This window comes from Lissotriton helveticus, chromosome 5_1 (assembly GCF_964261635.1).
Source record: "Lissotriton helveticus chromosome 5_1, aLisHel1.1, whole genome shotgun sequence".
NCBI lineage: Eukaryota > Metazoa > Chordata > Amphibia > Caudata > Salamandridae > Lissotriton > Lissotriton helveticus.
The window spans coordinates 52,143,225-52,287,403 of NC_136065.1; positions in this window are offsets into that span (position 1 = coordinate 52,143,225).

The window sequence follows — 144,179 nt, forward strand, 5'->3', positions numbered from 1 at the left end:
CGTGAACCCAGTGGCCACAACAAGTGGCCAGTGTTTCTTAATGATACCAGACAATTTATTACTACGTGTACCAAAAGTTGTCACACATGGGATACGAGTCATATGTTTTTTAATCTGAGGGGTTAAAAGAAAGTCACGATGGTTATACCATGCTCGTTTCTTAGAGCGTTTGACTAATTTTCGTGGATAACCACGTTGTTGTAGCTTCCTTGAAAGAATCTCTGCTTCACGAAAATAATCCTCTTTAAAATAACAATTTTGTCGAATCCTTAAAAATTGGCCGAAGGCGAGGCCATCCCTAAGTCCACGGGGATGATTACTTGAGTACTCCAAAAGAGTAGGCTTGGTGAACAGTTTCGTAGAAAGACGCCCTTCATGAGGGAAAATGGTATGGTCTGAAAAATCTACCATGCAGTTACTTGAGTGGGACGAGAATTTGAGGTCATTAGAGCACGAATTTAACCAAATCAAAAACATGTCCAACAAGTCCTTAGTCCCAGTCCGAATGAAAAAAACACCGTCAATATAACGTCGCAAATGGCGGACGTTGTAAAAAAAAAGGGCTATTAATGTTGTCAAAAATAAACCGTTTTTCAAAATCATCAACAAACAAAATAGCAAAATTGGGGGCATAAGAAGCCCCCATAGATGTACCCTTAACCTGCAAATAATATTGTCCGTCAAACTCAAAAGAATTCTTGGTCAAAGAAATAGTCAGAAGGTCAACAATAAAATCAGTGGGGACAGTCATTGGAGCAGCCTGTGTATCCAACACCTTGCGGATCACTTCAATGCCCTCACGTTGGGGAATATTTGTGTATAGGGACTCCATACAGGGCAAAATTGCATGGCTTCAACTTGAGAAATGATGTCGCCACTATCGCGCACATAACTGCGGGTGGCATACGCAAAATCCTTAATAAATACATCAATGTATTTGCATAGATGTTCCAGGACCGACCCACAGCCAGAGACAATGGGTCGGCCTCGAGGACAAAGAACACTCTTATGCACTTTCGGAAGTGTATATAACACCGTTGTGCTCGGCGATTTAGTATTCAGGAATGTAAATTCTTTCTGTGTTATAAAGCCTTCACGTTCGGCTTCTGTAGTCAGCGTAAGAATCATGCGCTGAATATCAGCCAGGGGACTAGTACTGAGGGGGAGATAGTGGTCACAGTTGGTAAATTTCAGTTTTATAATCAGTTTTAGACTGCACCACTATCCCCCCACCCTTGTCAGCCGGCTTGATTATGACCTCTTTATTGATGTTCAATTTGGTTAGTGCCTGTCGTTCTGACTAAGAAATATTGTATGGAATATATTCAAAATCTTTGTTCAGAGCAAGCATATCTTTTAAATCCATCGATTCAAAGGCCAATAATTCAGCAGGTACCTGGTTCATTGGTGGATTCAAAGTAGAGGGTGGTCTTAGTCCAGAGAAACTCTCTTTCATGTTGGTATCCTTCCCAAGGAAAAACGCCTTAATACGCAATTTACTAAAGAATTGCAGTAGTTCCAGTTGGGTGTTAAACAAACAAGATTTTTCTGTAGGCACAAAGCTTTCAGCCTTCTTGAGTGAAATCCCAAGGGACCTCCCCCACGTGGTCGCAGGGGATTTCAACTCACATTTTGAGCCACTGCCTGGCCTGCTCGATGGACCCTCTCAAGAGGAGGACTCAAGATGGCTGATACCAGCTACGGTGGCACCCCCACCAAGAGCCTGGACTCCCCTTGCTCTGCAGATAACTGCATTGACCCTCAACCACGGTATAAGAGCATGTAATGGGCACACAAATCAGATAACCCAAGTAACCACACTTTTAATAAACTAGGGAGCGAATCCAGACTTGATTATGTCCTAGTCCAATTGTCATATTGGTCACGTATTATTGACTTTAGGGTATTGGATAGAGAGGACAGTGACCATAATGCCCTCGAACTCGAATATGCCATGCCAGGCATCGAGGACACTGGACTGGACAAAGAGAATGTAACCACAGGATTACTCCTGGAGAATAACAGGAGGAGAGTGAGGTGGGCGAAATTGGCCTCAAGTGACGTTAAGCTTCCTAGGCTTTATGCTACAATCACCCCAGTGCTTGAAAAAGCATTTACTCATGCAAATGAATTAGATAAGGAGGAAAACAGAGAACAATTGTGGCAAATCCACGAAGAACTAATAAATACCCTGGAGTTAGACCTATTTCTTAAAGGAGCAGGCAAAACCAAGGAGACACACAAAAAGTCCTGGTATAATGCCACATGCCGGGATTCAAAGCGAGAGCTCCTACTCGCAATTAAAGCGCGGGGAAGTCGGGAGTTGATACAAGCCAAAAGACGGGCCCACAAGACACTGTTGGCAAACGCCAAGGCCGAATGGGATCACAAATATTGGGAGGACCTCTCTGGTGCACTAGCCGTTAAAGATTCTCGCAAATTTTGGCGGCTGGTTAATCATGGATCAGAAGATCTCCCCCCAGCAATTGAACCCAACATAGCCCCTGGCATATGGCAGGAGCATTATCAATCCCTGTATGCAATGGAGGATGCGTCCCATAGCACCCCCCATTTCACCATTTTGAGTGACCAGGAGGGCGAACCCTTCACAAAAAAAGAAGTCTGTGCTGCAATTGCGGGGTTGGCAGGAGGGAAAGCTCCAGGGCTGGACGGGGTCCCAGGAGATCTTTTTAAGCAGGAACCAGGGATATGGGCCCCGTACCTCCTGTCGATATTTAACGCGGTTCTCAAGGGCACGGAGGTCCCCGATACTTGGCTGGGCGCAGAGGTGGTCCCAATATTTAAAAAGGGATCCCCTCTGCTCCCAGCCAACTATCGTCCGATAAGCCTTATCGATGTTTCACAGAAACTTTTCGGTAAGCTAATATTGGATCGGCTGCAGAATTGGTTGGAGGAGACGGACACTCTTAGTCCTTACCAGGCAGGATTTAGGAGGGGGGGCTCCACAATCAACCAAGTCCTTGGACTGAACCTTATGTACTGGAGGACAGCACTTATCGAGGGCGGCACCTTATACACGGTCTTTGTGGATTTACGTGCCGCCTTCGATTTAGTGCCAAGATCAAAACTGTGGGAGGTAATGGCAGAGCTAGGCATCCCAAAAGACATCCTTGCAATTCTGATAAAATTACACCATAACAACTTTGCAAGGGTCAGGTGTGGGAGAAGTGGTAAACTAACCAAAAGATTCCCCGTTTGCAGAGGGGTGAGGCAAGGCTGTGTGCTCGCACCGACCCTGTTCTGCCTCTTTGTGAATGGTGTAATCGCACACCTGACCGGGATCGCCAATACCGATGCCCCTAAACTGACTGGCAGTAGGGTGCCCGCAATTATGTTTGCGGATGACACCCTGCTGCTGTCCAAAACCCCTATGGGCATACAGAGGGTGCTTGATGGCTTTCTAGAGTTCTGCACAGATAGGGGTCTTGAAATCAACCCACAAAAAACAAAATTCATGATCTTAAATCCCAAGTCCCCGAAACGCCCAAATCCTTTGCTTGGCACAGTACGACTGGAAAGGGTTCTTACAATAGAGTATTTGGGGATTACTCTAAACCAAAACCTCACGTGGGGGGCTCATCAGACCAAAGCGAATATGAAGCTGGCCCAGAAGGCGGGTGGCATTATGAGAATCGCGACTAAGTCAACCTATCGCCCCCTGATCCCTGCCATTCAAATATACAAAGCCCAGGCGCGGGCGGGAGTAACTTATGGGGGAGAGTTGTGGGGCTTCACCTCATCCTCGAAATTTGCAAACCACAGAAAACAAATTTCTAAGGCAGTTGACCGCCCTTCCGCCAAGCACCCCACTCCTGCCACTGAGATTGGACCTGGGTCTGAGGCCCATCACGGAGGAACTAGGGCTCAAACCCTTATTATTTTGGCGTCGCATTTGGAGTAGCCAAGACCTCACCTCCTATCGAGCTGAGCTTCAGGAATATTTATCTCTACCTAACGCAACTATGGTCCCTTGGTTAAAATATATCAAGAGAACATGCGAGACCATTGGAATACCAGAATTGTTGTCCGATCCAGAACGAACAAGTACCAGGATCCCAAGGAAAGTACTCTCTAGACTATATTGTGATAAAATGCTTTCCATAGTCCTGGACAGTGCACAAGAGGGTTCCCTGACACATCGTTTCATTACAATCAAAGATTTCTACGATTTTGAAAGTGTCCTGGACGGAATGTCTCCTGTTTTAACAAGAAAACTATTCCTGCAATGGAGGTATGGGACACTACCTCTAATGTCTTTTACCTCAGCATGGTCTGGCCGGCCCCCTAATGAGAAGTGCCCTGCTTGTGCTCACAACAAGGAGAACGAAGTACATGTTATCTTTTTCTGTCGAGCCTACCGAAAAAGCAGGCAACTCTGGCTCGTCCCCCTGCTTAGAAACTTGGGTTTCAGAACATTTCTCCCCGCATTTAGAATTCTAAAAACAGATTTATCCCCACCAATTGTGTTCGCCCTAGCCAAATATCTAACAGCAATGTGGCATGCTCGAGTTCGCTACTTAAAGATGGCAGGAGACTCTTGAAAATTCTTTATCCTTGATATATTGTTATTCACGTTTTAATATCTTTTAAATTTATGTATTCAACACAAATGAATATTGATGCTTTGAAATTTTTTTAAATGATGTGCTATTGTATATCTTTTATGATCTTTTCGATCGAAATAAAGATTTGAAATTTGAATTTGATAGTAATGAGACCTCGGCGGAGGACAATAGATGTTCGGAAAGATTAAAAATAGGTATAGTATTCACAACAGAGACATCCTGTTCGATCATTGGGGTGGACCCCACTGGTAAAATTTCCTGCGGGTCTGCCTCTCTCCTGACTGGAAATTCCAAGATTGTACTTGTGGGTTGGGTATTGGTGTTGGTGTTTTGGCTCTGCCCCTCCCCCTCCCGCGTGATTCTAAAAAAGGAGGTGGTGGGGGATAGTTAATATTGGAGGGGCCAGGGCGGGGACCAGCGCTTAAATCGCTGTCATCACCCGAACTAGCTGATGAATCAGAGAATGTTACCCCTATGCTTCTCTTAAATCGTCCCCAAGTGGGATAATTATCTGAGTACTGTTGTCTTGGTTGGGAAAAGAACTCATCTAATACATCGGAATGGAAACGGGTTTGATTAAAGTTGGCAATATCTTTCTCAATTTTATTTGTTTTCTTTGTCCTCTCAATATACTCAAATTCCGCTATGGTTTTGTTAACTTTATCCAATGCTGCCTTTGTATCTGTAACTAAATTGCATTACATTACATCCGCTAACAAGATGTCATATGAAGAAGTCAGATTCTCCCCAAAAATCTTGATTTACACGTGATATACACGTTCTATATCACCTTCAATTAAATATCCTATGTCATATAGTCTGTCAGGGGGAGCCACTTGAGTGTCAGCAGTTTCAACTGAGATGAAAGTGTCAGTTGCTGTCGCCTTCAGAAATGGACGCAGTGATTGCCGCACTATTGTAACCATCGCTGCACGGTCTAGCAGCGTTACTGCCCATGTTAGGTTCCGAAGTTGAGTTCTCACCGTCTGTGGCATATCTTGCTGTTAAGCTGCAACTTTCTTTTTGTGAAACAAAGGGGGTTGACGAGGAAAATCGTCCTGCTTGCCTTTACCGTCAGTCTGACGAGGTTGCTTGCATCCTTGCGGGGCACCCTGACCTCTGCCATGATCCTGCCGATCTCCTCCCCCGGCTTGTGAGCCTGATGTTTTCTGTGAAGAACGAGGAGAAAGCTGATCAGGGACCTGAAATCTATCAGGAGACCTCATTCTCGCGCAGTCGCGCAAATCATGTGCGCTCAGTACTTTCAGGTATTGGTGTTGCACCACGCGACCCTAGTTTCTGTTGTTCCTTCCCCTGCTTTTTATTTTTCCACTTCTTTTTCGGAAAAACTGGATGGTCGTCTTTATTAGACTGTGCCGTCTGAGTTTGTGGTTGCATTGCTGCTTTCGCAAAAAGCCTAAAACCCAAACGATTGTGGCTCATGGTTTTAAATGCCTCTACAATAATGTTCCGTAACTCCCGGGGTTTTGCGGCATCCGGGACAAGGCGCAAAGCATTAGACACCTGAAAGTTAACCGCATCTCCCTTTACATGAGCAAGGTTGAGATCAGCAACTACGTCAAACACTCCGACTAGCCTCATTACCAACTCAACTGCCGCCTCTGGACGTGATCATCCTGAACACGCTTGATCACAGAGAGCAGGACAGTCATATAAGGTGTGCCGAAGCACTTCGCATACACTGCTGCGAATACTTTACCCCATTTTCACAATCAGTTACTTCTGGTCTTAAGTCTTTCTGCAAACCAATAGTGAGTATCCTGTGTTTTTCCACAGGTGTAGTATTAGGAAATACTGCTTCTAGCTGGACAAACTTCTCAGCAAGCCAATAAGGTAAATCATCCTTATTCGTGGGACGCTTGCCCATAACCGAATTAACCATGACAGGACTAATCGACATCCCGACCGGTCCAGCGGGTTGTGCTGAAACCCCAGGTACCCTTACCTGGAGATTGCGGGAAACATATTGGACTAAAGCCCGATGCACCCCTAATAAAGAGGTGTGCAAAACACGTAATTCAACCACCGGAACTTGTAGAGAACGTGGATGGGTAAACATCCTTTACAACGCAACTTTTACCACGCAGTGCCTTTACGACACAACTATTACAACGCATGTCATTACAACGCATAGCGCTGGGGGGCACTCTAGGATAGGGAATAGATTTAATTTACTATCCAACACCTTCCCTATGCCGACAGAGATGTGGTGTTACACGAGGCGAGGGCCAAAGATCCGGTGATGTATAAAGGCGACAAGTTATCCTTTTTTCCTGACTACACGCCGGGGGTTCAAGCGGCTCAGAAGGAATTGGTGCCGGTAAAGAAACTGTTACGGGAGGCCTCTGTCCTATACGCCATGTTTTATCCGGCTAAACTGAAAATCACACACGAAGAGCAGGCACATTTCTTTACGGATGCAAAAATCAGCGTTGAAATTCACCAGGCATATCTGCAAGTGTAGACCAGCAAACCGTATGCAGGACCTGATATCCAGGGATTCTGGACTGAACGACACAGAATAGGCAGAAGCTACATCATCCACAAGTTTGATAAGTGCGACGGCAGCGGGACCCTATGTGGCCGTCCGGATGTCCTACATTCGCTGTCTATCTGGTTGAGATGATGGACGAGATAGATGGGGCCCAGTTGGCACCGAACACTGTCTGTTTGGCCTGTGGCACTAGTGACTATCTGATATGTCTTTTTGAAAACTGGCGGGTGGGCTGTTGCAGGCCGGCAGCCTCACTACGGTGCGGATACTCATGGCTGACCCGCTTCCCCTAGTGGGTGCTCCCCAACTGATGGGTCCGTATGGAGTCCAATACAAACCGATGGGAGGGTAGTGGGATCTTTTCTTGACCTGATTAGGAGGTTGGAGTGGGTGGCGGGGGGGAGGGGGAGGGGGGGAGATCTGCCATGGGGTTTGTTGTCTTTTATGCTTTATTTGTTTCACAACTTATTTTCTCACGTGAATGCAACGGCATGTACAGCGGGTGGATGGATGATAAGACGGCTGAACCGTCATGCGAGATGCTCCTTTGGGAATAGACGCTATAGGCTTGGTAATCAATGTTCAGAATATTATGGCTGATGCATGTAGAATGTTGACGTGGAATGTCAGGGGCCTGACCTCGCCTAAAAAAGTGAGACAGGTGATAGCGTATTTGGACCGTCATGCGATACATATAGCTCTGTTACAGGAGACACATTTAACTAAGTATACAGATGGACGGCTGGCCAGTAGATGGGCGGGTTATAGGATGACCGCGTCGTACTCTTCCTATGCCAGGGGGGTTATGATACTGATAAAGAGGGGAGTGGACTTTCAACCTTTGCACACATATAAGGACGATGAGGGCAGATGGGTTATGGTCTGTGGTAGATTGAATGGTCGACTGATTACCATGGGGAATATGTATGGTCCCATTGTGGATGATGTGACCTGTGTGAATCGCATATGTGGGGTGTTGCGTGAATGGCCGGAGACCCCTATATTTTTGAGAGGCGATCTGAATACGTATTTGGATGCAGATCTGGACAAATCTAACCTTTTATCCCACCGTACCCCTAATGTGGCCAAGGTGTTGATCTGTGCAATGGAAGAATTTTGTTTGAGAGATGTGTGGCATGTCCGCAATCAGCAGGTAACGGCAGGAACACATGCAACACCTGCACATGGCAGCTGGTCACGGCTGTATTGGTTAGTTGGAGCGGAGGTGATGGGCTGGGTGCGGGGGATTACGCCGCTAGCTCCTACACTGTCAGATCATGACCCAGTTAGGCTGGATGTGCTCCTCCCCTCAGCAAGATGCCCACCTTTCATGTGGCGCCTGAGATCTGAGGCCTTGCTGGATCCTGTATATGAAGCGACAGTCAGAGATGTCATTACACAATATTTTGAGCTGAACAAGGGCTCGGTTGCGGAGGCTTCTACACTGTGGGAGGCCTTTAATGTCACAATACGGGGTGTCTGCATTAGCACAGCGGCGGGTATACTAAAAGACATACGCACCCAGCTGAGGAACACTGAGGCTGCATTGCGAGAGGTGGAGCGCAAGTATGAGGCAGACCCTAGAGCGGACACGCTGGCGGATTTACAGAAGTTGCTTAAAGACTTTGAGGAACTGGCTGCTACAGAAGTAAAATACCTGTCGCGGAGACACACGGCTCGCCGTTATGGGGAGGGGGGACGGCCAGGAGCGATCTAGCGCTTCGGATCAAAACACGTATCGAACAACCGCGAGTAGATAGAATTGTGGATGAGCTGTGTATCTTGATCAAGGAGACATATTAGAACAATTCCGGAGATTTAATGCAGACCTGTATACGTCTCGTGGGCAAGAGTCGGAGACAGAATTTGATGACTACCTAGACGACATAGCGTGCGCATGGCTATCTGATGCTCACAGAGAATATTTGTGTCTGTCGGTAGATGAACAGGATGTGAAAACTGCGATTGCGGCACTGGCTATCAGTAAAGCTCCTGGTCCGGACGGACTGATGGTTGAATTTTATAAAAAATATGCAGATCTCCTGGCACCGCATCTCCATGAAATGTATGTAGAGGCCCACGAATCTGGAGAGCTACCCCCGTCCCTGAGAGAGGCGCTGATGATTACGTTGCTTAAAAAAGACAATCCGCCAGACAGGTGTGACTCGCATCGCCCGTTGTCTCTGCTTAATATAGACGCTAAGATTCTGGCCAAGATTCTGGCGACTAGGTTGCAACCACTGATGCAGAAATTGGTGCTGCCGGATCAGTCGGGTTTCATACCCGAACGATCCACATCTTATAATCTGCGCACGGTCTTTTCAATGTTCCATGTTTTGGAGTCAGGGCTGCGGGCGGCGGCAGTGTTCTTAGACGCAGCCAAGGCATTCGACTCGGTTGAATGGCACTATCTCAAGTATGTGTTGCGGCGTATGGGATTCCCGACATTGTTTTTGCAGTGGATAACAGTGCTATATTCCAAGCCGAGCACGTGAGTGCGCGTAGGAGGTCTCACATCAGACTCATTCCCAATAGGAAGAGGCACGCGTCAGGGGTGTCCCCTGTCGCCGCTAATATTCGCGTTGTTATTAGAACCACTGGCGTGTGTGATCAGGCAGCGACATAGGGAGGCAGCACTTAATTTCAACTTCCGGCGGGTGGCTATATCACTCTATGCAGATGACATGGTCCTCTTTGTTCGCGAACCATCTAAATATCTGGCACAACTGCTCAGAGAATATGTTCGCTTTGGTTACCTGTTGGGCTTGCTATAAATTGGGATAAGTCTTTTCTAATACCACTGACCACCTCGAGTGCATGTCTGGATTTGGACTTCCCACTGGTGTGGGCCACAGATCCGATTAAATACCTAGGAGTCTGGGTACACAGGGACCCGAAGGTAGTGGTCAGAGAGAAATATGGCAAAGCATACTTGGCGTTGGGAAGCCAGGTCGATGCTTGGATAGCGCTGTCGCTAGTGGACTGAATTGCCCTGATAAAGATGGTGGTGTTGCAGCGGTTTCTCTATTTATTTCTTAACATCCCCATAGTGCTCACACAGCAGTTTTTCAAGACTATAAGGAGTCAGTTGATCAGGCTAGCAAGGGGAGGAAGACATGCTCGCGTGCAGTGGACGACACTGGCTAAAGGGTACGAGAAAGGTGGGTTTGAGGCCCCTGATTTTTATGTTTACTATTTGAGTGTGCAAGCTCAATATCTATATTATTGGTATAGGCCAAATGCTTTTCCACCGCATGTCGTGGTAGAAGAGGGTGATGTAGCCCCGCTCCCGCTTCATAGTGTGATCACTCAGTGCAGGAGCGGTACTCCAAAGACGAAGATTAACGCGGTTGACGCTACTGTCGCTGCTTGGTGGAGCATTGGACAATTGGCTCGGAAACTACAGCTATATGCACCGGATTTATACCTGGAGCATCATGCTGCGCTGTCTGTGGCGCAGGAGACACCATCGCTCCGTCTATTGCATGAGGCAGGTCTCAGACATATGTCAGATGTTTATGTAAATGGCTCTGTTCTGGCGGAGGAGGATTTGGCTTATATCAACAATCAATCGTTGCTGTTTAGGTTTGCAATGCACTGCTTGAGATATGCACTTAAAGTACACTACACTACGTACCCACAGGAACCTCCCGTGTTGGCCTCTTTACAGTATGCGCTCACCACCTCCAGCAATAAAAGTTTAGTTTCGAAACTGTATAAAATGATAAATCTCGAAAGTGTGGAGGTCCGAGATTGTAGTTGGGAGCACCGGTCTGCTTGTTTGCCTGAACCCATTTCTGAGACAGACTGGAAATATATATGTGGCCTAACGGGACCGCTGAGTATGAATGGAAACCTGAGGATAATTCATTTTAAGTATATACACCAAGTGTATTATACCCCAATGTGGCTGCCTGGGTATGGATTGCGTGCATCTACAGAATGCAGATTTTATGCATCTGGCTTGGGACTGTCAGACAGTATGGGAATTCTGGGAAAAAGTGGTGAGCTGCTTGAAAGTAATGGTGAGTGTGGAGCTGCGATGTGATCCGCTTGCCTGTCTCTTATGCTGTGTACCGCACATTAGAGGAGTAACTGGCGAGTTTGTGCGTCTGGCCCTGTTAATGGCAGCTCGAAGAGTGGCGATTACATGGGGGGGCAGGTGCAGACCAAAGGTTGACTTATGGATCAAAGACCTGGTCTATTGCAGGGACAATTTGGTGACATATGCTGAAGAGTTGCCCGAGATTTCGAGGCCCAGGGACAGTGCAGGACAGAGCACATGGCGAGAATGTGGTAGCACATGGCATACAAAATGGCGGATAGACATACAAAATGGATTCCATAAAACGGGCAAGTTAGCTTCTAAATACAAGATGGCTTCTGCTAATGCTAACCCAATCGCTGCCGAATTACAACATCCTAATCTAACTAATTTTACCATCAAATGTGGAGCAGGACAGGGGGATTTGCACCCTCCACTATCTGGAGATGCCTGGCATGCACTTCAAAGGCAACACCGCCTTTCAAACTTCCCGCATTGGACTGTCTTTCATGGCTGAAAGAGGTGTGAAGCACCTCCGCCCAGTGCAAGCTGGCCTCTGAGAGCAGAGGCTCTTACTCCAAGTGGTCAGAAACATGTCTGGTGGTGGGAGGCTGCCTAAGACTTGTCAGAGACCAAAACATTGCTTTGTAGGTTTCAGTGGACTCTCTAAAGAGTTCTCTGTGTGTATTCATTAATAAAGCCAACAGTGAGGATTTATTAAGACAAGATGTTTGATACCAAATATCTTAGGGTACAGTGAAGCCATCATGGAGCTAAGAAACTCGTAATGACACGTATCCAGCCATTGCAATCTCTATGGCTTCCCTGGGCACTTATTACATCCAAAACTGGCCTTGGATATTATAGGGTCATATCTGCTCATGCAGATATGTCCACACATAGGGTACAGAGCACCCTGCCTTAGGGTAACTAAGCCTGCAGCACGGGTGATTTACTGTAGGCAGCTGGCATTTTATATACCCTACCAGAGTGAGGTATAGTGTGCACAGAGTCCAGTGGAACCCCTAAGGTAGGCAGAGGTAAAGTTAGATAGCACCTTACTCTCTATTGGTGGTAGTGTGGTCGAGCAGTAAGGCAGTATCAGGGCGGTGTTAAGTATTTCTTGTACACATTCAGTCACCAAATAAATTCACCCACTCAAAAGACTGAACTTCAGACCAATTGTTTTTGTATACAAAAATATGACTTTAGTTATTTTATTTTCTAGAACCAAGCTAGCCTGGCACCGGTAAGTAAGAAATACTTTACAGTATTAATGCAGTTTGTATACAGTTTGAATTGTAATTGTATATGCACTTTGTTTTGACTTACAGTATGGTTTTAGAGAAATGCAATACTTTGTAAATACAGTACATAGACTTGAATGGGCTTTTAGTAAATTACAGGTAAATTACTTTTGAGATTACATTCTTACTCAGAATAGTATATCTGGATACTACTCTGGGACATTTTTCTTGTAAACAGGTAAGTAAAATCGTTTTGGTTAGTTAGTGCAATTGAAAAAAAATGTCTTTAGGTTTTCAAATTCCACGCTTAGAAACTTTTACATCGTGCAGAGTGCCGACACCCAATGTTATCCTAAGGGGGACAGGGGGCCTCCGGTTGCTGGCTGCAAACGAGCAGGCCACTTGGTTGTAGGAACCAAGCTCCTGGACTTTACCTCAGGGCAAATGGAGAAGCAAAGTAGCACCAAAGGTGCACCCTCAGCGGCACTAGGGAGGCCAGGTGCAGGGTGCTGTTTCGACATTGGGCATCCTGTTGTTTGCAATGGGGATCCTCCGGTTTGCAAAGACACTGCAGGCTTGGGGACGAAGTCTTCAGGGTGCGACCACCACTTCAAGAGGTAAGTTGTGAAGTTAGGGGTTGGTTAGGCACCTTTGCTTTGGCCACCCAAGTCCATGGGTGTCGGGGTGCCTTTTGGGATCGGATCTTCTTACCAGTTCCTGATCACAGTTGGGAGGACCTTCTGGATTTAGGCTGCAGGCGTCGGCTAGAGGCTTGAGGCAGGTCAGGGGTTGCTGGATCTCGGGTCAGGATCGCCGGGGTGATCTCCTTGTGGTGTTTACCCACTCGAGTTCGGGCTGAGGACAGCGGGTGCAGAGTGGGGTGGATTTGCGGTGTCCGGCCAGAGCCAGAGGTTTCAGATGAACAAATCAGGTGTTCACGGGAGACAAAGTCTTTGTGGTTGAAGGCAGGCAGGTCCTCCGGGGTTTCCGAGGTTGCTGGCTGCGGGACACACAGGGATTTTGCAGGAGCAGGTTCGAGGTGGAGACAGGTCGGTAGGGCTGGGGCAAAGTCAGTGTGTGTCTTCGGCACAGCTGTTCAGTCCTTCTTTTCTTGCTGCAGGTTCTTGTCTGAGGTTCAGGGGTGCCCCTAAAGTGAGGGAGGTTACACGCAGGTAAAAGGCAGGGACCAATGGGTCCCTTCCCTGGGGTGGATACACCCCTATTATGCCACCCTCCAGTGGGAGGGGGGCATGAGCCTGTCCCTGGTTGGCTGAGTCCCCGCATCTGCAAGATGGCGGTAACTGAGTTGTGCTTCACCTCGCCTCCCCCACCCGAGGGGTGGAGTTGGCAGAGGAAAGCACTACTCTCTTTCTCACTTGTTTTTCCTGTCAGTTATCCCACCCAAAATGGGGGTCAGAACCAGCGGGGACCAGTTGTTGAAAGCAGCAAGTGGCCTGGGGAAGCTCACAAAGGAGGCAAGCCTTTGAAGCTTCCCCTTCGTGAACCATGCCCATCCTGGGGAGTACGCTTGGCACCTCGTCCCAGAATGTCCATTGTTTCAGGCCCCAGAGAGCAGCAGGCTCTCGGCCCAGGGGTACAGAAACATGTCTGGTGGTGGCAGTTGCTGAAAGCAGCCACTCAGTCTGGACACTAGTGGTAGATTCGTTTTCAGGGGGCATGTCTATCAATCAATCAATCAATCATAGCATTTATATAGCGCACTACTCACCCGGAGGGTCTCAAGGCGCTTTGGGAGGGGGGGTCAGCTACTGCTCGAACAGCCAGGTCTTGAGCTGCTTTCTGAAGGCGAGATGGTCTTGGGTCAGGCGGAGGTGGGCCGGGAGGGAGTTCCAGGTCTTGGTGGCCAGGTAGGAGAAGGACCTCCCTCCTGTGGTGGCTCTTCGGATGCGGGGGACGGTGGCGAGGGCGTGGCTGGTCAATCAGAGCTGGCGTTTGGGAGCGTAGAAGTTGAGGCGGCTGTTGAGGTAACTCGGGCCTTGGTTGTGCAGGGCCTTGTGTGCGTGGGTTGTTGACCGGGAGCCAGTGCAGGTCTCTCAGGTGTCCGGAGATGTAGCCGTGACGGGGGACGTCGAGGATGAGTCTCGCCGAGGCGTTCTGGATTCGCTGGAGTCTCTTCTGGAGCTTGGCGGTGGTTCCGGCGTAGAGGGCGTAGCCGTAGTCCAGTCGGCTGGTGACGAGGGCCTGGGTGACCGTCTTCCTGGTCTCGGTGGGGATCCACCGGAAGATCTTACGTAGCATGCGCAGGATGTTGAAGCAGGATGAGGAGACGGCGTTGACTTGTCTGGTCATGGAGAGGTCCAGGATGAAGCCCAGGTTGCGTGCGTGGTCTGTCGGTTTGGGTGCAGTGCCCAGGGCAGGGGGCCACCAGGAGTCGTCCCAGGCGGAGGACGAGGAGCCCAGGATGAGGACTTCCGTCTTGTCTGAGTTCAGTTTCAGGCGGCTGGTCATCATCCACTCGGCTACGTCTTTCATCCCTTCGTGTAGGTTGGCTCTGGCGGTGGCGGGGTCGTTGGTGAGGGAGAGGATCAGCTGGGTGTCGTCGGCGTAGGAGATGATGTTGAGGTTGTGTTGGCGAGCGATGGCCGCAAGGGGGCTCATGTAGACATTGAAGAGGGTGGGGCTGAGCGAGGAGCCCTGGGGAATGCCGCAGATGACTTTGGTGGCCTCTGATCTGAACGGGGGTAGGCGGACTCTCTGTGTCCTTCCAGCGAGGAAGGAGATGATCCACTCCAGAGCCTTCTCCTGGATTCCGGCGTTGCTGAGGCGCTGCACTAGGGTGCGGTGGCAGACAGTGTCGAATGCCGCGGAGAGGTCCAAGAGGATGAGGGCCGCTGTTTCTCCGTTGTCGAGCAGGGCTCGGATGTCATCGGTGGCTGCGATGAGGGCGGTCTCGGTGCTGTGGTTGGCCCAGAAGCCAGACTGTGAGAAGTCGAGGGATCCATTCGTCTCGAGGAAGGCAGCCAGTTGCTTGTTGACGGTCTTCTCGGTGACTTTGGCTGGAAACGGGAGGAGCGAGATGGGGCAGTAGTTTTTGAGTTCGGTGGGGTCCGCTGTTAGTTTCTTCAGTAGAGCGCTGAGTTCGGCGTGCTTCCAGCTCTCCGGGAAGGTGGCGGTGTCGAAGGAGGTGTTGATGATGTCCCGCAGGTGGGGTGCGATGACAGCGTCAGCCTTGTTGAAGACGTGGTGAGGGCAGGGGTCGGTAGGAGATCCGGCGTGGATGGAGTTCATCGTGCGGATGGTGTCTTCGGTGCTGATCGGGGTCCAGGCGCGGAGGGTGGTGGTGGGGGGCGTAGGTGCGGTCGTGGGGAGCGTTGGTTGCGTGCTGAAGCTGTTGTGAATGTCAGCGATCTTGTTGTGGAAGTAGGAGGCGAGGGAGTTGCAGAGATCTTGAGATGGGGTGATGTCGTTGTTTCCGGCGTTGGGGTTGGAGAGCTCTTTCACGATGTTGAAGAGTTCCTTGCTGTTGTGTGCGTTGTTGTCCAGTCGTTCCTTGAATGCTGTTTTCTTGGTGGTGTGGATCAGTTGGTGGTGTTTTCGGGTGGCGAGCTTGAGGGTGGTCATGTTGTCTGGTGTTGGGTTTCTGCGCCAGGCTTTCTCGAGGGCTCTGCAGTTCTTCTTGGAGGTCTTGAGTTCGTCGGTGAACCATGGGGCTTTCTTGCTGCCGGGTCTGCTAGGCAGGGTCCTCAGAGGGGCGAGGTTGTCTGCGCAGTTGCTGATCCACTTCGTGAGGTTGTTTGCGGCCTGGCTGGGGTTCGCTGAGCTGGCGGGGGGGGCCCAGGCTCAGGGATGAGGCGAGCTGGTCGGCTGTGATCTTGTTCCAGCTTTCTGCGTCCAACCTGTTGCTGGTAGTGGTGGGTTGTGTTCTTTCTGAAGCTGAAGTGGATGCAGCTGTGGTCCGTCCAATGGAGTCCCGTGGCGTGGCTAAAGGTGATGTCCTTGCTGGATGAGAAGACGGGGTCGAGCGTGTGTCCGGCGTAGTGGGTGGGGGTGGTCACCAGCTGCTTGAGACCGAGGTTGGCGAGGTTGTCCAGCAGGGTGGTGGTGGTGCGGTCGTTGTTGTTCTCCAGGTGGAAGTTGAAGTCCCCGAGGAGGATGTAGTCAGCGGAGGGGAGGGTGAGCGGGCTGATGAAGTCGGCGATGTCTTCGCTGAATTGTGTGCGTGGTCCTGGGGGTCTGTAGATGAGGGTGCCTCTGAGGGTGGTCTTGGGGTCGGTGTGGATCTGGAAGTGCAGGTGTTCGGCGGCTGTGAAGGTGCCGTCGGTGTTGGTCGTGATGCGGATGGTGTTCCTGTGGATGATGGCGATGCCTCCTCCCGTCTGGTTGGTGCGGTCCCTCCGGGTGATCTTGTAGCCCTCCGGGATGGCAATGGGGATGTCGGGCGCTGAAGAGGCGTTCATCCAGGTTTCCGTGAGGAAGGCAACGTCTGGAGCTGTGGTGTCGAGGAGGTTCCAGATTTCGACGGCGTGTCTGTCGATGGAGCGGGTGTTGAGTAGGATGCACTTGAGGTGATTGCTGCTGGTGTTTGGCTTGGCGGGTGCCTGTGTGGTGCAGGTCCGGTTGCAGGTGTACTTGCAGGAGTGGCAGCTAAAGGGTCCGTGGGTGCGTCTCGGGGTGGCTCGGTAGCATCTCGGGATTCTGCCGTTGTTGAGTGCGTGGAGTTCGGTGGAGTTGTAGGTTCGGCGGGTGGGCTGGTGTCTGCGGGGGGCCAGGGGTCCTGGCACTGGGCGAGGTCCAGGCGCGGACGGGCGCAGACGGGCTTACCTTTGGTGCACCTTCGGCGCTCAGTCGGTGCTGCCGCAGGAGGGGGCGGAGTCGTCGGAGGTCTGTGGGGGAAGGGGGACTGAGGGCGGCTCGGCGGCGGCTGGGTCGTCCGGCGGTAGAGAGCGGCACCCAAGGTAGGGGGAGGGCAGCAGAAGGGGGGAAAACAGGGGGCAGTCGAGGCAAGAGGCTAACACAAAAGGGGAAAGGCTAACACAGAAGGCAAGAGACTAATACAAAAGGCAAAAGGCTAACAGGGAAAAAACACAAAGGCGGCACTGGAGGCAACAACGAGGTAGCAGAGGGGGGAGGTTAACAGGAGGCAGCAGCGAGGCAGCAGAGAAGCTCAGCAGAGCAGCGGGCAGGAGCAGCGGAGTTGGGGCGACCTCGCCTGGACAGGCTCAGCGGTCACTAAGATGCACTGTGTGCATTTTCAATAAATCCCCCACGGGCATCAGTGTGAGTTTAATGTGCTAAGAAGCTTGAACCCTAACTTCTCAGTTTTCAGTGTAGCCATTATGGTGCTGTGGTGTTCATAATGACAAACTCCCAGCACCATATACTCTTAATGCAGGACTGTACTTACAATGTCTAAGAATGGCCTTAGACACTGTAGGGGTACAGGGCTCATGCACCTGTACCCTCACCACTGGTACAGTGCACCCAGCTGAAGAAGTGACTGATCTATGCCAGGGCAGTGGGTTGTAGGCATGGCACACAGGATGTGTGCCATGTCGACTCTTCACGTTGTTCTGCACCAAAACACGCAGCCTGCAAAGGCAGTGTGTGAGTGTTAGATTTGGGGGTCTCTGGTTGGCACAGGTATACACTTGTGACAAACAGGGACCCTCTCCTCTAGTCAGGGCAAGGGACTTACTCCTTAAGAATAACCCCTGCTCACCCTTTAGGTTGCGTGGCGCGAGCAGACAAGGCTAATCCTCAGGGCGTTAGTTTAATTAAGCATTTATGACCATATACAGTAATACAATGATCCACCACAAAAGGGACACCAGTCTAGGAGGTATGTAAAAATAAGTATTCTCTTTATATAGATCTCAAAAATGCAGGCTTAATACAAAACCATAAATAACGTTTTTAGATTATGCCACAATACTTTTGGTACAAGAAGAGTTCTTAAAAATGCTTGGTTTTAAAATAGTCAGTGCAAAGCGGGCCTCTTAGATTGACACTGCAGGGACGAAGTGCTGCCACAGTGTTTAAATACACGAAGCGGACACTCTGGTCTGAAGCGCTTCGTTTGCAAGGGGGGGGGGGGAGTTGCACACAGTACCTGGGGTTTGTCACGGACTCGGCGTTGAGCGAACTTCAAGCGTTACAGGTGGTGTTGTCTTCCTTCGTGTTGCGAGCTACGGCTCGTATGGGCCCAGAGTCGCGTTACTGGAGGAGACGGGGCTTTCTGTGGTGCAGGGGCTGCTCGATGCGGCATACACGCTGAACTTGGGGAGCGGATGCCGGGATTTGCTTCTCCGTGCAGGGCGATGCTGGCAGTATTGTGGTAAATAAATAAATAATACCCTATTTTTGAATGCATAAATGAATGACAGATAGCTCAATAAATAAGAGTCAAGATTCGAGGTAGTAGGAGTTTTGCAGGTTTAATACAGCATAAGGACAGGAACAGGACAACCTGCACAGGAATAGGATGGCAAGCCCTGGCAGCGCTGCCGGGGTCAGGATCGGGACAAGAAGGCTAACTTTTAATAACAGTGCACAAGTATATATACATTAGATCAATTACATAGCACTTAATTGCAACAGGCCTTAGCAGTGGGTGGAGCAATAGGTGTGACGCGTAGCAGTCGCGAAAGATAAGGGTGAAAAGAGGTGTAACAGGGCGTATACATAGACATGTGATGCAAACGTAACAGAATATGTCATGAATGGGGCGGAAACCATGGAGGGGGCTACCTAAGGAGCCGGGACCTCTAACCTGATAGGGCGCGCAAACTAGCAATGACGTGTTACTAGGAGAAGCTGGGGGCTATGAACTCTGTGCTAGGAGCAGAGACTGAAGTCTGGAGAGTCAGAGCGACATGTACCTAAGCAGTATCTAGTATCTGATGTTTAGAGAACATGTTGATATAAACTAGAAGTCAGGAGGGGAAAAGGTAACAGACACTAAGACTGGAGCATGCATTATTCTACATGTAGTGCGTGATGAGGAATATTAAATGACCATTAAATGCAGTATTTCCCTTACATGGAGCCGTAAGGGCTAGACAATGACGGAAACTATTGATGCAGTTCAGTAGCTTAGGAATGCAGAGAAGGAGGACTGAACTGATAACTGGAACCATAACATACTCTTGGCAGACTCAGAGGCAGAGCCAGGCTGAACCGGGCACTGCGAGGCAGGAAGTAAGTGAAGGGTCGAGGATACAGGTGGGGGCTGTATCGCTCCTCAGCAAGAGCTCAGGAGACAGGAGCTGAATCTGATGTCCGGGCCCTTTTGAGGCCTAGAAACGGGGACATTATAATGAAATAACGTACACACTGGGAAACGTGGCAACGTAGCTTTGCATAGGCCTGATATTCGTAGTATTCACGAGGACTGGAAACTGGCATACTAGAGGTGGACACAACTATAATTGCGTCTTTAATCGAACATGGGGAATACATATGCATATTAATCATGCACACATAACATATGATGGAGGACGCGTAGGGACACAGAACATGGCAGAATTTACTTTTCCACATTATTTTATTTTTATTTTATTTTTGGTTTTTGTATAGCGCGTAGTCACCCTTGAGTATCCCAGCGCTGAAACCTCGAACTCCTAACGGGGGGCACAGGAAAAGAAAAAAAAAAAAAAAAAAGAAAGAAAATTCGGAGAGAATCAGGGAAAAAGGAGGGTTTTGAGGGACTTTCTGAATCGAAGGAGGTTTGGCTCAGCTCTGAGGTTTGGGGGGAGAGCGTTCCATTTTCTGGCTGTGTTCACCGAAAATCTGCGGCCGCCTATGCGGGTTTTCTTCACCCTGGGGACGACAATAAGGTTTCCTTGTTCGGACCGAAGCGCTCTCGAGGGTCTGTATGGAGTGATCCAGGCGCTCAGAATGGGGGGACCTGTATTGTTCAGGACCTTGTGTGCCAGACAAAGGGCCTTGAAAGCGACTCTTTCCCTTACATTCCCTCCTTGTCACTACGTTTCCATCAGGAAACATCAATATTCATGATACCATCTATCATTTCATACAGTATCATTTGCTCGTCTCGGATTTTCTTGGAACGGGGTTTAGAACGGGGCTTGGGACTAGGAATACAAGAGGTAGCACAAATGCCGCAAATCGCAGGGCCACATTGTATACAGAGGCAGCAGCTGAATATGATCGCTACTGCAATACCTAGAAAGGACAATACTTTCCATCCCCAGGCGGAAATTATATTCCAGAACCAACCGGACCAGGTCCAGGTGCCTGGATCTTGGTGTAACAGATGGGCAATTTTATGAAGTCTGGTTATAGCTGAATAAACAGACGGCGCGTTATTTGGAATGAAAATGCAGCAACTAGATCCGATGACTCTACAGGCCCCGCCCCTATCGGCCAGTATGACGTCAAGGACGAGACGATTTTGCAAAACTACAAATCTCATAGCAGATTGCTCTTCGGTTAAGTTACCTAGAGCAGAGGCAGTCTCATTTACTACAGCTTCAAGGGTTCTTGTTAACCTACGGATCAGCTTACTATTCTGGATAGGTCCTATAAAGAAAAAGAAACCTCTATTGAAATCTGTATATTGTTCTAGAGCAGTTTCAGTATAATCGACAATTGGGGACTCGATCTCCCTTCTGTGTCTAATGTGTACTAGATGTGTGTTTCTGTGATAATCAGATGGGGCTAGGAAAACTGGTGGCAGTAGGAAGGCAATGTAACAGGTTCCCTCCCAATCGAGGGGCAGACGAACATATGCGGTTTGACCACAAATAAAATATGAATGACGTGAAGCTTTGAAAATAGATTTCCCACTGTCACTATAACTGACAATAGTAGTACAATCACTATGTCCTACATGTACGGAACCATTATTTCGGACACATAATTCACCTTTGACTGGTAGTACTGAAATAGCAGGTAAGTCTGGAGTAGTATCAGACTGAACATTCAGGACCATGAAATTCGAAGAATAATTACCTAAATTGTACACTTCATTTTCTAGATCTAACCCGGTTCTATGGGGAAGACCTTGCTTGTCTGGAAAACATGTACTGTTAAGAAAAGACATATCTGTTGAGGATGACGTTAACGTGGACCATGCTCCACACGAACCATTATGTGAAAACGGATAAGGAAAGAGTGGCAGAACTCCCTTCGGCGTCTGGAAAGGGGGGAGTCGACCACACACCCAACAATTTGTGGCATTGCTGGTCTGGTGTGAGTAATGCAACATGCGGATAAAAGAATTATTTCGCATAGCGAGGCGGTAAGAGAGTTCATGAGGAGGCAGATCACTAAACGTGTGCTCTACTGTAACATTAGAAGACGTATTTACATGCGAAACTGGAAGATACAGGTAAAATGCATAACTGGTGCAGGAAATCATAATGCTGAGAAATAAAACGAAACTTAGAAAAACGATACATCGGATTGAGTTTTGACTAACTCTCTCACTATGGGGGTCTATTTTATACATGTCAGAAACAGTCTAACCGTTTCACCTAGGGGAGGACTTAGACAATCAAACTGGCTGACTTATTTTACTAGACCGGAGTTTCAACTTATACTCCTGCTGCGGAGTTTTCTCTAACAGGGAGGGTGCAGTATCATTGTTCTTTGCGGGACAGTCCTTAAGAATAGTACTTTGGCAATCCTTCAAATCCTGGGAAATGTTCTTTGAGACGGGTTTCAGTCCATAAAATTTCTTTATGTGCGAAAGGTGCACCCAGCCTTTGCGACCTTCCAACTTCACGGCTGTACGGGTGGCGAGGAGGACCTGTCGGGGCTCCTTCCAGCGAGGCTCCAGCGGACTTGATCGGTCGAAATTACGCACTAAGACCATGGATCCAGGAACGATTTCATGCGGTGCCACCTCGGTATTGTCTGGAAATGCGGCGGCAACCTGTGAACGACAAGAGTTGAGGGCAGACATCAAGGAAGCTAGGTAATCTGTCAGCATATTACTTGAAACATCGGTAATACTTCGGGGTCTAGGAGTACCCCACATGTTAGGGGGGCGGCCGAAAACGACCTCGTACGGGGACAGACCTGATCTAGAATGTGCGACCATGCGCATATAGAACAAAGCGACTGGCAGATCTACTAGCCAGTCCACACCTTTCTCTTTACATACTTTGGCGATGCGAATTTTCAGGGTCTGATTATGTCTCTCTACGAGACCGGCTGCTTCAGGATGGCGTACACAATGGAACTTCCACTGGTATCCTAACAATAGGGAAACGTGTCTCATGAGTTCAGATGAGAATGGCTGGCCGTTGTCAGAATATACGACTCTAGGGAGTCCATAACGGGGGAAAAACTCACGAACCAACTGCTTGGCAGTGGTCGCGGCTGTGTAATCTGGAACTGGATATGCTTCTGTCCACCTGGACAAAGCGCATACAACTACAAGGACATACTTGAAACCTCGACATCGCTCCATCTGAATGTAATCCATCTGGAGGACTTCAAAAGGGTGGTCAGGGGGCTGGAATCCACCTTGTTCCACCGGGACACTTTTACCTGGATTAAACTGGCAACATATCATACAGGTACGGACTTTCTGCTTGGCTGCAGCTCGTAAATGCTTGTTGAACCAAATGTTCTGGATACTGTCTAACATAGCTTTTTCTCCTAAATGTGCTGGACTATGTGCGGTATTAATAATGACTTGAACCATAGAGTCGGGGAGAAACCATGTGGCTCTTCCTTTCGTTAACCATCCCTGATCTGTCTGGACCCCTCCTTGTTCGGACCATTTCTTTATTTCTTCAGAAGTAGCATGTAACTGTATGTCTATGACATCTTGAGTAGGGTCCTTAACTGTCATACATGTAGTCGGATCTGGAGTATGTGTCTGTGTCGGATTAACTGGAATGTCTGGAGTCTGTGCTGTAAGCTTGGCTGTGCGATCTGCTAGATCGTTACCTTGAGAAATAGTGTCAGTAACTTTCGTATGTGCTTTGCATTTCATGATAGCAATGGATGTCGGTAAGTGTATTGCATCTAACAGAGCTTGAATAAGGAGACCATGCTGAATCTTGGTTCCATGAGAAGTCATGAAACCTCTCTCCTGCCAGAGCACTCCGAAGTCGTGTACGACTCCAAATGCGTAGCGTGAATCTGTGTAAACATTAACCTTCAGGTTCTTGGCATGTATGCAGGCTTGAGTCAGAGCAACTAGCTCTGCCGCTTGAGCGGACAGAGTGTCAATGCGGTGTGTCTCTATAACTTCGGTGTCAGTAGTCACTGCATATGCGGCGACTAGTTCTCCTGTACTAGTTCTCATGCATGAACCATCCACATAAAGTGTCAGGTCAGGATCTGGTAGTGGAATATCTGTCAGATCATGTCTTGGCTTTGTCGTAATGTTGACTACTTCCACACAATCGTGTGCGGCAGAATTTGAATTAACTGATGGTAACAGTGTAGCAGGATTAAGGACGTTGCAGCGTCTGATTTCTATGTGTGGCTGGAATAGTGTCAATTCATAACCTGTTAAACGTGCAATTGTCAAGTGCTGAGTTTGTGTTCGATTCAAAAGAACTTCCACGGAGTGTGGAACTTGTACTGTCAAGGAATGTCCTAATACTATGGAATCACTTTGTCTGATAGCCAGTGCTGTGGCTGCAACTGACTTGAGGCACGCAGGCAGAGCCTGGGCTACAGGATCTAATGTGCTCGAAAAATAAGCACATGGCTTGTATTGTCCTGCTTGATCTTGTGTGAGAACAGATAATGCTGTACCTTCACGTTCAGTGACGAAAAGTGTAAAAGGCTTACTGTAGTTCGGTGTAGCTAGAACTGGAGCTTGGCATAGGGCTTTCTTTAACTCATTGAAACTAAGTGTATGTTCAGATGTCCAAGGGAGGACAGTCGATACGGCTGCCTCCTGTGTCGTTAACTGTATCAGTGGTTTAGCTAGAAATGCATACTGAGGAATCCATTGTCTGCAATAGGAAGTAAGGCCAATAAAAGCACGTACCTCCTTCTGGGTCTTTGGCTGAGGAAGACTCGCTATTAACTGGATACGGTCTGGTGTCAACTGCCTACCCCTCTTGGACAGTAAGTGTCCTAAGTAGACCACTTGCTGGACACAGAATTGAAGCTTAGAAGGGGACACCTTGTGCCCCATCTCGGCTAGGTAATACAAGACTGTAAGGGATGCTTGCTCGCAAGCACGTTCAGAACGGGCTGTGATCAGTAGATCATCGACATATTGGAGCAGGGCAGTGTCAATTGGCATGTGAATGTTGTCTAGTTGTCTCTTAAGTGCTTGACTATAAATACTAGGACTTTCTGTGAAACCTTGAGGAGCTCGTGTGAACATATAGCTCCTTCCATTTAGACAAAATCCGAAAAGAAACTGGCTGTCTGGATGAATGGGGACACTGAAAAATGCGTTCTTGAGGTCGATTACAGTAAAGAACGTGGCTTCGGAATCAATGGCTGTCAATAGGGAAGAGATGTCTGGGACAACTGGGTACTGGGGAATAATACATTTATTAAGTTCTCGTAGATCAATCACTAATCGATATACTGGGGGTGCATTTGGATCAGTACGTTTCATGACAGGAATGATCGGAGAATTGCATACATTGGAGTCAGTTTCTACAACTACTCCTTGAGCGATGAGGTCGTTAATAATTTTGGATAAGGCTGCTACAGCCTCAGGTGGCAATCTGTACTGTCTGATTCGTGGTAACACTACACCTGGCTTGATAGTCACACGATGGGGTGTGATTTGCATGTAACCTACATCAGTTGGACCTTGCGCCCATAAATGCTGTGGAACATTGGACAATCTCGGATCAAAATCTCGTAATACATAGTGACCCTTGAAGTCGCGTAGGAACAATCGTATTCCCTCTGGGGAACAGCATATAACTGCACCTAACTCTTTCAGTGTTTTAATGCCTAATAGATTTTCTGGACATGACTTAGTAAGTAACAGATCAGTAGTGCGGGACAATGGACCTACTTCTAGAGTAACTGGCTTTGAGATTTCATTTACGATAGGCTTTCCTGAAAATCCAAGGGAAACATTTCTTGAGCCTGAGAGCGGAGCCCCTGGAACTTCGGCGTGACTAATTGTGGTCCTACTTGCCCCTGTATCAATCAGAAACTTTCTGTCTTTCCCTAATACTTGACTGTGAACATAGGGACCTTCTTGATCTACAGGTATCTCGATGAGAGGCAAGCCTACCTCCCTCTCTAGGCTGTTTCATGAATACTGTTGGTACTCTGGATACTCGGACTGTGCATACTGGTATATCTGCTGTGTAACATGCTGTGTTGCAGCAATAGGCTGCGGTACTGTAACTGTCTGTGGTGCATTCTGTGGCTGGGGAGTCTGTGAAACTTGCTCTTGTCTAGGCGGACGTGGTCTTTCTTTAGTCTTACCGGTAGCTATGTTGTGTTTCAGAACTGCACACTCGTTTATAAAATGACCTGGCTGTTTACAATAATTGCAGTTCCCTTTAACGGGAGCTGCAGGATGACTGGCTTGATTCGGACCCCTCTTCTGGCTGTCTTGAGGAACAGATTGTGCAACTAGTACTTTCATTTTCGTGTCTTTCATACGTTTTCTCTCGTGATCTTGCTCTTCTCTGATTCTATTCTGGTGGTATTGGAGCATCTGTAACATCTGGGACGGGGTATTAGCTTGCCAGGTACTTTCGACTTTCAAAACTCGATTTTTAATTGGTGGACTTGAATTCTCGACTAATTTAGTAACAAAAAGGTGAGGGTATGACTCGCTACTTGTCTTGAGGCCACTGTTGATGCTAAAACATTTCTCAAATCTAGAATAAAAATCACTAATGTCTTCGTCTTGTTTCTGTTTACAGGCTGAGATTGCATCCCAGTCTTCCTTTTTAGTTGTCAGTAATCTGGGTAAAACTTGAATCAATAATTCAGGTAATTCTTTACATTTATCTCCAAGACCGGTACCTGGTACTCGTATCTTATCTTCAGCTTCTAGAACTGCCCAATCTATCTTTTTCTCTCCCACCTCCCAATCTTTTTCCTTGAGCTTTTCATACACCCCTGCGGGCAACAGAACCTTTAACATTTTAATTACATCTGGATACGTGTATTCTCCCATACGGAGCATGTCTTTTAATTCTCTATGGAACCCTGCTGGATCTTTATCATGGCAGGGAATTAATTTTTTCATCTCTAGGAGTTCCATCTTTGTGATCGGAGTGTAAACAAACACTCGTTGCATTTCGCCACCCGTTCCTCTAACTGGGTGGACTTCTCGTAACGGATTCTGTCTGTCTATGTAAAAGGGTTTACTTTCTGGGGGTGAGACATGAACAAAATGCGGGTTCAGAAACGTTCTATATTTGTGGCGCTGTTCTAGAATGACACTAATTAAATCGGTACCTAGACCTTTCCATCTATACTGGAGTAACTCGTTCAGGATATCATGTAACGGACCTGGATCAGAGTGCTGACCCTCATACAGAGTAATGAGGTGCTGGATCATATACATACCCACCAGTCGCTGCTCGGCTGGGGGCAATTTCAGAAACATTTGTGCCACTATTTCGTCTGGAAAAGTGGTAGAATCAGTAATCCATCGGACTGCTGATCGGACTAGTTCTTGTTCATGCATGGTACTTAACTCACTGTAACCGATTCGTGATTTCAGAATGTGATCGGTAGCTTGAAATACTTGTTCTAGAGAACCTTGTTCTGGTGCTGGATGATGGAAAGTAGATTTGTGTTCCAGACGTAAATGGCGATCTGGAAATCTAGATTTTCCTACATACGCTATTCTGGCGGAATTCTCGTCGTCTAACTCTTCAGGATCAGAGTTACTTTCTTTCTCGCTTACTTGTGCTGCTTTACGTTGTTCGTGTAACTTTATTATTTCTTTACGAATCTTCTTGTACATACTCTCCATAGCACCGATGGTCTTATGCTTACCCTCGGCTATACTATTACTCCACTTTGTCAGGGTTCTCATTTCGATCGGATCTTTGGACGGGTAATCTTGTTCCCTTATCAAACAATTGATCAGAAACTTTAATATCATGAGCTGGATCTCAGCTTTTCTTTGCGACATGACATCACTAATACTTTCTGGATCATCCCCTGTACGGATGAAACGGTATATTCTGTCTAGATCTTCCTTCATATCCGGTAGGGTGACGAGATACTCGGCCACCTTTCTTACGCGTAATGAATATAAAACCATATCATCCTCGCCTGGGACTGGATCATAGCCGCATTCGGCAAGGGATTTTCTTATTTCTGCAACAGACTGATGTCTGGGCGTACGCTGTGACGCTTGTGCATGTAATTCGGCTAACGCTAAACGCTTGTGTGGCGGTGGGGTTTGAGGAGGACCTCCTCCTGCGGCCCCTAGACTAGAATCGTCGACTGATACTCTTCGTACTAGTGTGGCGGGAAATTGAAATGCGGGCTGGACTTGTGTGGCGGGCTGGACCGGGGGGACCGTAGCAGGTACTGCAAAGGGTGCCCCGGTGTCTGGAGGAACGGGAAGTGCCTGATTTACAGGGACTGGTGGAGCGAGAACGGGATTTGCATATTCTGGGACTGTGTCGTCCAAATAGGACGAGATGAAAATATCAGCTGCGGTCGGTTTGTGACGTAGCTTGGTTGGAACTAGTGGTGGCGGAAAATTACTGGATGCCTCCGGGGTCGCTTTTGGCAAGCCCTCGGCAAGAAGAGGGTACATACCCTTAATGAGGGCATTCCTCTGTCTATCTGACTGTTCAGTTCTAACTCGTTCACCTATCTCGATTAATTCTTTTTCTTGTGCTCGTTCTGAGGATTCTCTACTTAATTCTGACTTTCTGATGTCTTTTTCGGTTCTTTTATGAGCTTCTTTGCGCCATAACTCGATGGCATCTTTCTGTGATTGTCTGGCTTTCTTTTTCCATAATGCCTCTTCTACTCTCATGATGCACTCGGCATCCCACGTACCTGATACGGGCCATCTATACTTTTCTTCTAACTCCTTGGTATACTCTACCCATAAATCTAGATATAATATGGCGCTTATGCCATGCTTCTGATACATAAAATGACCTGGACTGTCCCTAGGCGGGACAGGAACTGCTGCTTCCAGCAGACCTTTTCGGGTTTTTAACTGACGCAGTTTTGAAAAGAGTGGCATGACTGAACTATAATCTGGACACAATACAATACACAATAACCACGAAAATCACTTCGCACTCATACCACGACATTAAAATACATGAAGAACATTATGAATAACAGTTCGAACAGAATATTACCTGGAATACGGAAAACAGAATACATGAATTTTCTCGAGAACAGAACTGACTAGAACAGGAACTAGATGCACTGCTGAAACAGTACGAAACTTACCGGTCTCATTAAGAGACACGTCAGGACCCGCATCCACCGAAGTGGACACTTCGTTTGTGGGCCTGTGTACCACCAACCCACGGACCAGAGTCAATTTAGATTGACCCTGTCTAGATACTACCCCAGCGACGGTACTCACCGGGCAGCAAGAACGGAAGGCCTCGGACTGGACTGGACTGCTACGACGACGGACAACGAACTTCGGACTTCAGTTACGGGTGGACCTCCGGATACCTCGGACCTTGGACTCTCGGCTTGGGCTCTGGTCGGGACTCGCCGCGTTCCTCCACCGCCTCGTCTGGATGCTGGACCGCCTCCTCCGTCTCCTCCGTGGGCCTGAGGGATACTTGAAGCAGAAATATCTGCCGGTGCGCAGAAGAGTTCCGTCACGACTGCAGAGGGTCAGGGGGTCGGCGTGGCTTCACCGACGCGTGGGGAAAGGGCAAGTCCCTATTCGGGCGCCATTATGTGGTAAATAAATAAATAATACCCTATTTTTGAATGCATAAATGAATGACAGATAGCTCAATAAATAAGAGTCAAGATTCGAGGTAGTAGGAGTTTTGCAGGTTTAATACAGCATAAGGACAGGAACAGGACAACCTGCACAGGAATAGGATGGCAAGCCCTGGCAGCGCTGCCGGGGTCAGGATCGGGACAAGAAGGCTAACTTTTAATAACAGTGCACAAGTATATATACATTAGATCAATTACATAGCACTTCATTGCAACAGGCGTAGCAGTGGGTGGAGCAATAGGTGTGACGCGTAGCAGTCGCGAAAGATAAGGGTGAAAAGAGGTGTAACAGGGCGTATACATAGACATGTGATGCAAACGTAACAGAATATGTCATGAATGGGGCGGAAACCATGGAGGCGGCTACCTAAGGAGCCGGGACCTCTAACCTGATGGTGCGCGCAAACTAGCAATGACGTGTTACTAGGAGAAGCTGGGGGCTATGAACTCTGTGCTAGGAGCAGAGACTGAAGTCTGGAGAGTCAGAGCGACATGTACCTAAGCAGTATCTAGTATCTGATGTTTAGAGAACATGTTGATATAAACTAGAAGTCAGGAGGGGAAAAGCTAACAGACACTAAGACTGGAGCATGCATTATTCTACATGTAGTGCGTGATGAGGAATATTAAATGACCATTAAATGCAGTATTTCCCTTACATGGAGCCGTAAGGGCTAGACAATGACGGAAACTATTGATGCAGTTCAGTAGCTTAGGAATGCAGAGAAGGAGGACTGAACTGATAACTGGAACCATAACATACTCTTGGCAGACTCAGAGGCAGAGCCAGGCTGAACCGGGCACTGCGAGGCAGGAAGTAAGTGAAGGGTCGAGGATACAGGTGGGGGCTGTATCGCTCCTCAGCGAGAGCTCAGGAGACAGGAGCTGAATCTGATGTCCGGGCCCTTTTGAGGCCTAGAAACGGGGACATTATAATGAAATAACGTACACACTGGGAAACGTGGCAACGTAGCTTTGCATAGGCCTGATATTCGTAGTATTCACGAGGACTGGAAACTGGCATACTAGAGGTGGACACAACTATAATTGCGTCTTTAATCGAACATGGGGAATACATATGCATATTAATCATGCACACATAACATATGATGGAGGACGCGTAGGGACACAGAACATGGCAGAATTTACTTTTCCACAGTATGCTCCGAACTGCGAGACGTACCTGCTGGAGGTAATCCTGGGCGCGCAGGCTCATGCGGGTAGTATGCTCCGAACTGCGAGACGTACCTGCAGGGGATGATACTGGAAGCGCAGGCTGATGCGAGCAGTACGCTCCGAACTGCGAGACGTACCTGCCGGGGATGATCCTGGAAGCGCAGCCGCCAGACGATGTCAGAAGCAGGGTGAGGGGGGGAACAGGACGGTGCGATGGGCTGAAGCCAGTGGACACAGCAGATTCCAGCCTTCACGTTGCGAGCTACGGCTCGTAGGGCCAAGAAGTCGCGTTGCTCGGGCCGGGCGAGTCCTACCTTCACGTTGCGAGCTACGGGCTCGTAGGGCCAAGAAGTAGCGTTGCTCGGGCCGGGCGAGTCCTGCCTTCACGTTGCGAGCTATGGCTCGTACGGGGGCCAAGTAGTCACTTGGTAGGACGGACAGCTGGGCACAGGTCCTTAGGGTGCGCGGTGCTTCTCCACAAGGCGCACACGGCTCACTGCTTCAGGGCGGCGTGGAAGACGGCGATTTCAGCTCTGCTCCAGGTTGTTAGAACCCAATGGTCCTGGGGCTCTGTTCAGGGGGCAAGCTCAGACACAGGCACTTGGAGATCGTTTGTTTTAAAGATGCACAAGTTGAACATAAAAAGTCTTTCTCAGTCTTTGGGTTCTCTCCTTCTTGCAGCCAGGCACCCACCACAGGCCAGTCTCTCAGGCTAGAGACAGTAATCCTCCATGTAGCTTTCCCGGGTCCTCCTCTTCGGGCATAGTTTCTTCTTGGCGAAAACAGGATCTGATGTTCAGGTGAAGGGCTACTACTTGTATACACAGTTTCTTTTGTCTTTGAAGGCCAGGGGGCCTGAACCTGGTTCAACCCAGTTTTGGAGCACTTTGTTTTTGAGACTCTTGCTGTTTCTTTCAGGGTGCAGGGCAGGGACATCAGACGCTCCGCAGGAGGTGGAGCCAGCATTGTGGTGGCAGAGCATAGCCCTATTCAGAGTCAAGGGGCACTCCTCCCACCTATCCTAGGGGTAATCCCTCTATTCACCACCTGGCAGCCCAGACTGTCTCCTGGAATACCCCAGAACTGTCACTCACAGAAAGTAAACAGCAGATACACATCCTAGCAGAGGCAGGCTGAAATGGTCAAGCAAGCAAATGCTAACTTTCTAAAAGTAGCATTTGCAAACACAGGATATTAAAATAAACTTTACTAAAGGAAGTATTTAATTATTCTGAGTTCAGGCATACTAAACTTGACTTTCTACCATTTTCCCTGAGCCTGCTGGGATTATAGAGTGTAATAGTTCCAGCAGCCCATTATGGCCTATGAGAACAGGTAGCCTTAGAATAGTGAAAAACAAAAATGGCTGTAATTCACTATTAGGACATGCCACACACATCAGGGCTTCTCCTACCTTATACTTACAATGCACCCTGCCCTTGGGCCTACCATAGGGGTGACTAATATGAAGTAAGGGAAGGTCTAGGGGCTGGCAAGTGGGTGCACTTGCGCAGTTAGCATGACAGTACCAGACTACACGCAGGTTCTGCAATGGTAGACCTTAGACACATTTTTACCAGGCCGCTTCTGTGGGTGGCACAACCAGTGCTGCAGGCACACTAGCAGTATTTATATTTACAAGCCCTGGCACTCCTGGTGCACTTTACTGGTGCACTTTACTGGGGTCTGACAGTAAACTAAATAAGCCAATCATGGAAACCAATCAATGTATACACTTTTCATAGGGAGCACTTGCACTGTGGCACTGATTGGCAGTGACACAGTGCCCTGAGCAGCTAACACCAGCAAAACACATGAGGCACATCAGCAAAGAGTGGAAGGGAGACTCACGCCAAGGTGCCAGGTCTAACAGTGAGTATAAGGGTGCAGGACCTCTAAGGGTGGCACGATAAGTGCTGCAGCCCTTAGGGGCCTTCTCTGGTCACAGTGCCCTGGGTACCTGTGGTACCATTTACCAGGGGCTGACCTGTGGCCAGAGATGCCAATTGGGTTTGGGCTTTAATGCAGTTTAAGGGAAAGAACATAGGCTCTGTTTACCTGATTAGCAGGAGGCCATGGAACACCTAGTCAAAGTACATCAGCAATGCAGCAAAAAGTGGGGGCAACTATGCAGAAAGAGGGCACTTTCTCACACTTACCTATATCTCAAGCAGTGTGTGAGGGCACGGCACACAGGGCTGTATGTCATGTTGAGGTTTCTCCGCACCTAGACACAGAGCCTACAATGGAAGTGTGATTGGTCTTGTTGAGGGGTCTCTGGGGTGCTACAATTTGTGCTGCAGCCCCAGAGGACCCTCTTTAATACCAATGCCCTAGGTACCAGGGGTTCCATTTTCTAGAAACGTGCAGGGGTTGCTGAAGTTGTTATTCACAAATAGAGGAACAAAGGGCTTTTATACATGAGGTCCAGCACAGTTGTCCAAATGCAATATGAAAATTAAAGTTGTGCTGTTCCTGAATGATCTACAATTTAGCAATATACAAAGGACAGTAGGCTACAGAGTCAAAGAGATGGGAATCCATTTCTTTGGAATGTAATACCCTCACACACCCAGTTGGGTGTCATGCTTCATCATCGGGCTGCTCCTCGTCTGGCCAGCGCTGTAATGCCTGACGGGCTCCCGATAAGAGGCACTTTGGCGGAGGGAATATGCTACTTACCAGTATGCATCTGTTCTTGGCATGTAGGGCTGCTGACATTCATATCTGTGCATAGATCGCCGCCTAATGTTGGGTCCGGATGATTGCACCTTGTTGTCCTGGAAGAGTCTTTGAAGTATCACGAGATAGATGACTCCTCCCCTGGACTACAGTGCGCATGGGCATCTTCTCCATCCTCAGATTGTTTTTCGCCATTGTGGCAAAGATGGAGCATAGAAAAGTAAGAGATGACCATGTAAATGTATGTAGAAAAGTACTGCAGCTGTGACAGGCACCGGGGAAGAGGGTGGGTGATATGAATGTCAGCAGCCCTACATGCCAAGAACAGATGCATACTGGTAAGTAGCATTTTCCGTTCGAGGCATGTGGGCTGCTTAATTCATATCTGTGCATAGACTGTATAGCAGTATCTCCTCTAGTGGTGGTCACCTGTAACAGCTGCAGCAGTTTGAAAAAGAGTTTTCAGGACAGCCTGGCATACGGCAGCTTGCTGCTTTGCTTGCACATCTACACAGTAGTGTTTAGTGAAAGTGTGTACAGTAGACCATGTAGCTGCCTTACATATGTCCTCCAACGGGAATGTTTCCTAGGAATGCAATGGATGCCCCCATTTTACGCGTTGAGTGTGCTTTTGGGGGAACTGTTATGAGTGCGTTTAGCTTTTTGATAGCATATTTGAATGCATTTAACTATCTGGCTATTCCTGATTTTGAAATGGGATTTCCCTTATGTTGTGGAGCGAAAGCAACGAATAGTTGCTTTGTTTTCCCGAATGATTTAGTTCTGTCAACGTAATATAGTAGAGCCCTTTTTACATCTAGTGTGTGTAGGGCTCTCTCAGCCACTGACTGCAGGTTTTGGAAGAAAGCTGGCAATTCTATGGACTGATTGATATGGAAAGTGGACATAACTTTTGGCATAAACTTGGTGTTAGTACGAAGCACTACCTTATTGTTGTGTATTTGCATGAAAGGCTCTTGAATGGTTAATGCCTGTAGCTCACTCACTCTCCTGGGGGAGGTAATGGCAATCAAAAATGCCACCTTCCATGTTAGAAATTATAATTCACATGAATGTAGTGGTTAAAACGGAGGTCCCATAAGTCTGGTAAGTACAAGGACATGTGTTGTCTGTTTTGGAGATATGCTGCCATAGCAGCAAGATGTAGCCTTATGGAAGAGTATGCTAGATTGCATCTTTGAAGATGCAATAGGTAACAGATAATGTTTGGGATGGAAGCATCTAATGGATTGATTTGGTTATTTTTGCAATAAATTAAAAATCTTTTCCATTTAGCTGCATAGCATGCTCTAGTAGTTGGGCGCCTTGCCTCCTTGATAATGTTCATGCAATCAGGAGGCAAGTTAAGGTATTCGAACCCTAAGACATCAGGAGCCAGATCGCCAGGGTCATCTGATTGGGATCTGGGTGCCTGATTTCTCCGTGGTTCCGAGTTAAAAGATGTGGCGAGAGGCGCAGTCTTTGGTGGGGAACTACTAAAAGTTCTAGGAACATTGTGTACCATGGTTGTCTTGCCCATGTGGGAGCAACCAGGATCATTGTGAGTGACTGCTGGCGTAGTTTGCGTGCCACCAGCGGAATCAGTGGGGCTGGTGGAAAAGCGTACGCAAATCTGCCTGACCAGTTCATCCATATCGCATTACCCTGTGACAACGGATGTGGGAACCTGGCGGCAAAGTACTGCCATTTTGAGTTTTCTTTTGTGGCAAACAGGTCTGTCTCTGGATGCCCCAATTCTTGGAAGAATGGTTGGAGCACCTGAGGGTGAATCTCCCATTCGTGTAGCTTTTGGCTGTGCCTGCTTAACAGATCTGCTACTTGATTGTCTTTCCCTGGCAGGTGTTATGCTAGGAGAAAAATGTTTTTGGGAATTGCCCACTTCCATGTGCTCTGTGCTAGGTGAGACAGCTGTCGAGAGTGTGTCCCTCCTTGTTTCTGTATGTAATACATGGCTGTCATGTTGTCCGTCCAGATCAACAGAGCCATGTTGTACAAGTATTTCTGGAATGCTTTCAGTGCCAGAAATACTGCTAGCAACTCTAAGTGTTTGATGTGCAGTGTCTTTTGTTTGCTTGTCCAGAGCCCTTGGACTGTGTATTGAAGTAGGTGGGCTCTACAACCTGTCAGTGATGCGTCCGCTGTTAGCAATACTTGTGGAACCGGCTCTTGGAACAGTCGCCCCTTGGAAAGGTTTTGTGGGTTACCCCACTGCAGAGAGTTGTAAGCGCAACTGTCCACCAACACTAGGTCTTTTAGTTGTCATTGAGCTTGGTTCCACTGCCGTGCTAGGCTTTCTTGCAATGGATGCATTTGAAGTCGGGCATGAGGGACAATGAATATGCAGGAGGCCATCATGCCTATGAGCTGCATGAACACTCGAGCTGGGAAAGAGTGTTGTGCCTTAAATTTTGGAATGAGAGTCTGCATGTTGGCTATCCTGGCTGGATTTGGATATGCCTTTGCTACTGAGGTATCTATTGTAGCTCACAGATATTGCTGTATGTGGGAGGGCTGTAGATGTGATTTTGGGTAATTTATGGAAAAACCCAGACTGTGCAGCAGTTGGAGTGTCTGAAACGTATGGCTTGCACACTGCGCATACGAGTTGGCCTTATGAGCCAATCGTCGAGGTATGGAAACACGTGGATGTGTTGCCTTCTGAGGTGTGCTGCTACAACCGCTAGGCATTTTGTGAAAACTCTTGGGGCTGTAGTTACACCGAAGGGGAGAACTTTTAATTGATAATGTTGACCTTCTATTGTGAACCTGAGGTATTTTCTGTGAGCTGGATGTATAGGTATGTGAAAGTATGCATCTTTGAGGTCCAATGTAGCAAGGAAGTCACCTTGCTGCAGTAACGTGAGTACTTGCTGTAGAGTAATCATATGGAAATGCTCTGAGAGTATGTATAGATTTACCTGTCTGAGGTCTAGTATGGGTCTGAGGGATCCATCTTTCTTGGGAATTTTGAAGTATAGAGAGTATACTCCTGTTCCTTGGTGTTGAAAAGGGACTGGCTCTATGGCTCCCTTTTCTAGCATGGACGCGACCTCTTGTTGTAATAGTGTGATGTTTTCTTTGGACACAGGACAGTGTTTGGGTGGTATGTTGGGTGGAGTAGAAGTGAGTTCTAGGCAGTAACCATACTGGATAATTTGTCTCACCCGCCTGTCTGTGGTAATGGTGTTCCAGACTGGTAGGAATTGTTTTATTCTGCCTCCGACCGGTGTTGGGCGGTCTGGAGAGAGTGCGATGAAGTCACTGTTTGGTGGCAGTGGAGGATCTGGTATTATTGCCGCCACGTCCCCTGACTTTATTATTGTTTCCCCTATAACCCCCTCTGTTGGAGCCTTTATTAAAGGTACTCTGGGTGTTACTTTTGAATGTAGAGGAAGTCTGTGATGTGTTGCCTCTTGCGGAGCCTCTGTAGGAGGAGCGACGAAAGGAACCTCTATGTTGTTGAAAGTGAAGTGCGCCCATAGACTTAGCAGTTTCCGTATCTTTTTTAATTTTGTCTAAGATGGTATCTACTGCAGGACCAAACAGGAATTCTTGGTTAACTGGTTGGTTGAGGATTGTGGATTGCACCTCATTCTTAAAACCAGAGATGCGTAGCCACACATGCCTGCGTAGTAATACGCTACTATTAATGGATCTGGCTGATGTATCAGCTGCGTCAAGCGCACATTTAATGGAAGCATTAGTTATAAATTTGCCTTCCTGTATGAGGTCGTTAGCCTTAGCTTTAAAAGGTTCTGGCAGGTGTTGCAGTAAACCTTCAAGTTGATCGTAATGTGCTCTATCATAGCGTGCTAGTAGAGCTTGGGTGTTCGCAATCCTCCATGAATTAGCAGCCTGTGAGGCTACTCTTTTGCCTGAGTCTTCTAATATTTTAGACTCTTTGTCAGGAGGGGGAGCATCTCCTGATGTTTGTGAGTTATCTCTCTTTCGAGTGTTTGCTACTACTAGTGAGTCTAACGGCAACTGGGATTTAATATAAGTAGGGTCTGTAGGGGCCGCCTTATATTTGTTCTCAATCCTGGGATTGAGTACACGTGCTCTGGCTGGATCTTTGAATATGTCTGGCGCATGTTTTAGTACCCCTTTTAACATAGGAAGTGTCCTGACATTTTTCTCAGAAGTAGGAAAAGTGTCAAATAGAAAATCTTCTTCTATTGGGTCAGTGTGCATGTCGACATTGTGGTATTTTGCTGCCCTATCCAGCAGTTGGTTAAAAACAATGGTTTTGTCAGTAGGCGACGGCTCTGTAGGGTATGGGGAGGTGTCTGGGATGGGTTGTGGGTCATATGGATCATTCTGGTCATCCCATGTGTCATACTGTGCATCAGGATCCTCTGGTTCATTAAAATTATCCTGAGGATCTTCCCCCATGTTATCTCCATCATTATAATCTGAATGTGTAGGAAAGTAGGGCAAAAAAGGCATATTAGGAAAAAAAGGAGGAGGAGTAAAAGGCCTTGAGGGAGATGTCCCGAAGTCTTTTTTCTTTGGAGGAACAGGGGAAGGAGTGTCCGTGTCCAATGGTCTCTTTTTCCGGTGATGAAACTGTAACGTGTCCTGTTTCAGGGTCTATATACAGTTGAGGTTGTTCCTCAGTTACTGGATCAGGATGGAAGAGTTCTTCCTCAACTGTCCGTGGCTTCGGCGCCGATGTTTTTGGCTTAGTGACTTGTTTGTGACTTTTTGGCTTGAGGGCCTTTGGTTGTGGAGCTTTTTTCGGCTCGACTGTTGCTTTCGGGTTGGTAACCTTTTTCGGTTCTACGTCCTTTGTTGGTTTAACAGTCTTTTTTGGTTCTGCGACATTTTTTGGGTCGACGACCTATTTCGGATCGACCGGTTCGATATGTTTTTTATGCTCGACGGCCTTTTTCGGCTCAATGTTTTTGGTCGAGTCAATGGCTTTTTTCGGCTCGACAGGCTTTGTAGTGTGATCCTGTTTTTGTTGATCGACACTCATTTTAGGATCGACGGCCTTCTTTGGGTTGGGTGTTCTTTTTGGCTCGACGACCCGTTTTGGTTCGAGGCTCTTCTTTGGCTCAATAGCTTTCGGCTCGATAACCTTTTTGGGTTGAACGACCTTCTTTGGTTCGACCACCTTCTTCGGTTCGACCACCTTTGGTTCGACAACCTCTCGGGTCGACGACCTTTGGTTCGACGACCTTCTTCGGTTTGACGACCTTCGGTTCGACAACCCTCTTAGGGTCGACAACCTTCTTGGGGAGAGTGGTACTCGGTCCTGGGCTATCAGAAGGCCTGGTTTTGGGCTTCGGAGCCGAGCCGGAAGGCGGGGCTTCTGAAGGGGCTTGTCGATCTAGGCTAAGGCCTTTAGGCGATGCTTCGACCGGAGCCTTATCTTTTGGGATAAGCGGTGTTGGGGGCTGGGTACTCACTTTTTGGCCCGGCGTGATCTGGTCATCGGAGTCCGACTGGTCCTCAAAGGTGACGATTTCTAGATCCGAGCCCGGTGCTTCTGGGTAGTTGTGTTCATCATCGAAGATGTTCTCCGGTTCCGGTGCCGGCCGCTGCATCTCTTGCCTAGCAGCCTGTCGATTCCGGATGGTCTTCTTCGAACGGAATTGGGCACACGCTGGGCAATTTTCTTCGTTGTGCTCCGGTGATAAGCACTTGTTACATACTGTATGTTTGTCAGTATGCAGGAATTTGGAGTGGCATTGTGGGCACCATTTGAATGGGCTCCTTTCCATCGACAGCAGGCCCACGTGGCGTCGAAAGGCCCAACAGCCCGCGTCGACGACCGGATCGAAATGGAAAGTTTGGTTGAGTCAAAAAGTACCGAACGAGAACAATACCATCGAAGTAGAAGGCCTTTTGGCCTTAGAAAGTAGTTTAGTTTCGGTTCCGAAGTTGGAGTAGAGGAATAACATCCGAACCCAATGCCGGAAAAAAACAATCTAAGGATGGAGAAGATGCCCATGCGCATTGTAGTCCAGAGGAGGAGTCACCTATCTCGTGATAATTCGAAGACTCTTCCAGGACAACAAGGTGCAATCATCCGGAGCCAACACTAGGCGGCGATCTATGCTAAGATATGAATTCAGCAGCCTACATGCCTCAAACACTGAGTTTCCATCAGTTTTTGGCGATGATCTGGAAAAAATTACAGGATTCAAACATAAAATCATTGTCAGGGATGGTGATATCCCTGTTAAGCACAAACTCAGAGGTGTTGGTTTTAGCAACAGGGAAGACCTCAATAAGGAGCTTTTAACATTATGCGACTAAGGTATTATTGAACCTACCAAATCTTCCCTTTGGTTGTCGCCTCTTGTTGTCGCTCGAAAACGTGATGGGAAATTGTGTGTGTGTGTGGATCTCAGGTCCTTCTCTTTGTTGGGTTGATTCTCGTTCTTTGCCTAGAATCACTACCCCATTTACTAGTATAAAGGGTGCACGTGTATTTTCCAAGCTGGATTTGGCTAGCGCCTACCATCAGATAAAACTCCACCCTGATTCTCGCGCTCTAACAGCGTTCGTGTCCCCTCTTGGAATGTTTCGTTATCGGAGGATGCCTTTTGGGTTAGCCTCTGCTGCGTCAGTGTTCCAGAGGGTCATGCAGAACATGTTGAGAGATGTAGAAGGGGTTCTTGTTTTTCAGGACGATGTTCTTATTTATGCAAAAGACAATGACTCACATGATACTATTATCAGAAATGTTCTAGAGATTTTTAAGAAAAAGGGTGTTGTGCTCAAAACTGAGAAATGTAAGTTCTCTTGTAAAGAAATAGAATACCTTGGTCATCTTTTGTCTCATGAAGGAATCAGCCCAGAAACGGTCTTTTTGATGCCATTTTGAATACTTCCGTGCCCAAACACAAGACCGGTGTTAAATCCTTATTAGGCTTGTTGGAATATTACAATATATGTATTCCTAATTACGCATCGATGGTTAGACCCATTAGTAATCTTCTTAAGAGATAATCAAAATTTTTGTGGTGTTTAGAGTGTGATCGTGCTTTTAAAGAAGTTAAGAGTTCCTTAAAACAAAGTGATGCTTTACTCCTTTTGATCCTGACTTACCATGCGGCATAACTGTTGATGCTAGTCAGGTTGGTGGAGGGGCTATTCTTACACAGCAGTGTGGAAATCAAGAAAACACGGTTGCATTTGCTTCAAGAGTACTCAGGAGTGCTGAAGTTCAGTACTCTGAAAATTGAGAAAGAGTTACTTGCTTGTTTATGGGCTATTGATAAATATCGGCCCTATGTATGGGGAAGACGTTTTAATTTGATCACTGATCATAAGTCACTTGTTTCAATCTTGACTTCCGGTCCCAGCAAATGTTGTACACCAAGGATTCCCAGAATGGTCAGCAAGGTTCTTCAGTATCAATTCGAGGTAATACATATTGCTGGGGGGAAAGAACACAAAGGCTGATTTTATCTCATGGTTTCCTCAGAGTAGTGGGCTTAGTGAGGGGACCAGTTGTCAAGATTTAAATGAAGAAGATGTTGAAGATTGTTTTGTGGCCTCTCTAGATATTTCGGTTCTGGCAGTTGGCTCTGACGTAGATTGAAGGACAGCTCTTTAAGGGGATAGTCTTCTCCAACAAGTACGCATGTATGTCAAAAATGGTGGGCCAAAAGAAAAATCTTTGCCGAGCATACTTCAACCATATTGGAAAATTGAGTTGGAAATATCAGTAGAAGTTTGTTTACTCATGAGATGTGATAAGCTTATTCCACCTCATTCTCTTAGATCTACCATTATATGAAAAGCTCATGAGGGACATTTAATAGTAATAATAATAATAAAAACATGTATAAAGCGCCTAGTTACACTATAATCAGTGTGTCCCTGCGCTGTGAATGCAGTCCAAAAGGAGGCAGAAGCAAAGGCTATCAGCAGAAAGTAGAGGTCAAAAGACACAGATTCAAATCTTATTCTTCGGGAAAAGGTGAGTCTTGAGTTTCAGACGGAACCTTGATTCTGAAAGCTCCATCCAGAGTTCAATGGGTAGTTCATTCCACTGTTTGCAGGCTAAGTATCTAAAGGAGCGACCTCCCATCCGAGCTTTATGAATACGAGGGACATGAAATTGCATACTTCCATGAGATCTCAGGATTAGTTTAGGACGGTAAACGGTCAGCATATTTTGAAGATATGCAGGGCCCTTGCCCTGTGCAATCTGGTGAGCCATGCATAGTTTTAAACCAAATACGTTCCCGTATGGGAAGCCAGTGCAGGGTAGCTAAGGCTCGTTTCCCTGATGACTTCCTAGGCAGGTTGAGTGCAAGTCTTGCGGCAGCATTTTGGACACTTTGGAGTTGGTGCATCCCTTTCTTGTTAAGACCTATAAGCAAAGAGTTCCCATAGTCCAGGTGGGAGGTGACTAAGGCGTGTATCAACGTTGTCCTGTGTGTTGTTCGTCTGAGAAAACACTTAAGGTTGTCACCCCACCTTTATCTCCAATTGAATGTCCATCTGGTCCATGGGTCAAAGTAGGAATTGACATCATGGGACCATATGAGATTTTACCTTTGGGAATGAGATTCATTTTTGTTTCAATGGACTAAACTTTCAAATGGCCGGAAATTTAAGTTGTCAGAGAGGCCAGTTCTTCGAGTGTTGTCAAATTTCTCAAAGAGATATTTTTGAGGGAAGGGTTTCCTAAATTTTTGGTTTCTGACAATGGTACTCAATTATTGAGTGAAGAATTTCAGTCTTTTCTTAATTTGTGTGGTATTAAACATCTTAGAAGTTCCTTATATCAACCACAGACCAATGGTCTCGTGGAGAGAATGAATAGAGTTGTGGGTGAGTGTGTCAAGTGGGCTGTGAATGGTAGACATGATGTTTTTAGCTCACACGAAAGTATGTTGTGGTTCTAGAGAACCACGCCTCATTCATCCACTAAAACTTCTCCGTTAGAGGTGCTAAGGGGAAGGAAGGCTAATACCAGTTTTCGACCTGGATGGATAGGGAAATGGATAGATTATCTGACTAATGTTGAATACCTTATGGAAAAGGTTTAGACCAATTCTGATATTGTACAGGGAAAATAAAGAACATGGTTTGACAGAAAGAAAGGTTTGAAGATGGTTTCTGTTTGTGTTGGTGATTTTGTTCGTATCAAGAGTCCTGTGCACACCAAGAAAAGCTAATGTAAATTTGGTAAACCTGTCAAGGTTGTTAGAATTTGCAATAATGCTGTTCAGGTGGAGGGTGGTTGTTGGTGGAATTTATCCAAATTGGTCAAGACTAGATCTTGCCTAATTCCCAAAGCTCATAGTTCGAATGGACAGGAGAGTACTTTTACTCCTTCTTTTGGACAACGGAGGAAGTGCTCTGGAGTTTGTTACTCCTCGAACGTTTCATGATTAAGATTTTGTGTTGTATTTTCTTTAGCTTTTTTTATATTGTTGTTTTATGTTTTCTTTAGGTTGGAGAAAAGGAGGAATGTTATATTCTATGTTGAATGTTCTGTAGCATTCATTATTCAACTGCTTACAGATGTCATTGTGTCTATGATGTTACTGCAATTTGTCAAACTTAGAATGTTATGTTTCAACTCTGATGATCCAACTGACTTGGAAGATGGCTGTGCGTAGCACATGATCAGCTGTGTAGTTCTATCTACAAATAAACTACTCTTCAAATTGTATCCTGTTGAGTGAATTACTACAGTGTCCTCCTCTTCTTAGCTTCAGCACGCCTGTCCGGTCCTCCTTTTCTTTGTGGTCACTTCTCGTCTGAGGAGGCAATATTCAGGGGTGCCCCTAAATACTAGATTTAGGGGAGTTACAGGTAAGTAAAAGGTTGGGACCAATGGGCCCCTTCCTTGGGGTAGGTACACCCCTTATTATGCCACCCTCCAGTGGGAGGGGGGCCTATGCCTCACTCTGGTTGGCTGGGTACCCACATCTGCAAGATGGCGGGGACTGAGAGCTGCTGGGGGTCAGAACCGGTGGGGACCTGTTACTGGAAGCAGCAAAAGGCCTGGGGAACCTAACAAAGGCAACAAGCCTTTGAAACACCCCCTTTGTGGACCCTGCCCATCCTGGGGGATGAGGCTTGGCACCTAATCCCAGGCTGTGCGTTGTTTTAGACCCCGAGAGCAGCATGCTTTCGACCCATGGGTCCGGAAACATGTCTGGTGGTGGCAGCTGGTGAGCAGCCACTCAGCCTGGACACTAGTGTTAGGTCAGTGTGGGTTTAATGAGCTGAGAAGTTTGATACCAAACTTCCCAGTTTTCAGTAAAGCCATCATGGTACTGTGGCGTTCGTAATGACCAACTCCCAGCACCATATACTCTTAATGTTATTACTGCACTTGCAATGTCTAAGAATTGGCTTAGACACTGTAAGGGTACAGGGCTCATGCCCCTGTACCATCACCACTGGTATAGTGCACCCAGCTAGAGGGGTGGCTGATCTATGCCAGGGCAGTGGGTTGTAGGCATGGCACACAGGGATTTGTGCCATGTTGACTCTTCACTTTGTTCTGCACCAAAACACACAGCCTGCAAAGACTCAGAAGTATCACACCCTCCCCTTGAGGAGAAGCCAGAACAAATGGTGGAGGCCAATCCACCTCCGCCAACAAAATGTCATATGAGGATGTGAGATTTTCACAGAAAACAGCAGTAAGTGTACGCTGTATATTTTCTTCAATCTGGAGGACTATTTCATATAGTCTATCAGGTGGTGCAACTTGTGTAGGTGTTGTTTCCACTGTAATAAATGTATCAGTTGCTCTCACGGCCAGAAAGTGACGCAGTGCCTCCCGTACTATGGTAACCTCTGCCGCGCTGTCAAGGAGTGTCCCTGCCCATGTCTAATCTGGGAGTAGGGTTCTCACCGTTTGAGGCATACTTCGCTGTTAAAGCAGCAACTTTTTTCTTCTTATAAGGGGTCTAAAAAGAGGCAGTTCCTCTGGTTTGGCTTTCACGTCAAACTGGCAAGGCGGATCACTTCTCTGCTGAGCAGTCGCGCCTTTGCTGTGATCCTGGCACTCTCCACCACTGACTTGAGACTCTGATGGGTCCTGTAAAGAACGAGGAGAGCGCTGAACAGGGACTTGAAATCTCTCCAGAGACTTAATTTTAGCTTGGTCACGCAAATCATATTTACTCTCAGAAGCTTCAGGTGTCGGCGAACCAGCACACAAACCCTGCTTCCGTTGCTGCTGCCGCTGATTTATATTCAAGTTCTTTTTTAGGAAAGAACGGGTGCCCATCTTTCTCAGGTTGGGCTTTTGGTTGAGTTTGAGTAAAAGGCTTAATCCCCGGACTATTGCGCCCTAAGGTTTTACAAGCTTTAACAATAATCTTTGGCAATCCACTCTATTTGTCTACGTCAGCAACAGCCTCCAAGAGCTCAGCCACCTGCAATCTTACTGCTTCTACCTTTACATTAGCAAGGATCATATCGCAAACAATATCGAACACCCCTACCAGTCTCATTCCTAACTCCAGGGCCGCTTAGTCCTCATGCTCATCTTGAACACATTTAATCACTGAAAGGAGAACGGTCATGGAGGGAGTGCCAAAATACTGTGAATATAGAGCTGCAAACACTTTTCCCCAAGTGTTACAATCAGCTAACTCTAGAATAAGTCCTTGAGGTAAGCTCATGGTCAAAATCCTGCATTCATACAACAGGCGAGGTATTCGGAAAAATAGCTTAGAATTGTTCAAACCTTTTAGCTAGCCAATAAGGGAGTTTGTCCTTTTTATGAGAATGTTTGCCCATCAGAGTTAATCATGATGGATGAGACATATAACCAGACCACCGTGTCCAGGCGGTTGTGCAGCAACTCCAGGCTGTACCACCTGTATGTTGCACGACATGAACTGTATAACAGCTTTATGTACACGTATCAATGACATATGTAATGTGCGTAGCTCTGCAACAGTAACATTAAGGTAATTTGGATGTGGTGTATACCCAGCCAAAACGGGCCACATGGCCCAATCAATTGATAAGGGGCCTAAACGGACCACTGTTAAAGGGGTGAGAAGGCCACTATTAAACAATATGGTATACTGCCAAGCTGTCAAAGGTAATTCAAGAGATCTATAAGGTTGATAATCCTGCAGAACTGCAATGGCAGTATATTTGTGAAACAAATTATCGTTTCCATACACTGCAAAAAGGTGACCCAAGAATAGAAGACTTTGCCGCGGTGTGCCTCATCCGCTTCAACAACGAAAATAAGAGCAGTACCAGCATTAGGGACTCCATGTTGACTCAAATGAGCTGTGACTGGAGCGCGGTTTGGAGCCACTATGGCAACTGCCATAATGAAAAGAAGATTAAAACCAACCTATCAGTAGCGGCTCAACAACGGACAATATGGAAAGGAAAAACCTTCTAAAATTCAAGCTTAAAAACCCTATAATATCTCAAATATAGGAAGCTATCCCATCAAAACTGTCTCAGAAAACAGAAGTGAGGGGATTGTGGACAAGCACTATTCAGGAGTCTTGCAGATGAGTACCAGACCAAATGTTGGTGGTGCCATGAGGCAGGGATTCTGCACATACACGGAACTAGGGGCTAAGCCTTCCTACCACCTCAGTACCCACAATCCCAAGACCGACTAGATATAGTGTCTCACTCACTCTCCTAAACACTCACAAAGATGCAAATGATTAGACAGCCCAGACCACACAACACTCCCAACTCTCTCAGGAATCACGGTAACAAGACATACCCTTTCGCTCACTCACTCGTACTTGTCCACAATAAGAATTGGCTGACACACTAGTATAGTTTAAAATGTTTATTTTAACTATTGTGCTCTATAACGCAGTATATGAGCCACTACCAACAGCAAAATGCATACACTCAACACAGTTAGCATTGTAGCAAGTCCTTATATCATAAAGGGAGATGTCATCATATAAAGACAGTGAATAAAGGACCATAAGGCCTAACCACCCACTCCTTGGTAAGAAGTAGTATTATTATATAAGAGAAGATCTCTGGCCTTTGTCAGCAGATCCCATACCTTAGATCCTAGATGGTATATCTACATCATAGGAACAGCATGGCTCTTCTCCCTGGAAAGGTCACTCTCCAAGTGTGTGTTAACCAAACATGCATTCCCATAATATCAAAGCACTATTATTCAGCAGCCGCAGCTCTGTTAGCATTTTTGTGTAGGTGCTAGGGACTGACAAAAACAGAATAAGAAGGGGCCTTGTTTATCGACCTTGTTCACCGTGTTCAGACTAAACTCCAGAAACAGACAGAGAACGCGCAAAACAGACGGTTCTCATGTGAAAGGCATAAAAAGAGTCTTGCAATATAAAGTCATGTAGTAACTTGCGCAAAAGCGGCATTATGCCAGAAGAGCTCATGCTATCTTAGCGATATCGACAATGTCCCTATCGGCCATATGACAGCGGTAAGGAAGTGCCCCTGAGCATTACGCAATGGTCATTTTATTTTCCTGGCTCCCCAAGTGGATAACCAGACTGTGCACGTCCTTGCTTCAGATTATCATTTTTGTGTTGTGTTTGCATGGTTTCCTATAAGTGGGGGCTTCCTGCTGTAAAAACACAGTCTTCAAATTAGGTAGAACGGAAGTAACTAGGGAGGTAGTAATAGACACAACAGAAACACACCAGACCTCAATTAATGTGATTGTCATGAAGTGAGGGGCAATTGATGTAGTTGAAAATTCAACTTGAAGGGGGGGGGGGCTGGGGGGGGGAGAGAATATTAATAATGAAAAATATGATGTTGATGCATGCCACGATATATGTAAGTATAATAATGAACTTGCATCGCTGTTGTCGAATCCACATGGTATGACCTCCCCATCAACCCAGAGTCAGAAATGTGTGGCCAGGAAGGCCCTGCAACCTAGGCCTGAAGCGACTGATTGACAGGTCACTGGTGAGGTGACACGTAACCCTTAGACAAATGCACAAACAGGAAAATCCAGATCGATCCCGCAGATAGGAAGCAACACTACAATGGTCTTAGGAAATTGGACCCAATTAAACGCATTTGGACAGAGGGGCACACGTTCCCAAAACACCATGAAGTCAGATGCCACACTGAGTTAGGGAACACTCACAACAGCATGCACACTACATGTGTGGTCACGTCCTCCACATGCCGGACATCTGGACACGTACCCACCAGCCCCACATTGTGTCCACGCAAGGTCGAGATCCACCTGCGCTTCTTATCAAATGACCAGATTTATGGTGCCATGACTGGGCCCAATTTCTGCCTCCAAATTAATGTACAAATTACTTTATGATGCTTCATGTAATGCCTAAAATGACAGCCGAAACTAATGTACTTTGAGACAGTCTTCAGACCCGACTTAGTTGCCTGCTCTCCTGGCCGATATGTTTAATTAAACCAACTGTTCCTGTTTTGCCAAACGCTTCTCGTCTTTAATTTTTTTAGATATATTCACCTTCGAGCAACATCTGTATGTGGTATAAAGCTCCTGAGAAAAAATTCCGATTGTGTCAATACTTGAGCCAGTATTTGGAGGAGAATGCTAGGTCTGTCTCCTCCGCACAGGTGCTCTGGGTGGCTGGGAAGGCCTACCCGAGAGGTAACTTAATGAGCGATTCAATGGCCTGTAGGCACCGCTGTGAAGTGTCACGCTGTCAGTGGACGGAGGTCACTTGTCGCCTTGCTCAGGCGTATATCGTATCGCTGCCCCTGCCCTTCTTAAGTAGTTGCTTAGGGCCAAGTATGATCTGAACCACCATTACACCACGCAAGCAGACTCTGGGCATTTTCGCTTGTGGCACTACAAGGGGGGGGGGGGGGGGCTGGACAGCTATTGGCCAACCAGCGGCATCAGACACAGTCACATTAGATCCACATGTGATGTGCTCTTTACCAATCCACACAAAAAATTGCAGGAGATTTCTACTTTTTGTGAGGCCCTCTACTCCTCCTCAGTGCCCAGTCATACTGCCGTAGAGTAGGCGTTCATGACGGGGCGTGCCCTCCTAACACATCCTCAAAACCAAATTTTTCGGTGCTGACATCAGCATTGAGGAAACTGCGCAAGCCTTTGATGGAATCGCCACTATGAAGGCCGTGGCAAATGACACCTCCAGATTGAATTCTATAAAATCACTAAACCTCTGATAGTGTTAAATCCCGCAGCTCCTCTCTACGGAATTCAACTGGACATGTATCTCCTTGATTCCCAAACCAGGCCAATACCCATTTCAATGTACCACTATGGTGGTGTCATAGGAGAGTGGGGAATACTGTTTGCTTTGCAGATGGCTCACATGGAATACTTGGGGGAATACCGGAGTAGTGACTCCTCTAGGGAGCTGTTTAATGACATTGCTACAATTGTGGACAAGGTAGGGCTGAATCCAGCGCCTGACTTGCGTTTCATCTATCTCTGCTGGGCTGTGTTAAAATGATAATAATTAACGTGATGCTGAGATTTAATTACATATTTGGAATGCTTCCCCTGACGATTCCCTGTGGCCTGCTTTAGGGACACTGACCAAATGATCCAGACTTTTGCGTGGGAGGGACGCAGTCCTCACCTCAAGGCAGCTAAACTATGTGCCTAAAACCACAGCAGGGGGACTGCGACTTCTACATGTGGGGTTTTACTGGTTGGCCACGCAATTGTCACGTGTTGCAGATGCTGAAGGTTGCTAACGAGATATCCACGAGGGTCTTTCTGGGGCACCATCTGCTGCAATTGAAGGGAGAACTTACATCTCTCTACACGGGCCATAGACAATCCGGCTGCTTGGCTCAGCCAATTATCCATGCCACGCGCTTAGCTGGGCATCATGGTAATCGCTTGCTTCGCACCCCGTGCACGATCCATCTTAAGGCTCCGTTCTGGCGGAACAGTGACATTAAGATTAGGGGAGAGGAGATTCGCTGGTCACAGTGGAAGACTAGAGGGAAATGCTACGTGAGTGACATGGTCCGGGAGGTTGAATTGGTCCCCTTTGCTGCTCTCAGATGCAACTGGGGGCTGCCTAAATCGCAACACTGCCAAAATTGACAGCTCACACAGTCTGCAACACACGCTGGATGCCCCCCCACACAATCTGCAACACACGCTGGATGCCCCCCCCAAACCCCCCCCCCCCAACCCACGATGTAGTATCTGACATGCTGTTACAATACATTCTAACATGGAAGGGCTACAGGGGCACCATGGAGGGACTGTATCACTGCTACACACTGTCTGTATCAGAAAATTGTGTGTCAACTCAATACAAAATTGACACTTAAAAAAAAAAAGTAGCAGTTGTAATAAACAGACCTATGTGTTTCAGTTGTGTTGTTCGAATTGGTTTATTGTCACCCATCGCTTATCAAGTCGGCCTCATTTACACAAAACAAAACGTTTAACAGCTTACATCAATGGCAGATCCCAGGGGGATGAACAAAGTTAATAGTGCTCACCACTCATCTTCGAGGGGTATATTTCCTAGGGAAGCCATGGATGCCCCCATTTTCCGTATAGAGTGTGCTCTAGGGGGGACTGTTAACGTGCGTTTAGCTTTAAGATAACATATTTGAATGCATTTAACTATCCATCTGGCTATTCCTGACTTTGAAATAGGATTTCCCTTGTGTTGTGGTGCAAAAGCAACAAACAGTTGCTTTGTCTTCCTAAAGGATTTAGTTCTGTCCACATAGTACAGTAGAGCTCTTCGAACGTCTAGTGTGTGCAGGGCTCTTTCAGCTACTGATTGTGGATTCTGAAAGAATACTGCCAGTTCAATTGCTTGATTAATATGGAAGTTGGATACGACTTTGGGCATGAATTTAGGGTTTGTTCGAAGGACTACCCTGTTAGCATGTACCTGCATGAACGGTTCCTGAATTGTCAGTGCTTGCAATTCGCTCACTCTTCTGAGTGAGGTGATGGCAACTAAGAATGCGACCTTCCACGTTAGGAATTGCAATTCGCATGAGTGTAGAGGTTCCAAAGGAGGCCCCATGAGTCTGGTAAGCACTATATTTAGATTCCAGACTGGGGAAGGAGGGTGTCTTGGAGGGATCACTCTTTTCAAGCCCTTCATAAATGCTTTAATTGCTGGTACCCGGAAGAGTGAAAGGTGTTGCCTGTTTTGAAGGTACGCTGCTATAGCTGCGAGGTGTAGTCGTATGGAAGAGTATGCTAAGTTACATATTTGTAAATGCAGCAGGTAGCATATAATGTTTTGTATGGAAGCATCTAATGGGTTGATTTGGTTATTGTTGCAGTAAATAACAAATCTTTTCCATTTGGCTGCATAGCACGCTCGTGTGGTTGGTTTCCTTGCCTCCCTAATGATGTTCATGCAGTCTGGGGGCAAGTTAAGGTATCCGAACTCTAGGACCTTAGGAGCCAGATTGCTAGGTTCATCTGATTGGGATCTGGGTGTCTTATTTCTCCATGGTTCTGAGTTAGAAGATGTGGAGCAAGGCACAGTCTTTGATGAGGGACTACTGAAAGTTCTAGGAACGTTGTGTACCATGGTTGTCTCGCCCATGTGGGAGCACCTAGGATTAGAGTGACTGAGTGTTGTCGCAGTTTGCGTGCCACCAGCGGGATCAAGAGTGCTGGGGTAAAAGCGTACGCAAATCTGCCTGACCAGTTCATCCATATCGCATTGCCCAGTGACAACGGATGTGGGAATCTGGCGGCAAAGGACTGGCATTTGGAGTTTTCTTTTGTGGCAAAGAGGTCTACCTCTGGGTGACCCCATTCCTCGAAGAATGGTTGGAGAACTTGGGGGTGAATCTCCCATTCGTATATTTGTTGGATGTGCCTGCTGAGCAGGTCGGCACTCTGATTGTCCTTCCCTGGGAGGTGTTCTGCTAGGAGAAAGATGTTCTTTTGAATTGCCCACTTCCAGATGCTCTGCGCCAGATGGGACAGCTGTGGAGAGTGGGTTCCTCCCTGTTTCTGGATATAGTACATTGCGGTCATGTTGTCCGTCCGGGTCAACACCGTCTTGTACACGTATTTTTGAAAGGCTTTTAGGGCTAGGAAGATCGCTAGCAACTCTAGTTGATTGATATGCAGCCTTCTTTGTTTGTTTGTCCAGAGCCCTTGTACTGTGTACTGAAGGAGATAAGCTCCCCAGCCTGCCAGTGATGCGTCCGCTGTTAGTACTAGTTGTGGAACCGGCTCTTGGAACAGTCGCCCCTGCGAAAGGTTCTGTGGGTTCCACCACTGCAGAGATTTGTGTGTGCGACTGTCCACCAACAGTAGGTCTTTTAGGTGTCCACGAGCCTGTTTCCATTGCCGTGCTAGGCATTCCTGTAATGGGCGCATTTGAAGTCTGGCGTGGAGGACAATAATTATGCAGGAGGCCATCATGCCTATGAGCTGCATGAAAACTTGGGCTGGCAGGGAGTGCTGTGGCAGGAATCTGTGAATGAGTATCTGCATGCTGGCTATCCTTGCTGTGTTGGGGTACGCCTTTGCCACTGAGGTGCCTATAGTGGCTCCTAAGTATTGCTGTATGTGGGAAGGTTGCAGATGCGATTTTGTGTAGTTGATTGAAAAGCCTAGGCTGTGTAGCAACTGAATAGTTTGGGACGTGTGTGTTGCACACTCTTGGTACGATTTTGCTTGTATTAGCCAATCGTCCAGATAAGGGTACACATTGACGTGTTGCCTTTTGAGATGCGCTGCTACGGTCGCTAAGCATTTTGTAAACACTCTTTGAGCCGTGGTAACCCCGAAGGGCAAAACCTTGAATTGGTAGTGCTGCCCTTCTATTGTGAACCAGAGGTATTTTCTGTGGGCTGGATGGATGGGTATGTGGAAGTACGCATCCTTGAGGTCCAGTGTTGCTAGGAAGTCTCCTTGTTGTAGCAACGGGAGCACTAGCTGTAGTGTGATCATATGGAAGTGCTCCGACAGTATGTTTTGATTTAGGGGTCTCAGGTCCAGTATTGGTCTGAGGGAACCGTCCTTCTTGGGAATAAGGAAGTATAGGGAGTATACTCCTGTCCCTTGCTAGTGGAAAGGGACTGGCTCTATGGCCCCCTTTTCCAGCATGCTTTTCACCTCTTGTTGAAGTAGGGTGATGTGTTCTATGGACATAGGACGATGTCTGGGTGGTATGTTATGTAATGTAGTAGTCAGTTCTAGGCAATAACCAGACTGGATAATTTCTCTTACCCACCCGTCTGTGGTGATTGCGTGCCAGACAGGTAGGAACTGTTGTAGTCTGCCTCCGACTGGTGTTAAGTGGTCTGGAGGCAGCGTAATGAAGTCACTGTTTTGTGGAGGCGGAGGCTCTGGTGTTATTTCCTCCGCGCCCCCTTTCCTTTGGATTGTTACCTCTGTAACCACCTCTGTTGGTGTTCTTTGTGAAGGAACCTTGTATGTTACCTTTGTAGGAGATAGATGTTTGTGAGGCATTTCCTCGTGTATTTGCTCTGTATGAGGAGCGCCGAAAGGAGCCCCTATGTTGCAGAAATTGCAATGCACCCATGGATTTGGCTGTTTCTGTGTCCTTTTTCATTTTGTCCAAGATGGTATCTACCTCAGGACAAAATAAAAAATCTGGGTTAACTGGTTGGTTTAGAATGGTGGACTGCACCTCATTCTTAAAACCTGAAACCCGCAGCCATGCATGTCTGCGGAGGAGGACACTAGTATTAATGGATCTAGCTGTGGTGTCTGCAGCGTCCAGCGCACATTTAACACCTTCAATGCTAAGGCAATTCCCGCTGGGTGCTGAACTATGACTTTTCCCATTGTTCATGACAAGGTCAGCTCGTCATAAGCACAGCTCCAGTGTACTGCATGACGAGCTGGCCTTGTCATTAGCATGGAAGTGGTTAATGGAGGCATTGGAGATGAACTTTCCCTCCTGAATGAGATCATTTGCTTGCGCTTTAAACGGCTCGGGCAAATGTTGCATAAGGCTTTCGAGCTGATCGTAATGTGCCCTATCGTAACGATCCAGTGGTGCCTGTGTGTTAGCAATTCTCCAAGAATTGGATGCCTGTGCCGCTACCCTTTTGCCTGATGCCTCAAGGATTTTGGACTCCTTATCAGGGGGAGGTGCTTCCCCTGTAGTCTGAGAGTTGGCTCTTTTTCCAGCGTTAGCAACCACTAGGGAGTCTAGTGGCAGCTGGCCCTTGATGTAAGTGGGGTCTGTAGGAGCCGGTCTATACTTTTTTTCTATTCTGGGATTGATTACCCGTGCCCTGGCTATGTCCTTGAATATGTTAGGTGCATGTTTCAGAATGTCCTTCAACATAGGAAGTGTTTTGACACTTTTCTCTGCAGTAGTGAAAGTGTCAAAGAGGAAGTCCTCTTCTACGGGGTCACTGTGCATGTCCACGTTGTGGAATTGCGCTGCCCTGTCTAAGTTAAATACTACTGTATCATCAGTGGGTGATGGTTTAGTAGGATAAGTGGGCACATCAGGGATAGGATGTGTATCATAAGGGTCTGTTGGCTCCTCCCAAGGTTCCTCTTGATCTGGATCTTGAGGAAAGTCATATAGGGGCTGTGGTTCATACCCTGTGTCTCCCTCATCGTCATCGTGGTTAGAAGATGAGGTAGGTGCAAGTGGTGTGGAGGGCATATTAGGTTGAAAAGGGAGGGAGGGTCTCGTGGGAGAAGTGCCAAAGTCCTTATTCTTGAGTGGGATAGGTGAATCAGGTGCAAAGTCCAAAGGTCTCTTTTTCCTATGCAGGATGGTAACTTTACCAGTGTCTGGGTTAATGTAAATTTTTGCTTGGTCCTCGGATGGATCTGGTGGAATAGTTCTTCCTCTACAGTCCTGGGCTTAGGCTTGGACCTTTTCGGGTTGACGAAAGCAGGTTTGTCGACGACCTTTGGTGTTTTTCTGGGTTTTTTCGGCTCGGGCCCTGATTACGGCTCGACTCGGGGTTTCGGGTTGACGGGAACTTTCCGGTCGACACGTTGTTTGTGCTCCTTATGCTTTTTTGGCTGAGTGTCTTCCACCGGATCGACGGTCTTTTTTGGATCGACCGGTGTCTTTGGAGCTGTTACTCTTGGGTCGACAGGTTTGTCCGGCTTCGATGGCTTCGGTACGGCACCGGATGCCGGGTCGACTGTTTTCGGAACCGCAGGCTTGTTCGGGTGAGCGACCTTCCTTGGTTCGACGCCCTTTGGCTGCGTGCTCTTGTTCAGGTCGACCGATTTTTTGGGGTCGACAGCTTTTGGCTGAGCGGCCTTTGTGGGGTCGACAGTCTTTTTTGTCTCAACGCTCTTTTGGCTGTGCGGCCTTTTTCGGATCGACGCCCTTCGGGTCGGTGACCTTTTTTGGCTCTGGAACCTTCTTCGGGGCGATGGTACTAGGCCCTGGGGTTTCTGAAGGTTTCGGTTTCGTTTTTGGAGCCGAGCCGGAAGGCGGGGCTGGCGAAAGTTTTTTATGATCTTGGCAAAGGCCTGTTGGCGATGGCTCGACCGGAGCCTCTGGTGACGGGTCAATTGGTGTCGGGGGCAGTGTACTCACGATTTGGCCTGGCGGTAGTTCGTCGTCGGAGTAGTCTTCGACCGTGACGATCTCTAGGTCCGAGTCTTGAGCGTCCGGTAGGTCCTGGTCATCATCGAAGATGTTGTCGGGTTCCGGTGCCTGTCGCTGCATCACTTGCCTAGCGGCCCTTCGGATCTGTATGTTTTTTTTCGACCGGAACTGGGCGCAAGCCGGGCAGGTTTCTTCCCTATGGTCTGGGGAAAGGCACTTGTTGCATACTGAATGTTTATCAGTATGGAGGAACTTTTGAGTTGCATTGTGAGCACCTTTTGAAAGGGCTTCTTTCCATCGACGGTCGGCTCCCGTGGCGTCTAAACGGCCCAACGGCCCGCATTGACGACCGATTCGAGATGGAAGGTTGTATGGAGTCGAGAGGTACCGAACGATAACAATACTGACGAAGTCGAAGGCCTTTTGGCCTTTAGAAAAGTTTTGTTTCGATTCCGAGTTGGAGTATAGGAGTTTGCATCCGAACCCAATGGCAGAAAAAAACAATCTGAGCATGGAAAGGATGCCCATGCGCACTGTAGTCCAGGGGAGGAGTCACCTATCTCGTGATACTTCGAAGACTCTTCCAGGACAACAAAGTGCAATCATCCGGACCCAACACTAGGTGGCGATCTATGCACAGATATGAATTCAGCAGCCCACATGCCTCGAACATACCTGATTCCCTGCGAGAGATTTCTATTAAATTCTATATATTTAAATACAATGAATCGATTACCAGGACAGTCCACCTTTGCAGCGACATTTAAACGCATTGGTAAATCTTTAGGACTGGAGTACGGAAGAAGGGCAGGAGTGACAAAGGCTTCATAAGAGGTGAAAGGGGCACTCGTAGGGGTAGGTTGTGCAGGGACAACTTGTACACAAGAATGAGAGACTGCAGCCCCACTCCGCACTCCTGGTCAGAGATTGGACTCCTTAGGACACCCATAGTCCAGCTTGGTGGGAGGATAAACAACATGTTTTGAAAAGGTTCAAGAAACAACTTATTAAAACAATTCCAGGGCATTGTTGCTGGTCGAAGACAAACTGCAGGGCAGTGCTTCTGGAAGCGGTCCACCTCCAGGGCCTTGGTTACCGAGGTATTGACAACTGTGGGTATTTTTGGCTGTCGAACTCCCTAAAGGGTACAGTCAGAGCTTGATGAGTTCTCGGTGGGTTGCTGCACCCTCCATCCTGATTCAAAGTCCATATGGAGAGACTTGAACAAACGGCAGCAAAGAGTCCTACCACCTGCGCTGGCTGGGTAGAGGGGGCCCTTCCAGGGCGTGTATTATGGAGAAGGCGAAGTTGCACAAGTCTATTAAATGGGGAAAGGGGGTTCACATATGGCCATTTATCTGGGGAGTCAACCAGCTCGCACATAGCATGGGGAGGAGACTATTATAGAGCACATGTTATCAGGAGCATGAGAGTTATCCCGCAAGGTACGGTGAGATGGCCCATTCATACAGGGCCTGCAATCTGGTCAGGGAACACCTTCGCACGGGGATTGGAAACACCAATCACCGGGCCTGAATCTGGGATGGCGGAGTCTCTGGACCTCTCAATAGAGCATGCAGTGATCACCTCTGGGAATCTCCATCCCCCCAAAACAATTCTGTATGTGGCCAACTCTATGACCCCACTAAAGTGAACTCTACAAGTAACCATCTCCACAACCCTTTGCATAGCCTACTCTGAGTTGTTCTATATGAACCCTTCCCTCCCCCAGGATACTCAGAAAAACAGCCTGGGACATATCAATAGGATAGTGAATGATTGTGTGACTCCCCGTTTGCCATATAAAGACCCCTTATAAAGAATACTGGGACAGCTTCTACTGCTCCTCTAAAGTGCACGCCCACTGACCATCTCTAGGGCACCTCCGAAGCGCACTCTACAAGTGATCGCCTCTGTCTCGCCTCTACAGCACACTTGTGAGCGCCAAAATCACCCTACAATACTCTTGGGAGCGCCAAAATCACCCTACAGCACACTCTTGTGAGCGCCAGATCCAATCACCTCACAGCACATTCTTGTGAGTGCCAAAATCACCCCACAGCACACTATTGTGAGCGCCAAATCCACAATCACCCCACAGCACACTCCAAAAGAACCAGTCTCAAGGGCCACTCTGTAGGGTGCTCTAACCTGATTGCCTCAATAGCCTTTCTGTAGCTCATTCAGTGAGCCAGTTTGTAGGACCCCTCAATAGGGCACTGTAGGGGTGAGAGCCTCTAGCAACCCCCATAGCACACTCTAGGAGAGACCGCCTCTAGGACCCCTGCACAGCACACTGAGTGCCAGTCTTTAGAATCACACTATAAGGCACTATACAACTCATCACCTCAAAGATTCATTTGAACGTCATTCTCCAATATCTCTTTATAGCACACTCTACGAGGGTCAGTCCCTGGGATCACTATATAGGGAATTCTACAAGTGATTGCCTCAAAGGCCCTTCTATAGGTTCTGTCTGTAGGACTCCTCTATAGGGTATACATTTTCAGTATCACTTTATAGCGCATTTTACAGCTGACCCCCTCAAAGAATCTTCTGCAACTCACTCTATTGCCTGTAGGACCCTCTATAGGGCGCACTGCATCAGTCTCTGTGATCACTCTATAGCGCATGCTACAGCTGACCACCTCAAAGACCCTACTGACTTCCTGTCTGGAAGACCCCTCTCTAATGCACTCTTCGATTGTCAGTCTCTGGAAGCACTGATCACCTCAAAGACCGTTCTCACTCTCCTGTCTGTAGGACCCCTCTATAGGAAACTCTGTGAGTGTCGGTCTCTGGGTTCAGTTTATGGCACATTCTTAAGCTGAGCGCCTCAAAGGCCCTTCTATAGCCCACTCTCCTATCTATAGGACCCCTCTATAGGGAAATGCGAGTGTCAGTCTCGAGATTTTTCTATAGCGTATTCTACAGCTGACTGCCTCAAAGACCCTTCTATAGCTCACTCTCCTGTCTCTAGGACCGTTCTATAGGGTGCTCTGTGAGTGATCCCTTCTATAGGACACCTCTAAGGGGCACTCCGTGAGTGTCAGTCTCTTTGACCACTCTATAGTGCATTCGACAGCTGACTGCTGTAGGAAAGTAGGATCTTACTGACATGGCTGACCCCACTTTTTGCCTGGTGTCAGTGTGTTCAGACAGTATTACCCTGGGATCCTGGTAACCAGGGCCCCAGTGTCGGTGTTGTCTCCCCTAAATTGGTTTGGTAAGCACTTGGTATACCCCACGATTGGCATACTGGTATACCCCTGTAAGTTCCTAGTATATGATACTATGGTACCCAGGGCAGTGGTACACCAAGGGTCTTCTATGGGTGCAGCATGTATTATGCCACCAATGGGAGCCCATACAAACTGTGTCTACAGGGCTGCCATTGCAGACTGTGTTAAAAGGTGAATGCACCATTCACCGCAGATATAAAGTTTACCTTATATCCCAGTCACTGCACTTAAAATCTATATGTCACCCCTAAGGTTGGCTCCCCAGCCCAAGAGCAGGGTGCATGGTCCTAAGTGTGAGGGTGCCCCTGCATGAGCAGAGGCACTGCTACAAACCACGGATTCAATTTTCTGGGATTTGTAATTGTGGGGAAGCTATCTGAAGGTATGTAGAGGACACTGGTCAACACATGATGCACAGCTACATAATAGCTTCTCCGTTTGGCATCAAACATGTTTGAGTCATGGAACTACATGATTACAATGTTAATTGCATGATACCATATCCTGGGAGGCTCCTTAGAGGTGTCCCCCATGTCTACCTGTGTAGCCTTACAGGGACTGGGGCTGGGGGAGGCAGAACAAAGGATTTCCTATAAAGGAGAGGTGTAACCACCTCTCCTTAAGGAATAGGTGTCACAGGTCTAGGGCGGGGGTGCCCCCGAGTGCCACAAGACAGCTTTTAAAGGCCCATTTGGTGCCCTACTTGCATAAACCAGTTAGCCACAGCCCAGGAGGCCTTGGCTCCCGCTCTGGTGCAAAACCACAAAAAGGACAATAGAGTGACAATGCCCCTGCCCAGCCCCTCTTTTGGGGAGGTACCCACAGCTCTGCCAGGTGGCCACTTGAAAGCAAGTGAAGCAGAGGTACCCGTGAGCATATGACTGGTCAGTCCACCAGAATGGCGTCCCTGATCCACCGATAGGTGAGTCAGTCAGTCAATCCACTTTATCTGATTATTTAAAATCATAAAAGTACAAAGCACAATATACAAAAACCACAATCAAGTTAACAATAAATACATGTGAGCGATAAAAGAATAAAAACGGCGGCATCTTTAATATAATTCATCAGTCTTAAGACATAAATATATCAAGTTACATAGAATTTCCTTGAAATACAAAAATAGGGTATTTATACATGTTTACCATAGGGTTTTTCCTTTTTGTAGGAGGGTGGATACCTGACTATGGTTACCCCAGATTTTTTGCCTTGTGTTTAGCTGGTTTTGGACTTAGTTGGCCTGGGATCCTGCTAATCAGGGTCCCAGGCTATCTGCTCTCTCTTTAAAATGGACTCCATGTACCCTAGCTGCATACCTAATTGGATATTGGGTCACCTTATCAGCCCCTGTACAGTGTACTATAGGTACCCAGGGCATAGGTGGATCCAAGGCCTACCAGGGGCTGCAGCATATCTTTTGCCACCCCTGGCTGGCTATCCAAACAGACACAACTGGCTGATCACTCAGCTGGGGCAAGGTCTTGTAATCACCCCTTGCTTAGATATAGTATACCTACGTCTAAACCTATATCTGGGGGAGTGCAGCAACCTCCTGCACTGTTTTCTGTGAGACAGTTGCTTGTCAAATTTCACACTCATGCTTGTGTATATCTCGTTTTACCTACACACTTTACGTTTGACCCCACTTTGTTTATGTTAACACCATTTGGAGGCCGCTCCTCTTCCTGATACGTTGTACTCTTCATTTTCAGATTGCGATTTGTCCCCTGACGAAGGGCCACAGTACCGAAATGCATAGGGACACCAATAATGCAATTGGAATACCTTGAACATTGAATTGTGTATACAATTTTTCGACGTAGTCACTATGATTTAAAATGTGACTCAAAAATAAATCATACCTACAATGGAACATTGATGAATAGTGTAATTTCATTTTCGACTTTGCCAAAACTCATAGAATTTTTCTTGAAGAAGTTACCTTCTCTAACCGGAGTGCCACAGGAAACAGTGCAGGAGGTTCCTGCACTCCCCCATTTATAGTGTTGAAACCCGGAGCCCCCATTGGCCAGGAGGGACTCTTTCCTGGGCACCCGAAGATACACGTACGTTCCTATTTAAGTTGACCTAGCTGAATTTGTACAGAGGGTGTGCCGCCATCCCATTCCACTCAGCTTATAAACCTATATCTGGACACATATGCACCTATAAGTCACTCCTATGGCAGGCCTTAACAATCCTGGAGGCAGAGTGCTTTGTTTTATGTGAGATGGTGCTCTAGCATGAGCTGAGCCTGTCTGCAGCTTTCGGAACCATTTCCTTATAGCTGTTCCAGGGTATTGCCATACCATATACTCTTAAGTGCATTATAATCCTCGCTGTTTTTGCTAACTTTGGTTTGGCTTTATCAAAACATGTCGTGTAAGGTGTCATACACTTTGGAATACTACCCCCTCACCAGTTCTGGCGACGGGGGTAGCATTCCACCCTTCTAGAGGGAGAAGACATGTTACTTTACTTAAACGCGGTTAAATCTTACCAGAGCCTCAGCATCACAAAATGGATGCTGCTGCCACAGACACAAGTCTGGCCTCCTGCTGCTGACCGAAACTCCGGCAGGGGAGGCCTGGACAAAAGGTTTCCTGTCGCAGGGAGGTGTTACACCACCCCAGACAGGAGATAGTGGATTGAGGCAGGCAGGGCGAGTGAAACTAGACACTGCCTGGGGCGCACAAGGCTCCCCATGCATAGCCCAGTTCAAACCAGTGCTGGGACACTCCAATCCCAGCTCTGGCGCGAAACTTGACAAAGGGAAAGGGTGGAACCACCCCCTTCCTGGGTCCCACCCATAGGAGGGACCGAGCAGGTAATCCAGCCCCTTGATTTGGAATAAAGGTAGGAGCTGTGCCCAGGAGCATTAGATTATCCGGACTGAAACTTTGATACAGAACTCTGGACCCTTCGACATCCCACTCGACGTGGAAGACTGAAGAATCTCCCTTGTGGTCAAGGAGTGACAACACTGTGCAAACAGGCAGCATCCAGCGCCCAACGGTTTGCTTTGTTGCAGTTCCTGCCTGAACTTGAGCAACAGAGATCGACAAGACCCAGCTTCCCTGACTTCTAACAGCCCGATCCACAGTCCCAGCGAATCTGAGACCCGTGGAGGCGACGTGAAGCGTGGGGCCGGCCATCTTGATAAGACTTGCGAAGTGCTGACCGTGCAGCTCCCGAGGCACCCTCGAAGCTGTGCATTGGGGTTTGAGAAGCCCCAGCCCCGACGCGTTGGTCCGGTCACTTGCCCGTTGGCTAGTGGCCCCAGTACCGACGAACCTTTGAATCTACTCTGCTGGTCTGGTTGCTCCAGACTGGTCCTCGTTCCCCTGATAAGGAGCAACCTCTCTGACCTTGCTGGTCCGAGTAAGAAGCAATCATCAAATCCTGCGTGGGTTGCATTTGCCAAGGCCTGTTAACTCCGATCCGGAAGCCTACACCGCCGACAGCGAGAGCCTTCGTGGGACAGATCGTGATCCACTCCTGGTCATCCTCGATGCCCCAGAGTCCACGTGGCAGCGGAGACAGGCTTCTCGACAACCACCTGATTGCACCCGACATCGCCTGGTTCCTTCCTGGTTCAATCCTGGTCACCGGCTAGTGACCCAGACTCTGTCCCCTCTGCTTTCAGGTACTCTACATCTTCGATCCACCCTTGGATCCACCCGGACTCTTCTCTCCTGGCCGCCTGCAGCACCTGGCTCCATAGATCTCCATGACGAAACCCGACACACTTTGGCACCTATGCATCCGCTTCTTGTGGGTGAGGTAACGATCTAACACCGGTGCTCCTGTAGTGGTTTACACCTCTAGTGTCCTAGTTTAAAGTGGTTTAATTCTATTCCAGTCGGAAGACTTCCATAACAGTAACTTTCTAACGTTTACGCACCATTAACTTTGCATTGGTGCATGCGTGTGCTTTTAGAGCTGCACCCGACTAACTGCTGTTAGTCCAGTGTAGTCCCAGTGATTCACAAGGCCCTAGGCCTTACCATTGTTCGAGAAGTGGTTCTTATACCACTTATTTAGTATATGGTTTGAGTGGCCACCGGCCCTATCCATAATCGTGCAACTTGCGTATGTTTAACTGTGCTTTTGTTTAAATGCTTGTGCCTCTGGACTCATAAAGAGTACAGAGGATTATTCTAGTAATAAATACATATATTTTTATAATATATAACTTGTGTGGTGTCCTTTCATTTGATATTACATGATTTCATATGGTAAAACAGCTGGCTTCACATGCCCTCTTGAGTTTAGCCTAAGACTGCTTAGTCCATGCTACCCCTAGGATAGCTTGTCTATGAGGTTGACTTTACAACCACCAGCATTAGGGATTGTTTGGACTGATGCAAGGTGCTCACAAGAATAGTGAACATCATACATCAGGCCAACTTCTCACACTTTTCTTAACCCCTTCCATGCTCATGACGGAACGGTTCCGTCATCAGCGTCGGTGCTCCGGTGCTGATGACGGAACATTTCCGTCATGAGCCAATACGCTTTTAAACCCTTCAGCACTGCAGCGAAATTCCCGCAGCACTGAAGGGGTTAAGACGTACATCAGCAACAAGAAAACTGGCAATATTAAAACTCTTCCACTTCCTCCCTTCCAAGATGGCCGCCACCTTCACCACACAACCCTATGCTTCGGGCCCGAGTGGCTACCGCACATGCGCGGCTGGGGATGGGGGCGTCACTCTAGCGGCATAGTTGACTGGGCGCATTGAGGCTGGTTACTTAAATAATGGCGCTCCCCAGTGCTCCGTTACCAGCTGCTCTGCGCCTTGATCAGACGCTGTCCGTGGGGTAGGTGCATCGGCTTGGACCGTGCGCCGCCGAAGGTAAGGCTCTTAATCTGCTCCAGCCTGTGGTTGACACCCCGACACCAGTGAGTTGGGCGGCCAGAACTCTCGTCTACCTTGAGTTTTGGTTTCTAGTTAACCTATTGTTGCCTGGCCGCGGTACCGTCTGTGGGGCTGGTTGGCTGCCGGGGTGTCCGCGTGGTGCCGGGCCTCTATGCACCGCCGCGGTGCCGTTCTCTGCTGTCCTCCGGCGGGGATGCGACGCGGTGCTTACGGGCGCCTGGTAACGTCGTTTACACCCCAGGCGTTTCACCGGTGACCAGCCCATGTTGAGCCACGGAACAGTGGTCCTACCAGGACACACAGATACTCGGGATGCGAGGTAGTCTGCCTACCTCCAAGTGTTTGCCCCGGGTGGGGTTCTCCCACCCTTATCCCAGCTGTGATAATGTTATCACAGATTATCATTCTTAAATTTCCCCCACTAGGTACCATTCTTTTACCAGCCGGTCCTACGGAAGCAGACTGCGAGGTACCTCAGGGAATCTTCTGGGGTGAGCATTATTAACCCAGTCTTTTTCCATTTACCAGCAGTTTTGACTTCTTCAAATATCACTGTTATATGGTATTGCACAAACCAGTTGGTTGTGTGATACAATTACCAACTAACTAAGCTATATGCACGTTTTTAATCCTTCACTTTGTTTTTTTGTGTGTGTGTGTATATGGACTGAACTTGTGCAAACCCTTTATATAGGAATATTGCACTCAAGCTGCCATCTGTGAACTGTGTTTATTTCGATTTTACAGGTCACAATACTCCAGCAGGACCAATCGGCCTGCGCTTCGGTATTACCGACCATAAAAGGTTGTATACCATATTGCAAGTTTTATTTATCACTGTTATACTCTTTCACTGTGTGGTACTATACACTGAGGTCCTGAAGAATTGCCATCATGGCAAGAAACATGTCGACCAAACAAGAGGGTAGTAGTTAACGTGCTTGGATAGCTCCAGGACATTTAGCTCCCCTCCCACCCTTTTAAACAAGGAAGTCTACCACAAGAATAAAGTAGGTTGTGGACTGACCTACCGTTTTTAACTTCACCTTTTTCACGTCACGACCACACTCCCCCGCCCTCTCACACGCATGCACCATATGGCCGGAACAAAAAATCTCCGATAAAGAGCCCCGGTTTCGGGAGCCTGTCAGACATTGCAGCGCCAGTCTGACGAGGAGCAGAACCCATATGATGAAGCATGACACCTAGCTTGCTGGGTGTGTGAGGGTTTTAGTTCCAACAAGGGGATTCCCCCCTCTCTCCAGCACACACACCTCTACTCCTTCACTCTTCCAGGGGAACTTTGTACCCTCTTTGTGCTACTAGTTTGTGGACTTGTACGCTGGACCCCGTTAAATATTGTCCTTCTCCAGTCCCTCCTTTGGTCAAATATTAAAAATGTCCCAGGTGTTATTAACCGCATGCGTGCAGCCGCTATTTTTGAGCTGTGCGGCTATTTACAAAAAGCCGCCTTACATGACGAGCTGAGCTCGTCATGAGCATGCGAGCGGCGCAACTCATGACGAGCTCAGTTTGTCATGCGCATGGAAGGGGTTAAACATTTGAAGGTAGAGCTGTGCTGGTCTAACCTGTAAAAAGCCTTTGTCCATCTATAAAGGGACTAAAGATTTCCTGCGAATTTCATTATAATAACCACAAAACATCCTAAAATGCAGTGTGTCCTGTGAAGAATGATTATCACACTGGCACGGGGCTGCATCTTCTGGTTTACACCTCCCCGGCAGGTCACCAAGTGTGAAATGGATTAAATTAAAACGAATCCTGATCAGGAGCCAACGATGAAAAGGCTTAGGGCCCGATGTAGGTGGCAAATACCGGTCGGAAACGGCCGAATTCGGCCGTTTCCGAACGGAATTTGGCATCTTGAGATGTAGGGGGCCAGATTTCACAGATTCTGTAAATTTACCGAATCGGTAAATTTACAGATTCTGTAAATTTACCGAATCGGTAAATTTACAGAATCTATAAAATACCGAATCGGTATTTTTACCGATTCGGTACCTTCCAGATGTAGGTGGGACTCTTCTGAGTCCCACAGGCCTTTAGGAGTCAGTATTTTACCACCCAATCCAATTGGGTGGTAAAATACCGAATCCAGGTGTGCATGCACATCTGTGCATGCACACCTGTGCCATGTGACACACAGACATGCCCTTAGGGCATGTATGTGCGCCACATGGCACACAAGCCTGTAATCGGGGTGCTAGAGGGTGTCAAAGTGACACCCCCTGCACCCTTGCAAGAATAGGTAATTACCGAATCGGTAAATACCGATTCGGTATTCCACATTGATTCCTATGGGCTTCAAGGCCCATAGGAATCAATGGGGGATACCGATTCGGTATTTACAGAATCGGTAAATACCGAATCATACAGATTCGGTATTTACAGAATCGGTAAATACCGAATCATACAGATTCGGTATTTACAGAATCAGAATTACCTATATTTCCCCCCCTCTAATTTACCACTTCTTAAATACCGAATCGGTATGCTTCGGTATTTTAGAAGTGGTTAATTAGATTTACCTACATCGGGCCCTTAGTCACAATTTTCAGATAGGTCTCAATTAACAAGGAAGATTTTGTCAAATAATGGGCCCTAACCTGAGGTTTCTGTAGCTCCTGCTCCTCACGTTTCATCGCCACTATATTCAAGTACTGAGATTTAACCCATTTCACATCTTTTTTATTCCCCTCGGGAGCATTAAAAAGTTCAGGACGCCCCAGTTTGGAAAATATAAGTTGGACATAAGCCAACCACAGGATGCTACTGGCTCTATCCAGCTTAACACAATCCCGCAGGATCGGATGATTCAGCGTTATATCTGGATTAAGCCAGGTTTAAAGCCAGCAGACCAACGGGGCTAGACTCAGCAGATTGGAAACATAGCCCAGCCCCAGTTCCTGATGGATAGCAAAGGTTCAGACAAGAGGGCACCTACAAATCTTTCTCTTTTCTGCTATCTGTACCCCTTCCTGCTGTTTATAGCCCCAGATAGACGAGCCATACATAGCAAAAGCCAGACATTTGGATCTATAGATGTTAAGCAAGGCCTCAAAAAGCCTTGCCCTCAGTCGCTGTGCAAACCCTACTAAAGCTGAGGTCGATCTGACTACTGCATTTTTTAAACATTTTCTGTTGGGGAACCCAAGAGCATCTTTCATCAAATAGTACCTAGAAATAAGTAAAGGAGGTCACCCCAGTCACCTTGGATCCATCACAGAAAAAAGGTTTACATTTTCTATTTCCTCGGCTCATTGTCCTAACATATGATTTCGAGATGTTCAATATCAAATCCAGAGACTGCTTGTAAGCCCCAAAGACATCCAAGAGGCTTTGTAGGCCTACAGCAGTATGGGCTAATAACACAGCGTCATCCACATATAGAAGAACCGGAATAGTCTTTTTGCCTACACGCGGAACGTCCAGCGTTGCCACAGTTAAAGATTTATCTAGCGAATTAATATACAGGGTAAAAAGCAGTGGCGCCATTATACACACCTGACGGACGCTCCCACCCGATTTGAAGTGCCTTGTGCAATTACCTTCCTGAGATACCCTAACTGATACTGATAGATCCCGGTGCAAATCTGTCAAAAAATAAACCAGGCAAGGATCAATGCCCATATCAAGCAAAATAATCCACAGCTTCGATCTGTTAACCAGATCGAACGCTGAGGAGAGGTCCATAAAGGCCATATGTAATGAACCTACTTTAGCCATAGTATATTTGCCTATTAAGAAATACAGGTTAAGGCACTGGTGCATGGTGCATCTGACTTATCTGAAGCCATATTGTAGGTTGGATAAAGGAATATGCTACTTACCAGTATGCATCTGTTCTTGGCATGTAGGGCTGCTGACATTCATATCTGTGCATAGATTGCCGCCTAGTGTTGGGTCCGGATGATTGCACGTTGTTGTCCTGGAAGAGTCTTCAAAGTATCACGAGATAGGTGGCTCCTCCCTTGGACTACAGTGAGCATGGCCATCCTCTCCATCCTCAGATTGTTTTTCGCCATTGTGGCAGAGATGGAGTATGGTACAGTAAAAGATGTCCATGCAAGAAAGTAAGAAAGTAACAATGAATGCTACAGCTGCAACAGGCACCGGGGAGGAGGGTGGTCGATATGAATGTCAGCAGCCCTACATGCCAAGAACAGATGCATACTAGTAAGTAGCATATTCCGTTCGAGGCATGTGGGCTGCTGAATTCACATCTGTGCATAAAATGTATAGCAGTCTCTCCCTTAGCGGTGGCTACCTGTGCCAGTTGCAGCAGTCTGAAAAAGAGTTTTTAGAACAGCCTGTCCTACAGCTGCTTGCTGTTTGGAATGTACATCTACACAGTAGTTTTTTGTGAATGTATGTATGGTAGACCATGTGGCTGCTCTACATATTTCCTCTAGAGGAATATTCCCTAGGAAAGCCATGAATGCCCCGAGTTTGCATGTAAAATGCGCTCTTGGGGAGACTGTTAAAGTGCATTTTGCTTTTAGATAACATATTTGGATGCTCTTAACTATCCATCTGGCTAACCCAGATTTTGAAATAGGGTTGCCCTTGTGTTGTGGTGAGAAGGCAACAAACAACTGTTTAGTTTTTCGAAAATCCTTAGTTCTATCAATGTAGTATAGAAGTGCTCTTTTGACATCTAGTGTGTGTAGAGCCCTTTCAGGTACTGACTGTGGATTTGGAAAGAACACTGGCAATTCTATTGTTTGATTGATATGAAACTGGGATACCACTTTGGGCATGAACTTGGGGTTTGTTCTAAGAACTACCCTATTGGCATGTATCTGGATGAATGGCTCTTGAATAGTTAGGGCTTGTAGCTCGCTAACTCTTCTAAGTGAAGTGATTGCCACTAGAAACGCCACCTTCCAAGTTAAAAATTGTAATTCGCATGAATGCAGTGGTTCAAATGGTGGTCCCATTAGTCTGGTTAAAACGATGTTAAGGTTCCTGACAGGTGAAGGTGGGTGTTTTGGGTGTATTATTCATTTGAGTCCCTCCATGAATACCTTAATTGCAGGTGCTCTGAATAGCGAAAGGTGCTGTCTGTTCTGAAGAAAAGCTGCAATGGCAGCGAAGTGTATTCTTATAGATGAATAAGCTAGATTGCAACGATGTAGGTGCAAAAGATAGCAATGAATATGCTAATTACCAGTATGCATCTGTTCTTGGCATGTAGGGCTGCTAACATTCATATCTATAGCATAGATCGCCGCCTAGTGTTGGGTCCGGATGATTGCACATTGTTGTCCTGGAAGAGTCTTCGAAGTATCACGAGATAGGTGGCTCCTACCCTGGACTACAGTGCGCATGGGCATCGACTCCATCCCCAGATTGTTTTTAGCCATTGTGTCAGAGATGAAGTGAAATAGTGTAAATGATGTCCATGCTAATGATTGAATGCAAGAAAGAATCTGCAGCCGCTACGGGCGCCGGGGAGGAGGGTGGGCGATATGAATGTTAGCAGCCCTACATGCCAAGAACAGATGCATACTGGTAAGTAGCATATTCAGTTCGAGGCATGTGGGCTGCTAAATTCATATCTATAGCATAGAATACATAGCAGTCCCTCCATTAACGGCGGCCGCCCGTGCCAGCTGCAGAAGTCTGAAAAAGTGTTTTAAGAACAGCCTGTCCCACAGCTGCCTGCTGCTTGGAATGCACATCTACGCAGTAATGTTTGGTAAACGTATGTGGTGTAGACCACGTGGCTGCTCTACAAATGTCTTCCAAAGGAATGTTCCCCAGGAACGCCATGGAGGCTCCCAACTTGCGTGTGGAGTGTGCCCTGGGGGGGACCGTTAAAGTGCGCTTAGCTTTCTGATAGCAAATCTGAATACATTTAACGATCCACCTGGCTATTCCTGCTTTGGAAATTGGGTTGCCTTTGTGCTGGGCTGAGAAGGCAACGAAAAGTTGCTGTGTCTTCTAAATTGTTGTGTTCTGTCAATATAGTACATTAACGCCCTTTTGACGTGAAGCGTATGGAGCATTCTTTCTGCTACTGTTTCTGGGTTTGGAAAGAATGCGGGCAGTTCAATTGTTTGATTGACATGAAACTGTGACACCACCTTCGGAAGGAACTTGGGGTTAGTGCGGAGCACTACCCTGTTTGAGTGAATTTGTATAAATGGCTCTTGTATTGTGAGCGCCTGCAGCTCACTAACACGTCTGAGAGATGTGATAGCAATGAGAAAAGCCACTTTCCATGTTAAGAACTGAATCTCACATGAATGTAAAGGCTCAAATGGTGGGCCCATCAGCCTAGTGAGGACCACATTGAGATTCCACACAGGAGCTGGTGGGGTTCTGGGAGGAATTACTCGTTTCAGTCCCTCCAGGAAGGCTTTAATGGCAGGCACCCTGAAAACAGAGAGATGCTGCCTGTTCTGAAGATAAGCCGCTATGGCGGATAAGTGTATCCGAATGGAAGCATATACTAGATTGCATTTGTAAAGATGTAACAAGTAGCAGATGATGTTAGGAATGGATGCATCTAGCGGGTTGATATTATGGTCTGTACAATAAATGACAAACCGCTTCCATTTTGCTGCATAGCAAGCTATGGTATTGGGCTTTCTTGCCTCCCGGATGATGTCCATGCATTCAGGAGGCAGGTTAAGGTAGCCAAACTCTAAGACCTCAGGAGCCAGATCGCCAGATTGAGCTGTTGCGGATCTGGATGCTGAATGTCGCCATGGTTCTGCGTCAAGAGCCTGGGTGTGAGGTGTAGCCTTTGATGCGGTACCACGGAGAGTTCTAGAAACGTGGTGTACCATGGTTGGCGTGCCCACGTTGGAGCAACCAGGATGAGCGTCATCGAGTGTTGCTTGAGCTTTCATGCCACCAGCGGAATGAGAGGTGCTGGGGGAAAAGCGTACACAAATCTGCCTGACCAGTTCATCCATATCGCATTGCCCTGCGATTGTGGGTGAGGGAACCTGGCGGCAAAGCTTTGGCATATTGCGTTTTCCCTTGTGGCAAACAGGTCTATCTCTGGATGACCCCACTGCTGGAAGTACGGGCGGAGTACTGATGGATATATCTCCCACTCGTGCATCTGGTGGCTGTACCTGCTGAGCAGATCCGCCATCCGATTGTCCTTGCCCGGGAGGTGTTCCGCCATGAGGAAGACATTCCTCTGAATGGCCCACTTCCACATGCTCTGAGCCAGATGAGACAACTGTGGAGAGTGTGCACCTCCCTGCTTCTGGATGTAGTACATGGCTGTCATGTTGTCCGTCCGGATCAACACGACCTTGTTGCACAGATGTACTTTGAAGGATTTCAATGCCATGAAGATTGCCATCAGTTCTAGGTAGTTGATGTGCATCTTCTGTTGCTGCGTTGTCCATAGTCCCTGCACCGTGTAGTGGAGCACATGAGCTCCCCACCCTTGGAGAGATGCGTCCGTCGTCAGGATAATCTGTGGCACAGGCTCTTGAAACGGTCGGCCCTTGCAAAGGTTGTGTGGATTCCACCAATGCAGAGAGCTGGATGCCCGACCGGTCACCAACACTAGGTCTTTCAATTGTCCATGAGCCTGATTCCACTGACGTGCCAGGCACTCTTGGAGCGGACGCATATGTAGTCTCGCGTATGGGACTATGAAGATGCAGGAGGCCATCATGCCTATCAACTGCATGAACACTCTTGCAGGAAGTGAGTGTTGTGGTCTGAACTTTAGGATCAGCGACTGCATGTTGCTTATCCTCACTGGGTTTGGCTGAGCCGTAGCCGCCAAAGTGTCTATCGTCGCGCCCAAATACTGCTGCACATGTGCTGGCTGAAGGTGCGACTTTGGATAGTTGAGCGAAAACCCCAGACTGTGAAGAAGGTGAATTGTGTGGGACATGTCGGCCGCGCACTGCTGGGCCGACTTTGCTTGAACAAACCAGTCGTCCAGGTAAGGGTAGACATGGACGTTCTGTCTCCTGAGGTGCGCCGCCACTGTCGCCAGACATTTCGTAAACACTCTGGGGGCTGTGGTCACCCCGAAAGGAAGGACTTTGAATTGGTAATGCTTGTCTTGGATGGTGAACCTGAGATATTTCCTGTGGGAGGGGGAGTGGGATGTGAAAGTATGCATCCTTGAGGTCTAAGGTTGCGAGAAAATCTCCCTGGTTCAGCAAAGGAAGAACCTGTTGCAGTGTCAACATGTGAAAATGCTCTGAGAGGATGTACCGGTTCAAGGGCCGTAGGTCTAGAATCGGTCTGAGCGTGCCGTCCTTTTTTGGGATCAAGAAGTACAGGGAATATACCCCTGTGCCTTCTTCCTCCACTGGCACGAGCTCTATTGCGCCTTTTTGCAGCATGGTCAGAACTTCCTGCTGCAATAAGTGCAAATGCTCTTGTGACATAGGACGGTGTTTTGGGGGCATGTTGGGTGGAGTGTCTGTCAGCTCTAAACAATAGCCGAACTGGATAAGTTGTTGGACCCACCTGTCTGTGGTGATGGACTTCCACACTGACAGGAACCGCTGGAGTCTCCCCCCGACAGGTGTTGGATGGTCGGGGGGCAGTGACAGGGAGTCACTGTTCGTTGGTGGCAGAGGAACGGGAACTGTTGTTGCCTCTGCCTCTGCCCTTGGAGCTGTTGCCCCGGTATCCTCCTCTACTCTGGTGTAGGATGACTGCGCCCCGCTTTTGTTGAACTGCGTCTGCTGTGACATTTGTCCCCTGGTAACACCTCGATTGCCTGAGCGACGAAAAGTGTTCCCACGAAACTGTTGTGACTGTAGAGCCCCCATGGACTTGGCGGTCTCAGTATCCTTTTTAATTTTCTCCAGTGTGGTGTCGACCTCAGGACCAAACAGCCTGTCTGGGTTGACCGGTTGGTTGAGGATGGTTGTCTGTATCTCGGGTTTGAACCCGGAGATTCGGAGCCAAGCCTGCCTCCTCAACATCACGCAAGTATTGATCGCCCTTGCCGCTGTATCCGCGACGTCAAGGGCGCACTTGATAGCAGCGCTGGAAATGAGTTTGCCCTCTTGTACCAGCATCTCAGCCCCCTCCTTGTACTGCTCTGGCAGGTGTTGCAACAGGGTCTCTAGGGTGTCATAATGTGCCCTGTCGTATCTGGCCAACAGCGCCTGTGTGTTTGAAATGCGCCAGATGTTGGCCGCCTGTGCTGCTACCCTCTTCCCTGACGCCTCCAGCACTTTTGACTCTTTGTCCGGGGGAGGAGCTTCACCCGTGGTTTGAGAGTTAGCTCGTTTGCGAGCATTAGAGACCACCAAAGAGTCAAGTGGCAATTGGCCCCTTATGTACGTTGGATCGCCAGGTGCCGGTCTGTATTTCTTCTCAATACGAGGGTTAACAACCCTTGATCTTGTGGGCTCCTTAAAAATGTCCGCAGCATGCCTTAGGACCCCTTTTAACATGGGAAGAGTTTTTACAGTTTTGTCTGCCATGGAGAAAGTGTCAAAAAGGAAGTCAGCTTCCACAGGGTCAGCATGCATATCAACGTCATGGTTCTTAGCTGCCCTCTCTATCAAAGCATAAAACGCCGTTGAGTCCTCGGTGGGAGATGTTTTGACGTTAAACACCTGTGGGTCAAGGTTCGGCTGCTGATCCCCTTGACCACCAGTGTCCACCCACGAGTCCTGTTGCTCATCAGGCTCAGTGTGGGCTGGGAAATTATACTCCTCATCCTGCTCTCCCCCATCTTCTCCATCCGAATAGGTGGGTGATGGTGTTGCACCCCTTGCAGGGTGCTGAATCCTGGGTTCCACCAGTACAGGAGTGTCCTCCGCAGGCCTTTTGCGTTTCAGGGGAATCCTAAAGGACTCCAAGGGCTGTGACGCCGTAATCTTCCGCTTCAGAAGCGTCAGCTTCCCGGTGTCGGCGTCGATGTACTGCTCCGACTGCTCCGACAAAGAGTGTTGTGGACGCGTTAAACCCCCAGCCGGGGGAGTCGACTTCGACCTCTCCGGGTCCTTGGGCACTGATCGCGGTGCAAAGGCCTTCGGCGCCACCTTAGGTGGTAGCGTGAAAAGGATTTGCGTGGAAGCCTGTGACGTTGGGACAGCCTTCTTCGTTGCCGAAGGGATTTTCGGTTCCCACGCGGAAGCTCTGTCCTTAATACGTTTTAGTGAGTCCGCGACCTGCTTCGTGAAAGAAGCGGACGGCTTCGTCGATCCGACCGATGTCCTCGGGCCACCCCCAGAGGAAGACTAGAGTATCGGCCCCTTCTGCGTTTCCGATCGAGGTGCCGGAGCATCCGTCTGCGGAGCACTGCGATCCCGACCACAGTAGCGGACGTGGACGCCGACGACTTCGCCTCGGCAACCTTGACCCTTGGTGTCGTCGCGCCAGACTTCGGCTCCGCGCCCTTGGCAGCCGTTGTATCGACAGGCCTTTTGGATTTCGGCTCGACGGCCTTGGCGGGAACGGCCTCACCCGTCTTCTTGGGCTTCGGGTCGACCGCTGTGCTCGTATTCTTGGGCTTCGGCTCGACCGCCGTGCTCGACGCCAAATCAATGGTCTTTTGTGAGCTGGGCTCCTTGACCACTTTCGCCGCCTTCGAGGGTGCGACACTTTTCTTCGGCTTCGAGGCCTCCGAAGACGACGGCGTCGATGGGGGAGCAGACGTCTTCGGTGTCGATGGTTCGTCGGCCATTTTAGTTGTTGTCGAAACCGAAAGTTTCGGTTTCGATTTAGTTAATGGCGGCTCTGCCGAAGCGTCCGTGGCCGGCCGGAAGGCGGGGCCGTGGACATTGGAGTAGGGTCTATGGTAAGGCCATGTGGCGATCCTTCGACCCGAGCCTTATTAAAAGTACGAATGGGGTATAGCTCTTCCTCCGAGCTATCTTTCATGGCCCCGTAGGCCTCTTCGTCGTCCCCTACCTCCTCAACGAGTTCCTCCACGTCTTGGCCCTCGACGTCCGCTTCGTAGTCGGACTCGACGACCAACGAAGGAGGCGATACCTGAAGATGGACCTGTTGCCCGTCCGCTTCTTCATTGACGAAGATGTCCACTGGTGCTGGTGCTGGAGCCGATCGCCGGGCCTCGAGGCGCGCCGCGCGTCGAAGCTTGATGGTTTTCTTCGACCTAAACCTGGAACAGGCCATGCAGTTGGCCTCGTTGTGGTCCGGCGACAGGCATTTGTTGCAGACCGGGTGGACGTCGATGTGTGGGTATTTGGATCGACACACGGGACAGATTTTGAACGGGCTTCGTTCCATGTCGTCGAAGTCTTGCCACGTCGACTGGGCCTCGATCCTCGAAGTTTATCCGGGATATCCGACTTGAAGAGTTGGATGAAGTGAGGCGCCGAACGCGAACAATACCGACGGGTCAGAGAAGGCCTTTTGGCCTTAAAAAACTATGTTTCTATTGATTCCGAACCGGAGTTCACGAAATCACATCCGAACCCAATGGCGGAAAAAAACAATCTAGGGATGGAGTCGATGCCCATGCGCACTGTAGTCCAGGGGAGGAGCCACCTATCTCGTGATACTTCGAAGACTCTTCCAGGACAACAATGAGCAATCATCCGGACCCAACACTAGGCGGCGATCTATGCTACAGATATGAATTCAGCAGCCCACATGCCTCGAACACATTTAAAAGGTAAAAGAAAGGTGCCAGCAAAGTAGTCCCCTGTGGGCGTGTCTGCGTTGTGCTGTGGGCGTGTGCTGGAGGCGTGACAAACGCTGGGGGCGTGTGGTACGTTCCGCCCTTCATGCCATGTCTCATATCGTGTGCTAATCCCACCGTGCTCCCTTTAAATACCCCTACACCCCATAATCATAACCCACCGTTACTCCTTAAAATACCCCAACACCCTTAAACAGTAAGGGCCCGATTCACAGAACTAACTTAAGACAAAAACCTAAACTTACTACTTTTGGTATTCACAGAAGTTAGGATTTTGTCTTAAGTTTGTCTTAAGACAAACTTAAGACAGACTTAAGACAGACTTAAGTTAGGATTTTGTCTTAAGTCTGTCTTAAGACAAACTTAAGACAAAATCCAACTTCTGTGAATACCAAAAGTAGTACGTTTAGGATTTTGTCTTAAGTTAGTTCTGTGAATCGGCCCCTAACCCATCTTAACCCTATAAATATACCCTGTACCCCAAAACCCAAACCTATCCCTAAACCCTAAAAATACCCCTGTACCCCAAAACCCAAACCTAGCCCTGAACCCTATAAATACCCCTGTACCTCAAAACCCAAACCTACCCCTGAACCCTAAAAATACCCATGTACCTCAAACCCCAAACCTAGCCCTGAGCCCTAAAAATACCACTGTACCCCCAAAACCCAAACCTACCCCTGAACCCTAAAATACCCCTGTACCCCAAAACCCAAACCTAGCCCTGATCCCATAAAATACCCCTGTACCCCAAAACCCAAACCTACCCCTGAACCCTAAAAATACCCCTGTTCCCCAAAACCCAAACCTAGTCCTGAACCCTAAAAATAACCCTGTACCCCAAAACCCAAACCTACCCCTGAACCCCAAAACCCAAATTTATCCCTGAACCCTAAAAATACCCCTGTACCCCAAAACCCAAACCTAGCTCTGAACCCTTAAAATACCCCTGTACCCCAAAACCCAAACCTACCCCTGAACCCTAAAAATACCCCTATACCCCAAAACCCAAACGTATCCCTAAACCCTAAAACTACCCCTGTACCCCATATCCCAAAACCATATCTGAACCCTTAAAATACCCAAACACCCCAAAACATATACCTCAGTACCCCAAAACATATACCCCTATACACATACTTACCTTATCCAAACATTAAAAAAAACATGCTTTTACCATTCATGCATTTACAACGAATTTCGTTGTAAATGTATGCGTGGTAAAAGGATATAAAATGTAATGCCATGCGTTATAATGGCATTGCGGAGTCATGGTACTTTCGTAATGAAAGTATGCGGAGTCATGGTATGCGGAAAGAAAGTTGCGGAATAATGGGTGTTTACCCTCCCCCGGTAAGTACATTGTTGGCACAGCGGCCCACATCTCCAGCAACATACTCATATTTTTTCACCACCCATTTGAAAAATGCACAGGTCTCTCTCATTGATGGCCAGCATCGACATACACTTTTAGACACACCTCCCGCCACAAGTTCTAGAATTGCGAACTTTAGAGCTGGGGAGCTACGTTTGAATCTCCTCATCAGCTCAACATCCTGTGATTCCAGGCAAATCGCTTTGTCTCCCCGTGCCTACCACAAATGAATGTGTTCTTCTGTAATGTAAACTCTGCTCATGCCATGTTGTCGAGTTCGCGCTATATAATAATTTAAGGAAAATTAAAGTAGGGAAACTCGAGTTTACACACTACTGAACGCGCACTCTTAAGTGCATCAGCAGTGCACTGTGAATCGGAGTGTTTCACAGGCCTTTCACAGATAAGAAATGCTATCAAAACGAAATCCTACAAAACAATATACTACTGGCCGGCAGCAATTCATACCCGGACAACGTCGGGACGGGCTGCTAGTAAAGTTATATATGGAAAGCATCTTAGAATAAAATAAACAGCGCTCTCTGCTTGGAATGATTCACATGTCACAAAAATGACGACTTAGGGGCCGATTCCGATCCTGGAAAAACACTGTACAAATCGTGGTACGGAGCGTTTTCCCCATACAACTCGTACTTGTAAGGAGGCCCCTACAACCTAGGAAGTACGATCCGTTCAAATAGACGCACTCCATACAAACTGTAAAAAAGACCATACAACTCGTATATACAAGCGATTCCGATTCGGATTGCTCTGTACGCGACGTTCCCATGTATTCCCGGCAGCAGTTTACAACCCGGCAAGTCCGATTCGTACAAACGGAACTCCGTATGGCTCTTTTTTTACAAGACCCAAAAAGTGCCAGAAAAACCTTGTATGCCCCGAAAACAGTACGAGACAGACCCCCCTCATGTACGCGTCGTACACCCCATGAATACAGGGGTACGGTGCGTATGTACGGTGCGTACGGATGACACGGAAAGTGGGGTACGCACATATGCATGTGTACGCACCGTACCCCAAAATCGCGTAAGTACGCACCGTACCCCAAAATCGCGTATGTACGCACCGTACCCCAAAATCACGTACGTACGCACCGTACCCCGAAATCGCGTATGTAGGCACCGTACCCCAAAATCGGGTACGTACGCACCGTACCCCAAAATCACGTATGTACGCACCGTACCCCAAAATCGCGTACGTACGCACCGTACCCCAAAATCGCGTAGGTATGCACGCATCGTACCCCAAAATCGCGTATGTACGGTGCGTACATGCGCGATGTTGGGGTACGCACCATACACAGGCCTCGTATGTGGGGAGGCCCCTGTACGCCTCATACCCCTATACGACCCGTACCCCGGTATGAGTGGTACACCCAGAACGAGTCATACCAGGGTACAAGGTGTATAGGGGTTCGCTTCCTTGCCCAGTACGAGTCATTCCCCGTTTACAGGCCATTTTCCATACAAATCGTATGCTGACAACCCGGTACGAATCTTACTTGACGGGTTGGAGAGCCTTTTTACAAATTGTATGGTCTTTTTTTACAAGTCTGTGTCGTACAGCTTTTCCCGATCCGATTTGTAAGGATCGGGACGATCTGTATGTATTTTTCCCGTACGAATCGTACTACACGGGTTGGAAGGGACTTTTACAATTTGTATGGAAAAAAATACAAATCCTATTTGTATGGAAAATAAAAATCCAGGATCAGAATCGGCCCCTTAGTGTATCGCAACCCAAGATTATCTAATGAGTGCTCGAAGAGCAAATTGCTTTTACTGAAAAATGTTAGTGAGATAAATAATCGAAAACAAAAACAAAAACAGGGGGACCAAATAGAATAGTCACTCCCACGTCCAGTGCACATCGGTGTATCATTCCCACACTCATACAAAAATGTGTGCAGAAAGGAAGAGTTGGCCCATCACCAAAACTGAAACTAGAAAGATTTGACCAGAAAGTATTTTCCTTTAAATAAGTCTAGTTACAAAGAGATACACATATACAAATGCTCAATACAGACTCGTAATGACTGTGGATATAGTAATATAAATATAAAAATAAGGAAACATGTCCTATAAATCATATACTAGAACTCATTAGGATGTCATTATTATAAAAAACGTGTCTTTCAATTCATACACTTAGAAACAAGCATTAGAATGGCGTCAAATGGTACATAACACATTCATTCGGTATACAGTGTTTACACCGAAAATCGGCTGAACCATGCTGCACAGGGATAATTGACAAGTATCTAGCTCAACTGGTTACTATAGAATGGGACTCTTCCATAGAATTGAGACTCTGATTAATACTGTTGCAACGGAGCACACACCGACACTCAGTTTTATTCAAGATATTCTAGATGCTCCCACCTCGTTCTGGAATTTTGGTACCTCAATGACCTGCCAACACATATCACCTGGACCATGATTAAACTGTTGATTATGTGCCACTAAGGGTGCATTTTCGGTCTGGCAGCGTATATGCGACTCTTGTGTTGGCCCAGTCGTGTCTTAATTTTCTGTGTCGTGTGACCGATACATATCAGATCACACGGACACCATATAGCATACACGACATTCGCCGTGTTGCAATTAGAGAAGTCTCGTAGGTCATGTTTGATGTTACCATGTACAAATTGTTTTGTATTCAGACTGGACACACAAGAGGCAGCCGCCACATTTGTAATGTCCTAGAGTTTTAATGAGACCCCACATTGATGACAAAGTAGGGCTCTCATCACGGGGAAAAGCTGCTCGTACCAAATGGTCACGAAGACTTTTTCCACGCTTAAAGGAAAACAGTGGCAACTCATTCGTGAACCCAGTGGCCACAACAAGTGGCCAGTGTTTCTTAATGATACCAGACAATTTATTACTACGTGTACCAAAAGTTGTCACACATGGGATACGAGTCATATGTTTTTTAATCTGAGGGGTTAAAAGAAAGTCACAATGGTTATACCATGCTCGTTTCTTAGAGCGTTTGACTAATTTTCGTGGATAACCACGTTGTTGTAGCTTCCTTGAAAGAATCTCTGCTTCACGAAAATAATCCTCTTTAAAATAACAATTTTGTCGAATCCTTAAAAATTGGCCGAAGGCGAGGCCATCCCTAAGTCCACGGGGATGATTACTTGAGTACTCCAAAAGAGTAGGCTTGGTGAACAGTTTCGTAGAAAGACGCCCTTCATGAGGGAAAATGGTATGGTCTGAAAAATCTACCATGCAGTTACTTGAGTGGGACGAGAATTTGAGGTCATTAGAGCACAAATTTAACCAAATCAAAAACATGTCCAACAAGTCCTTAGTCCCAGTCCGAATGAAAAAAACACCGTCAATATAACGTCGCAAATGGCGGACGTTGTAAAAAAAAAGGGCTATTAATGTTGTCAAAAATAAACCGTTTTTCAAAATCATCAACAAACAAAATAGCAAAATTGGGGGCATAAGAAGCCCCCATAGATGTACCCTTAACCTGCAAATAATATTGTCCGTCAAACTCAAAAGAATTCTTGGTCAAAGAAATAGTCAGAAGGTCAACAATAAAATCAGTGGGGACAGTCATTGGAGCAGCCTGTGTATCCAACACCTTGCGGATCACTTCAATACCCTCACGTTGGGGAATATTTGTGTATAGGGACTCCATACAGGGCAAAATTGCATGGCTTCAACTTGAGAAATGATGTCGCCACTATCGCGCACATAACTGCGGGTGGCATACGCAAAATCCTTAATAAATACATCAATGTATTTGCATAGATGTTCCAGGACCGACCCACAGCCAGAGACAATGGGTCGGCCTCGAGGACAAAGAACACTCTTATGCACTTTCGGAAGTGTATATAACACCGTTGTGCTCGGCGATTTAGTATTCAGGAATGTAAATTCTTTCTGTGTTATAAAGCCTTCACGTTCGGCTTCTGTAGTCAGCGTAAGAATCATGCGCTGAATATCAGCCAGGGGACTAGTACTGAGGGGGAGATAGTGGTCACAGTTGGTAAATTTCAGTTTTATAATCAGTTTTAGACTGCACCACTATCCCCCCACCCTTGTCAGCCGGCTTGATTATGACCTCTTTATTGATGTTCAATTTGGTTAGTGCCTGTCGTTCTGACTAAGAAATATTGTATGGAATATATTCAAAATCTTTGTTCAGAGCAAGCATATCTTTTAAATCCATCGATTCAAAGGCCAATAATTCAGCAGGTACCTGGTTCATTGGTGGATTCAAAGTAGAGGGTGGTCTTAGTCCAGAGAAACTCTCTTTCATGTTGGTATCCTTCCCAAGGAAAAACGCCTTAATACGCAATTTCCTAAAGAATTGCAGTAGTTCCAGTTGGGTGTTAAACAAACAAGATTTTTCTGTAGGCACAAAGCTTTCAGCCTTCTTGAGTGAAATCCCAAGGGACCTCCCCCACGTGGTCGCAGGGGATTTCAACTCACATTTTGAGCCACTGCCTGGCCTGCTCGATGGACCCTCTCAAGAGGAGGACTCAAGATGGCTGATACCAGCTACGGTGGCACCCCCACCAAGAGCCTGGACTCCCCTTGCTCTGCAGATAACTGCATTGACCCTCAACCACGGTATAAGAGCATGTAATGGGCACACAAATCAGATAACCCAAGTAACCACACTTTTAATAAACTAGGGAGCGAATCCAGACTTGATTATGTCCTAGTCCAATTGTCATATTGGTCACGTATTATTGACTTTAGGGTATTGGATAGAGAGGACAGTGACCATAATGCCCTCGAACTCGAATATGCCATGCCAGGCATCGAGGACACTGGACTGGACAAAGAGAATGTAACCACAGGATTACTCCTGGAGAATAACAGGAGGAGAGTGAGGTGGGCGAAATTGGCCTCAAGTGACGTTAAGCTTCCTAGGCTTTATGCTACAATCACCCCAGTGCTTGAAAAAGCATTTACTCATGCAAATGAATTAGATAAGGAGGAAAACAGAGAACAATTGTGGCAAATCCACGAAGAACTAATAAATACCCTGGAGTTAGACCTATTTCTTAAAGGAGCAGGCAAAACCAAGGAGACACACAAAAAGTCCTGGTATAATGCCACATGCCGGGATTCAAAGCGAGAGCTCCTACTCGCAATTAAAGCGCGGGGAAGTCGGGAGTTGATACAAGCCAAAAGACGGGCCCACAAGACACTGTTGGCAAACGCCAAGGCCGAATGGGATCACAAATATTGGGAGGACCTCTCTGGTGCACTAGCCGTTAAAGATTCTCGCAAATTTTGGCGGCTGGTTAATCATGGATCAGAAGATCTCCCCCCAGCAATTGAACCCAACATAGCCCCTGGCATATGGCAGGAGCATTATCAATCCCTGTATGCAATGGAGGATGCGTCCCATAGCACCCCCCATTTCACCATTTTGAGTGACCAGGAGGGCGAACCCTTCACAAAAAAAGAAGTCTGTGCTGCAATTGCGGGGTTGGCAGGAGGGAAAGCTCCAGGGCTGGACGGGGTCCCAGGAGATCTTTTTAAGCAGGAACCAGGGATATGGGCCCCGTACCTCCTGTCGATATTTAACGCGGTTCTCAAGGGCACGGAGGTCCCCGATACTTGGCTGGGCGCAGAGGTGGTCCCAATATTTAAAAAGGGATCCCCTCTGCTCCCAGCCAACTATCGTCCGATAAGCCTTATCGATGTTTCACAGAAACTTTTCGGTAAGCTAATATTGGATCGGCTGCAGAATTGGTTGGAGGAGACGGACACTCTTAGTCCTTACCAGGCAGGATTTAGGAGGGGGGGCTCCACAATCAACCAAGTCCTTGGACTGAACCTTATGTACTGGAGGACAGCACTTATCGAGGGCGGCACCTTATACACGGTCTTTGTGGATTTACGTGCCGCCTTCGATTTAGTGCCAAGATCAAAACTGTGGGAGGTAATGGCAGAGCTAGGCATCCCAAAAGACATCCTTGCAATTCTGATAAAATTACACCATAACAACTTTGCAAGGGTCAGGTGTGGGAGAAGTGGTAAACTAACCAAAAGATTCCCCGTTTGCAGAGGGGTGAGGCAAGGCTGTGTGCTCGCACCGACCCTGTTCTGCCTCTTTGTGAATGGTGTAATCGCACACCTGACCGGGATCGCCAATACCGATGCCCCTAAACTGACTGGCAGTAGGGTGCCCGCAATTATGTTTGCGGATGACACCCTGCTGCTGTCCAAAACCCCTATGGGCATACAGAGGGTGCTTGATGGCTTTCTAGAGTTCTGCACAGATAGGGGTCTTGAAATCAACCCACAAAAAACAAAATTCATGATCTTAAATCCCAAGTCCCCGAAACGCCCAAATCCTTTGCTTGGCACAGTACGACTGGAAAGGGTTCTTACAATAGAGTATTTGGGGATTACTCTAAACCAAAACCTCACGTGGGGGGCTCATCAGACCAAAGCGAATATGAAGCTGGCCCAGAAGGCGGGTGGCATTATGAGAATCGCGACTAAGTCAACCTATCGCCCCCTGATCCCTGCCATTCAAATATACAAAGCCCAGGCGCGGGCGGGAGTAACTTATGGGGGAGAGTTGTGGGGCTTCACCTCATCCTCGAAATTTGCAAACCACAGAAAACAAATTTCTAAGGCAGTTGACCGCCCTTCCGCCAAGCACCCCACTCCTGCCACTGAGATTGGACCTGGGTCTGAGGCCCATCACGGAGGAACTAGGGCTCAAACCCTTATTATTTTGGCGTCGCATTTGGAGTAGCCAAGACCTCACCTCCTATCGAGCTGAGCTTCAGGAATATTTATCTCTACCTAACGCAACTATGGTCCCTTGGTTAAAATATATCAAGAGAACATGCGAGACCATTGGAATACCAGAATTGTTGTCCGATCCAGAACGAACAAGTACCAGGATCCCAAGGAAAGTACTCTCTAGACTATATTGTGATAAAATGCTTTCCATAGTCCTGGACAGTGCACAAGAGGGTTCCCTGACACATCGTTTCATTACAATCAAAGATTTCTACGATTTTGAAAGTGTCCTGGACGGAATGTCTCCTGTTTTAACAAGAAAACTATTCCTGCAATGGAGGTATGGGACACTACCTCTAATGTCTTTTACCTCAGCATGGTCTGGCCGGCCCCCTAATGAGAAGTGCCCTGCTTGTGCTCACAACAAGGAGAACGAAGTACATGTTATCTTTTTCTGTCGAGCCTACCGAAAAAGCAGGCAACTCTGGCTCGTCCCCCTGCTTAGAAACTTGGGTTTCAGAACATTTCTCCCCGCATTTAGAATTCTAAAAACAGATTTATCCCCACCAATTGTGTTCGCCCTAGCCAAATATCTAACAGCAATGTGGCATGCTCGAGTTCGCTACTTAAAGATGGCAGGAGACTCTTGAAAATTCTTTATCCTTGATATATTGTTATTCACGTTTTAATATCTTTTAAATTTATGTATTCAACACAAATGAATATTGATGCTTTGAAATTTTTTAAATGATGTGCTATTGTATATCTTTTATGATCTTTTCGATCGAAATAAAGATTTGAAATTTGAATTTGATAGTAATGAGACCTCGGCGGAGGACAATAGATGTTCGGAAAGATTAAAAATAGGTATAGTATTCACAACAGAGACATCCTGTTCGATCATTGGGGTGGACCCCACTGGTAAAATTTCCTGCGGGTCTGCCTCTCTCCTGACTGGAAATTCCAAGATTGTACTTGTGGGTTGGGTATTGGTGTTGGTGTTTTGGCTCTGCCCCTCCCCCTCCCGCGTGATTCTAAAAAAGGAGGTGGTGGGGGATAGTTAAGATTGGAGGGGCCAGGGCGGGGACCAGCGCTTAAATCGCTGTCATCACCCGAACTAGCTGATGAATCAGAGAATGTTACCCCTATGCTTCTCTTAAATCGTCCCCAAGTGGGATAATTATCTGAGTACTGTTGTCTTGGTTGGGAAAAGAACTCATCTAATACATCGGAATGGAAACGGGTTTGATTAAAGTTGGCAATATCTTTCTCAATTTTATTTGTTTTCTTTGTCCTCTCAATATACTCAAATTCCGCTATGGTTTTGTTAACTTTATCCAATGCTGCCTTTGTATCTGTAACTAAATTGCATTACATTACATCCGCTAACAAGATGTCATATGAAGAAGTCAGATTCTCCCCAAAAATCTTGATTTACACGTGATATACACGTTCTATATCACCTTCAATTAAATATCCTATGTCATATAGTCTGTCAGGGGGAGCCACTTGAGTGTCAGCAGTTTCAACTGAGATGAAAGTGTCAGTTGCTGTCGCCTTCAGAAATGGACGCAGTGATTGCCGCACTATTGTAACCATCGCTGCACGGTCTAGCAGCGTTACTGCCCATGTTAGGTTCCGAAGTTGAGTTCTCACCGTCTGTGGCATATCTTGCTGTTAAGCTGCAACTTTCTTTTTGTGAAACAAAGGGGGTTGACGAGGAAAATCGTCCTGCTTGCCTTTACCGTCAGTCTGACGAGGTTGCTTGCATCCTTGCGGGGCACCCTGACCTCTGCCATGATCCTGCCGATCTCCTCCCCCGGCTTGTGAGCCTGATGTTTTCTGTGAAGAACGAGGAGAAAGCTGATCAGGGACCTGAAATCTATCAGGAGACCTCATTCTCGCGCAGTCGCGCAAATCATGTGCGCTCAGTACTTTCAGGTATTGGTGTTGCACCACGCGACCCTAGTTTCTGTTGTTCCTTCCCCTGCTTTTTATTTTTCCACTTCTTTTTCGGAAAAACTGGATGGTCGTCTTTATTAGACTGTGCCGTCTGAGTTTGTGGTTGCATTGCTGCTTTCGCAAAAAGCCTAAAACCCAAACGATTGTGGCTCATGGTTTTAAATGCCTCTACAATAATGTTCCGTAACTCCCGGGGTTTTGCGGCATCCGGGACAAGGCGCAAAGCATTAGACACCTGAAAGTTAACCGCATCTCCCTTTACATGAGCAAGGTTGAGATCAGCAACTACGTCAAACACTCCGACTAGCCTCATTACCAACTCAACTGCCGCCTCTGGACGTGATCATCCTGAACACGCTTGATCACAGAGAGCAGGACAGTCATATAAGGTGTGCCGAAGCACTTCGCATACACTGCTGCGAATACTTTACCCCATTTTCACAATCAGTTACTTCTGGTCTTAAGTCTTTCTGCAAACCAATAGTGAGTATCCTGTGTTTTTCCACAGGTGTAGTATTAGGAAATACTGCTTCTAGCTGGACAAACTTCTCAGCAAGCCAATAAGGTAAATCATCCTTATTCGTGGGACGCTTGCCCATAACCGAATTAACCATGACAGGACTAATCGACATCCCGACCGGTCCAGCGGGTTGTGCTGAAACCCCAGGTACCCTTACCTGGAGATTGCGGGAAACATATTGGACTAAAGCCCGATGCACCCCTAATAAAGAGGTGTGCAAAACACGTAATTCAACCACCGGAACTTGTAGAGAACGTGGATGGGTAAACATCCTTTACAACGCAACTTTTACCACGCAGTGCCTTTACGACACAACTATTACAACGCATGTCATTACAACGCATAGCGCTGGGGGGCACTCTAGGATAGGGAATAGATTTAATTTACTATCCAACACCTTCCCTATGCCGACAGAGATGTGGTGTTACACGAGGCGAGGGCCAAAGATCCGGTGATGTATAAAGGCGACAAGTTATCCTTTTTTCCTGACTACACGCCGGGGGTTCAAGCGGCTCAGAAGGAATTGGTGCCGGTAAAGAAACTGTTACGGGAGGCCTCTGTCCTATACGCCATGTTTTATCCGGCTAAACTGAAAATCACACACGAAGAGCAGGCACATTTCTTTACGGATGCAAAAATCAGCGTTGAAATTCACCAGGCATATCTGCAAGTGTAGACCAGCAAACCGTATGCAGGACCTGATATCCAGGGATTCTGGACTGAACGACACAGAATAGGCAGAAGCTACATCATCCACAAGTTTGATAAGTGCGACGGCAGCGGGACCCTATGTGGCCGTCCGGATGTCCTACATTCGCTGTCTATCTGGTTGAGATGATGGACGAGATAGATGGGGCCCAGTTGGCACCGAACACTGTCTGTTTGGCCTGTGGCACTAGTGACTATCTGATATGTCTTTTTGAAAACTGGCGGGTGGGCTGTTGCAGGCCGGCAGCCTCACTACGGTGCGGATACTCATGGCTGACCCGCTTCCCCTAGTGGGTGCTCCCCAACTGATGGGTCCGTATGGAGTCCAATACAAACCGATGGGAGGGTAGTGGGATCTTTTCTTGACCTGATTAGGAGGTTGGAGTGGGTGGCGGGGGGGAGGGGGAGGGGGGGAGGTCTGCCATGGGGTTTGTTGTCTTTTATGCTTTATTTGTTTCACAACTTATTTTCTCACGTGAATGCAACGGCATGTACAGCGGGTGGATGGATGATAAGACGGCTGAACCGTCATGCGAGATGCTCCTTTGGGAATAGACGCTATAGGCTTGGTAATCAATGTTCAGAATATTATGGCTGATGCATGTAGAATGTTGACGTGGAATGTCAGGGGCCTGACCTCGCCTAAAAAAGTGAGACAGGTGATAGCGTATTTGGACCGTCATGCGATACATATAGCTCTGTTACAGGAGACACATTTAACTAAGTATACAGATGGACGGCTGGCCAGTAGATGGGCGGGTTATAGGATGACCGCGTCGTACTCTTCCTATGCCAGGGGGGTTATGATACTGATAAAGAGGGGAGTGGACTTTCAACCTTTGCACACATATAAGGACGATGAGGGCAGATGGGTTATGGTCTGTGGTAGATTGAATGGTCGACTGATTACCATGGGGAATATGTATGGTCCCATTGTGGATGATGTGACCTGTGTGAATCGCATATGTGGGGTGTTGCGTGAATGGCCGGAGACCCCTATATTTTTGAGAGGCGATCTGAATACGTATTTGGATGCAGATCTGGACAAATCTAACCTTTTATCCCACCGTACCCCTAATGTGGCCAAGGTGTTGATCTGTGCAATGGAAGAATTTTGTTTGAGAGATGTGTGGCATGTCCGCAATCAGCAGGTAACGGCAGGAACACATGCAACACCTGCACATGGCAGCTGGTCACGGCTGTATTGGTTAGTTGGAGCGGAGGTGATGGGCTGGGTGCGGGGGATTACGCCGCTAGCTCCTACACTGTCAGATCATGACCCAGTTAGGCTGGATGTGCTCCTCCCCTCAGCAAGATGCCCACCTTTCATGTGGCGCCTGAGATCTGAGGCCTTGCTGGATCCTGTATATGAAGCGACAGTCAGAGATGTCATTACACAATATTTTGAGCTGAACAAGGGCTCGGTTGCGGAGGCTTCTACACTGTGGGAGGCCTTTAATGTCACAATACGGGGTGTCTGCATTAGCACAGCGGCGGGTATACTAAAAGACATACGCACCCAGCTGAGGAACACTGAGGCTGCATTGCGAGAGGTGGAGCGCAAGTATGAGGCAGACCCTAGAGCGGACACGCTGGCGGATTTACAGAAGTTGCTTAAAGACTTTGAGGAACTGGCTGCTACAGAAGTAAAATACCTGTCGCGGAGACACACGGCTCGCCGTTATGGGGAGGGGGGACGGCCAGGAGCGATCTAGCGCTTCGGATCAAAACACGTATCGAACAACCGCGAGTAGATAGAATTGTGGATGAGCTGTGTATCTTGATCAAGGAGACATATTAGAACAATTCCGGAGATTTAATGCAGACCTGTATACGTCTCGTGGGCAAGAGTCGGAGACAGAATTTGATGACTACCTAGACGACATAGCGTGCGCATGGCTATCTGATGCTCACAGAGAATATTTGTGTCTGTCGGTAGATGAACAGGATGTGAAAACTGCGATTGCGGCACTGGCTATCAGTAAAGCTCCTGGTCCGGACGGACTGATGGTTGAATTTTATAAAAAATATGCAGATCTCCTGGCACCGCATCTCCATGAAATGTATGTAGAGGCCCACGAATCTGGAGAGCTACCCCCGTCCCTGAGAGAGGCGCTGATGATTACGTTGCTTAAAAAAGACAATCCGCCAGACAGGTGTGACTCGCATCGCCCGTTGTCTCTGCTTAATATAGACGCTAAGATTCTGGCCAAGATTCTGGCGACTAGGTTGCAACCACTGATGCAGAAATTGGTGCTGCCGGATCAGTCGGGTTTCATACCCGAACGATCCACATCTCATAATCTGCGCACGGTCTTTTCAATGTTCCATGTTTTGGAGTCAGGGCTGCGGGCGGCGGCAGTGTTCTTAGACGCAGCCAAGGCATTCGACTCGGTTGAATGGCACTATCTCAAGTATGTGTTGCGGCGTATGGGATTCCCGACATTGTTTTTGCAGTGGATAACAGTGCTATATTCCAAGCCGAGCACGTGAGTGCGCGTAGGAGGTCTCACATCAGACTCATTCCCAATAGGAAGAGGCACGCGTCAGGGGTGTCCCCTGTCGCCGCTAATATTCGCGTTGTTATTAGAACCACTGGCGTGTGTGATCAGGCAGCGACATAGGGAGGCAGCACTTAATTTCAACTTCCGGCGGGTGGCTATATCACTCTATGCAGATGACATGGTCCTCTTTGTTCGCGAACCATCTAAATATCTGGCACAACTGCTCAGAGAATATGTTCGCTTTGGTTACCTGTTGGGCTTGCTATAAATTGGGATAAGTCTTTTCTAATACCACTGACCACCTCGAGTGCATGTCTGGATTTGGACTTCCCACTGGTGTGGGCCACAGATCCGATTAAATACCTAGGAGTCTGGGTACACAGGGACCCGAAGGTAGTGGTCAGAGAGAAATATGGCAAAGCATACTTGGCGTTGGGAAGCCAGGTCGATGCTTGGATAGCGCTGTCGCTAGTGGACTGAATTGCCCTGATAAAGATGGTGGTGTTGCAGCGGTTTCTCTATTTATTTCTTAACATCCTCATAGTGCTCACACAGCAGTTTTTCAAGACTATAAGGAGTCAGTTGATCAGGCTAGCAAGGGGAGGAAGACATGCTCGCGTGCAGTGGACGACACTGGCTAAAGGGTACGAGAAAGGTGGGTTTGAGGCCCCTGATTTTTATGTTTACTATTTGAGTGTGCAAGCTCAATATCTATATTATTGGTATAGGCCAAATGCTTTTCCACCGCATGTCGTGGTAGAAGAGGGTGATGTAGCCCCGCTCCCGCTTCATAGTGTGATCACTCAGTGCAGGAGCGGTACTCCAAAGACGAAGATTAACGCGGTTGACGCTACTGTCGCTGCTTGGTGGAGCATTGGACAATTGGCTCGGAAACTACAGCTATATGCACCGGATTTATACCTGGAGCATCATGCTGCGCTGTCTGTGGCGCAGGAGACGCCATCGCTCCGTCTATTGCATGAGGCAGGTCTCAGACATATGTCAGATGTTTATGTAAATGGCTCTGTTCTGGCGGAGGAGGATTTGGCTTATATCAACAATCAATCGTTGCTGCACTGCTTGAGATATGCACTTAAAGTACACTACACTACGTACCCACAGGAACCTCCCGTGTTGGCCTCTTTACAGTATGCGCTCACCACCTCCAGCAATAAAAGTTTAGTTTCGAAACTGTATAAAATGATAAATCTCGAAAGTGTGGAGGTCCGAGATTGTAGTTGGGAGCACCGGTCTGCTTGTTTGCCTGAACCCATTTCTGAGACAGACTGGAAATATATATGTGGCCTAACGGGACCGCTGAGTATGAATGGAAACCTGAGGATAATTCATTTTAAGTATATACACCAAGTGTATTATACCCCAATGTGGCTGCCTGGGTATGGATTGCGTGCATCTACAGAATGCAGATTTTATGCATCTGGCTTGGGACTGTCAGACAGTATGGGAATTCTGGGAAAAAGTGGTGAGCTGCTTGAAAGTAATGGTGAGTGTGGAGCTGCGATGTGATCCGCTTGCCTGTCTCTTATGCTGTGTACCGCACATTAGAGGAGTAACTGGCGAGTTTGTGCGTCTGGCCCTGTTAATGGCAGCTCGAAGAGTGGCGATTACATGGGGGGGCAGGTGCAGACCAAAGGTTGACTTATGGATCAAAGACCTGGTCTATTGCAGGGACAATTTGGTGACATATGCTGAAGAGTTGCCCGAGATTTCGAGGCCCAGGGACAGTGCAGGACAGAGCACATGGCGAGAATGTGGTAGCACATGGCATACAAAATGGCGGATAGACATACAAAATGGATTCCATAAAACGGGCAAGTTAGCTTCTAAATACAAGATGGCTTCTGCTAATGCTAACCCAATCGCTGCCGAATTACAACATCCTAATCTAACTAATTTTACCATCAAATGTGGAGCAGGACAGGGGGATTTGCACCCTCCACTATCTGGAGATGCCTGGCATGCACTTCAAAGGCAACACCGCCTTTCAAACTTCCCGCATTGGACTGTCTTTCATGGCTGAAAGAGGTGTGAAGCACCTCCGCCCAGTGCAAGCTGGCCTCTGAGAGCAGAGGCTCTTACTCCAAGTGGTCAGAAACATGTCTGGTGGTGGGAGGCTGCCTAAGACTTGTCAGAGACCAAAACATTGCTTTGTAGGTTTCAGTGGACTCTCTAAAGAGTTCTCTGTGTGTATTCATTAATAAAGCCAACAGTGAGGATTTATTAAGACAAGATGTTTGATACCAAATATCTTAGGGTACAGTGAAGCCATCATGGAGCTAAGAAACTCGTAATGACACGTATCCAGCCATTGCAATCTCTATGGCTTCCCTGGGCACTTATTACATCCAAAACTGGCCTTGGATATTATAGGGTCATATCTGCTCATGCAGATATGTCCACACATAGGGTACAGAGCACCCTGCCTTAGGGTAACTAAGCCTGCAGCACGGGTGATTTACTGTAGGCAGCTGGCATTTTATATACCCTACCAGAGTGAGGTATAGTGTGCACAGAGTCCAGTGGAACCCCTAAGGTAGGCAGAGGTAAAGTTAGATAGCACCTTACTCTCTATTGGTGGTAGTGTGGTCGAGCAGTAAGGCAGTATCAGGGCGGTGTTAAGTATTTCTTGTACACATTCAGTCACCAAATGAATTCACCCACTCAAAAGACTGAACTTCAGACCAATTGTTTTTGTATACAAAAATATGACTTTAGTTATTTTATTTTCTAGAACCAAGCTAGCCTGGCACCGGTAAGTAAGAAATACTTTACAGTATTAATGCAGTTTGTATACAGTTTGAATTGTAATTGTATATGCACTTTGTTTTGACTTACAGTATGGTTTTAGAGAAATGCAATACTTTGTAAATACAGTACATAGACTTGAATGGGCTTTTAGTAAATTACAGGTAAATTACTTTTGAGATTACATTCTTACTCAGAATAGTATATCTGGATACTACTCTGGGACATTTTTCTTGTAAACAGGTAAGTAAAATCGTTTTGGTTAGTTAGTGCAATTGAAAAAAAATGTCTTTAGGTTTTCAAATTCCACGCTTAGAAACTTTTACATCGTGCAGAGTGCCGACACCCAATGTTATCCTAAGGGGGACAGGGGGCCTCCGGTTGCTGGCTGCAAACGAGCAGGCCACTTGGTTGTAGGAACCAAGCTCCTGGACTTTACCTCAGGGCAAATGGAGAAGCAAAGTAGCACCAAAGGTGCACCCTCAGCGGCACTAGGGAGGCCAGGTGCAGGGTGCTGTTTCGACATTGGGCATCCTGTTGTTTGCAATGGGGATCCTCCGGTTTGCAAAGACACTGCAGGCTTGGGGACGAAGTCTTCAGGGTGCGACCACCACTTCAAGAGGTAAGTTGTGAAGTTAGGGGTTGGTTAGGCACCTTTGCTTTGGCCACCCAAGTCCATGGGTGTCGGGGTGCCTTTTGGGATCGGATCTTCTTACCAGTTCCTGATCACAGTTGGGAGGACCTTCTGGATTTAGGCTGCAGGCGTCGGCTAGAGGCTTGAGGCAGGTCAGGGGTTGCTGGATCTCGGGTCAGGATCGCCGGGTGACCTCTTTGTGGTGTTTACCCACTCGAGTTCGGGCTGAGGACAGCGGGTGCAGAGTGGGGTGGATTTGCGGTGTCCGGCCAGAGCCAGAGGTTTCAGATGAACAAATCAGGTGTTCACGGGAGACAAAGTCTTTGTGGTTGAAGGCAGGCAGGTCCTCCGGGGTTTCGGAGGTTGCTGGCTGCGGGACACACAGGGATTTTGCAGGAGCAGGTTCGAGGTGGAGACAGGTCGGTAGGGCTGGGGCAAAGTCAGTGTGTGTCTTCGGCACAGCTGTTCAGTCCTTCTTTTCTTGCTGCAGGTTCTTGTCTGAGGTTCAGGGGTGCCCCTAAAGTGAGGGAGGTTACACGCAGGTAAAAGGCAGGGACCAATGGGTCCCTTCCCTGGGGTGGATACACCCCTATTATGCCACCCTCCAGTGGGAGGGGGGCATGAGCCTGTCCCTGGTTGGCTGAGTCCCCGCATCTGCAAGATGGCGGTAACTGAGTTGTGCTTCACCTCGCCTCCCCCACCCGAGGGGTGGAGTTGGCAGAGGAAAGCACTACTCTCTTTCTCACTTGTTTTTCCTGTCAGTTATCCCACCCAAAATGGGGGTCAGAACCAGCGGGGACCAGTTGTTGAAAGCAGCAAGTGGCCTGGGGAAGCTCACAAAGGAGGCAAGCCTTTGAAGCTTCCCCTTCGTGAACCATGCCCATCCTGGGGAGTACGCTTGGCACCTCGTCCCAGAATGTCCATTGTTTCAGGCCCCAGAGAGCAGCAGGCTCTCGGCCCAGGGGTACAGAAACATGTCTGGTGGTGGCAGTTGCTGAAAGCAGCCACTCAGTCTGGACACTAGTGGTAGATTCGTTTTCAGGGGGCATGTCTATCAATCAATCAATCAATCATAGCATTTATATAGCGCACTACTCACCCGGAGGGTCTCAAGGCGCTTTGGGAGGGGGGGTCAGCTACTGCTCGAACAGCCAGGTCTTGAGCTGCTTTCTGAAGGCGAGATGGTCTTGGGTCAGGCGGAGGTGGGCCGGGAGGGAGTTCCAGGTCTTGGTGGCCAGGTAGGAGAAGGACCTCCCTCCTGTGGTGGCTCTTCGGATGCGGGGGACGGCGGCGAGGGCGTGGCTGGTCAATCAGAGCTGGCGTTTGGGAGCGTAGAAGTTGAGGCGGCTGTTGAGGTAACTCGGGCCTTGGTTGTGCAGGGCCTTGTGTGCGTGGGTTGTTGACCGGGAGCCAGTGCAGGTCTCTCAGGTGTCCGGAGATGTAGCCGTGACGGGGGACGTCGAGGATGAGTCTCGCCGAGGCGTTCTGGATTCGCTGGAGTCTCTTCTGGAGCTTGGCGGTGGTTCCGGCGTAGAGGGCGTAGCCGTAGTCCAGTCGGCTGGTGACGAGGGCCTGGGTGACCGTCTTCCTGGTCTCGGTGGGGATCCACCGGAAGATCTTACGTAGCATGCGCAGGATGTTGAAGCAGGATGAGGAGACGGCGTTGACTTGTCTGGTCATGGAGAGGGAGGGGTCCAGGATGAAGCCCAGGTTGCGTGCGTGGTCTGTCGGTTTGGGTGCAGTGCCCAGGGCAGGGGGCCACCAGGAGTCGTCCCAGGCGGAGGACGAGGAGCCCAGGATGAGGACTTCCGTCTTGTCTGAGTTCAGTTTCAGGCGGCTGGTCATCATCCACTCGGCTACGTCTTTCATCCCTTCGTGTAGGTTGGCTCTGGCGGTGGCGGGGTCGTTGGTGAGGGAGAGGATCAGCTGGGTGTCGTCGGCGTAGGAGATGATGTTGAGGTTGTGTTGGCGAGCGATGGCCGCAAGGGGGCTCATGTAGACATTGAAGAGGGTGGGGCTGAGCGAGGAGCCCTGGGGAATGCCGCAGATGACTTTGGTGGCCTCTGATCTGAACGGGGGTAGGCGGACTCTCTGTGTCCTTCCAGCGAGGAAGGAGATGATCCACTCCAGAGCCTTCTCCTGGATTCCGGCGTTGCTGAGGCGCTGCACTAGGGTGCGGTGGCAGACAGTGTCGAATGCCGCGGAGAGGTCCAAGAGGATGAGGGCCGCTGTTTCTCCGTTGTCGAGCAGGGCTCGGATGTCATCGGTGGCTGCGATGAGGGCGGTCTCGGTGCTGTGGTTGGCCCAGAAGCCAGACTGTGAGAAGTCGAGGGATCCATTCGTCTCGAGGAAGGCAGCCAGTTGCTTGTTGACGGTCTTCTCGGTGACTTTGGCTGGAAACGGGAGGAGCGAGATGGGGCAGTAGTTTTTGAGTTCGGTGGGGTCCGCTGTTAGTTTCTTCAGTAGAGCGCTGAGTTCGGCGTGCTTCCAGCTCTCCGGGAAGGTGGCGGTGTCGAAGGAGGTGTTGATGATGTCCCGCAGGTGGGGTGCGATGACAGCGTCAGCCTTGTTGAAGACGTGGTGAGGGCAGGGGTCGGTAGGAGATCCGGCGTGGATGGAGTTCATCGTGCGGATGGTGTCTTCGGTGCTGATCGGGGTCCAGGCGCGGAGGGTGGTGGTGGGGGGCGTAGGTGCGGTCGTGGGGAGCGTTGGTTGCGTGCTGAAGCTGTTGTGAATGTCAGCGATCTTGTTGTGGAAGTAGGAGGCGAGGGAGTTGCAGAGATCTTGAGATGGGGTGATGTCGTTGTTTCCGGCGTTGGGGTTGGAGAGCTCTTTCACGATGTTGAAGAGTTCCTTGCTGTTGTGTGCGTTGTTGTCCAGTCGTTCCTTGAATGCTGTTTTCTTGGTGGTGTGGATCAGTTGGTGGTGTTTTCGGGTGGCGAGCTTGAGGGTGGTCATGTTGTCTGGTGTTGGGTTTCTGCGCCAGGCTTTCTCGAGGGCTCTGCAGTTCTTCTTGGAGGTCTTGAGTTCGTCGGTGAACCATGGGGCTTTCTTGCTGCCGGGTCTGCTAGGCAGGGTCCTCAGAGGGGCGAGGTTGTCTGCGCAGTTGCTGATCCACTTCGTGAGGTTGTTTGCGGCCTGGCTGGGGTTCGCTGAGCTGGCGGGGGGGGCCCAGGCTCAGGGATGAGGCGAGCTGGTCGGCTGTGATCTTGTTCCAGCTTTCTGCGTCCAACCTGTTGCTGGTAGTGGTGGGTCGTGTTCTTTCTGAAGCTGAAGTGGATGCAGCTGTGGTCCGTCCAATGGAGTCCCGTGGCGTGGCTAAAGGTGATGTCCTTGCTGGATGAGAAGACGGGGTCGAGCGTGTGTCCGGCGTAGTGGGTGGGGGTGGTCACCAGCTGCTTGAGACCGAGGTTGGCGAGGTTGTCCAGCAGGGTGGTGGTGGTGCGGTCGTTGTTGTTCTCCAGGTGGAAGTTGAAGTACCCGAGGAGGATGTAGTCAGCGGAGGGGAGGGTGAGCGGGCTGATGAAGTCGGCGATGTCTTCGCTGAATTGTGTGCGTGGTCCTGGGGGTCTGTAGATGAGGGTGCCTCTGAGGGTGGTCTTGGGGTCGGTGTGGATCTGGAAGTGCAGGTGTTCGGCGGCTGTGAAGGTGCCGTCGGTGTTGGTCGTGATGCGGATGGTGTTCCTGTGGATGATGGCGATGCCTCCTCCCGTCTGGTTGGTGCGGTCCCTCCGGGTGATCTTGTAGCCCTCCGGGATGGCGATGGGGATGTCGGGCGCTGAAGAGGCGTTCATCCAGGTTTCCGTGAGGAAGGCAACGTCTGGAGCTGTGGTGTCGAGGAGGTTCCAGATTTCGACGGCGTGTCTGTCGATGGAGCGGGTGTTGAGTAGGATGCACTTGAGGTGATTGCTGCTGGTGTTTGGCTTGGCGGGTGCCTGTGTGGTGCAGGTCCGGTTGCAGGTGTACTTGCAGGAGTGGCAGCTAAAGGGTCCGTGGGTGCGTCTCGGGGTGGCTCGGTAGCATCTCGGGATTCTGCCGTTGTTGAGTGCGTGGAGTTCGGTGGAGTTGTAGGTTCGGCGGGTGGGCTGGTGTCTGCGGGGGGCCAGGGGTCCTGGCACTGGGCGAGGTCCAGGCGCGGACGGGCGCAGACGGGCTTAGACGGGCTTACCTTTGGTGCACCTTCGGCGCTCAGTCGGTGCTGCCGCAGGAGGGGGGCGGAGTCGTCGGAGGTCTGTGGGGGAAGGGGGACTGAGGGCGGCTCGGCGGCGGCTGGGTCGTCCGGCGGTAGAGAGCGGCACCCAAGGTAGGGGGAGGGCAGCAGAAGGGGGGAAAACAGGGGGCAGTCGAGGCAAGAGGCTAACACAAAAGGGGAAAGGCTAACACAGAAGGCAAGAGGCTAATACAAAAGGCAAAAGGCTAACAGGGAAAAAACACAAAGGCGGCACTGGAGGCAACAACGAGGTAGCAGAGGGGGGAGGTTAACAGGAGGCAGCAGCGAGGCAGCAGAGAAGCTCAGCAGAGCAGCGGGCAGGAGCAGCGGAGTTGGGGCGACCTCGCCTGGACAGGCTCAGCGGTCACTAAGATGCACTGTGTGCATTTTCAATAAATCCCCCACGGGCATCAGTGTGAGTTTAATGTGCTAAGAAGCTTGAACCCTAACTTCTCAGTTTTCAGTGTAGCCATTATGGTGCTGTGGTGTTCATAATGACAAACTCCCAGCACCATATACTCTTAATGCAGGACTGTACTTACAATGTCTAAGAATGGCCTTAGACACTGTAGGGGTACAGGGCTCATGCACCTGTACCCTCACCACTGGTACAGTGCACCCAGCTGAAGAAGTGACTGATCTATGCCAGGGCAGTGGGTTGTAGGCATGGCACACAGGATGTGTGCCATGTCGACTCTTCACGTTGTTCTGCACCAAAACACGCAGCCTGCAAAGGCAGTGTGTGAGTGTTAGATTTGGGGGTCTCTGGTTGGCACAGGTATACACTTGTGACAAACAGGGACCCTCTCCTCTAGTCAGGGCAAGGGACTTACTCCTTAAGAATAACCCCTGCTCACCCTTTAGGTTGCGTGGCGCGAGCAGACAAGGCTAATCCTCAGGGCGTTAGTTTAATTAAGCATTTATGACCATATACAGTAATACAATGATCCACCACAAAAGGGACACCAGTCTAGGAGGTATGTAAAAATAAGTATTCTCTTTATATAGATCTCAAAAATGCAGGCTTAATACAAAACCATAAATAACGTTTTTAGATTATGCCACAATACTTTTGGTACAAGAAGAGTTCTTAAAAATGCTTGGTTTTAAAATAGTCAGTGCAAAGCGGGCCTCTTAGATTGACACTGCAGGGACGAAGTGCTGCCACAGTGTTTAAATACACGAAGCGGACACTCTGGTCTGAAGCGCTTCGTTTGCAAGGGGGGGGGGGAGTTGCACACAGTACCTGGGGTTTGTCACGGACTCGGCGTTGAGCGAACTTCAAGCGTTACAGGTGGTGTTGTCTTCCTTCGTGTTGCGAGCTACGGCTCGTATGGGCCCAGAGTCGCGTTACTGGAGGAGACGGGGCTTTCTGTGGTGCAGGGGCTGCTCGATGCGGCATACACGCTGAACTTGGGGAGCGGATGCCGGGATTTGCTTCTCAGTGCAGGGCGATGCTGGCAGTATTGTGGTAAATAAATAAATAATACCCTATTTTTGAATGCATAAATGAATGACAGATAGCTCAATAAATAAGAGTCAAGATTCGAGGTAGTAGGAGTTTTGCAGGTTTAATACAGCATAAGGACAGGAACAGGACAACCTGCACAGGAATAGGATGGCAAGCCCTGGCAGCGCTGCCGGGGTCAGGATCGGGACAAGAAGGCTAACTTTTAATAACAGTGCACAAGTATATATACATTAGATCAATTACATAGCACTTAATTGCAACAGGCCTTAGCAGTGGGTGGAGCAATAGGTGTGACGCGTAGCAGTCGCGAAAGATAAGGGTGAAAAGAGGTGTAACAGGGCGTATACATAGACATGTGATGCAAACGTAACAGAATATGTCATGAATGGGGCGGAAACCATGGAGGGGGCTACCTAAGGAGCCGGGACCTCTAACCTGATGGTGCGCGCAAACTAGCAATGACGTGTTACTAGGAGAAGCTGGGGGCTATGAACTCTGTGCTAGGAGCAGAGACTGAAGTCTGGAGAGTCAGAGCGACATGTACCTAAGCAGTATCTAGTATCTGATGTTTAGAGAACATGTTGATATAAACTAGAAGTCAGGAGGGGAAAAGGTAACAGACACTAAGACTGGAGCATGCATTATTCTACATGTAGTGCGTGATGAGGAATATTAAATGACCATTAAATGCAGTATTTCCCTTACATGGAGCCGTAAGGGCTAGACAATGACGGAAACTATTGATGCAGTTCAGTAGCTTAGGAATGCAGAGAAGGAGGACTGAACTGATAACTGGAACCATAACATACTCTTGGCAGACTCAGAGGCAGAGCCAGGCTGAACCGGGCACTGCGAGGCAGGAAGTAAGTGAAGGGTCGAGGATACAGGTGGGGGCTGTATCGCTCCTCAGCAAGAGCTCAGGAGACAGGAGCTGAATCTGATGTCCGGGCCCTTTTGAGGCCTAGAAACGGGGACATTATAATGAAATAACGTACACACTGGGAAACGTGGCAACGTAGCTTTGCATAGGCCTGATATTCGTAGTATTCACGAGGACTGGAAACTGGCATACTAGAGGTGGACACAACTATAATTGCGTCTTTAATCGAACATGGGGAATACATATGCATATTAATCATGCACACATAACATATGATGGAGGACGCGTAGGGACACAGAACATGGCAGAATTTACTTTTCCACATTATTTTATTTTTATTTTATTTTTGGTTTTTGTATAGCGCGTAGTCACCCTTGAGTATCCCAGTGCTGAAACCTCGAACTCCTAACGGGGGGCACAGGAAAAGAAAAAAAAAAAAAAAAAAGAAAGAAAATTCGGAGAGAATCAGGGAAAAAGGAGGGTTTTGAGGGACTTTCTGAATCGAAGGAGGTTTGGCTCAGCTCTGAGGTTTGGGGGGAGAGCGTTCCATTTTCTGGCTGTGTTCACCGAAAATCTGCGGCCGCCTATGCGGGTTTTCTTCACCCTGGGGACGACAATAAGGTTTCCTTGTTCGGACCGAAGCGCTCTCGAGGGTCTGTATGGAGTGATCCAGGCGCTCAGAATGGGGGGACCTGTATTGTTCAGGACCTTGTGTGCCAGACAAAGGGCCTTGAAAGCGACTCTTTCCCTTACATTCCCTCCTTGTCACTACGTTTCCATCAGGAAACATCAATATTCATGATACCATCTATCATTTCATACAGTATCATTTGCTCGTCTCGGATTTTCTTGGAACGGGGTTTAGAACGGGGCTTGGGACTAGGAATACAAGAGGTAGCACAAATGCCGCAAATCGCAGGGCCACATTGTATACAGAGGCAGCAGCTGAATATGATCGCTACTGCAATACCTAGAAAGGACAATACTTTCCATCCCCAGGCGGAAATTATATTCCAGAACCAACCGGACCAGGTCCAGGTGCCTGGATCTTGGTGTAACAGATGGGCAATTTTATGAAGTCTGGTTATAGCTGAATAAACAGACGGCGCGTTATTTGGAATGAAAATGCAGCAACTAGATCCGATGACTCTACAGGCCCCGCCCCTATCGGCCAGTATGACGTCAAGGACGAGACGATTTTGCAAAACTACAAATCTCATAGCAGATTGCTCTTCGGTTAAGTTACCTAGAGCAGAGGCAGTCTCATTTACTACAGCTTCAAGGGTTCTTGTTAACCTACGGATCAGCTTACTATTCTGGATAGGTCCTATAAAGAAGAAGAAACCTCTATTGAAATCTGTATATTGTTCTAGAGCAGTTTCAGTATAATCGACAATTGGGGACTCGATCTCCCTTCTGTGTCTATTGTGTACTAGATGTGTGTTTCTGTGATAATCAGATGGGGCTAGGAAAACTGGTGGCAGTAGGAAGGCAATGTAACAGGTTCCCTCCCAATCGAGGGGCAGACGAACATATGCGGTTTGACCACAAATAAAATATGAATGACGTGAAGCTTTGAAAATAGATTTCCCACTGTCACTATAACTGACAATAGTAGTACAATCACTATGTCCTACATGTACGGAACCATTATTTCGGACACATAATTCACCTTTGACTGGTAGTACTGAAATAGCAGGTAAGTCTGGAGTAGTATCAGACTGAACATTCAGGACCATGAAATTCGAAGAATAATTACCTAAATTGTACACTTCATTTTCTAGATCTAACCCGGTTCTATGGGGAAGACCTTGCTTGTCTGGAAAACATGTACTGTTAAGAAAAGACATATCTGTTGAGGATGACGTTAACGTGGACCATGCTCCACACGAACCATTATGTGAAAACGGATAAGGAAAGAGTGGCAGAACTCCCTTCGGCGTCTGGAAAGGGGGGAGTCGACCACACACCCAACAATTTGTGGCATTGCTGGTCTGGTGTGAGTAATGCAACATGCGGATAAAATAATTATTTCGCATAGCGAGGCGGTAAGAGAGTTCATGAGGAGGCAGATCACTAAACGTGTGCTCTACTGTAACATTAGAAGACGTATTTACATGCGAAACTGGAAGATACAGGTAAAATGCATAACTGGTGCAGGAAATCATAATGCTGAGAAATAAAACGAAACTTAGAAAAACGATACATCGGATTGAGTTTTGACTAACTCTCTCACTATGGGGGTCTATTTTATACATGTCAGAAACAGTCTAACCGTTTCACCTAGGGGAGGACTTAGACAATCAAACTGGCTGACTTATTTTACTAGACCGGAGTTTCAACTTATACTCCTGCTGCGGAGTTTTCTCTAACAGGGAGGGTGCAGTATCATTGTTCTTTGCGGGACAGTCCTTAAGAATAGTACTTTGGCAATCCTTCAAATCCTGGGAAATGTTCTTTGAGACGGGTTTCAGTCCATAAAATTTCTTTATGTGCGAAAGGTGCACCCAGCCTTTGCGACCTTCCAACTTCACGGCTGTACGGGTGGCGAGGAGGACCTGTCGGGGCTCCTTCCAGCGAGGCTCCAGCGGACTTGATCGGTCGAAATTACGCACTAAGACCATGGATCCAGGAACGATTTCATGCGGTGCCACCTCGGTATTGTCTGGAAATGCGGCGGCAACCTGTGAACGACAAGAGTTGAGGGCAGACATCAAGGAAGCTAGGTAATCTGTCAGCATATTACTTGAAACATCGGTAATACTTCGGGGTCTAGGAGTACCCCACATGTTAGGGGGGCGGCCGAAAACGACCTCGTACGGGGACAGACCTGATCTAGAATGTGCGACCATGCGCATATAGAACAAAGCGACTGGCAGATCTACTAGCCAGTCCACACCTTTCTCTTTACATACTTTGGCGATGCGAATTTTCAGGGTCTGATTATGTCTCTCTACGAGACCGGCTGCTTCAGGATGGCGTACACAATGGAACTTCCACTGGTATCCTAACAATAGGGAAACGTGTCTCATGAGTTCAGATGAGAATGGCTGGCCGTTGTCAGAATATACGACTCTAGGGAGTCCATAACGGGGGAAAAACTCACGAACCAACTGCTTGGCAGTGGTCGCGGCTGTGTAATCTGGAACTGGATATGCTTCTGTCCACCTGGACAAAGCGCATACAACTACAAGGACATACTTGAAACCTCGACATCGCTCCATCTGAATGTAATCCATCTGGAGGACTTCAAAAGGGTGGTCAGGGGGCTGGAATCCACCTTGTTCCACCGGGACACTTTTACCTGGATTAAACTGGCAACATATCATACAGGTACGGACTTTCTGCTTGGCTGCAGCTCGTAAATGCTTGTTGAACCAAATGTTCTGGATACTGTCTAACATAGCTTTTTCTCCTAAATGTGCTGGACTATGTGCGGTATTAATAATGACTTGAACCATAGAGTCGGGGAGAAACCATGTGGCTCTTCCTTTCGTTAACCATCCCTGATCTGTCTGGACCCCTCCTTGTTCGGACCATTTCTTTATTTCTTCAGAAGTAGCATGTAACTGTATGTCTATGACATCTTGAGTAGGGTCCTTAACTGTCATACATGTAGTCGGATCTGGAGTATGTGTCTGTGTCGGATTAACTGGAATGTCTGGAGTCTGTGCTGTAAGCTTGGCTGTGCGATCTGCTAGATCGTTACCTTGAGAAATAGTGTCAGTAACTTTCGGATGTGCTTTGCATTTCATGATAGCAATGGATGTCGGTAAGTGTATTGCATCTAACAGAGCTTGAATAAGGAGACCATGCTGAATCTTGGTTCCATGAGAAGTCATGAAACCTCTCTCCTGCCAGAGCACTCCGAAGTCGTGTACGACTCCAAATGCGTAGCGTGAATCTGTGTAAACATTAACCTTCAGGTTCTTGGCATGTATGCAGGCTTGAGTCAGAGCAACTAGCTCTGCCGCTTGAGCGGACAGAGTGTCAATGCGGTGTGTCTCTATAACTTCGGTGTCAGTAGTCACTGCATATGCGGCGACTAGTTCTCCTGTACTAGTTCTCATGCATGAACCATCCACATAAAGTGTCAGGTCAGGATCTGGTAGTGGAATATCTGTCAGATCATGTCTTGGCTTTGTCGTAATGTTGACTACTTCCACACAATCGTGTGCGGCAGAATTTGAATTAACTGATGGTAACAGTGTAGCAGGATTAAGGACGTTGCAGCGTCTGATTTCTATGTGTGGCTGGAATAGTGTCAATTCATAACCTGTTAAACGTGCAATTGTCAAGTGCTGAGTTTGTGTTCGATTCAAAAGAACTTCCACGGAGTGTGGAACTTGTACTGTCAAGGAATGTCCTAATACTATGGAATCACTTTGTCTGATAGCCAGTGCTGTGGCTGCAACTGACTTGAGGCACGCAGGCAGAGCCTGGGCTACAGGATCTAATGTGCTCGAAAAATAAGCACATGGCTTGTATTGTCCTGCTTGATCTTGTGTGAGAACAGATAATGCTGTACCTTCACGTTCAGTGACGAAAAGTGTAAAAGGCTTACTGTAGTTCGGTGTAGCTAGAACTGGAGCTTGGCATAGGGCTTTCTTTAACTCATTGAAACTAAGTGTATGTTCAGATGTCCAAGGGAGGACAGTCGATACGGCTGCCTCCTGTGTCGTTAACTGTATCAGTGGTTTAGCTAGAAATGCATACTGAGGAATCCATTGTCTGCAATAGGAAGTAAGGCCAATAAAAGCACGTACCTCCTTCTGGGTCTTTGGCCGAGGAAGACTCGCTATTAACTGGATACGGTCTGGTGTCAACTGCCTACCCCTCTTGGACAGTAAGTGTCCTAAGTAGACCACTTGCTGGACACAGAATTGAAGCTTAGAAGGGGACACCTTGTGCCCCATCTCGGCTAGGTAATACAAGACTGTAAGGGATGCTTGCTCGCAAGCACGTTCAGAACGGGCTGTGATCAGTAGATCATCGACATATTGGAGCAGGGCAGTGTCAATTGGCATGTGAATGTTGTCTAGTTGTCTCTTAAGTGCTTGACTATAAATACTAGGACTTTCTGTGAAACCTTGAGGAGCTCGTGTGAACATATAGCTCCTTCCATTTAGACAAAATCCGAAAAGAAACTGGCTGTCTGGATGAATGGGGACACTGAAAAATGCGTTCTTGAGGTCGATTACAGTAAAGAACGTGGCTTCGGAATCAATGGCTGTCAATAGGGAAGAGATGTCTGGGACAACTGGGTACTGGGGAATAATACATTTATTAAGTTCTCGTAGATCAATCACTAATCGATATACTGGGGGTGCATTTGGATCAGTACGTTTCATGACAGGAATGATCGGAGAATTGCATACATTGGAGTCAGTTTCTACAACTACTCCTTGAGCGATGAGGTCGTTAATAATTTTGGATAAGGCTGCTACAGCCTCAGGTGGCAATCTGTACTGTCTGATTCGTGGTAACACTACACCTGGCTTGATAGTCACACGATGGGGTGCGATTTGCATGTAACCTACATCAGTTGGACCTTGCGCCCATAAATGCTGTGGAACATTGGACAATCTCGGATCAAAATCTCGTAATACATAGTGACCCTTGAAGTCGCGTAGGAACAATCGTATTCCCTCTGGGGAACAGCATATAACTGCACCTAACTCTTTCAGTGTTTTAATGCCTAATAGATTTTCTGGACATGACTTAGTAAGTAACAGATCAGTAGTGCGGGACAATGGACCTACTTCTAGAGTAACTGGCTTTGAGATTTCATTTACGATAGGCTTTCCTGAAAATCCAAGGGAAACATTTCTTGAGCCTGAGAGCGGAGCCCCTGGAACTTCGGCGTGACTAATTGTGGTCCTACTTGCCCCTGTATCAATCAGAAACTTTCTGTCTTTCCCTAATACTTGACTGTGAACATAGGGACCTTCTTGATCTACAGGTATCTCGATGAGAGGCAAGCCTACCTCCCTCTCTAGGCTGTTTCATGAATACTGTTGGTACTCTGGATACTCGGACTGTGCATACTGGTACATCTGCTGTGTAACATGCTGTGTTGCATGTAAACTAAAACTCCCAGGCATAAAATACAACAATAACGCAATAGAGTGAACAAACAAACTACTAGGGTATCAAAAAATATACATTTTTAATTCGAAATAAGATACAATTAATAACAATCAATACATTGGTAAAAGTTAATAAAAATGCTAAACTGATGTATAAGGATTCACAAAACAATCAATTTAAAAATCAAATTTAGAGATCAAAGGAGGTAAGGTGGTATCCGGTCGACGCGTTTCAACATAAATTATGTCTTCATCAGGACATTTACCATCCAATTTCTGTAACAAAGGTAACGACAAAAATTTCAATGATATTACTCTAGTAGTTGTAAGTATGTTACACATTTCTATCGGTTAAATACATGTTTGTTATACTTCTTGATGTACCGCTCATTATATATAGAGAACACCTATGTATATCTTGGTAGAAAATGCATTCATGTCATTGTTCAAATTCATATTTATGATGGATAGAATTTCATACATATTCCTATTGCTTAAAAACCTTAGCATGATAGTGGGTAATTCACGCTCCCTTAGGATGCAAAGATTGTAGCTTAATGAATTAGCTAGATGTCTATTCTCCATTTTTACATTGCATGTAATGCACATAAACACAATAAATTAATTATTTTCTTTTGTACATGTCTTTTTTAGCCCAACAAAAAACCCAATCACATTGAATACAGAAAGGATAGAAAGATAGAAAATAGGAGAGGGGGGGGAGAGAATGGGATAATATGAATGAGTTGACCGCAACAAATAAACCATTTGAGCCTGGGGGTCCTTGTTGCTCACATACATGCTGTGTTGCAGCAATAGGCTGCGGTACTGTAACTGTCTGTGGTGCATTCTGTGGCTGGGGAGTCTGTGAAACTTGCTCTTGTCTAGGCGGACGTGGTCTTTCTTTAGTCTTACCGGTAGCTATGTTGTGTTTCAGAACTGCACACTCGTTTATAAAATGACCTGGCTGTTTACAATAATTGCAGTTCCCTTTAACGGGAGCTGCAGGATGACTGGCTTGATTCGGACCCCTCTTCTGGCTGTCTTGAGGAACAGATTGTGCAACTAGTACTTTCATTTTCGTGTCTTTCATACGTTTTCTATCGTGATCTTGCTCTTCTCTGATTCTATTCTGGTGGTATTGGAGCATCTGTAACATCTGGGACGGGGTATTAGCTTGCCAGGTACTTTCGACTTTCAAAACTCGATTTTTAATTGGTGGACTTGAATTCTCGACTAATTTAGTAACAAAAAGGTGAGGGTATGACTCGCTACTTGTCTTGAGGCCACTGTTGATGCTAAAACATTTCTCAAATCTAGAATAAAAATCACTAATGTCTTCGTCTTGTTTCTGTTTACAGGCTGAGATTGCATCCCAGTCTTCCTTTTTAGTTGTCAGTAATCTGGGTAAAACTTGAATCAATAATTCAGGTAATTCTTTACATTTATCTCCAAGACCGGTACCTGGTACTCGTATCTTATCTTCAGCTTCTAGAACTGCCCAATCTATCTTTTTCTCTCCCACCTCCCAATCTTTTTCCTTGAGCTTTTCATACACCCCTGCGGGCAACAGAACCTTTAACATTTTAATTACATCTGGATACGTGTATTCTCCCATACGGAGCATGTCTTTTAATTCTCTATGGAACCCTGCTGGATCTTTATCATGGCAGGGAATTAATTTTTTCATCTCTAGGAGTTCCATCTTTGTGATCGGAGTGTAAACAAACACTCGTTGCATTTCGCCACCCGTTCCTCTAACTGGGTGGACTTCTCGTAACGGATTCTGTCTGTCTATGTAAAAGGGTTTACTTTCTGGGGGTGAGACATGAACAAAATGCGGGTTCAGAAACGTTCTATATTTGTGGCGCTGTTCTAGAATGACACTAATTAAATCGGTACCTAGACCTTTCCATCTATACTGGAGTAACTCGTTCAGGATATCATGTAACGGACCTGGATCAGAGTGCTGACCCTCATACAGAGTAATGAGGTGCTGGATCATATACATACCCACCAGTCGCTGCTCGGCTGGGGGCAATTTCAGAAACATTTGTGCCACTATTTCGTCTGGAAAAGTGGTAGAATCAGTAATCCATCGGACTGCTGATCGGACTAGTTCTTGTTCATGCATGGTACTTAACTCACTGTAACCGATTCGTGATTTCAGAATGTGATCGGTAGCTTGAAATACTTGTTCTAGAGAACCTTGTTCTGGTGCTGGATGATGGAAAGTAGATTTGTGTTCCAGACGTAAATGGCGATCTGGAAATCTAGATTTTCCTACATACGCTATTCTGGCGGAATTCTCGTCGTCTAACTCTTCAGGATCAGAGTTACTTTCTTTCTCGCTTACTTGTGCTGCTTTACGTTGTTCGTGTAACTTTATTATTTCTTTACGAATCTTCTTGTACATACTCTCCATAGCACCGATGGTCTTATGCTTACCCTCGGCTATACTATTACTCCACTTTGTCAGGGTTCTCATTTCGATCGGATCTTTGGACGGGTAATCTTGTTCCCTTATCAAACAATTGATCAGAAACTTTAATATCATGAGCTGGATCTCAGCTTTTCTTTGCGACATGACATCACTAATACTTTCTGGATCATCCCCTGTACGGATGAAACGGTATATTCTGTCTAGATCTTCCTTCATATCCGGTAGGGTGACGAGATACTCGGCCACCTTTCTTACGCGTAATGAATATAAAACCATATCATCCTCGCCTGGGACTGGATCATAGCCGCATTCGGCAAGGGATTTTCTTATTTCTGCAACAGACTGATGTCTGGGCGTACGCTGTGACGCTTGTGCATGTAATTCGGCTAACGCTAAACGCTTGTGTGGCGGTGGGGTTTGAGGAGGACCTCCTCCTGCGGCCCCTAGACTAGAATCGTCGACTGATACTCTTCGTACTAGTGTGGCGGGAAATTGAAATGCGGGCTGGACTTGTGTGGCGGGCTGGACCGGGGGGACCGTAGCAGGTACTGCAAAGGGTGCCCCGGTGTCTGGAGGAACGGGAAGTGCCTGATTTACAGGGACTGGTGGAGCGAGAACGGGATTTGCATATTCTGGGACTGTGTCGTCCAAATAGGACGAGATGAAAATATCAGCTGCGGTCGGTTTGTGACGTAGCTTGGTTGGAACTAGTGGTGGCGGAAAATTACTGGATGCCTCCGGGGTCGCTTTTGGCAAGCCCTCGGCAAGAAGAGGGTACATACCCTTAATGAGGGCATTCCTCTGTCTATCTGACTGTTCAGTTCTAACTCGTTCACCTATCTCGATTAATTCTTTTTCTTGTGCTCGTTCTGAGGATTCTCTACTTAATTCTGACTTTCTGATGTCTTTTTCGGTTCTTTTATGAGCTTCTTTGCGCCATAACTCGATGGCATCTTTCTGTGATTGTCTGGCTTTCTTTTTCCATAATGCCTCTTCTACTCTCATGATGCACTCGGCATCCCACGTACCTGATACGGGCCATCTATACTTTTCTTCTAACTCCTTGGTATACTCTACCCATAAATCTAGATATAATATGGCGCTTATGCCATGCTTCTGATACATAAAATGACCTGGACTGTCCCTAGGCGGGACAGGAACTGCTGCTTCCAGCAGACCTTTTCGGGTTTTTAACTGACGCAGTTTTGAAAAGAGTGGCATGACTGAACTATAATCTGGACACAATACAATACACAATAACCACGAAAATCACTTCGCACTCATACCACGACATTAAAATACATGAAGAACATTATGAATAACAGTTCGAACAGAATATTACCTGGAATACGGAAAACAGAATACATGAATTTTCTCGAGAACAGAACTGACTAGAACAGGAACTAGATGCACTGCTGAAACAGTACGAAACTTACCGGTCTCATAAAGAGACATGTCAGGACCCGCATCCACCGAAGTGGACACTTCGTTTGTGGGCCTGTGTACCACCAACCCACGGACCAGAGTCAATTTAGATTGACCCTGTCTAGATACTACCCCAGCGACGGTACTCACCGGGCAGCAAGAACGGAAGGCCTCGGACTGGACTGGACTGCTACGACGACGGACAACGAACTTCGGACTTCAGTTACGGGTGGACCTCCGGATACCTCGGACCTTGGACTCTCGGCTTGGGCTCTGGTCGGGACTCGCCGCGTTCCTCCACCGCCTCGTCTGGATGCTGGACCACCTCCTCCGTCTCCTCCGTGGGCCTGAGGGATACTTGAAGCAGAAATATCTGCCGGTGCGCAGAAGAGTTCCGTCACGACTGCAGAGGGTCAGGGGGTCGGCGTGGCTTCACCGACGCGTGGGGAAAGGGCAAGTCCCTATTCGGGCGCCATTATGTGGTAAATAAATAAATAATACCCTATTTTTGAATGCATAAATGAATGACAGATAGCTCAATAAATAAGAGTCAAGATTCGAGGTAGTAGGAGTTTTGCAGGTTTAATACAGCATAAGGACAGGAACAGGACAACCTGCACAGGAATAGGATGGCAAGCCCTGGCAGCGCTGCCGGGGTCAGGATCGGGACAAGAAGGCTAACTTTTAATAACAGTGCACAAGTATATATACATTAGATCAATTACATAGCACTTAATTGCAACAGGCCTTAGCAGTGGGTGGAGCAATAGGTGTGACGCGTAGCAGTCGCGAAAGATAAGGGTGAAAAGAGGTGTAACAGGGCGTATACATAGACATGTGATGCAAACGTAACAGAATATGTCATGAATGGGGCGGAAACCATGGAGGGGGCTACCTAAGGAGCCGGGACCTCTAACCTGATGGTGCGCGCAAACTAGCAATGACGTGTTACTAGGAGAAGCTGGGGGCTATGAACTCTGTGCTAGGAGCAGAGACTGAAGTCTGGAGAGTCAGAGCGACATGTACCTAAGCAGTATCTAGTATCTGATGTTTAGAGAACATGTTGATATAAACTAGAAGTCAGGAGGGGAAAAGCTAACAGACACTAAGACTGGAGCATGCATTATTCTACATGTAGTGCGTGATGAGGAATATTAAATGACCATTAAATGCAGTATTTCCCTTACATGGAGCCGTAAGGGCTAGACAATGACGGAAACTATTGATGCAGTTCAGTAGCTTAGGAATGCAGAGAAGGAGGACTGAACTGATAACTGGAACCATAACATACTCTTGGCAGACTCAGAGGCAGAGCCAGGCTGAACCGGGCACTGCGAGGCAGGAAGTAAGTGAAGGGTCGAGGATACAGGTGGGGGCTGTATCGCTCCTCAGCGAGAGCTCAGGAGACAGGAGCTGAATCTGATGTCCGGGCCCTTTTGAGGCCTAGAAACGGGGACATTATAATGAAATAACGTACACACTGGGAAACGTGGCAACGTAGCTTTGCATAGGCCTGATATTCGTAGTATTCACGAGGACTGGAAACTGGCATACTAGAGGTGGACACAACTATAATTGCGTCTTTAATCGAACATGGGGAATACATATGCATATTAATCATGCACACATAACATATGATGGAGGACGCGTAGGGACACAGAACATGGCAGAATATACTTTTCCACAGTATGCTCCGAACTGCGAGACGTACCTGCTGGAGGTAATCCTGGGCGCGCAGGCTCATGCGGGTAGTATGCTCCGAACTGCGAGACGTACCTGCAGGGGATGATACTGGAAGCGCAGGCTGATGCGAGCAGTACGCTCCGAACTGCGAGACGTACCTGCCGGGGATGATCCTGGAAGCGCAGCCGCCAGACGATGTCAGAAGCAGGGTGAGGGGGGGAACAGGACGGTGCGATGGGCTGAAGCCAGTGGACACAGCAGATTCCAGCCTTCACGTTGCGAGCTACGGCTCGTAGGGCCAAGAAGTCGCGTTGCTCGGGCCGGGCGAGTCCTGCCTTCACGTTGCGAGCTATGGCTCGTACGGGGGCCAAGTAGTCACTTGGTAGGACGGACAGCTGGGCACAGGTCCTTAGGGTGCGCGGTGCTTCTCCACAAGGCGCACACGGCTCACTGCTTCAGGGCGGCGTGGAAGACGGCGATTTCAGCTCTGCTCCAGGTTGTTAGAACCCAATGGTCCTGGGGCTCTGTTCAGGGGGCAAGCTCAGACACAGGCACTTGGAGATCGTTTGTTTTAAAGATGCACAAGTTGAACATAAAAAGTCTTTCTCAGTCTTTGGGTTCTCTCCTTCTTGCAGCCAGGCACCCACCACAGGCCAGTCTCTCAGGCTAGAGACAGTAATCCTCCATGTAGCTTTCCCGGGTCCTCCTCTTCGGGCATAGTTTCTTCTTGGCGAAAACAGGATCTGATGTTCAGGTGAAGGGCTACTACTTGTATACACAGTTTCTTTTGTCTTTGAAGGCCAGGGGGCCTGAACCTGGTTCAACCCAGTTTTGGAGCACTTTGTTTTTGAGACTCTTGCTGTTTCTTTCAGGGTGCAGGGCAGGGACATCAGACGCTCCGCAGGAGGTGGAGCCAGCATTGTGGTGGCAGAGCATAGCCCTATTCAGAGTCAAGGGGCACTCCTCCCACCTATCCTAGGGGTAATCCCTCTATTCACCACCTGGCAGCCCAGACTGTCTCCTGGAATACCCCAGAACTGTCACTCACAGAAAGTAAACAGCAGATACACATCCTAGCAGAGGCAGGCTGAAATGGTCAAGCAAGCAAATGCTAACTTTCTAAAAGTAGCATTTGCAAACACAGGATATTAAAATAAACTTTACTAAAGGAAGTATTTAATTATTCTGAGTTCAGGCATACTAAACTTGACTTTCTACCATTTTCCCTGAGCCTGCTGGGATTATAGAGTGTAATAGTTCCAGCAGCCCATTATGGCCTATGAGAACAGGTAGCCTTAGAATAGTGAAAAACGAAAATGGCTGTAATTCACTATTAGGACATGCCACACACATCAGGGCTTCTCCTACCTTATACTTACAATGCACCCTGCCCTTGGGCCTACCATAGGGGTGACTAATATGAAGTAAGGGAAGGTCTAGGGGCTGGCAAGTGGGTGCACTTGCGCAGTTAGCATGACAGTACCAGACTGCACGCAGGTTCTGCAATGGTAGACCTTAGACACATTTTTACCAGGCCGCTTCTGTGGGTGGCACAACCAGTGCTGCAGGCACACTAGCAGTATTTATATTTACAAGCCCTGGCACTCCTGGTGCACTTTACTGGTGCACTTTACTGGGGTCTGACAGTAAACTAAATAAGCCAATCATGGAAACCAATCAATGTATACACTTTTCATAGGGAGCACTTGCACTGTGGCACTGATTGGCAGTGACACAGTGCCCTGAGCAGCTAACACCAGCAAAACACATGAGGCACATCAGCAAAGAGTGGAAGGGAGACTCACGCCAAGGTGCCAGGTCTAACAGTGAGTATAAGGGTGCAGGACCTCTAAGGGTGGCACGATAAGTGCTGCAGCCCTTAGGGGCCTTCTCTGGTCACAGTGCCCTGGGTACCTGTGGTACCATTTACCAGGGGCTGACCTGTGGCCAGAGATGCCAATTGGGTTTGGGCTTTAATGCAGTTTAAGGGAAAGAACATAGGCTCTGTTTACCTGATTAGCAGGAGGCCATGGAACACCTAGTCAAAGTACATCAGCAATGCAGCAAAAAGTGGGGGCAACTATGCAGAAAGAGGGCACTTTCTCACACTTACCTATATCTCAAGCAGTGTGTGAGGGCACGGCACACAGGGCTGTATGTCATGTTGAGGTTTCTCCGCACCTAGACACAGAGCCTACAATGGAAGTGTGATTGGTCTTGTTGAGGGGTCTCTGGGGTGCTACAATTTGTGCTGCAGCCCCAGAGGACCCTCTTTAATACCAATGCCCTAGGTACCAGGGGTTCCATTTTCTAGAAACGTGCAGGGGTTGCTGAAGTTGTTATTCACAAATAGAGGAACAAAGGGCTTTTATACATGAGGTCCAGCACAGTTGTCCAAATGCAATATGAAAATTAAAGTTGTGCTGTTCCTGAATGATCTACAATTTAGCAATATACAAAGGACAGTAGGCTACAGAGTCAAAGAGATGGGAATCCATTTCTTTGGAATGTAATACCCTCACACACCCAGTTGGGTGTCATGCTTCATCATCGGGCTGCTCCTCGTCTGGCCAGCGCTGTAATGCCTGACGGGCTCCCGATAAGAGGCACTTTGGCGGAGGGAATATGCTACTTACCAGTATGCATCTGTTCTTGGCATGTAGGGCTGCTGACATTCATATCTGTGCATAGATCGCTGCCTAATGTTGGGTCCGGATGATTGCACCTTGTTGTCCTGGAAGAGTCTTTGAAGTATCACGAGATAGATGACTCCTCCCCTGGACTACAGTGCGCATGGGCATCTTCTCCATCCTCAGATTGTTTTTCGCCATTGTGGCAAAGATGGAGCATAGAAAAGTAAGAGATGACCATGTAAATGTATGTAGAAAAGTACTGCAGCTGTGACAGGCACCGGGGAAGAGGGTGGGTGATATGAATGTCAGCAGCCCTACATGCCAAGAACAGATGCATACTGGTAAGTAGCATTTTCCGTTCGAGGCATGTGGGCTGCTTAATTCATATCTGTGCATAGACTGTATAGCAGTATCTCCTCTAGTGGTGGTCACCTGTAACAGCTGCAGCAGTTTGAAAAAGAGTTTTCAGGACAGCCTGGCATACGGCAGCTTGCTGCTTTGCTTGCACATCTACACAGTAGTGTTTAGTGAAAGTGTGTACAGTAGACCATGTAGCTGCCTTACATATGTCCTCCAACGGGAATGTTTCCTAGGAATGCAATGGATGCCCCCATTTTACGCGTTGAGTGTGCTTTTGGGGGAACTGTTATGAGTGCGTTTAGCTTTTTGATAGCATATTTGAATGCATTTAACTATCTGGCTATTCCTGATTTTGAAATGGGATTTCCCTTATGTTGTGGAGCGAAAGCAACGAATAGTTGCTTTGTTTTCCCGAATGATTTAGTTCTGTCAACGTAATATAGTAGAGCCCTTTTTACATCTAGTGTGTGTAGGGCTCTCTCAGCCACTGACTGCAGGTTTTGGAAGAAAGCTGGCAATTCTATGGACTGATTGATATGGAAAGTGGACATAACTTTTGGCATAAACTTGGTGTTAGTACGAAGCACTACCTTATTGTTGTGTATTTGCATGAAAGGCTCTTGAATGGTTAATGCCTGTAGCTCACTCACTCTCCTGGGGGAGGTAATGGCAATCAAAAATGCCACCTTCCATGTTAGAAATTATAATTCACATGAATGTAGTGGTTAAAACGGAGGTCCCATAAGTCTGGTAAGTACAAGGACATGTGTTGTCTGTTTTGGAGATATGCTGCCATAGCAGCAAGATGTAGCCTTATGGAAGAGTATGCTAGATTGCATCTTTGAAGATGCAATAGGTAACAGATAATGTTTGGGATGGAAGCATCTAATGGATTGATTTGGTTATTTTTGCAATAAATTAAAAATCTTTTCCATTTAGCTGCATAGCATGCTCTAGTAGTTGGGCGCCTTGCCTCCTTGATAATGTTCATGCAATCAGGAGGCAAGTTAAGGTATTCGAACCCTAAGACATCAGGAGCCAGATCGCCAGGGTCATCTGATTGGGATCTGGGTGCCTGATTTCTCCGTGGTTCCGAGTTAAAAGATGTGGCGAGAGGCGCAGTCTTTGGTGGGGAACTACTAAAAGTTCTAGGAACATTGTGTACCATGGTTGTCTTGCCCATGTGGGAGCAACCAGGATCATTGTGAGTGACTGCTGGCGTAGTTTGCGTGCCACCAGCGGAATCAGTGGGGCTGGTGGAAAAGCGTACGCAAATCTGCCTGACCAGTTCATCCATATCGCATTACCCTGTGACAACGGATGTGGGAACCTGGCGGCAAAGTACTGCCATTTTGAGTTTTCTTTTGTGGCAAACAGGTCTGTCTCTGGATGCCCCAATTCTTGGAAGAATGGTTGGAGCACCTGAGGGTGAATCTCCCATTCGTGTAGCTTTTGGCTGTGCCTGCTTAACAGATCTGCTACTTGATTGTCTTTCCCTGGCAGGTGTTATGCTAGGAGAAAAATGTTTTTGGGAATTGCCCACTTCCATGTGCTCTGTGCTAGGTGAGACAGCTGTCGAGAGTGTGTCCCTCCTTGTTTCTGTATGTAATACATGGCTGTCATGTTGTCCGTCCAGATCAACAGAGCCATGTTGTACAAGTATTTCTGGAATGCTTTCAGTGCCAGAAATACTGCTAGCAACTCTAAGTGTTTGATGTGCAGTGTCTTTTGTTTGCTTGTCCAGAGCCCTTGGACTGTGTATTGAAGTAGGTGGGCTCTACAACCTGTCAGTGATGCGTCCGCTGTTAGCAATACTTGTGGAACCGGCTCTTGGAACAGTCGCCCCTTGGAAAGGTTTTGTGGGTTACCCCACTGCAGAGAGTTGTAAGCGCAACTGTCCACCAACACTAGGTCTTTTAGTTGTCATTGAGCTTGGTTCCACTGCCGTGCTAGGCTTTCTTGCAATGGATGCATTTGAAGTCGGGCATGAGGGACAATGAATATGCAGGAGGCCATCATGCCTATGAGCTGCATGAACACTCGAGCTGGGAAAGAGTGTTGTGCCTTAAATTTTGGAATGAGAGTCTGCATGTTGGCTATCCTGGCTGGATTTGGATATGCCTTTGCTACTGAGGTATCTATTGTAGCTCACAGATATTGCTGTATGTGGGAGGGCTGTAGATGTGATTTTGGGTAATTTATGGAAAAACCCAGACTGTGCAGCAGTTGGAGTGTCTGAAACGTATGGCTTGCACACTGCGCATACGAGTTGGCCTTATGAGCCAATCGTCGAGGTATGGAAACACGTGGATGTGTTGCCTTCTGAGGTGTGCTGCTACAACCGCTAGGCATTTTGTGAAAACTCTTGGGGCTGTAGTTACACCGAAGGGGAGAACTTTTAATTGATAATGTTGACCTTCTATTGTGAACCTGAGGTATTTTCTGTGAGCTGGATGTATAGGTATGTGAAAGTATGCATCTTTGAGGTCCAATGTAGCAAGGAAGTCACCTTGCTGCAGTAACGTGAGTACTTGCTGTAGAGTAATCATATGGAAATGCTCTGAGAGTATGTATAGATTTACCTGTCTGAGGTCTAGTATGGGTCTGAGGGATCCATCTTTCTTGGGAATTTTGAAGTATAGAGAGTATACTCCTGTTCCTTGGTGTTGAAAAGGGACTGGCTCTATGGCTCCCTTTTCTAGCATGGACGCGACCTCTTGTTGTAATAGTGTGATGTTTTCTTTGGACACAGGACAGTGTTTGGGTGGTATGTTGGGTGGAGTAGAAGTGAGTTCTAGGCAGTAACCATACTGGATAATTTGTCTCACCCGCCTGTCTGTGGTAATGGTGTTCCAGACTGGTAGGAATTGTTTTATTCTGCCTCCGACCGGTGTTGGGCGGTCTGGAGAGAGTGCGATGAAGTCACTGTTTGGTGGCAGTGGAGGATCTGGTATTATTGCCGCCACGTCCCCTGACTTTATTATTGTTTCCCCTATAACCCCCTCTGTTGGAGCCTTTATTAAAGGTACTCTGGGTGTTACTTTTGAATGTAGAGGAAGTCTGTGATGTGTTGCCTCTTGCGGAGCCTCTGTAGGAGGAGCGACGAAAGGAACCTCTATGTTGTTGAAAGTGAAGTGCGCCCATAGACTTAGCAGTTTCCGTATCTTTTTTAATTTTGTCTAAGATGGTATCTACTGCAGGACCAAACAGAAATTCTTGGTTAACTGGTTGGTTGAGGATTGTGGATTGCACCTCATTCTTAAAACCAGAGATGCGTAGCCACACATGCCTGCGTAGTAATACGCTAGTATTAATGGATCTGGCTGATGTATCAGCTGCGTCAAGCGCACATTTAATGGAAGCATTAGTTATAAATTTGCCTTCCTGTATGAGGTCGTTAGCCTTAGCTTTAAAAGGTTCTGGCAGGTGTTGCAGTAAACCTTCAAGTTGATCGTAATGTGCTCTATCATAGCGTGCTAGTAGAGCTTGGGTGTTCGCAATCCTCCATGAATTAGCAGCCTGTGAGGCTACTCTTTTGCCTGAGTCTTCTAATATTTTAGACTCTTTGTCAGGAGGGGGAGCATCTCCTGATGTTTGTGAGTTATCTCTCTTTCGAGTGTTTGCTACTACTAGTGAGTCTAACGGCAACTGGGATTTAATATAAGTAGGGTCTGTAGGGGCCGCCTTATATTTGTTCTCAATCCTGGGATTGAGTACACGTGCTCTGGCTGGATCTTTGAATATGTCTGGCGCATGTTTTAGTACCCCTTTTAACATAGGAAGTGTCCTGACATTTTTCTCAGAAGTAGGAAAAGTGTCAAATAGAAAATCTTCTTCTATTGGGTCAGTGTGCATGTCGACATTGTGGTATTTTGCTGCCCTATCCAGCAGTTGGTTAAAAACAATGGTTTTGTCAGTAGGCGACGGCTCTGTAGGGTATGGGGAGGTGTCTGGGATGGGTTGTGGGTCATATGGATCATTCTGGTCATCCCATGTGTCATACTGTGCATCAGGATCCTCTGGTTCATTAAAATTATCCTGAGGATCTTCCCCCATGTTATCTCCATCATTATAATCTGAATGTGTAGGAAAGTAGGGCAAAAAAGGCATATTAGGAAAAAAAGGAGGAGGAGTAAAAGGCCTTGAGGGAGATGTCCCGAAGTCTTTTTTCTTTGGAGGAACAGGGGAAGGAGTGTCCGTGTCCAATGGTCTCTTTTTCCGGTGATGAAACTGTAACGTGTCCTGTTTCAGGGTCTATATACAGTTTAGGTTGTTCCTCAGTTACTGGATCAGGATGGAAGAGTTCTTCCTCAACTGTCCGTGGCTTCGGCGCCGATGTTTTTGGCTTAGTGACTTGTTTGTGACTTTTTGGCTTGAGGGCCTTTGGTTGTGGAGCTTTTTTCGGCTCGACTGTTGCTTTCGGGTTGGTAACCTTTTTCGGTTCTACGTCCTTTGTTGGTTTGACAGTCTTTTTTGGTTCTGCGACATTTTTTGGGTCGACGACCTATTTCGGATCGACCGGTTCGATATGTTTTTTATGCTCGACGGCCTTTTTCGGCTCAATGTTTTTGGTCGAGTCAATGGCTTTTTTCGGCTCGACAGGCTTTGTAGTGTGATCCTGTTTTTGTTGATCGACACTCATTTTAGGATCGACGGCCTTCTTTGGGTTGGGTGTTCTTTTTGGCTCGACGACCCGTTTTGGTTCGAGGCTCTTCTTTGGCTCAATAGCTTTCGGCTCGATAACCTTTTTGGGTTGAACGACCTTCTTTGGTTCGACCACCTTCTTCGGTTCGACCACCTTTGGTTCGACAACCTCTCGGGTCGACGACCTTTGGTTCGACGACCTTCTTCGGTTTGACGACCTTCGGTTCGACAACCCTCTTAGGGTCGACAACCTTCTTGGGGAGAGTGGTACTCGGTCCTGGGCTATCAGAAGGCCTGGTTTTGGGCTTCGGAGCCGAGCCGGAAGGCGGGGCTTCTGAAGGGGCTTGTCGATCTAGGCTAAGGCCTTTAGGCGATGCTTCGACCGGAGCCTTATCTTTTGGGATAAGCGGTGTTGGGGGCTGGGTACTCACTTTTTGGCCCGGCGTGATCTGGTCATCGGAGTCCGACTGGTCCTCAAAGGTGACGATTTCTAGATCCGAGCCCGGTGCTTCTGGGTAGTTGTGTTCATCATCGAAGATGTTCTCCGGTTCCGGTGCCGGCCGCTGCATCTCTTGCCTAGCAGCCCGTCGATTCCGGATGGTCTTCTTCGAACGGAATTGGGCACACGCTGGGCAATTTTCTTCGTTGTGCTCCGGTGATAAGCACTTGTTACATACTGTATGTTTGTCAGTATGCAGGAATTTGGAGTGGCATTGTGGGCACCATTTGAATGGGCTCCTTTCCATCGACAGCAGGCCCACGTGGCGTCGAAAGGCCCAACAGCCCGCGTCGACGACCGGATCGAAATGGAAAGTTTGGTTGAGTCAAAAAGTACCGAACGAGAACAATACCATCGAAGTAGAAGGCCTTTTGGCCTTAGAAAGTAGTTTAGTTTCGGTTCCGAAGTTGGAGTAGAGGAATAACATCCGAACCCAATGCCGGAAAAAAACAATCTAAGGATGGAGAAGATGCCCATGCGCATTGTAGTCCAGAGGAGGAGTCACCTATCTCGTGATAATTCGAAGACTCTTCCAGGACAACAAGGTGCAATCATCCGGAGCCAACACTAGGCGGCGATCTATGCTAAGATATGAATTCAGCAGCCTACATGCCTCAAACACTGAGTTTCCATCAGTTTTTGGCGATGATCTGGAAAAAATTACAGGATTCAAACATAAAATCATTGTCAGGGATGGTGATATTGAGGTTCCGTGACGATTTTTATCGTGTTTGTAACATTGTCGTAAATACATAATTTTGGTATCGGTGAACCGCAAATGATCCATTTAGTATATCCTGGTGTTTTCGCTATGCTACGAGCAAGAGCACTCCTGTTACCAACACATTTGTGATTTACCCATGGCATCCATCTTAGAACACGGAAGCCATTTTGTATTCCTTGCCCTCACATAGTCAATGGACACGCAATGACTTCTTCTTATTTAAGGACACGTAGGCCTTAACCGGCGATTCACCTTGCGAGTGACACGTGCACCTTAGGCCAGCAACGCTGTAGCAGCATGACTCGGCAAGAACTGCCTCCCCAGCCTGAGGCCAGTCCTGCTATACTGGTTCTTGTGTTCGTTGGCCTGATCATGATTAGGCGGCCGAAGCTGGTAACCGTGCCCATTTACGACCCACAAACATTTCTTATCCTGTCTTTCTATCTTCTGCACCTGGCTCTGCTCCTTTCCTTCTGGGCCTTTATTAGGGGGAGGTAACGAAATTTACGATGAGGCGGTCCGGGTCTTGAATGAAGAATTGACATGGGATTATGATGGACTAGTGGGAACCCCTCATTCGTAATGTTTTGACATCAGATACTGTTGACGATTCCTGTGCAACGCCAAATATTTATTGTTTAAGACACGAATGTTTAGAACTGTGGTAACATGTAAAGAATTTGCCTGAAGCCCAATATTTAGTATATAAGGAGCAACCCTCTTTTTACAAATTGAACAGGCTCCTAGATACTGCCCATGTGTAGTTTCTGTGACTTCTGTGTCCCTGCAGTAATAAACCTTTGGTCTTTGACGCCACCATCGAGAAGCCCGTGTTTCTGTTTGTTTTGTGCACCGAGACAGGTGGAACTCCGGGGTCTTTGGGTGTTATCCCTGACACCTCTGGACGGAACCAAAAAGTCCAGAACTCCAATTGGCGCCCAACGTGGGGCGACGTCATTCGGTACCGGTCCAAAAGCCTGAAGAGTTCGAGGAGCTTCGTGTGAAGATTTCAGAGGGAGGCGCCCCACTTCATCGATCCCGGCATATCGCAAAAGTGGCCCCGACGTTCTCTTCCACGAGGGTTCCCGTTCAGACGGCTGCAGTGGTCCGTTGCCTTGACCGTCGCCCTGTCTTGGACCCGAGGTGCAGTCCTCAGTACGGCGAAACGTGACGGGTTTCTCCTTGGTGACGTCTTCAGTGCCTCAGTTAAGTATTCAGTGGTTGCTAGTTGGTTATTTTGTAAGGGTTGCTCCTATTTGGATAATCCTTTTTAGTTCTCAGTTCAGTTCAGTTCTGTAAGGTTATCACTGGTCATTCTGGTTACGATAATCATTCTGTTCAGTTCAGGTATCGATACATTTGTCAGTTCTGGTAGGCCTAAGTTCTTGGTTCGAGTGCGCATCTTTTCTGTTTGTGTCTTGTTTGTTTTGTGTGCCGGATTATAAAATGGTAAGTCGGAAAAATTGTATGTTGTCTTGTTTTAGTTGCAACAGTGATTCCCAGTTGGAGGACTCGTGTTTGGTTCCTCCGATTGGAACTCCCCTTTATGATCTTTATTGCAAGTTTGGTGTGGGCCCTATCTCTTATAACGAGATATGGATCCACTACACAGAGAAAGATGGTGTCCTTAGTTGGCCACTACATGGTAGTTTTGAACCTGAAGTTCTCGATAATCTAGAAAGAAGGTTGTTTAAGAAGAAAGCCCGGCCGGCAATGTTTGATTCTTTCCGTTATTGGCGAAAAGAATCTAAACAGAGAGAAATTAAAAAGTTGAAGAAAGAACAGAAAGAGCAAGAGTTGACTTTAGAACAGTCTGCTAGGCAGCTGCAACTCAACGAGTCTGAGAAAGCGATGGAGGTGGCCGATAGAGAGCGTAATTTAGCGATAGACAAGTGCTATCCTGCTTTGCCATCGAGTACGGCTAAGATAGTAGAGGACCCTGAAAAGGATCCCCTGTTGTCTTACTTGTTACGATCACCCCCACCGTATGCACAGGGTGCTACGGCTCCACCTATACCGAATGTTCAATTACCGGTTGCTGGACAACCTGGTGTCCCTGTTCCCGCTCCCCTGAATCAAGTTCCTGTACCTCCTGTAGTCAATATTAATGTTCCTTCGACAACCCCTCTTCTAGGGTTGCCGGCTTCTTTACCTATGCCTGTGTCGCTCACACCTGCTACTTCACAAGCTATTTTGCCTGCTACTCCTACTGTTCCTGATCTATCTGTTCCAACTGCTACTCTATTCACTGCCTCTGCTAATATTATGACTCCGCTTTCTGTTCGTCGAAGAATCACTGATTCTGTCTCTAATATTCTATCTCCCTTCTATAAAACTCTGATTAAGACTCCTACCTCTGACTCTGTGCAGAGACGTAGTCAGCTTCCCAGTACTGAAGAAAGAGGAATATTAGATTCCACTGCTCTTAGATGGGTTTCGAAAGTTGGAAGATATAATGTACAAGATGTATTAGATACATTTATGCAATGGAACGAACCGACACAACGATATGTGTTCGATGAAATGTGTTTTCTTCTACGTGAGGAATTGGAAGAGGATGACCCTGAATCAAATCTAGGAGAATTAATTAATGTTCAGAAAGAGTTTGCTGCAGGTATGATAGTTGGACAAAATATAAAAGAAGCGATGGAACTGATTTTAAGTTATAGGAATGACCCATCCCTTCGTTCACCAAGAGAATTAGAGAAACGTAGTACGAAACAAAATCGTCAATATCCAATGAGAGAGGTTCCACCAATTTGGCGTGAAGCTGTGCAAGCTAATGTAAACCTTGGTATTGCAGCCGCTCCGGCCCAATTCCAGAGAGTATGGATACATATTCCATGGAAGCGAGCTGAAGTGTTAGCAGTAAAACAGGCCTTGCCAGATCCGCGTAAAAATCCTGCAGGGTACTACAAAGAGTTGGCTCAGACAGTTGACGCTTGTGTATTGAATTTGGCTGACATAGATCTGCTATTTGGTAATGTAGTACCGCAACCAATTTGGGCTAGAATTCGTAAAGAGAATCATCCAGTTGCCCTAGGTGGTGACTGGGCAGCTATAATTGCAGCGGATGGTCAACAAATAGGTGGTTCCAAACCTGAACCTTTAATTGCTAACTTGCCTGGTAGAATAATCGATTTAATGAAAACCTTGATGCCAGCATTGCGCGTTAACTGGGACAAATTGTCCGCGTGCAAACAAAAGAAAGACGAAAGCGTCTCCGACTTTTTCACAAGATTCGAGGAGACTTTCGTGGATCATAGTGGTCAGGATATGAGCACAGAAGGAGGCCAGAGATTATTTGTTGATAAATTTGTGCACAATCTGTTGCCAGAACTTAGTAGTAAATTAAAGAATTCTGAAAGTGCGTGGGCTGTCTCTACGACTGCGCAAATACTTGCGACTGCTCAGTACTATGAAAATAGGGATAAAGAAGAGAAGGAAAAATCAGATAAAAAGACGAAAGATTTAAAAACTAAAGTACTTTTACAGCAAGCTTATCCGCCTCGCATGAATCAAACTAATATGCAGCAAGGGTCATATCAAAGAACGGATTATAATTTTCAAAGGCCACAATACCAATGGAATCAATGTGCTTATTGCAAAAAGGAAGGTCATTACAAAAGTGAGTGTCCAGTTCGAACGCAAAATAATGCTGCGGCAGCTCAGAGAGGTCGTGGTAGTTCTATGCAAAACTCTAGAGGTCGAGGACGAGGTGCTATGCCTCCACAGACAAGTGATCGCCCCTCTAATTATTTCGACCAGCGAAATGGACAATCTGCCCAACAGAATAGGTCTCCACAGTATCATGTCGAAGACTATTATGAAACTAGTGAGGAAGTTCAGCAAAGTGAATACTAGGACAGCCATGGACAAAGAGAGGGAGTAGTATCAGTACCAGTAGATCAGAGTGGGCCTTATGTCGCAGTAGCAACATCAGGTATAGTCGAACCGTTTCTGTTGGATACTGGTGCAGCAAAAAGTTCTATCATACATGCGAAACTCCCTGGCGCACCTTTGTCTGGCTCAACAAACGTTTCAGTAGGTTTTTCGGGCGCCCCTGTTCACAACCCTGTTTCTGGTCCTTTGTCTATTTCTGTTGGACCCCGTCAATTGAAAGCACCCCTGATTTTGACGACAGGTTGTAACGAAAATCTGCTTGGTTTAGACTTGTTAAAACGCCTGTACGCGACATTGTACTGTTCTCCAGCAGGAGTACAGCTTACGTTGGGTAAAAGAATAATCTCCCCGATGTACTTGTCGATGGATGCGCTCCCACCAGAGCTGCGTTCACTCCCTGATGCTCTTTGGGCGACTGGTCCTAATGATGTAGGTCTATTGGAAATTCCACCCTATGTAGTAACTTTGAAAGCAAATGTCAAACTTCCACGAATTCCACAATACAGAATCTCTAGTGAAGGTGAGCGTGCGCTCCTACTGATAGTACAAGACCTGATCAAGAAAGACGTTATAGAAGAAACTAGAGGTAATGTCTGTAATAGTCCTGTACTGCCTATTTTGAAACGAACTGACCCAACAAAGCCTCCAGTATATAGGTTCGTAATTGATCTTAGAGAGGTTAATAAAATTGTGATCCCACAGTTTCCTGTGGTACCAGACATTACTGCATTGTTAACGTTGATTCCTGCTACAGCAGCATGGTTTTCAGTTGTCGACTTGAAAAATGCCTTTTTCAGCATTCCGATAGCCGAGGAAAGCAGAGATATCTTCGGTTTCTCTCTAGGAGGACGAAGTTTCAGATTTAAACGCGCTCCACAAGGTTATTGTGAAAGCCCATCCATTTACAGTCAAGCATTAAAAAGCCAGTTAGATTCCTTCGTACTTCCTCGTGGTTCTGCTTTAGTACAGTATGTCGATGATCTTCTAGTGGCTGCCGATGACAAGGAAACTTGCAAAACAGCTACGATTTCTTTATTGCATCACTTGTCAGATTTGAATCACAAGGTGTCACCTTCAAAAATGCAATACTGCTGCCAAGAAGTGACCTACCTAGGTCATCTCTTGTCAAAGGAGGGAAGGAAGTTGACCCCAGAGAGAATAAAAGCAATTACACAGATGAATGTTCCTAGCACGCAGAGAGAAGTACGTGCCTTTTTAGGTATTACCTCATATTGTAGGCAATGGATCCCAAATTTTTCTCTTCTAGCAAAACCATTGGTAGCCTTGACTGGGAAAGGTGTTCCGAGTCCGGTACCATGGTCTGCTGAATGTCAGCAGAGTTTTTCTGAGTTACGAAATGCACTGTGTTCAGCACCTGTATTGGGTACACCCGACTACAGTAAGCCATTCACGCTCTACGTCCACGAGAGAGAAGGTTGTGCATTGAGTGTTTTGACGCAGAAATTTGGTGATAAACAACGCCCTTGTGCGTATTTTTCATCAACATTAGATCCAGTAGCTAGAGCGTTGCCTAGTTGCTTGAGAGCTACAGCCGCAGCTGCAGCTTCCATTCGACAATCTGCTGGTTTAGTAATGAACAACATGCTAGTAGTTATGGTTCCTCATGCTGTGGATACACTCATGAACCGAACCAAGACGCAACACCTTACCAGTGCTAGATTATCAGGTTATGAACTGACACTGTTAGCTAGTCATATTCAGATCAAAAGATGCAATGTATTGAATCCAGCAACATTGTTGCCGACTAGCCAAGAGTCGAGTGATTCCGAACCACACGACTGTTGTTTCAAAACTGAGGAAGAAACAAAAGGACGAATCGATCTAAAAGACACTCCGTTATCAGATCCAGATGGCACGTTGTATGTTGATGGGTCTTGCTTCAAATTGGAGAATGGTGATGTGACTGCTGCTTATGCAGTAACAACTTTGAGTACGATTGTGGAGACTGCAAGAGTGAGTCAGAATTCTGCCCAGGCTGCAGAATTGATCGCGCTAACAAGAGCGTGCGTTTTAGCTAAGGGAAAGAGAGTGAATGTGTTCACAGATAGTCAGTACGCGTTCGGCGTGGCCCATAGTTTTGGCCGTTTGTGGAAAGAAAGAGGTTTCATTACGTCCCATGGGACTAAGATTCAACATGGTCAGCTAGTTAATGACTTGTTGGAATCTCTAACCTGGCCGACTGAAGTTGCGATTGTGAAATGCAGTGCTCATAAAGCAATCACGGATGATGTTGGTCGTGGGAATGCTTTTGCTGATGAGATTGCAAAACAGACAGCTAGAAATATGATGAGTAGAATGTATGTTGCAACGTCTGCAAGATGGATTTCTGAGTCTGGAATGTGTGAGAACACAGTGGAAAGCGTGAAGGAAATTCAGAAAGAGGCGACTGAGGAGGAAAAACTTGCATGGAGAGAGAGCACGGGTAAATTGGACTCGAGTGGGTGTTGGATTGATTTGTCGGAACAACAGCGTTGGATGTTGCCTGATGCGTATGTGCTTGCAGTAGTAACGATGGCACATGGAACAGCGCACATCAGTTCAAAAGGGATTTGTAAGATGTTGGCTCCGGTCTGGAAAAATGACGGGATTAGTAAGTGTGCAGAGAGAGTGGTGAGAAATTGTATGGTATGCTTGATGCATAATCCTGGCAAGGGAATCCCCACACCTGCAGGTCACTTCGCTCCTCCTTCCTGCCCCTTTGAGGTGATCCAGCTAGACTTCATTCACATGGATCGTTGCAATAATCTGAAATACGTCCTAGTGGTAGTTTGTGCTTTCTCCAGATGGATCGAAGCATACCCACTGAAGGACAATACTGCCTTATCCACTGCCAAAATTCTTCTTAAAGAATACTTCCCCAGATACGGAATGCCACGGATTGTATGGTCAGACAACGGAAGTGAGTTCGTAGGGAAAGTTATGCAGAGTGTGTGTGCCGGCCTAGGGATTAGACAGAAGTTTCATAGTGCGAATCATCCCCAGTCCGCGGGTTTAGTCGAGGGTTACAATGGTACCCTTAAACTGAAACTTGCTAAGATACAAGCATCCACGGGTTTGTCCTGGCCAGACACATTGCCTTTGGCTTTGCTATCAACAAGAGCGACTGTACATTCTAGAGTAGGGCTTAGTCCTTATGAAATAGTTTTTGGTCGTCCTGCAAATGTTTGGGGGGTACCTAGACCGAAAGAATTTAAGCAGCTGGAATACCCAATGTTAATTGATTACCTTTTCGACTTGACTGCTAAATTGAGTCTTATTCACCAACAGGTTTTCGATGCATTGCCAAAGCCACCGGAGAGTCCAGGCCATCAGCTGAAACCGGGTGATCAGGTGGTCATCAGAAATTTTGCAAGAACAAAAAATCTTCAGCCCAGATTCATTGGCCCTTTCCCAAGTCCTGCTAGCAACGAGAACTGCTATTCGTGTGGCCGGAAGGAAAAATTGGATCCATACGACACATGCTAAACGTGTGCCTCTGCCACTTCCTTACGACAACTGGGTAAAGAAAGGAATCGGTGCCTCTGAAACGGAACAAGTCCCCAGGTTCATACCTTTCAGCGATGCAGAACTAATCACGGATTCACCAAATTCTGACTCTCCTCCTGAAACTGCTCTTTTGAACCCTGAACATTTGTCATCCACACCCAATGAACATTTGCCATCTGCACCAAAAGAACATTTGCCATCGGCGAACGTGAACATTGCAACGTCAGCTGAAAATACATTGTTTCCAGATCAGACAGCTCCTGCAAAACTGAGATACAACTTACGTTCTCGCAATATGGACAAATAAAGCAGGAAACTGCCTATTTTCAGATTTGAATTTGCTATACATTGCCTCCAGCCAGGAAGTTTGCTAATACTTTGTATTGTTTCTTTTTGTTTTAAAATTGCCTTGCCGTCTGGGTAGCCGTAGGGTCGTGGCTGTGTGCCTAGTTGAATCTGCGGGGGTCAGACACAAGGTCGATCTTTCTGTTAGTTCTGGGAACTCCCAGGGCTGATAGAGGCATTTTCATCTACGTACACATCATCAGTGGTCGCGAACGGTCGTAGAAGATGGAGCTTCCTGAGCTACAACGAGAAAATGTAATTTATGTTCGCAGAAATAGACTGTACAGAATACTTCACAGCAGATGCTTTCTAATGCAATGTGCAGTTACATTTTTAATTGTTTTGATAACGTTGGTGGGTGGAATCATCTTTGGTGTACATTTGATTTTTATGCCAGTAACTACAGTACCTCCCCTTGATCCTACTACTTCTACGGTTTCTTCTATGCATTCTTTTCACTCATTTCCTGAACACGAACAAGCTCGACGCTCAGAATTTATTAACAATACATTTGTACAGCTCTTGCATCAACACCAACTGATAGTTAATACTACAGACTGCTGGGTGTGTGGCTTGATACCCCACACTATGGATAAAGGCATTCCCTATCTAGTCTTGCCTTTCAGCTATAATGGATCATTTCAGGCCTTTCAGACCATTTTTTCATATGCCCTTGAAACCTATCCTCCGCGTCCACCACGGTCCACTAAATACAACTCAGCCAACAAAGCTTTAGTCCAGGGAATTATTGACATGATTAAAGACGTCAATAATACTCCATCTTATCCTAGAGGTGAATTACTGGTGTATTTGAGTTGGAACTCTACAGAGTATCGCCTTAGTTTGGGAGAAAACAAGCGTAAAAGCTCCACTTCAGTTTGGGTCGTGCCTCACCAAGGGCAGGTCTGTTTGCAAGGAAATGGGAGAAATCCGAGAGCTCAGCTAGGGAGGAGTGAGTGCGTTGAGACTTACGTATTTCCGTCTAACTCCTCCCCTGCCTTTCTGACTGCTAGGGGTACCTACTTCATTTGTCAGGACAGAGCATATACATGGCTGCCTGCTGACTTTTCAGGTTCATGTTATATTGCTCGATTGTTACCCCCGACATACACTGCTTCTTCAGATTATCACAAAACCAGAGTAGCAAGAGGTGTCTACAGCAAGGAAGATACCGCTGGTCAAGAAGCTGGAGACTTTTTCAAAGATTTCCTTCCGTTTTGGGGGCCTATGGCTAATAGTAGAAATCTTCGTCAACTAACACGGGTAGTTGAATCTACTATTACAGAAACTGCAGGTGCCCTTAGTAACTTAACAGCTGAGCTTCAGGCGGATCGTCTCATGACGTTGCAGAACCGTATGGTTCTAGACGTAATACTTGCAGATCGAGGTGGGGTATGCAGAATGATCCAATCGAGCTGCTGTGTCTTTATTCCAAATAATGCTCCAACAGTCTATGAAGCAATCTCTAAGCTACATAAGATTTCCGACTCTATACACGTAGATAAGGGAAACTGGTCCTTCATGGAGTGGTTTTGGACTCTGGTATCAGCGTGGGGATGGAAGGTTCTGATGGTTATTGGTGTCATCCTAGTATTTCTGTTCTCGTGCTGTCTTATTATCCAATGCGGTCCCGCTCTGTGTAGCCTCTGTGCTGCAACCTGTTTCAGAAAACCACCTGCATTAGGAGAAAAGGCACGAGACAGGATGATGATACAACGACATGTCACTGACCTAATGAGCATAGAATTAGACTCTGACTCTGATATAGACTGAGTAATTGCCTATGTAAGGGCAAAAGGAGGGTCTGAGGTTCCGTGACGATTTTTATCGTGTTTGTAACATTGTCGTAAATACATAATTTTGGTATCGGTGAACCGCAAATGATCCATTTAGTATATCCTGGTGTTTTCGCTATGCTACGAGCAAGAGCACTCCTGTTACCAACACATTTGTGATTTACCCATGGCATCCATCTTAGAACACGGAAGCCATTTTGTATTCCTTGCCCTCACATAGTCAATGGACACGCAATGACTTCTTCTTATTTAAGGACACGTAGGCCTTAACCGGCGATTCACCTTGCGAGTGACACGTGCACCTTAGGCCAGCAACGCTGTAGCAGCATGACTCGGCAAGAACTGCCTCCCCAGCCTGAGGCCAGTCCTGCTATACTGGTTCTTGTGTTCGTTGGCCTGATCATGATTAGGCGGCCGAAGCTGGTAACCGTGCCCATTTACGACCCACAAACATTTCTTATCCTGTCTTTCTATCTTCTGCACCTGGCTCTGCTCCTTTCCTTCTGGGCCTTTATTAGGGGGAGGTAACGAAATTTACGATGAGGCGGTCCGGGTCTTGAATGAAGAATTGACATGGGATTATGATGGACTAGTGGGAACCCCTCATTCGTAATGTTTTGACATCAGATACTGTTGACGATTCCTGTGCAACGCCAAATATTTATTGTTTAAGACACGAATGTTTAGAACTGTGGTAACATGTAAAGAATTTGCCTGAAGCCCAATATTTAGTATATAAGGAGCAACCCTCTTTTTACAAATTGAACAGGCTCCTAGATACTGCCCATGTGTAGTTTCTGTGACTTCTGTGTCCCTGCAGTAATAAACCTTTGGTCTTTGACGCCACCATCGAGAAGCCCGTGTTTCTGTTTGTTTTGTGCACCGAGACAGGTGGAACTCCGGGGTCTTTGGGTGTTATCCCTGACACCTCTGGACGGAACCAAAAAGTCCAGAACTCCAATATCCCTGTTAAGCACAAACTCAGAGGTGTTGGTTTTAGCAACAGGGAAGACCTCAATAAGGAGCTTTTAACATTATGCGACTAAGGTATTATTGAACCTACCAAATCTTCCCTTTGGTTGTCGCCTCTTGTTGTCGCTCGAAAACGTGATGGGAAATTGTGTGTGTGTGTGGACCAGCTCACCGCCTCCCTGAGCCAGCACCCTCCCGCCAACTCAGCGAACCCCAGCCAGGCCGCCGACAACCTCACGAAGTGGATCAGCAACTGCGCGGACGAACTCGCCCCTCTAAGGACCCCGCCCAGCAGATCCTGCAGCAGAAAAACACCATGGTTCACCGACGAACTCAAGTGCTCCAAGAAGAACTGTCGAGCCCTCGAGAAAGCCTGGAGAAGGGAACCAACGACGGACAACATGACCACCCTCAAGCTCGCCACCCGGAAACACCACCAACTGATCCGCGCCACCAAGAAAAATGCATACAAGGACCGGCTGGACAACAACGCACACAACTGCAAGGAACTCTTCAACATCGTGAAAGAGCTCTCCAACCCCAACGCCGGAAACAACGACATCACACCGTCGCAAGACCTCTGCAACTCCCTCGCGTCCTACTTCCACAACAAGATCACGGACATACACAACAGCTTCAACAACCAACCAACGCAAGCCACAACCGCAACGACGCCACCATCCACCACCCTCCGCACCTGGACCCCGATCAGCACCGAAGACACCATCCGCACCATGAACTCCATCCATTCCGGATCTCCGACTGACCCCTGCCCTCACCACGTCTTCAACAAGGCCGACGCTGTCCTCGCACCCCACCTGCGGGACATCATCAACACCTCCTTCGACTCCGCCACCTTCCCTGAGAGCTGGAAGCACGCCGAACTCAGCGCTCTCCTCAAGAAACCCACAGCAGACCCCACCGACCTCAAGAACTACCGTCCCATCTCGCTCCTCCCGTTCCCGGCCAAAGTCATCGAGAAGACCGTCAACAAACAGCTGGCCGCCTTCCTCGAGATGAATGGATCCCTCGACCCCTCACAGTCCGGCTTCCGAGCAAACCACAGCACCGAGACCGCCCTCATCGCCGCCACCGACGACCTTCGAACTCTGATGGACAACGGAGAAACAGCGGCCCTCATCCTCCTGGACCTCTCCGCGGCTTTCGACACTGTCTGCCACCGCACCCTAGTACAGCGCCTCAGCAACATCGGAATCCAGGAGAAGGCACTGGAATGGATCACCTCCTTCCTCGACGGAAGAACACAAAGAGTCCGCCTACCACCGTACAAGTCAGAGGCCACCAAAGTCATCTGCGGCGTACCCCAAGGATCCTCGCTGAGCCCAACCCTCTTCAATGTCTACATGAGCCCCCTCGCGGCCATCGCACGCCAACACAACCTGAACATCATCTCCTACGCCGACGACACCCAGCTGATCCTCTCCCTGACCAACGACCCCGCCACCGCCAGAGCCAACCTGCACGAAGGGATGAGAGACGTAGCCGAATGGATGACGACCAGCCGCCTGAAACTGAACTCAGACAAGACGGAGGTCCTCATCCTGGGCTCCACGCCCTCCGCCTGGGACGACTCCTGGTGGCCCCCCGCCCTGGGCACCGCACCCAAACCGACGGACCACGCACGCAACCTGGGCTTCATCCTGGACTCCTCCCTCGCCATGACCAGACAAGTCAACGCCGTCTCCTCGTCATGCTTCAACATCCTGCGCATGCTACGTAAGATCTTCCGGTGGATCCCCACCGAGACGAGGAAGACGGTCACCCAAGCCCTCGTCACCAGCCGACTGGACTACGGCAACGCCCTCTACGCCGGAACCACCGCCAAACTCCAGAAGAGACTCCAGCGGATCCAGAACGCCTCGGCGAGACTCATCCTCGACATCCCCCGACGCAGCCACATCTCCGGACACCTGAGAGATCTGCACTGGCTCCCGGTCAACAAGAGAATCACCTTCCGGCTCCTCACCCACGCGCACAAAGCCCTACACGACCAAGGCCCGAGCTACCTCAACAACCGGATCAACTTCTACACTCCCAAGCGCCTCCTCAGATCAACCAACCACGCCCTCGCCGCCGTCCCCCGCATCCGAAGAGCGACAACAGGAGGAAGATCCTTCTCCTACCTGGCCGCCAAGACCTGGAACTCACTTCCGACCGAGCTGCGCCTGACCCAAGACCACCTCTCCTTCAGGAAGAAGCTCAAGACCTGGCTGTTCGAGCAGTAGCGGCACCCCCCCCCTCCCAGCGCCTTGAGACCCTACGGGTGAGTAGTGCGCTCTACAAATGACCTGATTGATTGATTGATTGATTGATCTCAGGTCCTTCTCTTTGTTGGGTTGATTCTCGTTCTTTGCCTAGAATCACTACCCCATTTACTAGTATAAAGGGTGCACGTGTATTTTCCAAGCTGGATTTGGCTAGCGCCTACCATCAGATAAAACTCCACCCTGATTCTCGCGCTCTAACAGCGTTCGTGTCCCCTCTTGGAATGTTTTGTTATCGGAGGATGCCTTTTGGGTTAGCCTCTGCTGCGTCAGTGTTCCAGAGGGTCATGCAGAACATGTTGAGAGATGTAGAAGGGGTTCTTGTTTTTCAGGACGATGTTCTTATTTATGCAAAAGACAATGACTCACATGATACTATTATCAGAAATGTTCTAGAGATTTTTAAGAAAAAGGGTGTTGTGCTCAAAACTGAGAAATGTAAGTTCTCTTGTAAAGAAATAGAATACCTTGGTCATCTTTTGTCTCATGAAGGAATCAGCCGAGAAACGGTCTTTTTGATGCCATTTTGAATACTTCCGTGCCCAAACACAAGACCGGTGTTAAATCCTTATTAGGCTTGTTGGAATATTACAATATATGTATTCCTAATTACGCATCGATGGTTAGACCCATTAGTAATCTTCTTAAGAGATAATCAAAATTTTTGTGGTGTTTAGAGTGTGATCGTGCTTTTAAAGAAGTTAAGAGTTCCTTAAAACAAAGTGATGCTTTACTCCTTTTGATCCTGACTTACCATGCGGCATAACTGTTGATGCTAGTCAGGTTGGTGGAGGGGCTATTCTTACACAGCAGTGTGGAAATCAAGAAAACACGGTTGCATTTGCTTCAAGAGTACTCAGGAGTGCTGAAGTTCAGTACTCTGAAAATTGAGAAAGAGTTACTTGCTTGTTTATGGGCTATTGATAAATATCGGCCCTATGTATGGGGAAGACGTTTTAATTTGATCACTGATCATAAGTCACTTGTTTCAATCTTGACTTCCGGTCCCAGCAAATGTTGTACACCAAGGATTCCCAGAATGGTCAGCAAGGTTCTTCAGTATCAATTCGAGGTAATACATATTGCTGGGGGGAAAGAACACAAAGGCTGATTTTATCTCATGGTTTCCTCAGAGTAGTGGGCTTAGTGAGGGGACCAGTTGTCAAGATTTAAATGAAGAAGATGTTGAAGATTGTTTTGTGGCCTCTCTAGATATTTCGGTTCTGGCAGTTGGCTCTGACGTAGATTGAAGGACAGCTCTTTAAGGGGATAGTCTTCTCCAACAAGTACGCATGTATGTCAAAAATGGTGGGCCAAAAGAAAAATCTTTGCCGAGCATACTTCAACCATATTGGAAAATTGAGTTGGAAATATCAGTAGAAGATTGTTTACTCATGAGATGTGATAAGCTTATTCCACCTCATTCTCTTAGATCTACCATTATATGAAAAGCTCATGAGGGACATTTAATAGTAATAATAATAATAAAAACATGTATAAAGCGCCTAGTTACACTATAATCAGTGTGTCCCTGCGCTGTGAATGCAGTCCAAAAGGAGGCAGAAGCAAAGGCTATCAGCAGAAAGTAGAGGTCAAAAGACACAGATTCAAATCTTATTCTTCGGGAAAAGGTGAGTCTTGAGTTTCAGACGGAACCTTGATTCTGAAAGCTCCATCCAGAGTTCAATGGGTAGTTCATTCCACTGTTTGCAGGCTAAGTATCTAAAGGAGCGACCTCCCATCCGAGCTTTATGAATACGAGGGACATGAAATTGCATACTTCCATGAGATCTCAGGATTAGTTTAGGACGGTAAACGGTCAGCATATTTTGAAGATATGCAGGGCCCTTGCCCTGTGCAATCTGGTGAGCCATGCATAGTTTTAAACCAAATACGTTCCCGTATGGGAAGCCAGTGCAGGGTAGCTAAGGCTCGTTTCCCTGATGACTTCCTAGGCAGGTTGAGTGCAAGTCTTGCGGCAGCATTTTGGACACTTTGGAGTTGGTGCATCCCTTTCTTGTTAAGACCTATAAGCAAAGAGTTCCCATAGTCCAGGTGGGAGGTGACTAAGGCGTGTATCAACGTTGTCCTGTGTGTTGTTCGTCTGAGAAAACACTTAAGGTTGTCACCCCACCTTTATCTCCAATTGAATGTCCATCTGGTCCATGGGTCAAAGTAGGAATTGACATCATGGGACCATATGAGATTTTACCTTTGGGAATGAGATTCATTTTTGTTTCAATGGACTAAACTTTCAAATGGCCGGAAATTTAAGTTGTCAGAGAGGCCAGTTCTTCGAGTGTTGTCAAATTTCTCAAAGAGATATTTTTGAGGGAAGGGTTTCCTAAATTTTTGGTTTCTGACAATGGTACTCAATTATTGAGTGAAGAATTTCAGTCTTTTCTTAATTTGTGTGGTATTAAACATCTTAGAAGTTCCTTATATCAACCACAGACCAATGGTCTCGTGGAGAGAATGAATAGAGTTGTGGGTGAGTGTGTCAAGTGGGCTGTGAATGGTAGACATGATGTTTTTAGCTCACACGAAAGTATGTTGTGGTTCTAGAGAACCACGCCTCATTCATACACTAAAACTTCTCCGTTAGAGGTGCTAAGGGGAAGGAAGGCTAATACCAGTTTTCGACCTGGATGGATAGGGAAATGGATAGATTATCTGACTAATGTTGAATACCTTATGGAAAAGGTTTAGACCAATTCTGATATTGTACAGGGAAAATAAAGAACATGGTTTGACAGAAAGAAAGATTTGAAGATGGTTTCTGTTTGTGTTGGTGATTTTGTTCGTATCAAGAGTCCTGTGCACACCAAGAAAAGCTAATGTAAATTTGGTAAACCTGTCAAGGTTGTTAGAATTTGCAATAATGCTGTTCAGGTGGAGGGTGGTTGTTGGTGGAATTTATCCAAATTGGTCAAGACTAGATCTTGCCTAATTCCCAAAGCTCATAGTTCGAATGGACAGGAGAGTACTTTTACTCCTTCTTTTGGACAACGGAGGAAGTGCTCTGGAGTTTGTTACTCCTCGAACGTTTCATGATTAAGATTTTGTGTTGTATTTTCTTTAGCTTTTTTTATATTGTTGTTTTATGTTTTCTTTAGGTTGGAGAAAAGGAGGAATGTTATATTCTATGTTGAATGTTCTGTAGCATTCATTATTCAACTGCTTACAGATGTCATTGTGTCTATGATGTTACTGCAATTTGTCAAACTTAGAATGTTATGTTTCAACTCTGATGATCCAACTGACTTGGAAGATGGCTGTGCGTAGCACATGATCAGCTGTGTAGTTCTATCTACAAATAAACTACTCTTCAAATTGTATCCTGTTGAGTGAATTACTACAGTGTCCTCCTCTTCTTAGCTTCAGCACGCCTGTCCGGTCCTCCTTTTCTTTGTGGTCACTTCTCGTCTGAGGAGGCAATATTCAGGGGTGCCCCTAAATACTAGATTTAGGGGAGTTACAGGTAAGTAAAAGGTTGGGACCAATGGGCCCCTTCCTTGGGGTAGGTACACCCCTTATTATGCCACCCTCCAGTGGGAGGGGGGCCTATGCCTCACTCTGGTTGGCTGGGTACCCACATCTGCAAGATGGCGGGGACTGAGAGCTGCTGGGGGTCAGAACCGGTGGGGACCTGTTACTGGAAGCAGCAAAAGGCCTGGGGAACCTAACAAAGGCAACAAGCCTTTGAAACACCCCCTTTGTGGACCCTGCCCATCCTGGGGGATGAGGCTTGGCACCTAATCCCAGGCTGTGCGTTGTTTTAGACCCCGAGAGCAGCATGCTTTCGACCCATGGGTCCGGAAACATGTCTGGTGGTGGCAGCTGGTGAGCAGCCACTCAGCCTGGACACTAGTGTTAGGTCAGTGTGGGTTTAATGAGCTGAGAAGTTTGATACCAAACTTCCCAGTTTTCAGTAAAGCCATCATGGTACTGTGGCGTTCGTAATGACCAACTCCCAGCACCATATACTCTTAATGTTATTACTGCACTTGCAATGTCTAAGAATTGGCTTAGACACTGTAAGGGTACAGGGCTCATGCCCCTGTACCATCACCACTGGTATAGTGCACCCAGCTAGAGGGGTGGCTGATCTATGCCAGGGCAGTGGGTTGTAGGCATGGCACACAGGGATTTGTGCCATGTTGACTCTTCACTTTGTTCTGCACCAAAACACACAGCCTGCAAAGACTCAGAAGTATCACACCCTCCCCTTGAGGAGAAGCCAGAACAAATGGTGGAGGCCAATCCACCTCCGCCAACAAAATGTCATATGAGGATGTGAGATTTTCACAGAAAACAGCAGTAAGTGTACGCTGTATATTTTCTTCAATCTGGAGGACTATTTCATATAGTCTATCAGGTGGTGCAACTTGTGTAGGTGTTGTTTCCACTGTAATAAATGTATCAGTTGCTCTCACGGCCAGAAAGTGACGCAGTGCCTCCCGTACTATGGTAACCTCTGCCGCGCTGTCAAGGAGTGTCCCTGCCCATGTCTAATCTGGGAGTAGGGTTCTCACCGTTTGAGGCATACTTCGCTGTTAAAGCAGCAACTTTTTTCTTCTTATAAGGGGTCTAAAAAGAGGCAGTTCCTCTGGTTTGGCTTTCACGTCAAACTGGCAAGGCGGATCACTTCTCTGCTGAGCAGTCGCGCCTTTGCTGTGATCCTGGCACTCTCCACCACTGACTTGAGACTCTGATGGGTCCTGTAAAGAACGAGGAGAGCGCTGAACAGGGACTTGAAATCTCTCCAGAGACTTAATTTTAGCTTGGTCACGCAACTCATATTTACTCTCAGAAGCTTCAGGTGTCGGCGAACCAGCACACAAACCCTGCTTCCGTTGCTGCTGCCGCTGATTTATATTCAAGTTCTTTTTTAGGAAAGAACGGGTGCCCATCTTTCTCAGGTTGGGCTTTTGGTTGAGTTTGAGTAAAAGGCTTAATCCCCGGACTATTGCGCCCTAAGGTTTTACAAGCTTTAACAATAATCTTTGGCAATCCACTCTATTTGTCTACGTCAGCAACAGCCTCCAAGAGCTCAGCCACCTGCAATCTTACTGCTTCTACCTTTACATTAGCAAGGATCATATCGCAAACAATATCGAACACCCCTACCAGTCTCATTCCTAACTCCAGGGCCGCTTAGTCCTCATGCTCATCTTGAACACATTTAATCACTGAAAGGAGAACGGTCATGGAGGGAGTGCCAAAATACTGTGAATATAGAGCTGCAAACACTTTTCCCCAAGTGTTACAATCAGCTAACTCTAGAATAAGTCCTTGAGGTAAGCTCATGGTCAAAATCCTGCATTCATACAACAGGCGAGGTATTCGGAAAAATAGCTTAGAATTGTTCAAACCTTTTAGCTAGCCAATAAGGGAGTTTGTCCTTTTTATGAGAATGTTTGCCCATCAGAGTTAATCATGATGGATGAGACATATAACCAGACCACCGTGTCCAGGCGGTTGTGCAGCAACTCCAGGCTGTACCACCTGTATGTTGCACGACATGAACTGTATAACAGCTTTATGTACACCTATCAATGACATATGTAATGTGCGTAGCTCTGCAACAGTAACATTAAGGTAATTTGGATGTGGTGTATACCCAGCCAAAACGGGCCACATGGCCCAATCAATTGATAAGGGGCCTAAACGGACCACTGTTAAAGGGGTGAGAAGGCCACTATTAAACAATATGGTATACTGCCAAGCTGTCAAAGGTAATTCAAGAGATCTATAAGGTTGATAATCCTGCAGAACTGCAATGGCAGTATATTTGTGAAACAAATTATCGTTTCCATACACTGCAAAAAGGTGACCCAAGAATAGAAGACTTTGCCGCGGTGTGCCTCATCCGCTTCAACAACGAAAATAAGAGCAGTACCAGCATTAGGGACTCCATGTTGACTCAAATGAGCTGTGACTGGAGCGCGGTTTGGAGCCACTATGGCAACTGCCATAATGAAAAGAAGATTAAAACCAACCTATCAGTAGCGGCTCAACAACGGACAATATGGAAAGGAAAAACCTTCTAAAATTCAAGCTTAAAAACCCTATAATATCTCAAATATAGGAAGCTATCCCATCAAAACTGTCTCAGAAAACAGAAGTGAGGGGATTGTGGACAAGCACTATTCAGGAGTCTTGCAGATGAGTACCAGACCAAATGTTGGTGGTGCCATGAGGCAGGGATTCTGCACATACACGGAACTAGGGGCTAAGCCTTCCTACCACCTCAGTACCCACAATCCCAAGACCGACTAGATATAGTGTCTCACTCACTCTCCTAAACACTCACAAAGATGCAAATGATTAGACAGCCCAGACCACACAACACTCCCAACTCTCTCAGGAATCACGGTAACAAGACATACCCTTTCGCTCACTCACTCGTACTTGTCCACAATAAGAATTGGCTGACACACTAGTATAGTTTAAAATGTTTATTTTAACTATTGTGCTCTATAACGCAGTATATGAGCCACTACCAACAGCAAAATGCATACACTCAACACAGTTAGCATTGTAGCAAGTCCTTATATCATAAAGGGAGATGTCATCATATAAAGACAGTGGATAAAGGACCATAAGGCCTAACCACCCTCTCCTTGGTAAGAAGTAGTATTATTATATAAGAGAAGATCTCTGGCCTTTGTCAGCAGATCCCATACCTTAGATCCTAGATGGTATATCTACATCATAGGAACAGCATGGCTCTTCTCCCTGGAAAGGTCACTCTCCAAGTGTGTGTTAACCAAACATGCATTCCCATAATATCAAAGCACTATTATTCAGCAGCCGCAGCTCTGTTAGCATTTTTGTGTAGGTGCTAGGGACTGACAAAAACAGAATAAGAAGGGGCCTTGTTTATCGACCTTGTTCACCGTGTTCAGACTAAACTCCAGAAACAGACAGAGAACGCGCAAAACAGACGGTTCTCATGTGAAAGGCATAAAAAGAGTCTTGCAATATAAAGTCATGTAGTAACTTGCGCAAAAGCGGCATTATGCCAGAAGAGCTCATGCTATCTTAGCGATATCGACAATGTCCCTATCGGCCATATGACAGCGGTAAGGAAGTGCCCCTGAGCATTACGCAATGGTCATTTTATTTTCCTGGCTCCCCAAGTGGATAACCAGACTGTGCACGTCCTTGCTTCAGATTATCATTTTTGTGTTGTGTTTGCATGGTTTCCTATAAGTGGGGGCTTCCTGCTGTAAAAACACAGTCTTCAAATTAGGTAGAACGGAAGTAACTAGGGAGGTAGTAATAGACACAACAGAAACACACCAGACCTCAATTAATGTGATTGTCATGAAGTGAGGGGCAATTGATGTAGTTGAAAATTCAACTTGAAGGGGGGGGGGGCTGGGAGGGGGAGAGAATATTAATAATGAAAAATATGATGTTGATGCATGCCACGATATATGTAAGTATAATAATGAACTTGCATCGCTGTTGTCGAATCCACATGGTATGACCTCCCCATCAACCCAGAGTCAGAAATGTGTGGCCAGGAAGGCCCTGCAACCTAGGCCTGAAGCGACTGATTGACAGGTCACTGGTGAGGTGACACGTAACCCTTAGACAAATGCACAAACAGGAAAATCCAGATCGATCCCGCAGATAGGAAGCAACACTACAATGGTCTTAGGAAATTGGACCCAATTAAACGCATTTGGACAGAGGGGCACACGTTCCCAAAACACCATGAAGTCAGATGCCACACTGAGTTAGGGAACACTCACAACAGCATGCACACTACATGTGTGGTCACGTCCTCCACATGCCGGACATCTGGACACGTACCCACCAGCCCCACATTGTGTCCACGCAAGGTCGAGATCCACCTGCGCTTCTTATCAAATGACCAGATTTATGGTGCCATGACTGGGCCCAATTTCTGCCTCCAAATTAATGTACAAATTACTTTATGATGCTTCATGTAATGCCTAAAATGACAGCCGAAACTAATGTACTTTGAGACAGTCTTCAGACCCGACTTAGTTGCCTGCTCTCCTGGCCGATATGTTTAATTAAACCAACTGTTCCTGTTTTGCCAAACGCTTCTCGTCTTTAATTTTTTTAGATATATTCACCTTCGAGCAACATCTGTATGTGGTATAAAGCTCCTGAGAAAAAATTCCGATTGTGTCAATACTTGAGCCAGTATTTGGAGGAGAATGCTAGGTCTGTCTCCTCCGCACAGGTGCTCTGGGTGGCTGGGAAGGCCTACCCGAGAGGTAACTTAATGAGCGATTCAATGGCCTGTAGGCACCGCTGTGAAGTGTCACGCTGTCAGTGGACGGAGGTCACTTGTCGCCTTGCTCAGGCGTATATCGTATCGCTGCCCCTGCCCTTCTTAAGTAGTTGCTTAGGGCCAAGTATGATCTGAACCACCATTACACCACGCAAGCAGACTCTGGGCATTTTCGCTTGTGGCACTACAAGGGGGGGGGGGGGGCTGGACAGCTATTGGCCAACCAGCGGCATCAGACACAGTCACATTAGATCCACATGTGATGTGCTCTTTACCAATCCACACAAAAAATTGCAGGAGATTTCTACTTTTTGTGAGGCCCTCTACTCCTCCTCAGTGCCCAGTCATACTGCCGTAGAGTAGGCGTTCATGACGGGGCGTGCCCTCCTAACACATCCTCAAAACCAAATTTTTCGGTGCTGACATCAGCATTGAGGAAACTGCGCAAGCCTTTGATGGAATCGCCACTATGAAGGCCGTGGCAAATGACACCTCCAGATTGAATTCTATAAAATCACTAAACCTCTGATAGTGTTAAATCCCGCAGCTCCTCTCTACGGAATTCAACTGGACATGTATCTCCTTGATTCCCAAACCAGGCCAATACCCATTTCAATGTACCACTATGGTGGTGTCATAGGAGAGTGGGGAATACTGTTTGCTTTGCAGATGGCTCACATGGAATACTTGGGGGAATACCGGAGTAGTGACTCCTCTAGGGAGCTGTTTAATGACATTGCTACAATTGTGGACAAGGTAGGGCTGAATCCAGCGCCTGACTTGCGTTTCATCTATCTCTGCTGGGCTGTGTTAAAATGATAATAATTAACGTGATGCTGAGATTTAATTACATATTTGGAATGCTTCCCCTGACGATTCCCTGTGGCCTGCTTTAGGGACACTGACCAAATGATCCAGACTTTTGCGTGGGAGGGACGCAGTCCTCACCTCAAGGCAGCTAAACTATGTGCCTAAAACCACAGCAGGGGGACTGCGACTACTACATGTGGGGTTTTACTGGTTGGCCACGCAATTGTCACATGTTGCAGATGCTGAAGGTTGCTAACGAGATATCCACGAGGGTCTTTCTGGGGCACCATCTGCTGCAATTGAAGGGAGAACTTACATCTCTCTACACGGGCCATAGACAATCCGGCTGCTTGGCTCAGCCAATTATCCATGCCACGCGCTTAGCTGGGCATCATGGTAATCGCTTGCTTCGCACCCCGTGCACGATCCATCTTAAGGCTCCGTTCTGGCGGAACAGTGACATTAAGATTAGGGGAGAGGAGATTCGCTGGTCACAGTGGAAGACTAGAGGGAAATGCTACGTGAGTGACATGGTCCGGGAGGTTGAATTGGTCCCCTTTGCTGCTCTCAGATGCAACTGGGGGCTGCCTAAATCGCAACACTGCCAAAATTGACAGCTCACACAGTCTGCAACACACGCTGGATGCCCCCCCACACAATCTGCAACACACGCTGGATGCCCCCCCCAAACCCCCCCAACCCACGATGTAGTATCTGACATGCTGTTACAATACATTCTAACATGGAAGGGCTACAGGGGCACCATGGAGGGACTGTATCACTGCTACACACTGTCTGTATCAGAAAATTGTGTGTCAACTCAATACAAAATTGACACTTAAAAAAAAAAAGTAGCAGTTGTAATAAACAGACCTATGTGTTTCAGTTGTGTTGTTCGAATTGGTTTATTGTCACCCATCGCTTATCAAGTCGGCCTCATTTACACAAAACAAAACGTTTAACAGCTTACATCAATGGCAGATCCCAGGGGGATGAACAAAGTTAATAGTGCTCACCACTCATCTTCGAGGGGTATATTTCCTAGGGAAGCCATGGATGCCCCCATTTTCCGTATAGTGTGTGCTCTAGGGGGGACTGTTAAAGTGCGTTTAGCTTTAAGATAACATATTTGAATGCATTTAACTATCCATCTGGCTATTCCTGACTTTGAAATAGGATTTCCCTTGTGTTGTGGTGCAAAAGCAACAAACAGTTGCTTTGTCTTCCTAAAGGATTTAGTTCTGTCCACATAGTACAGTAGAGCTCTTCGAACGTCTAGTGTGTGCAGGGCTCTTTCAGCTACTGATTGTGGATTCTGAAAGAATACTGCCAGTTCAATTGCTTGATTAATATGGAAGTTGGATACGACTTTGGGCATGAATTTAGGGTTTGTTCGAAGGACTACCCTGTTAGCATGTACCTGCATGAACGGTTCCTGAATTGTCAGTGCTTGCAATTCGCTCACTCTTCTGAGTGAGGTGATGGCAACTAAGAATGCGACCTTCCACGTTAGGAATTGCAATTCGCATGAGTGTAGAGGTTCCAAAGGAGGCCCCATGAGTCTGGTAAGCACTATATTTAGATTCCAGACTGGGGAAGGAGGGTGTCTTGGAGGGATCACTCTTTTCAAGCCCTTCATAAATGCTTTAATTGCTGGTACCCGGAAGAGTGAAAGGTGTTGCCTGTTTTGAAGGTACGCTGCTATAGCTGCGAGGTGTAGTCGTATGGAAGAGTATGCTAAGTTACATATTTGTAAATGCAGCAGGTAGCATATAATGTTTTGTATGGAAGCATCTAATGGGTTGATTTGGTTATTGTTGCAGTAAATAACAAATCTTTTCCATTTGGCTGCATAGCACGCTCGTGTGGTTGGTTTCCTTGCCTCCCTAATGATGTTCATGCAGTCTGGGGGCAAGTTAAGGTATCCGAACTCTAGGACCTTAGGAGCCAGATTGCTAGGTTCATCTGATTGGGATCTGGGTGTCTTATTTCTCCATGGTTCTGAGTTAGAAGATGTGGAGCAAGGCACAGTCTTTGATGAGGGACTACTGAAAGTTCTAGGAACGTTGTGTACCATGGTTGTCTCGCCCATGTGGGAGCACCTAGGATTAGAGTGACTGAGTGTTGTCGCAGTTTGCGTGCCACCAGCGGGATCAAGAGTGCTGGGGTAAAAGCGTACGCAAATCTGCCTGACCAGTTCATCCATATCGCATTGCCCAGTGACAACGGATGTGGGAATCTGGCGGCAAAGGACTGGCATTTGGAGTTTTCTTTTGTGGCAAAGAGGTCTACCTCTGGGTGACCCCATTCCTCGAAGAATGGTTGGAGAACTTGGGGGTGAATCTCCCATTCGTATATTTGTTGGCTGTGCCTGCTGAGCAGGTCGGCACTCTGATTGTCCTTCCCTGGGAGGTGTTCTGCTAGGAGAAAGATGTTCTTTTGAATTGCCCACTTCCAGATGCTCTGCGCCAGATGGGACAGCTGTGGAGAGTGGGTTCCTCCCTGTTTCTGGATATAGTACATTGCGGTCATGTTGTCCGTCCGGGTCAACACCGTCTTGTACACGTATTTTTGAAAGGCTTTTAGGGCTAGGAAGATCGCTAGCAACTCTAGTTGATTGATATGCAGCCTTCTTTGTTTGTTTGTCCAGAGCCCTTGTACTGTGTACTGAAGGAGATAAGCTCCCCAGCCTGCCAGTGATGCGTCCGCTGTTAGTACTAGTTGTGGAACCGGCTCTTGGAACAGTCGCCCCTGCGAAAGGTTCTGTGGGTTCCACCACTGCAGAGATTTGTGTGTGCGACTGTCCACCAACAGTAGGTCTTTTAGGTGTCCACGAGCCTGTTTCCATTGCCGTGCTAGGCATTCCTGTAATGGGCGCATTTGAAGTCTGGCGTGGAGGACAATAATTATGCAGGAGGCCATCATGCCTATGAGCTGCATGAAAACTTGGGCTGGCAGGGAGTGCTGTGGCAGGAATCTGTGAATGAGTATCTGCATGCTGGCTATCCTTGCTGTGTTGGGGTACGCCTTTGCCACTGAGGTGCCTATAGTGGCTCCTAAGTATTGCTGTATGTGGGAAGGTTGCAGATGCGATTTTGTGTAGTTGATTGAAAAGCCTAGGCTGTGTAGCAACTGAATAGTTTGGGACGTGTGTGTTGCACACTCTTGGTACGATTTTGCTTGTATTAGCCAATCGTCCAGATAAGGGTACACATTGACGTGTTGCCTTTTGAGATGCGCTGCTACGGTCGCTAAGCATTTTGTAAACACTCTTTGAGCCGTGGTAACCCCGAAGGGCAAAACCTTGAATTGGTAGTGCTGCCCTTCTATTGTGAACCAGAGGTATTTTCTGTGGGCTGGATGGATGGGTATGTGGAAGTACGCATCCTTGAGGTCCAGTGTTGCTAGGAAGTCTCCTTGTTGTAGCAACGGGAGCACTAGCTGTAGTGTGATCATATGGAAGTGCTCCGACAGTATGTTTTGATTTAGGGGTCTCAGGTCCAGTATTGGTCTGAGGGAACCGTCCTTCTTGGGAATAAGGAAGTATAGGGAGTATACTCCTGTCCCTTGCTAGTGGAAAGGGACTGGCTCTATGGCCCCCTTTTCCAGCATGCTTTTCACCTCTTGTTGAAGTAGGGTGATGTGTTCTATGGA